Raw genomic sequence first — 107,486 nt, 5'->3', positions numbered from 1 at the left:
GTAGCCTACCCACAACAAAAAGAGAGAAGATAAATTCTGAAAGAGCAGAGCTTTGATTTGTTATTACCTCTCAAGGCCTTCACACGAAAAAAAAACAGACTTTTGCATGCTGTCACGCCACGTTGACGAGGAAAATTCAGTTAAAGCTTCACGCAAAAAGGCATTTAAAAAGAGCATTGTGCCAAAAAGATTACAGGATTTTTTTTTTTAAACGAGAGCATGTAATTTGATACTGTAGAGGTAGAATGCATATTTTTATTTGAAATATTTGCCATTTTTATTCAAGTTCTAGGGGTGCAAACTAGAAAACTCCCATTTAATTGATCAAGTTTGTCACAGTTTTACTAAAGAGCAACATTTGGAGATTCAATTGAGTTTATCGTGCAAACATAATCTGAAGGCTGTGATTCCATTTGATTTTTTTTGGGGTAATTCTGAAAATGTATTGTGCGATTTATGTTAAGGATAAAATAGCACAAAAAAGGATTTGATATCAGCCGCATAACATATTCTTTGTTAAATATCACAAGAAAACAAAGTTTTCAGAAAGAAAAAAAATGGTTCACCTTCCAGATTTAGTGATCACCATCTCCGTTCCTTTTTTGTGGAAAAGTTCCCAGAGCTCCTTGGCTTCCAGATGAACTTTGGGGTCGTCCTCCACTTCCTCCTCGGGCTCCAGAGTCTTCAACGGCCTCAGGTGAGCGGCTGCAGCCTGGTGCCCTAGCGAGGAAAAATGAAGGCCGGTGTCTGCGGCTCCCATCAGCTGGTCCATAATCGGCTTCCCCAGAGCGCCCGGTAGAGACAGGGAGCCGCTGGGAGGGAGCGCCAAGGCCGGGAAGAAAGGCGGCTGATGACCCAGCATTGCGCTCATGGCAAATTCCGGACCCCGGTGAGGTATAAACGGATGATATGCCATACTTGATCCCTGTATGACTGGATCTCTCATCAGGAAGTTCATCCAAGTGCAGGCAGCAGACGTAGGTGCGGGGAATTGCTAGATTTCTCAAAATATCGTACTCTGCTTGATGAAAGCAGCAAGCTGTGTCAACATCTAATGAAAAGGAAAAGAAGAAAAGAAAAGAAAAGAAGCAAACAATCGGAACTCCTTTAGCACGACACCGACAAAGATCCACAGTTTGTGAGGAGTTCCTGGCAAATCTCTGCTGTCCTTTTGTTAAGTTCAGATTAAAAGACCGAAAAGCAAAAAAGCAAAAATGATCTCCATTAATCTTCCGCAGCGCTGCAACGCCGATTTTCTCTGGAGTCGGACGCGCATCGGGACACCTCTGTGCTCCTTCTCGGACATTAAGTTCGAATCAAACCAACAGGGGTGAGTCTCTTAATTGACCGCGGCGCATTCTTTCTTCTTTCTTCCTCCGCTGCTGTTTACAATATCGGCATTCCTGTTAAAATGGGCTCCTTCTTATTGGCTTCAGTCCTACAGCGGGAGTGCGACGTGTTGAAATATTTCGATAGCGCCGAATAATCCCCCCCTCTTTGCCTTCAGTCGCTGCGGACATGCACCCTCACACACACACGCACACACACACGCTTTATTCCTGCGCTCTCCTTTGGCGCACACACTTCCAGGGGGGAAAGACTTGTGCAGAGAGACAGGAGTCCGACAGAGAGAGAGAGAGAGGGAGAGAGAGAAGGTAAGGTCCCAGCTCCGTGATTTTCCTAGCGCCTCTGTGGTCCATAGGTCTTCATACAGTGTGGATGTGTTGCGCCTTACAAGCACCAGCGCGCCGTTTGATTGGCTCTTTGACGCTTTTGGACCAATTGGGTGGCTGTGTGGGCGTGGTTTTGACAGGTCGGGTGGAGGGGAAAGACTTTCAGACTTATAAAAGGTGTTTGGAAACTCTGGAGAAAAAAAAAGAGGGGCTCTGTCGTGAAACGCCAGCCCCTTGGCTTGGTCGGGTGTTGTGTGAATATGTCAACATCGTTAGCTACAGAAGTTGCACGATCGGCCGCTCTGTGAGAGCCAAGCCCGGGAGAGCGGCTCTCTGAGGCGGGAAAATGTGAACGATCCTTCATGCGGTGCTGAGTCCCATTCGCTGTCCTTTTTCCCCTTGTGCTTGAAACAACAAGAAAACATCTCTGCTTATTTGTTTTTAAAGCTTTGCTTCTCAGCAATCCCTCCTCTTAAAATAAAAAATAAATGTAAAAATAGTTTTTAGTTTATTAATGAAACAGCTTCTTCTACCTTTTGTTGTTTTAAGTTGATTTCCAAATATGTTTTAATCAAGCTTATCAGCTTGATTTTTATTCTTTAAATAACATGCTTTATGAAAAAAAAAAAAAAACCTCGGATTAATTATTAATCTTATTAATACCCTAAGTTCTTTTTTTCTCATTCTAAATTAGCTACATTATTTTTTCGTTTTGCAGAATTTGCTGAAAATTAATGCGCAATTCCAAAACGGAGCATAGTTCAGCAAGGATGACGTGTTTACATGTGCTTCTAGATCATCAGTTATAGATGTCAATTTTTTTGAATCCTCAAAATCAGTTGAGTGGTTAAATATAGCCTCGCTTTCCGGTTAGGACTGTCTAAGTCAGACGTTTTCATTCTGTCTGTGTCACAATCGGATGGTTGATTTTTCTCAATTTTTCTTCAGAAGTTGACCATATCTGTCACAATCAGTTTCTCATCCACTATAACATTTAATCCCATCCCCATATGGGTTACAGTCGTATCGTGCAGATGTAATAAAAATGGACGCAGCTTATTATTATTATCATCATCAGTATTTCATCCATATTATTGCGCTTCGCTGCAAGGCGCCAATGCCAGTGCTTCACTAAAATGTTATTTTGTCACAAGTTTTCGAGCAAACAGACCAGCGGCCGGTGAAGCACAGCGGATAAACATTGACCATCAATTATCAGTCTGCTGTCTGCGTTCAGGATATTGGCGTGGGTCTCAAAGTCCTCAGAGGGTGTGGAAGGTGGGTGACTGGGGCTCTTCTGGCAAAAAATATAAGCAATCATTAGACACTTATTGTTTTTTTTTTTGTTTGTTTTGTGTATTTAGTTTGTTTGTATTTATTTATTTACTAAATCTCTTCTCACGTTCCTGGTATAAAACGTGCGAGGAACTTGTTGCGCATAAAAAAGGAAGCCTGTATTGTTTTGAAGTTTATGGTTTGAACATGTCAGTTTGAGCCCCAGGGCTTACTTTAGACGTCAATGAAAATATAACTACAACTGAATGCAACATCAGTCGCCCCGCAAAAAGCGTTGAAGAGTGCGTTGCACTCAAGTCCTGCAGGTTTCCATTAATTTAGGTTCAGTTTGTGGAAATGTAACCCTGCCTCATTTGTCGTAGAAGAGGTGCGCGTGTGCGCGCGTGTGCGTGAGAAACGGAGCGCCTTGCATGCATGCACAGTATTCCCTTAAGGCGGTCCAGGGTGGAGTGGCAAGGGGATCTGCCTTGTGCTGTGTGCTATTGATTTGCTACAAAAAAACATAAAAAAATGCAACACTGGTGAAAAGCTGCTGCAGCATCAGACTGAATTCAAAAAACTCCCTGCAGCCAGAGAGCCAGTAAACCTCTACATAGCCCCAACTCTAACCCTTCCCTTTAGGTGAGTGAGGTCAGGGTTGTGTTAAAGAGTGGATTTTACTCTTCTTTAAACATTCGGCCCCATTAAAGGCACATTTCAATTTAGTGGAAGGTGTCATCAAATAGGAAGCTGTGTTGACACTGTCCAAGCTGGCTTCATTAGCTAAGCAAGTAGAAAATGGTCAATACACTATATAAACTTTTACAGGGTTAGGGCTCCCAGGGACTTTGGAGAGGCTATAAAAAGGTCTGAGCTGACATGACTGATTGATGAAGTAAACTTTGTCAGCGCTTCCCTTTTATACATCCACTCAGATCATGCATATCATAATCAAAGAGGAGGGGAGTGAATTTGACTGGACAGGCTCTGAAATTTCTCACTCTGTGTGTGTGGGTGATTACTGAACGTATGGAATGGGCTTGTGCTTTAAATCTGTCCTGTCTACACAGCTTGTGGCAACTATATTTGCTTGTGTACTCATATGCATCCTGGTAAAGACATTTAGGTGAAAAAGGAAAATTGTCTTCCTCTGAATCTGTTAGCTGCTGTTTTGATATTGTTTGAAGAAATTAAGAAAAAGAACTTCATGCATAGAGGTCATTGGTTGTGCGACTTTCATGCCCTGGCTGCACACAACAGCAACACTGTGTTGGTTCATTAAGCAAAGCTTCAAAGACATTCCTGGAATTGATCATGGAGCTGCAAGTGATGTAATGTATGCTGTCCTGTTTATTTGCAGATTGTTAATGATAAGCAAGGACAGACTTGGTGGCACCACTCCTGAATAGAAGAGATTGTCTGGTGAGACTCGTCAGCCCTAACAGGACGTGATAGGGAAAGGAAACATCACCAGATTAGTATATTCAGCGACTGTAATGACTCCAAACTTCGTTATGCACAACCCAATGTGAAGCGCGGGAGGGGAGGATGTTCAATTGACAACATAATGACTTTCCAAATGCAAGCCTTAAAGATGTCTGTAGACCGGCAATTGATCTGTCAGGACAATATAGACCCCAAAAATGCATACGATGAATGGCACTTTGCAGAATCAGGCCTGTTTTAGTCAATTGATTTGAGTAACAATAAACTCTTTACCTGTCTGTGAAATGTCTCTGTCAGGCATTTGTAAGTCAATTCAACCATTGCTCCCATCAATTCCTTCACTGGTCAGTTATGGCTATTGATGGAATACTATTTTAGTTAATTAGGGGATGTGCTTATTGATGGCAGTAGATTGACATGAGATGCGGGAAAAAAGGTCCTGTACTGAAAAGACATTAGCTTCGTTGTCACAGTTGTTGAGGCAGATAACAAAAATAAAAAATAATAAACATGAAGGTGGTTTGCCCATTTGTTGATGATGCTTTTCATTTATGCATTGAATCGGGAGAATTTATATCAAACATGCATGTTGCCTTGAATAAATATTTAAGTCCACAGATTTCCTTTGATAAATTATAATCTAAAGCTCTAAATATTTTATTTAGAATATTTATAGAAGACCAACTTACTTAAAAAACCATAAAAGCTCTATACTGTAAAAAGAATTTTCATTACTTAAAAAAAACATGCAAACTGATTGACCATTAAAAAGTAAGTACACAAGATAAGATATTATAAGTTGCTCTTACTAGTGGTTTTTGTACACTTATACAATAAAGTAGTATTTACTTGATAACTTACTTTATATATATATATATATATATATATATATATATATATATATATATATATATATATATATATATATATATATATATATATATATATATATATATATATATATATATATATATATTTATATATATACTCTTGACTTAGTTATGACTACAAACAATTACTATGTTAATCTGCTAAATAGTTTCATGAGAAATGTATTCTTGGTACACAAACCCGTCTGGGCTGATTTTGTATTTCTAGGTAATATTTGAACAGCAATTTAATTTGCTAAAACCAAACAAACTGAGTGCACTTAAAAAACTGTTATAGATCTCAAACATTTATACATTCATGAAAAACATATTTCAATCTTCCAAAATGTTCTGAATTACAATTAAAAGTAATAAGAGAAGATAGGAATAAAAAAGAGTTTTATTGATTATAAAGATTTTCTTTAATGACATTCAGAAACAGCATACTGTAAATTCAACAATACAGTAAAACATTTTAAAGCTATTTCAACCAAGAACAGGATGAGTGCACTTTTGTTTTCCTAAATAATATTAAATTTACCGTAGCAATAAAAAACATACAGAATAGACAGTGTTTTTCAAGGATTTAGGGATGTACAAATGTAAAACATATCACAGTCTAAACAAGAAACAAAGTGCCTCAGGTAGGTTCCGGAGATCATTCAGCACTACAAATCTCTTCACAATGACGGCAGTAGACACAGGGTGAAGGTGGAGCAGATTTGGAATGAGTTGCAAATGTTTATGGGCGACTGTCCTGTAATTACAACTAAAACATTGCAACATGTAAATGTTTCAAATTCAGAATTTAAAATGGTTCCCTTTTATCTGTCCTGCTGACACTGCCTTCTAGCCTTGTGCTTTAAAGTAATAGTCAGTTTTGGAGCATTATGAATATCTATTCTGTGTGTATACATCCAGTAGCTGGCTTGGAGCTTAGCTCAGCAACAACCCTAAAATTAAGTAAAAATTAAGTAAATATTCACTGGAATAATTTGCACAAAGCTGATATTCTAAGATCTAGATGTCAGCCACTTGGCTTTATCCAACTATAAAACATTTACAATTCTTTATTAGGTGTTTTATCGAGCTGGCAGTAAGGAAGGCAGTAGGATTAAGAAGCAAAACAATCCTTTGCCCGATAGGAAATATAGGCCCATCTTATGAAGTTTAAAAGAAATACATAATTTTCTTTATGTGTACTCTGTGTGAAACATGAAAATATGCACACCTTCATATGTTTTGGGTTTTACAATGAAGAGCTTCAACTGTTCATTACATTAGAGTAACTTCTATTGTTTGTAGCTCTTCTCTGGAAGGCTGTTATCCTAATTTGACTAGCATCATCCATGGGTGTGTCCATCACGTAATGACATCTGTAAGGCTAAAAGCTGTCCTGATTCAGCACAGCAGTCAGGAGAACCTTTCAGGATAGTGTTCTTACTGCTGATCCGACTAAAGGTGAAATGATATCGGTTAGGAACAGCTGGTAGAGGCTACAATTTGCCAAATTTGAAAGGAGCCTGTGTGCTTACCATGGTAACCTTGAGTTTGAATAAGTCCTAGGCCATTTGTTTCCTGTCATCCCCTTTCTTTCTTGCTGCAGAAAGCACACAAATAAACATGTAGAAGGTCTTGCACTTAAATAACTCAGTTTTGGAGATTTATGTTGTGTTCTTCTTACTTCACCAAAAGTAGGCTGGTAACTTCATCCTGCTTGCATTAACCAAACTGTCAGATAGCAGGCAACCCATGCCAGTGCATGGACTTCCTGATTATATTTATGAATTACTTCTATTTTATTTCACCATCACTAAGACACTGGTAAATGCAAATCAACTGTTCTCATAACTTCAAGCTCCTGATAACTTTGGAAGCAGGTTAATACTGGGATCCTTAGACCAGGAAGTCCTTAGAGTACATAGTGCACATCCATGCCACGTCTGGTTCTTAGAAGTAAATGATGAAGAAATTAGACCCCCTATGTAATGCAAAATTTGGATTTTATTTTTTAATTATGATTTGTTTTTGCTTCTATTATGCAGTGGTTCTCTCTGTCCTCACTTTGGCAACATGAAATGTTAGAGATTGGAAAAATGGTAAATTGTGAAACATTACTTTTTTTAGAATTTAAAGGTGCTCATTCAGGATACCGGATGAAACATGTAAAAATAACAAAAGAATAAGAATAAATCAATAAATAATTTAAGTTATAACACATATATTTTGACTTAACATCTAAATTTAAGATTTTTATATAAATGTTTGATTTCTGAATTAATTAATATAAATATAAATATATATATATATATATATATATATATATATATATATATATATATATATATATATATATATATATATATATATATATATATATATATATATATATATATATATATATAAACTACATATAGATAGATTCAGATTCAGATATAGATGTTGTAAAATTCCTGTAAGTGTTAGATTTTCCAACACATGCACCATTTTTAAATGTGCACCAAAAACGTAAGGTTCTGTGTTACTGTATTAAATCATATTCATTCATGCCAACAGTGAAACCTGGAGTAAGATATTTTTTCCCCCAACAGACACTTTCCTTTTTTAACCTTTCCATAAAGCCAGATTTTTTTGGAATGCAAGAGTTTGGTGTCAACATGTTCTCCCATCCGAACTACAGTTTCTTTTTTGTGTTAAAGACAGAACTATTTAAAATTTGAAAGAAAATGAGCTTAATAGAAACATGCAAGACACTGTTAAGGTTTTCAATTGGTGATCTGTTTTTGAAACGATCCATTATTTTCTTTGCATTGTGTATTTGCTTTAACTTTTTTTTGCTTGTAAAATAAAACAATCCAATAAACTTCATTAATTGTTTGGTTGTTATATGACAGAACAGAATCAATGTCTTTGCAAGTTATTCTATATCTAGAGATTCATGGTTAGCCAAAAACTCAGGTTATCACCATGGAAATGTTGACTTAGAAGCTTATTAATTGCTAAGTGACAATGCTTTGGGTTTTTCATATCCACGAAAAAATAAAAATAAAAAACTATTTATTGCTAATTTCTGCAGACTAGTTCTAACAGCTGCACTATTTTTTATAAACAAAGCAGTCGAGTGGCATGCATCACCTGTAGAGCATAATGCGAAGGATTTGCCTGCTCAACCCAATAAACAGCCGTCAGGCTTTCTCCTCAGCCTTACAAGCCAAGCGACAAAGACACTCATGGCAAAAGCCTCAGATGTGGACCATGTGTAAGGAGCTTTCTGCTTGAGAGATAAGCAGCATAACCCTCCCACCCCCAAGCAGCAGATGAATCGCAATGGAACTAGTTTTGTATGCTAAAAAGCAAACAATAGCAAATGGGAACCAAAAAAAATCCTCTGGTTATTTGTCATCAAGTTAGCGCAGTACAAATACGTCACTGCAATGTTCATGAGAGGCATCTGTTGAGGGATTATTTTGAGTTTGAATCAAAAGTGTTTTGGTTTGCACTGTGGAGTGGGCAGAGAGGTGCCCTGATGTGGGTTTCTGCTGTCCCCTGCCATTGGCATTCAACTCTTTTGCTCTGCTCCAACTTTTCAACCGCATAAAGTTCTAAGGTTTTGCCACTAAGTCCAACCTCAGGATGCAGAGCTTTTAAGAGCAAAGCGGGATAAAAGCAGAGCATTCCTTCAATGAGAGAAATCTTGGACTAAAGGGGTTAGGGTGGCTTCTCTCTGGAGGTTAAGTGGGATAAGTGTGTGGCTCATGTCAACCTCACTACCCCCCAATAGTTTCTGGAAAATTTGCAATGGGGTCAGATTGGATTACTGTGTTTTGGTATTTACATGGAGACACAGGGCTTTGAAATGGAAAACCATAGTCGGAAAAGCAAGTGCCATGCAGTCTGGACAGTTTGGTAAAAGAAATCAGCATTCATTTCCACTGACAGGACTGTGGAATACGCATCTTTTATGTGTATCATGCGGCACAACCAGGCATTCCGTGACATGGGATGATGATTGAGGTAAATGGATCAAGTGCGATACATACCCTTAAATTAAATCCATGGTAAGAACTGCAATAGACATTTAATAGGAAATGAGGAGGTTTCAGGAAGCATGTGTATGCTCACAGATTGACCACATCATAGGTTCGTCTCTAGCTTTCAGCTCCTTAAGTGCACTTAAGGAATTTTGTAGCACAGTTATACTACACAGACTGCAGTACATCCCATTCTTAAATGGCCCCTGTAAAAACTATTTTAAGTGTTAGTTTCCCTCCAGGTAACCCACGGTCTATCTGGATCGGTGCCCCAGGTGCTCTGTCATTTTTCCTGTTGAACCTCATTGCAGACCTGCTGGGATAAGTTTTCAGGGTTATTTTGGGAAAGATTCTCCAGCAACCACTCCCTGCAGGTGCAGTGTGTAGGCTTGAGCCCATAATCCACCTTTTCAGTTTGGATTTGGCTTCACTGCAGTGAAGTTGATCTTTCTTTTGTTTTACCCTATCTAGATAGTCAGTCAAAAGAATAAACATCATCCATTTTTTTTTTTTGCTGGGGAAATACTTTTGTTTTTATTGTTGTGAAAGGCAGCATTTAAAATCCTTTGATTAGATTTTTAAAAAGCACATAAAACTGAAATTCTACCTCGAATAAAGTAGATGCTTAAAAAATAAAACAAATATATGGAAAATCTCCAATTTTATCTAATAGTTTTTCTCTGCATTCCACCAAAGTATGATCAATAATATTACACTAAAATGTTTATATATATATATATAAAAAAAACATTAATTTCACATTAACAAGGCTTACGCAGCTTTTTTCATTAAGAGCCCCACATTCAGTTAAGTCATTTAGCCACTATAGCACCCACAACATCTGTTTAAATAGTCCAGACTTCATTACGTGCATGTAAGTAGACTATTGTATCTGTTTGGCTTAGCCTTTACATTATTTACTCTAAATTGTTTATTGAATAACTGTAAAAAACATTCTGGAGAAAATCTTATTTCTCTGACTTACTGATTTGATCTGGAAATTGATTCCACCAAGTGTAACATTGCACACTTGGTGGAGTCAGGAAGGAGGGGCCAACTCAGTTATGTGTATAAGCACACATGAGAAAGGCATTTATCAGTTTACAGCATGTATATAAAGGAAACTTTGCATTAATTGAAAAAGCAGAAATTATAATTAGAGGAATGCATTATCTGAAGTCTAAATGGTAGAAATTTTCCTCTGAATTGCTTAAACCAGGGAATTCGTCAGTTTTAACAAAACTTAATAAATGTGCATTTATATTACAACACAGCTTTGTTTGCTGCTGCCATGGTCTGTCGCTGCTTCCGCATGTTCCCCAACTGTTGTTTTTTTATCGACCACTTTTTTCTTACTTTCTTCTGTTCTCTGGAACTTGACCTCTCAGTTTCTGGGTGAATTAACGGTTTTGTCAGGAGCGAAAACAACGATTTCAAGAGATATGCTTTGAGCCAGACTGGCGGCAAGGTTGAGTGCAGTCAATTGAACCCCCAGAACCCCCCCCCCCCCCAACACACACACATGCCCAAACACACACACCCAATCGCAATGCCCCTCAGCAAGTGTGAGCCCTAAACCCCATCAGTCACAACTTCCAACAGATTGATCATGCATTGAATATTTTCCCATTATAGATATATTATATATTTAATTTGCTTTTAGAGAATGCCTTTAGATAAAATTTTCTTCAAATAACTCTACTGATATCAAATGCCCATTTCTGATATTTCATGAAATTTGCTTTTATCTTGAATAATCGAAGATCCCCCAGTATCGTCGCTAACACTTGACACATTCAAAACATGCATTAAAACTTTATTTATTAACCAGTTGTTTGATTATTTCTAGAAACTGGTGTTATGGGTCATCAGGCTTTTTTACACTCTAGGATTCAGTCACCAGGTTCAAATGTCCTAATATCTGGTATATATACCAGTTATAGTAAGAATGGGTTACTCTTTTAACAAACAATAAATTAATTAGATCCACCAACAAAGATTAAATGGAGACCAACTCTTTTTCAACAATTTATTGTAAAAATGAACTCAGTAAGACAGCTTTAGAGCCACTTTTCCTCCTTTTGTTTCTGTCTTTTTTTTTTTTTTTGTTTTTTACAAGCAGTGTGTCCTTGTTGCTTTTTACCCTTGTTCAAATGCAAGGGTATACTTGTGACATTTGAAATATGAGAATGGCCCTATTTAAAGTCAAACAATACACCAAAAACCACATCAGAATCAAAATGAGTAGGATGCGGTTTGGAGCTGTACTTTTCATTTATTGAACTCCCTACAGATGTTTTGCATAAAGGCGTTTTTTTTTTTTTTTTCGGGTAAGGAGGGGGAGTATGAACGTAAGATGAACCTGGGCAGCTTTAACTTATAGGATAGCCTCGATTAGGCTCGGAGACTGGATTCATGCAACTCTCGAAAGGAAGGGAAATAAATATGTATTTGCAGAGAATAAAATATGGCTTTGCCTCTCTTTCTTAGATCTAACTGTTACATTGAGGCTCCTTTGTGGTTATGTCAGCTTTTAAATGTATTTTGCAGTACTGTACATTATAGCTTAAAAAAATAAAATGGTTACAGATGTAAGAATGTTCAGAGTTGCAGTTGAACGAAATATACCATCGAAAACAGTCAGAATTTAACTAATTAAATTGTTACTATTATTTTTATATGTCACTTGGCTAGATTTGATCTGATCATATCTTATCACACCTTACCATACCCTACCTTCCCTTCCCTTAAATAATAATAATTGAACATTATTGATCTCAAATTGGAGAAATTTATCTCTGCATTTAACCTATCACCTTGGGGAGCATTTACCTTACCTTGCCTTACCTTACTTGTGGCAGATACAGATGGGGGCGTGGGGTGCAGGTGCAGCCCCCTTTCGTAGACCACAATAAGTTTGTTACATACTTTGTTGTATTAAGATTAACAGCCACTAGCTGTCTCCTACAATAGACTGATGCCACATCCCACATCCTCCGTTACCGCTTAGCTCCAGACCGCATGTGCAAAGCAACGTCTATGATGTGTGTCAAAGCTGAAGGTCAGCGCAAAAATAAACAAAAGCTTACCTTTTGGTTAATAAAGCCTCTTAAATTTTTCAGTTGGGTCCTGAAAAAGCAGAACAGATCCCAGCCCTATTTTATTTTACTACCTCAGAAAATATTTTCATGTACCCCTTTCAATACCCTCGCGGACCACTAGGGGTACACGTAGCCCCTGTGAGGAAACACTGGCCGTTTCTCAATATGTGTAGTTGTGTGTTCTCATGTTCTCGTGTACTTGTGAAACATCATCAACCTCAGTCCTACTACTGTTCTAATTCACAACAACAGCAGACCGAGAACAGACAAAGTTACCGGATGTTGTTCTCGCCCCTCCCTATTTACCGAGTATGCATCAGAGCAGACTTGTCCATTCTTGAGATTGACAGCTGTCCCAGCAGCAGCAGCAGCAGCTTTCAATAGAGCGCTCCATTGAAAGTTAAAAGTTCTCTTATCTGTTGCTGTTGTTCAATAAAATGACATTTTAAGATAACTTGAGCTGAGAATATTATACTCTCAATCTTCACTATATGGTCCATTTACCGATTTAATGCAAAATAAAAATAAAAAATTTCCGAAGTTGAGAGGACCACGGCAACCAGCGGAGCTCCTAAGCTAACGGCAGCCAGGGCTAACTGCAGCATGTCTGCAGCAGCCCTCTCTCGGCATAGCCGTGTGTGTGATGTACCGCTGGCTGTGATGGCGATTTTTTTGTTTTAATTTGCAAAATGTTCATTTGATTTATGTTTATATCTGACTGTGTTCATTATTATTGTCCCACTAATTTAAAAAAGTAATAATTTATTATTATCTGGAGACTATTAATAACAGGAGGTGAAATGCAGATCTAGACGATCCGGGCATGTGGTGATGTCACAAGTGCGCTTCTGTTCCAAATGACCCATATTTATGCTGCGCGCTCCTGTTCTCACCAAGTCCATACTTTCCTGTGTTCTTCTTAAGAACATACTTGGCGAGGACAGGAGACTGTACTCGCGTTCTAGTGAATTTAGGACCGGCCACTGATTTAGCTTCATGTTGTCTTGACATTACCTTAGGTGTGCACCCTCCTTTTGAAAATCCTGGATCAGCCCCTGCTTACCTTACCTTATCTTTTATCTTGCAAGTAGGTTAGACTTCAGCATTACCCTTAGGATGTAAACCATTTTTCAGACAATCACAGGGAAGGATTCCTGGCAAGTATTAGCTTTAACATTAAATATTTTCCAATAAAAGTAAAGAGACATTACCGAGTTTTCTAATTATACTGACACCTGTGGTCAAAACACAGAACTGCAGCACTCTTCTGCTTGTCCTCATAGCTGACAGTCATACTTGACAAGTTTCTTTCATTTTCTTTTTTGTTTACTTTTTTCACCTTTAACTGGAGTTGCCATTGGAGTCTGAGTTTAGCTATTTGCCGGTCGCTTCTGAGTAACTACAAAATCCATCTTGAATATATTGCTTTGATTGTTTGCTAGGTCGGACCCAAACAACGAGCATGACATCACATCCGGCAAACAGCAAGGGAACTTCTGACCCAAAGTAAATTCAAGAAAATAGGCTACAGGCTTATAGATAAATTGGTGCTGGACTACTGAGATTTCAGTCTGCTCATCAAACAATATTTAAGTTGTAAAGGCAATTTGAAAAATATTTCTCAGTAGAAACTTACATAATATCTCTTTAAAGCTTGATACAGTTTTTCTAAACAAAGTGGGATTTTAAACTTTTTAAAGAGTTACTCACCTTAAAACTATAGATTGTGATCAAATTTGGCTTTACAAATAACGCTTTCACTTAACTCTTAAACTTTGGATATTACTGATTTCACACAGAAATACAGGTGCTGGTCATAAAATTAGAATATCATGAAAAAGTAGATTGATTTCAGTAATTCCATTTAAAAAGTGAAACTTGTATATTATATTCATACATTACATACAAACTCATATATTTCAGATGTTTATTTTGTTTAATTTTGATGATTACAAATGACAACAAATGAAAATCTCAAATTCATCATATCAGAAAATTAGAATATTGTGAAAAGGTTCAAAATTGATGGCCCCTGGTGCCACACTCTAATCAGCTAATTAACTCAAACCACCTGCAAAAGCCTTTAAATGGTCTTTCAGTCTAGTTCTATAGGCTACACAATCATGGGGAAGACTGCTGACTTGACAGTTGTCCAAAAGACGACCATCGACACCTTGCACAAGGAGGGCAAGACACAAAAGGTCATCGCTAAAGAGGCTGGCTGTTCACAGAGCTCAGTGTCCAAGCACATTAATAGAGAGGCGAAGGGAAGGAAAAGATGTGGTCGAAAAAAGTGTACAAGCAAGAGAGATAACCGCACCCTGGAGAGGATTGTGAAACAAAACCCATTCAAAAATGTGGGGGAGATTCACAAAGAGTGGACTGCAGCTGGAGTGAGTGCTTCAAGAACCACCACACACAGACGTATGAAAGACATGGGTTTCTGCTGTCGCATTCCTTGTGTCAAGCCACTCTTGAACCACAGACAGCGTCAAGCGTCTTGCCTGGCTAAAGAACAGCTGGACTGCGTAGTGGTCCAGACATTTACCGTGTTTGAGTACAATTTGCATTTTTGGATTTTTAAGTTCAATGCAAAAGTCTTAAAAGTTAAGTTTATATCCTGACTGTTCATTGATTATGTCCACAAGTTTAAAAGTATAATTTATTATATCTGAGGATATTATAAGGAGGTGAAATGCAGATCTAGACGTCGGGCATGTGTGATTCTACAAGTCACGTTCTGTCCAACATGACCCAATTTTAGTGCGCCCACTGTTCCACCAGTCCTATTTCCTGTCTTCTAAGACCATACTTTGGAGGACAGGAGACTGATATTGCTTTCCATGAATTTAGGACCGGCCACTGATTAGCTCATGTCTCTGACATACTTAGTGTGCACCCGTCCTGTTGAAACTGGATCAGCCTGTTACTTACCTTTCTTTAATCTTGCCAGAGGTAGACTTCAGCATTAACCCTTAGATGTAAAATTTTTCAGGAAAAGGAAGGATCTGCAAGTATCTTAACATTAAATATTTTCCATAAAAGTAAAAGACATTACGAGTTCTAATTATACTGACACCTGTAGGTGCAAAACACAGACTGTCAGACTCTTCATGCTTGTCCCATAGCTGACAGTCATACTGACAAGTTCTCATTCTATTTGTTAGTTTTTCCCTTAACTGAATTGCATTGGAGTCTGAGTTAGCTATTCCGCGTTTATAACTACAAATCTCTTAATATATGCTTATATTTTGCTAGTTCGGACCAAACAATCGAGCTGACATCACAATCCTTGTACTAGCAAGGGAACTCTGCCAAGTAAATTCAAATGGCTACAGGTTATAGATAAATTGGTGGACTATTGAGATTTTCTGCTCATCAAACATATTTAGTTGTAAGCAATTTGAAAAATATTTCTCAGTAAAACTTACATAATAATCATCTTTAAAGTTGATAGTTTGTTCTAAACAAATGGGATTTAAACTTTAAAAGTTTCCACTTAATATAGATGTGATCAATTTGCTTTAACAAATAACGTTTCATGAATTCTTAAACTTTGGATATTACTGATTTCACACAGAAATATTCTTATGGTATTTGTAACATTTCTTAAAGTTGATATTTACTTGTAAAATGTCCAATATACACATATCAGCCTTCTCTCCACTGCACATGATAGAATAACCATTGAGAAATTCCAACATTCTCTGTAAAACCATAATAAAAGGGTTTGAGGTATCGTTTTTTTTACCAACTTAAAGTAGGTAATATGTTTTGCTTTTAACTTTTGCTGAACACTATAATAGCCAACTCAAAACGTTTTATTTATTATTTAAACATTTTTTACGAGCTAAAATGTTATTCACCATTTTTTATTGCAGATTTGCAAAAAGACATAACACCATCATTCAAGTTGACCTTTTTCTGTAAAGTCATCTATTCTATTATCTGCAGACTTTTCATTTTTTCACATCCACACTGAAACACAAACCCCAAATTCATCCCCCTGGGTGCCCATGAGGACCCCAGCCAACCAGGCAACCAACCAATTAAAATCTGATTAGGAAACATCTTAGTTTTCCAAGGGAGAGCAGTGAAAAAGCCTGTAACCTTTCCTTGCTGAGGTCATTCACCTAATAAGATCCATTGCCTATAGTGAAGCTGCAGACCTTCACAAATGTTACTGGCGACCGAGTGTGGCCCCAGAGACCCCTGGCATACATAGGGGTTTAATTGGTCACTGTATTTACGAATAAGGTGGGATTCCAGTTAATTAGTGGTGAAGTGAATACAGCTGAACATTATATGATTCTCTCCTGCTCCCCCGGTTTGTTAGCGCAGATTTGGGGTGGATCAGCTTTTGTGTTCGACAAATGAGAAGCGAGTAGCGTGGTGCTGATGCACAGTGTCCGTTTGTGGACTGGCGACAGTCTCCTTTCATGGGAAAAACTTAAAGGAGGCCCGTGCTATCACAGGACCTCATTATCTCATGTCCGCAACCATCTTTTGGGAACAAGCCTTAATCAAGAATGGCACAGACCTACTTTGGAGAACTTTGGGATATAATAGCCCCCCTTTACTACCCCTATCTCACTCTCTCTTTCCCCCCACAAACAGACACACACACACCTCTGCTCACACTTCTCGTGAGTTAGGGTGCAAGACAATGTGGCAATGTGACCCTGACATTCAACAATTACCTTTGAGTATCAGCGCATAAAAAAATATTGCATCCGTTTGCATCTAGTTAAACATATTTAGCTACTTGAACGCAATTGTTTAATGTCATACCCTGATAAAATAAAACAATTGTGTTAAATTAACTAAATTTGTTTAGGTAGATGCAAGAAAAGTATGCTTTACTTTTTTAGTTATTAGTAGGCAAAAAAATCCTCTATATAAGGACAATAGAAAGTAGACATTATTAAGGCTAAAACAATCAAATTATTTAAATAATCGTCAACAAATTTAGTAATAGATTAGTCGTTAATGGGAGTGTGGATACTCTAAAACATGCTTTAGCTGACAGAGCGACCCACTTACCAAAATTGTAAAAAATAATATTTAAAAATGTTGCATTTAAGATAAAAAATATTTTTTGTCCGTCAGTATGCTTTGTCCAAAACTGCTCACGTGGAAAAGTTTTACTTTCACCTGGTTTAATTTTGCCCAAAAAGTTTTCTTTAAGGAATCTTTTGCTATCTGATTATTAATCAATTAATCAAAAAATAATCGTCAGATTAATCGATTTGCAAAATAATGGTGAGTTGCAGCTCTAGACAATATACATTCAGCTTTAATGGACAGTTTTAAACTATCAATACTTTAAGTCATTCTTTAGGTAGCCTGACATAAATTGTTAACATGTGCACTCATAATAAGGGTCTTAAATACTGAATACTAATCTTATTCATTACAGAAATGATATATCAACAATTTATAGTAGCCATACCATCCAAGATCTGTCATGCAGTTACTTGGAATAACCAAAAACATATTAAAAGTTATTAATATTTAAAGTATTACACTGTAATCGTCAAATATAATTAAAAAGCAAACAGATGAATAGATAAAGTTGTAACTCAGTTCACTGCTTGCTGAATTCTGATTTTTGAAAAGCTATTTGTATTGATTATTTGCATGTTCACTCATGCTATTTGGGTGTATAGGCTACACAATACAAGCGCAGTAAAATATGTCTAAGTAAGACAACCAGCAATTAAAGTCAACGTTTGACTCAATGTTGTTGTTGTTGTTGTGTGAGGCTTTGATGATGTTGCAGAAGGAGGGCTCTAATATTGCCATTGCTGGCCCCAAGGATCCTCAGCTGTAGGTTTATGTCCCGCTTTTGTGAACTTACATTATATTCATGTACAGGGATGAATGTTCACTATAATTTGCAAAAGCATATATTTTAAATGTTTTAGAAACACTGGAAAATATAATGATTTACCATCCTGTAAAAACGCGCTTTATGTACAATCTAAATATGTTTAAATGGCCTCCAAGTATCTCAGGCAGCATACTTTGGCCAACTGCTTTGCGCACCTCAGTGCATGACAATGCTGACATATCCTCCCTGGGGCTGTTCTCTCTCTATTTGCACAAGCCCGCAAAACGAGAGAGGAGGTGATTCATTTACTTGGTCATAAACCATTTATTTACCCCCAGGTGAGTGTCGCGCAGAGTGCAGAGTAAAGATCGCAGGAGAGATTTACACCTGCCTCTGTGCTCAAACAGAGAAGCCTATAGCCTACAGAGATGGCCGCTGGAGCCAGCTTGTCTGGGACTCTACTAGACAACCCCTCCACCCCCCTTTCTTTTTTTTCTTCCTCTCACTGTGGATTAAACAACATCATAAAAAATGACCATCAGCGCGCACACGGCAAACAGTTTACTCTCCTCGGCGCCCGGCGCGCAACCTGCGCGCTTTTAAAGGCGGAGAGCAGACGCGTCTAGCGGAGCAACCCGCGTGCTGCCCGGCAGCAGCGCATGAGCATCATCCAGCACTTTCCCCGCACTTCTGCGGACCCTTTCCGGTCATGTAAATACTGATGAGCGTTTGATGTCGTTCAGGCTGGAGAGACTCCTGGGTGGCTTCCAGTGGACATTTGTAACCAGATAAGGAGCCATTTCGTCAGGACACGAGAGCTTTTGAATACATGTCATTTTGTCTTAAGCGGATATTTGCAGATATTTATTACAGGACTCGCTAGTTGAAAGGGATGTGAAAGAGGGTTGGGGATTACATAACAAAGTAGGCTAATGCATTGTAACATAGACCACTTTACCTGTTTTTATTTGCTTATGTCAGTATATGTCCACCGTTTTACACGTTTTTGCGTTTTCAGCTGAACTGAGAAGTGATTTAACCTCACAAGTAACAACAATACTGCACTAAAAGTAGAAATGGCACTGGAAATTGTTGTAAGTAAAAAAAAAAAAAAAAAAAAAAAACTTTAATGTTTTAAGTTTCCATTATTTTCGTGGCCCATCTTTGATGACGCAAAAAAGTGGCAATCCACAAAAGCCACAGATGCACCATGGATTAATTTTACGCAGGCAAAAGAAAAAAAATGTTACAGCTAACTCCTTTAGTTTCTCAGTTAATTTTTTCCTCAGGAAAGCAAACAGAAAAGGACAAACATTTCCTCCATGTTTCTCTTGCGCTGGTATAAAAAAAAAAAAAAAACATACACCCACCCAGATGCATGCTGGTCCTACCATTGACTGCCTATTTATAAAAATTATTCACCCAAATTAATCATAACTAACCCAAAACACGGGAACATGACTAAATAACCCAAAAACATAATCTCATAACAGATATCAAACAATAAAGTAAAATAAACTTAGCTAGATCATGCACAATAACACAAATTATTGTAAATTTTTATCAAAAAATAATTGGCTCCTACAATTATTTTTTAACTTATGTTCTCTGCCATAGAAAGAATGATGAATCAATTAGATACACATTCTTTTGTTTATACGATACGATGTCACAAGTGAATTTCTCCATTGTGAGATCAATAAAGTTCTATCTAATCTAATCTAACATACGACCTTTTATTAGCTGGGATATCAGTGTTGTCACTTTTCAACTCAAGCAACCACAATCCTTCCCCATGTGTGATTGAAATTTTATGAGATCCAGGGATACACAAAGCAGAACATATCTGAAGTAAACAAAAAAGGATACATAGTTTTGAAAGTTTTATTCAGCTGTAAGGAGAGGGTTGGGGGGTGCCTTTCAAAGTTCAGCTTTGCCTGTCTAGAGGCTGACATTCTTAACCCTTTTCTTCCCAAAATGGCTAAAGCTGTATTAGATTAAAAGGGAGTGTCTGTGAACAACAGTTTTTAATTCAAGCAATGGATACATAATTAACCATATATCTTACTTTCATTTAAACATTCAGACAATTTTTTGTCTTTTGATCTTAACCACATTTTACTTTATCACTTTAGCTGCTTGCTCTGTGTAGTCCAGCTGGTGAAACACGGCCCCGGTCTCAAGTTCTTTGCATTCTCTGTCAGGTTCTCCAAAATTTTGCTCCATTCATCTCTCCATCCTGAGGAAAAGCACTCCTACAGCATGATGCTGCCACCATACCATGTTGAGAATACCATTTATAGATCAAGGATTAAATAGAGCTCCATTAAATGTCCAAAGCTTGGGAATATGCATTTATAACAAAACAGTTCTTTAGGCATATATTACCTGTCTGCTCAGTGTTTTAGTATCTACAGTTCTCTTAGTTCATTAATGTTCTTTAAAGAAAATTAGGCCTTCATAACACTTCTCTATTTATGATGCTGATTAATAAGGGTGCACAGGGGAAATCTTGATAAAGTAAATCTTAAATGTAGTTGGGTGCATAGATTTAATTTGGGGTATAATATTAAAAGTAGTTGAATGCTAACACAGGTAAAACATTTACATTTTTAAATGTGAGCTATAGTTGCATGCAACATTAAGATCTAACACATGAAATCTCAGTTCTCAATTTTTTTTTAAAGTCTAGAGGATCCATACACTTTCAAGAGACCATAGGTAGTCCCTGAACTTAAAAGTTATAAAATAGGTGTGATATCTTCCGGCAGCAACAGTTGGCCTTGAAGTAAATAAGATATTGTACGTATATATGTACTTAGCTGCATTCCACCAATGCATGGGCCAGGACTCTGCTTGTCCCTGTAGGTGTAAATTCATTTTCTGAATATGCGTCAGAAGGTCTCTTTGTGATCCTTTCAACTTACCGAAATACATTCATCACCTTAAAGCCAAATATGTGTCATTGTTAGTGTCATTAGTTCATTACTCTACTTCAATCAGATCTACATTTTTCTAATCCTGTTCCCTGGGTTTTTACACAGTGCTTTGAAATATCTTGAAAGGATAACAGGACTTGTATATCCCTGCAAATCTAAAACCCAAATATTATAAGTACAGCTTTCCAAGACATACCTGGTAAAATTATTAAATGTTAAGCAATATCTTAAAGTTGACTCAAAGGTGCGTGATAAGAAGCTACTATGTTTATAACAAAATTTTAATATTTTGTATTTGCCTCAAGATAATGCTTACATCCATCTGGCCCATGGCACAAGCCTACAAAATAGCTGCTTTGGGTCTGTACACCAGCAGGGTCCCCAGAGGGTTCATAAATGTTTATATATATCAAGTTGATTGTTAATCTGTATAACTCATACAAAAGAAACATATTTTTTGAACATATTAATCATTTTCTAAGCTGGTATTAAAGATGTGTTCTCTTTGTGCATCAAAAGTCAGTTGATCCCTGTTAGAAATATTTGAAACCTGTTCAATTCAGTTGATTTATTTAGCACTTATTCACAACAACGTTCGAATTAGGGTTCTTTGTAAAATTAAGACATTTAATGTATCTTTAGTAGTATATATGTGTGTGTACCTGTATATATATATACATATACATTCATATATATACATATATGTATATATATATATATATATATATATATATATATATATATATATATATATATATATATATATATATATATATATATATATATATATATATATATATATATATATATATATATATATATATATATATATATATATATATATATATATATATATATATATATATATATGTTGTAGAGTACCTATAATAGAAACTAGCATCACAACAAAGAGTAAACCTGACTGAATTTTTTTGTTCCACCGCAATTGGCTGTTATTCTACTGGGTGGAAATTATTTCCCAGAGCTGAGCTCCTGTTTCTCTCCCTAAAATTGAATGCACCAAATACCCTGTGTTATAGAGACTACAAAAAATGTATCTAAATAACAGCTGCAGCAAGTATTTTACCAGATTTTTTGAATTAATGTATTATTACAGGCAGTTTTGATGTAAAACAAAATAATGCACATCATTTGGTACTTTTATCTATTTACATGTTGTTATCTACTATACAGATTCATTTAAACATGGAAAAAATGAGATTTTGAGCTTTTGTTAAGCTTTTGTGAGTGGAAGTTGAAAGGGCTCCAAATTAAGTGTTAAAAGTTGGGGGTCTCCTGCAACGTATAAGTGATTCTACAGACATCAGTATTAACGGGAATGTCAACTTCTGTTTTTCAAACCTAGGCACACTAATCAGCCTTTTTCTCTTTCCCTTCAAACATACCCACTGACACAGTTGGTTTCCTTCACAGGTCACTTTGCTGACCACAGCGGTGTCTGGGCAGTCTTGCAAGTGAATTTTAAGCCTTAGAAGGGGAAATGATCTTCGTCAGTGTGACACACAGGCAGCATGGAGCTCATACCGCCCGCCTTATCCCCTCTCCGACCCTACCCCACCCTTTTGCTGGGAATTACAAGCCCTCAAAATGAGATCTGGAGTAGGTCAGAGGATCAGGACATCCTCGGCTATTTCACAGTTTTAATGCACATAATTAAAATTGTTAGTTAACATTCAAATTTGCCCTATTATTTATCTGCTAAAAAGATGCATCAGAGAAAATATCTATTTTTTCTTTCAATGGGACATGATATAAAATGGCTAATGGAGGTTTGGTTACTATCATATATTTCAGATCAACCTGTCATGAGTCAGGGAGTAATATATTCAAATTACAGCTGAAGTTTACAAAACCCCAAATGACATGTTAACTGGAGTTACATCTTGCTGAACAGCCATTTTTAAATGAGGTTAGCCTAGCAGAAGAGCTGCTCTCAAATTATACCCTCTATGGGTTGTCACATTTTTTTTCAAAGACAATGAATAAGGGTAACTTATTATCATATAAATATAAGAGGCAGAGATCACAAGATGTTTATCAGTCCTTTCACGTGATTCATAGAGATCTTTAGCTCCAACAATTCAAAAGAAACAGTGTCTGTTGTTGTTAAATTATAAATAAGGGTTAATAGATTTATGTCATGAATCCTGGCATATGGGTTAAATGTTGCTTCTTCCTCATTTAGCAAACCTCTCATTCAGTCGCTGACCCATTCGGTGGTTCTTATGCTGAGATGTCTTGGAATTGGCAGGGTATGTAAAAACCTGGAAATTATAAAAGGAAGTCTTCCATTCACCGAAGCCCATGAGGGAATACAGAAGGAGAGTGGGAAAGACAGCGAGAGCAAACAGAAAGCGGTGATTTGCAGAATGGCTTGCCATTGAAGGACAATAGCCAGGCCTCTCTGCCTGTCTCTATCACTGACGACCAAAAACATAAAAAAAAAAACCTAACGCAATAATGGAGACAAAGAAAATTACCAAATGTGATTTATGCGAGTTTGAGCAAATCACTTGTGATTTAAATTTGGCAGAGGAGATATGGACGATAACTGAATTTCCTGTCCAACTGGGTGAGACTTGTGTCTCCTTTTTGTTCATTTTTGACTTTATCTTGGACATAAATAGTGCCTTTGGCTCCAATAATGTTGTCAAAAGAAACAGTCCACCAGTTTTATTTCTACTGGTCCTGTAAGCAGAGGATGTTCTTCAAACACTGGACATCCATGGATATTTTTCATTGCTGTTTAAGGAAGAAAAATTATTGATTATATAAAGCCCATAAACATATATTAGAAATATGACTAATTAGCTCCAGGGTGGGCGGCACTGGTTACTAAATAGGCTGCTCCCCACTCCATTCTCTAACACAGACATATATATTCATAGGCATATATTGATAGACAAATTAAAAAGAAAAAAAATGAAAATCTTCATAAGTTTATCTGTTTTTTAATATTTTATTTTAGTAATTTTTTTCAGTTTTCAGTTTTTTCAGCAAATTTTAATTGCTTGCCCTACGGTCAAATAATCCTAGGCCGTCCTGTTTAGGTAAAGATTTTAAAACTGAACGTATCTGCACATTTCTAAGCAAGACAGTGTTGACTTATCTTAACTGACTATAGGGGTGAAAGATGCATGTGCTACAATATCAAATCAGTAGGTTTTTAGTATAAGGAATTTAAAAGTACAGTTTGCGAGAGATCAAGATTGTTTTTGCCTATTATTTTCCTGGCAATACATATGCTACAATTATAACAGTTAAAGCGCTATTAATATAATTAGAATTTACTTTGTAAATAACACTTGTCATTTCAGCTCGATTTTTTCTCATTTCCTATTTTGCTCCCCTGTTGTACCCAGGCACCCCTTAAGTGTCTTAATAATTGGCATGACCTGACTTTTATGTTTCCTGGTCCAAATGCAGCCTACTGTGCCATTAATCTAAAAATGACATCTGAAAACAGGGTGGAGTTGCATAATCCTCCTTTTGTGACTAAATCTCTGACACTGAAATAAAACCAGTCCCACCACATTGTGTGCCTAATCTGCTATTGCAAGAACTTTAGAATAAATAACAGCAATGGAAATTGTGCATTTAGAAATCTATCCATCAAACATTTTAATCAGATACTATTATGCTTTTTAATGCTTTATAATTTTGGTTTAAAAATAAGTTGAATAGGAACGTAAATATTACCACAGTCAATAGGAGGTCTAGGTTTTATTTTAAAAAGATATCCCACATGTAATGTATCACATGTATTGCCGACTGTCATTTTGTCTCTGATATCAGTATTCCACCAACATTTTTTATTTTTAGAAAAACAGATTTTCTTTTGCATTTCTTTTAATATTCGATATGCCAAGCTTCAGAATCAAACCTTCTACCCTACAAATATAGAAGAATCAGTTAGTAGTCCTACATACTCTCTCATCCGTCAAGGACTGGAAGATATTTTTCAATAAATAATTCACCACTGATAGCCAGACCTAATGCCTACATGAACAAATCTCTCAGTTACAGCCATCTTGGGAGTAAGCCAGTCCAGGAGCGTACTTAATAAACACATACAGCGGCCCGGAATGGCTTAGGTTTCTACAACGTATTTGTGAAAGGAGTGTATTCAAAGATAGTTGGTGAAATGGCATCCTTTCTGTGGGTGAAGTTGTAAGGGTTGGTTTGGGGTTTTGCTATAAGAGGGAGGGAGACATCTTTTTGCGTCGTAAGCGCTGTTGGTCAGGATTGATTTACTGTCTGCTTTAATGGGGTCATCCATGTTTAAATGTTTTTTTTTAGATATGTTTGTTTCAGGAAATTTTATGATATAGCATGACGGCAGCTGATGTAACTCAATACATCTAGTAATCTGAGCGAACAAGTCAGTTCATGTATTAACTCTGGTGTTTCCCTCATATCTGTACAGTGTACTGCTCGAGCATGTGTCGACATTAACTTACTGGATTGTGTTGTTATTGTAACCTTACATTAAACATTTGCATACTACAACCTGACACAGAAGGCAGATACAGCTACCCTCTAACCCGGTCCCATGTACGCAGGTTTTAACACAATTTTATTTTTTATTACCATATAAATGACATTGAGTTTTATTGAACATTTTAACTCTTCAGATTTTTGCTGTAAAATGTGTTATCTACCCCTAATTCATCTTACTTTTCTTCTTACATCCCTGTTTTTTTCTTCTTAAATCTATCTTAAAAGATTTTCCAGTACATGTGTAGCTGGATGGGGTTGTTGTTATTTATCATATCTGTGTGCCTGCTACAAGAAACCTCTACATGAAATATTCAGAGTCCTGTGAAAATGGATCTGCTGATCTGAAATCTGTTTCCCTACCTCTCTCGGACAAGATCCCTGTGGAGCAGATGTCAAAGAAGGCTCCCAGTATCACATATCGGTTAGATGACCGAGGCAAGGCCCATATGACATGACAGCTAAAGCTCAGATCGCAAGGATATTATCGAGAGATTCATTGGACCACACCTGTGCACAGATTTTTTTTCTCTCCCTTGACCGCTGACATTCATACAAATTGAGCAAATATGTCAACTGTCTCAAATAGAAAGTAATTTTTTTTTTAAGTGTTTTAGTTGTACAATCATCACTGTTTAATGTTTTCCAAATATAATATATATTTTAATTTGCAGCCAAAGATATACAATAAAAAAAATAATCCGGTTAGATTAAAGTTCAGCTGTTAGCGTCACTCTCCCAACAACAGGCCTGCAAGAGGTCCAGTCTGTGCTTTGGAACAGAAAACAATGTAGAGATGTCACATAAACCCATAATTAAACCTAGAAGACTGAAACAAACTGAAAACACACCATTCTATTCACCTACCCAGACTGTGGCAGTTACGTACTCCCCTAAATGTCTGCGCCAATCCACCTCATTCTCCTCCAAGCAGCAAAGCGCTGCACCCGGACTCAATGAAAAACAATTTAAGGAAGCAGGGAACAATCCTCGGCAGGCTCCAGCGGGCTGCCATAAAACGAGGGGCTGCCTCTCTAGCTTTTCCTCTTATGCCTTCAGCTTTAACTCTATGTGCTGATGAAAGATCAATGGACCGACAGGGCAGCCGCTGTCGTGGCTGCTGTCTGCCACTGCACCAGGAAGCGAGCCAATTACAAAATACAAGGGGAGGGGGAATGAAAAAAGCTCTAAGTCTTTGTGAATGCAAACTGAATGATTAGGTAAATTGTCGAGTTTTTGCGTGTAAGCATTCATTTCTTTCTTGCTATCCAATTTTTTTCAACTTCTGAATTAAATTTTTCACCTTTTTAGCACACCTTAACAGTGGCCTGCTCTACTGGCCTTTAGCAGCCTGGATCTAGACCTGCTCCTGCCAACCAGCGTTGGTGTAAAGGAGTAGGAAGTGAGGTTCAAGGTTGGGGGCTTGTGCAATTACAGCAAAAAAAAAATAAAAAATCATGTTAAATCTCTGCTGCCATGACTTGCAGCTCATCCAAAACTGAGCTGGTGCCCTGTAAGGGAGGGAGGTGGCTGCGCCCATTTTCCCAGGGAAGGGAGTGAGAGTCGAGGGTGAGCATGAGGAGAAGGTCTGGTCCTTATCCGGATCACAGACACCTCCGCCCCTCCTGGAAGGAATGCATAAAACTCCACTGGGAGAAGAGAGACAGAAGAAAGAAGGAGGCGGAAACATGCAGACATAAAGAGCGAAAAGTAGGAAGGTAAAGAAGGAGGAGAGGGACGGAGAAAAGTATGTAAATGAAGGACGGAGAAAGAAGTAGAGGGAAAAGGCCTGCTTGATGTTGGAGAGGGAGTGTTCCTACCCATGCAAAACACACTAATCATAACACTCTCGCTAGTGAGGCTGAGAGTACCTCTAAGAGAGCACATAGAAAAACAAACAAGGCATTAAATCTTCTTAGGCCCTTTAAATCCCATTCTTACTACACAACTGGTTATCATTACCTGCAGTCAGCACCAGACTAATGTGACATTTCACTGATGACAGATGACACAAATTCAGAAAAACAACAGTGAGAGCTCAACAAAGAGGTACTGAACTTACAGCTGACACTCAAAGAAAACCTCTTTCTTTTTTGCCTTTGTTTTCATTGTTGTTTTAATCAAAAACAAAAAAAATTATTTATCCTGTTACAGCATCGCAAATTTAAATACCAAAAAAGAGAAAAGATTTACTAAACAGAATCACTGGTTAGTATATATTGCCTTCCAAAAGTTTTTGTACCGCTTGAACTTTGGTATATAGTGTCACATTTTAACCACAAAATTAAAGGTCTTATTGAGAATTAACGTGACCAACAAAAAGTAATGCATAGCTGTAAAGTGGTAGGAAAACCATTGGTCGTTTCAATATTTTTGAATAAATGCAAGTGGGACTTGCATTCACAAAATGCAAGAAAAAAATCATTAAAAAAATCTTGAGTATTTCTGCATGAGGCTTCAAGTAGTCTTTTATTGCAGCCCCTCCTAAATAATGATTCAATACTTTGTTTAACTGAAGCTTTTTATTTTGGTTTCATCTGCCAAATTGAACAGTGCTCTCTTCCATTCCTTATCCCACAGATTGGGCCATTGTTTTATAATCTAACCACATGTTTTGACTTCTGGTGTATTCTTTGATCCTAATGAGGCTGTGCATTCACTAATGTTCGCTAAAACACCTCTAAGGCCTTCACAGAACAGCTGGATGCATTGCACTGGGGTTTGGGGTGTAAGAGTAAAGGGTTGAGTATAACTGCACACACACAAGTTTCAGAAGCATATATGTGAAAAACAAGCATGTATTATTTTCCTTCCACTTCTACCCGGGATGCTTGTTCACTGAACATCTCAGTGAAATGCCTTTAAGTTTGCAATTTCAATTGAAGTGTAAAAGCCTTTGCAAGGCACATTGTTTCTTCAGAACTACCTGTGGGAAATAAATATTCATTTTCGTAGCTAGTAAAGATCTTAATATGACATTCCTGCTCTCAGGGCTGCAAGTGTTTTGTGGTTGTGTCAGGGTAAAGGAACAGAGCATAGCAGCTGGGGGGATTTGGGGTTTTGGGGGTTCATTTACAGTTCACACGGGAGCATTCCATGCAGTCCTTACATTTTCATTCACCCCTGATCCTCTCTGTCCTCCTTAGCTCACTTTATGGCTCTTGTGGCTTTCTCTCTTTTTGTAATACAATCTTACTGTATAAGTAAACGCAATTTGGCTTTGGTTAAAAATGTGTTGATCTTTAACACACTATGTATTCTGCTTAATGCCCAGGAGATATTCTGCCATGACTTATCTTGGTCATATTTTATGTAAACTCTGTATCGTGACCTCCCTAAAGTGTTGATTTAATATATTACTATATAATGATAAGTAATTAAGTCTTACAGCAAAACACACAGCTATTTTTCAGCCACTGCAACAACATAGCAGTGATAATCCCCCTCTTGGTAATTCTATGATGTGACACAAAGAAGCAAGCAGTTCAGCATGACAGGTGGACTACTCCATGTACACTAGTGCTTTGTTATAAGAGGAGTGCACAGTGTTGCCCCATGTTGTAGTAGATATAAATAACGACAGAGAAAATTTGGCAAACTGCTGTGTATTTTATTCTAAGCCCTTGCTCTTTTGTATATGGTTATCCTGGATTATACAGCATCCCTCGCCTTTTGACTAGTTGCACTGATTTTAAACATCAGGTAAAGAATCACAATAAACTATATATATATATAAAAGAAAGATATCTTTAACTTTACTTTATCTATTTAGTTGGGAAAAGCATTAATCTGTTGAAAAAATAATTAACATCTCACCAGTACCACTCTATAAGTCTTATAGAAAAAATTTAACTAAAGCCCTTTTCTTTTGAAAAAAATAGCTTTTTGAATTTAAGAGTTAACTTATTACTTTAAGCACAAACATGACACATCACGGATTATTATTTCTTTTCACCAGTCATCACAATAGGAAAGACAAGACATTTAAGTCAGATGAATGTAATGATCTCCACCTGTCAGGAAATGGCTTCAAGAAAGGACCCACTGATTTACCATAAATCCAGTGAAGGAGGAATCACAAAAGAGCTAGAATGATTGATGAATTTATTTTAAGTATCATTTTTTAAAAACCTTTTGTTTGAATGGCAAAACGTTTTCTTTCATTATATAAACAAAAAGATAAAGGCATAGATAAAATAAATAATAAGCAACAGTTGTGGTTTCCTTTGCGAAATTGATTTTTTGTGAAGCAGCTTAAAATGTACATTAGCATAATGTTAAAAAAGAAAGAAAAACAATGTTAAAAGTGAGACAGAATACTTAGATTCTCTTTTACTGTAATATGTAAGTCATAATAATTCACAGGACACTATAATAACTTAATATTTTTCTCTATTATTTTTCTTGGTGTTTGAAGGTTCTTTTTTTTCTCTCAGAAAGCAACATTACAATGATCCTGTATTGTTTCCAGTCATAAACTGCACAAATTCTAAATTCTCTTAAAAATGCTTTTCTATCCCCAACCCCCCCAATTGTGTTTAAACCTTGATTTTATAAATATAACTTATTAAAATATAGCACTGTGCAGAGTTGAAGTGGAACACTGTCTTTCTTTTATTTCTTAGGTATTTCCCACAAGTTTAAAAGCATAGCTCTGTGTGTTTGGCTGACTGAAATGGCAGTGGGGAGAAGTTATTGCTAACATATGTAACCTGGTTAGAGTGTGTGTACTCTGCAGCCTATCAAACTGCATCCCACTTCCTATCAGCACCCCCAAATGGATCTCCACCTTCATTAATGCAGCCCCACGGCAAGAGCGTGCCTCCACATGTTAGCATTGTATGCAAACATCTGGTTGATCTGGAATACTGTGGGTCTCCTTTCTCCTTCCCCTGAACTTTCCGGGTGTTCTAAAGAAAAAGGGTAACCCAGCACACATTTTGCCCTCTCGTAGTAAAGGAAGTAAGGCTGATGTTGTTGTGGCGAGGAACATCAAAGAGTTTAGGACGTCAGTCATGAGCTTGCAGAGGGCAGTTTCTGGTCAATGGCAAGGATTTGTCATCTAATAGCCCCTCTGGGGGGAATTTAGGTCTAATTTCAGAGGTGCTGAAAATAGGATTTGCTGGAGTTTGCCTTGTCCACATGTCCTATTTATTGCATGTATTTTCTTTATGGTAAAGTGGCTGAAGGCTTTATTCATGCAAGAAAATAAAACTTTTCAAGTCTTTGTAAATTTCCACAGACTCTTGTATGGAAGTGCTTGTTGGACAGCTTTATGTATACATTTGAACTTACAGTTCTCAAACTGAGGTACTATACATATACTGCTAATTGTACTTGGGTTTCTTTAACCTCACAAGAGATGTATGCATTAATATTTACAAGGTAAATACACACAGACTGACTGTGATGTAGGTCTAGAGCTACTAGGTTCCCCATGGGATCCTGTATCCACAGATTTTTTAGGGGCCTATATAGCACACATAATCAACTTAAAAAAAAAAAAACTTTTAACAATGTTATATTGCTACTTCTTCATTAGAATATTATTCAAAGTGTTATTCAGATTAATTTAGGGAGCAGCCCTTCCTTTTCCTGGAAAACAAGTGGCCATGATGGATATATGAAAAACTTTGCTTATCCACTCCCTCAAGGAAGCACCAATCTTATCCATGACCACACCACCCTGCCCAGTACAAAATGCAAAGTTTTCGCAGTTAGCCAGCAGTGATCTCTCAAAGTTGAAACAAACTGGCTCTTTGCACTTAATATAGACATCAACAGAATCTGCTCTTTTTTCAGTTAGAATTTGTAAGTCATTAAAATGTTTGTTTGAAAACGAGATCTCAGGTCTTTGTTCGGGTATTTAAAAGAACAGCCTGAACAATGTGTGGTTCCTACACTAACTAAATAATCATTACTTTAACCTTTGCTCCAAAAGAAATTGTTTAGATCACTCTATCTCTGTAAGCTGCCATTCATTAATTTTTTTTTAGAAAAGATAAGGTATTGACAGCTAGAATCTTTCTAAGGCGTGACATTCTATAATTATTTCAATCTGCTTTCAAATCTGGTCTAGTACTAAAAAACTTTTTAGGAGCTGTTAATGGAATATTTGTCATCTGATTGGTTATCTCTATCCTGTGAAGTCCTACAAGTCCCAGTTTTGGGGACTCTGCCATTTTCATTTCACTCTTTTGCCTGTAGTTTCATTCTTATCTTCATTCTATGATTTTACATTCTCTACTGACTGCTTATAGATCTATCTGCCCTTAAACAGAAGGACGTCTTTACAATTAAAGCTCTTTTGGATTGCATGGAGAATATTAGAGTTTGTCTAAACCTACATTTCTTGAATTGTAATGAAAAGAAAACAGAATTGATAGCATTTAGACCAAGCAGCCCTTATTAATCCAAAATAGTGAATTTAAGACCTTTCACAGGATATTTTAAATCTACTGTCCGATTTGGACTTAAAAGGTAATGTGGTAGATTTTTTTAAAAGACTTGCCCTCTCAACTTTAAAAACAAAATGCACGTGCAAGAGCATGCACGAGCCCATTGCTTTGCGTGCGCACCCTGTTTAAAATATGCTGTTCTCATAGCTCATACAAGCTTACTGAGCTGGTACTATTTAGTGGACTTTATAGCAAACTCAGTAAACTGACCGTTCGGACAAATGATCACTGCTTTTTGTTGCCCGCTGGTCACGTAACTCCTCCTCTACTGCACAATGCCTGTACCATCTTTGGTATTAGTTGCTGCTTTCGGGTATCGACAGCCTTTAGTGACAGTGGCCTGCTTTGACAGCAAATCCCATAAGGCTTTGCAAAGAGAGCCCTCCGTGCAAAGCATTCCGGGATATATCTGGCTCTTCTTAGGCCTTACTTTTCTTCTCATACACTTTGTAGACCCTTTTTCCTTTATGAAGCTTGGCCAATTCCAAAGAATCACTGTGAGAAATGTGAGCTTCAATGACCCACCGGCTGAAAGTGCGAAAGCGGAAAAAAAGATAGCTAACAGGATGAGCATATAGAACGGCCTTACATAAACATATCCCCAGAATTATAGACAATTATAGACAATTAGGAGGACCATCTATTTAGATGATCCACTCGGAAATAAAAGATCGTCCTCTAAACCTTTAAATAAGGCAGCTATTTAAATGAGTCAGTTAGAATTAAAGCAGTTGTTAGGTCTTCATTTTATCCCATAAGCAGTTGGCAAAAGTTAAATCTTTTCCATCCAGGCAACTCTTTGAAACAGTAATGCATGCTTTTATTGTAACTAACTTTGATTATTGTATTGACCTCTATCATGGAGTCAGTCATTCATTGTTTTCTCATTGGCAGATGGTTTGAAACGCTGCTATGTGTCTCTTAAATGGTACCCTGTCACTCCTCTTCTAGCCTGGTTGAACTCATTGCCTACGCATTTTAAAATTGCCTTTAAATTTTTTTTTGAAAGATCTTCCTCTGCCTTACCTCTCTACACGTCTACATCCCTACTTGCCTTCTCTGTTCCTTTGATTGGCTAACAATAAAAGGAACAACTCCCCCATGTATTAAGGTCCAAAAGGAAGGTCAGAGGGGGCCCCTCCTCCTCAGTTGTGGAATAACTTACCTCTGCATTTAAAGAGGGAACTTCATTGCTTACTTTTCAAACTCCTCCTAAAAACTTTTTTTTTCTTTGGTTTTCATCAATAGCAATTCTTGGTCTGGCCTTGTTTGTTTTAATTGTTTTTTTTTTTTTTATCATGTTTAATCTCTCAATATTATTGTGCTTATTTATACATTCCTGTCTGTTTTATTTCATTTTAATAGTTTGCAGCTATGTAAAAGAATTTGTCTCAGCTAGAGTTGTTTTAAAGTGCTTTTTAAATGAATTTGTTATGGTGAGTGGGAAAGACCCAGACCTCAGATACAGCTTACTTCCAGGTTCAACTCTAAACCCAGTGGGATTTGTAAATTCATGTGGTTAGTGATAAGGCTAACTGCAATTATCAGTACAGTAATAGCTAACTTTCCTACTACAACCACAAACCTCAATATTTGAATAATGTCTGGATTTTATTTCAGATTTATTGGGATGTAACTTGAATGCTTGTGATACAGCATTTTTGAAAAGTATGCAAAATTTTTCCCCTTCAATTATCTGCCACTGTTTATTGGTCTGTCATAAAACATCAAGGGGAAATACACTAAAGTTTGTGGTTATAGTAAAAAAAAGTGCAAAGATTCATTAAAACATTCAAATAAAGAAATTATTCCTCTAGTCATCGACTTGTTTATATTTACTTAATTTCCTTTTGGGATTAATAAGTATTTTTGAATTTTATATTTTAAAGTCTAGTGGTCATAATTTTAATTTTGAGAACCCCTTATTTTACCACTAACCCAGAACTCTAGAGATCCTTTGATTATTCTCATCAACTTCAAACCTGGAAATTTAAACGTCCGAGTAAAAGTCAAGCACAGATTCAGCCAGGCATTACAAATGGATACAACTTCGTCCTTTCACTCTTTATGACACAAGACAGAAAAGGTTCAATTCCACCCATATTAAAATCTCTAGTACATGTCTATAGCTGCTATATAAAAAAAAAGGTTTTCACTAATGCAGGGCTGTGGTTGGCAGGGTAAAGAGTGTCACAAAGCCTCCTTAGTTTACCTTTAGAAAGTTTAGAGATATACTGTCTTATGTGCATTGCAGAACCAAATGAATGCCTTAAAGACCCTCATGGAGATAACAGATCTGGATTTGACCTCACATACACCGTAACTAACCCACTGCTGATGTCACTAACGGCTATCCAGTTAAGGCACACAGATGGCAGTAACTCAGGTTTGCTTTAATATTGATGTTTCTCTGTCGTTGTCTCGCCATCAGCAATACAGTTAATGGTCACAATCTGTGCTTATGCAGAACTTGTAAAAACGAGATGAATGACAACCATGTCAACTACAGACAAGGCTGTAGCGCTTTGCTTTTGAAGCAACTGGTTTTATATGGGACACAAGTTTAGTTTTGAGTTCTAAATTAGCTGAAAGACGCTGAACTTCTTGATTATGGGAGGTCAAAGTGGTTAATTGAACTTCGATATAGGCTCATGATGTGTATTTCCTGTCAGGCAGGAGGTTGTTTTGAAAAAAATACAGGTTTAATGGCTTGATCCATTGTGATTGGAGTGGCTAACTGATGATCTGGTTGTAAATTTCTGTCTCATGGCTGTCACTATCTCTCCTCCCCTCCTTTAAGCTTTCCTGTTTATCCTCCCTATACTCTCTTTATTTTGCTCAGCTTCTCCTGTTTCTAACTTGGCTACCTTATGCTTTGGCGATCTATCCCTTTTCTCCTTGCATCTTGCTGAAAACATTGAGAGCTGAAGTTTGTCTAATTGCCTGAATGAAAACAGTCTTATAGTTGAAACTGTATGTATTGGCTGTCAACCAACACTGAGCTCAAAGAACACTCGATTCAGAGAATTAAGGAGTGGAGGGGTGGGTACTGGTGCAGATGTGCTACCTAATTGTGGATTCCACCATGCGGAAACTATTCTTCTCAACCATTTCCAACCATCTGCAATAGGTGTCACTGGAAGGTTAAGCCAACTTCAAAATGCAAGTACTGTTTCCATTCCTCGCCGCTCAATTGACTATGCAGGGCTCTGTGCCCTTAGAAAAGGAAGACAGAAAAAAAAAGAACTGCAATCATGGACATGGCTTAAACAAGTTTTGAAAAGCCTTTGATATGGAAGGATAAAACTGCAATGAAAATATCTGACTGTAATAGAAATAAAAGCAAATTTGTATCTATGGTAATTTAATTGCTGTTTTATGTATGACATATTTATTTTTTCCATAAAGAGAGAAAAAATAGTATTAGCTCTTCTTATGTTTTTATAACAACCATAGAGAAATACATATTCTTTAAATAATTTCCATGCTTTTTGGAAATTACATTGGGGAACTCAATTTACTCAAGATTACAATTGAATTTAAAACAGCAAATTTTAGACTCAATGTAAATGTTTAGCACTTAATTGATATGATTGCTAAGGAAGAATATTTTTTTTAAATAAGTTCATTTTGTATGTTAATTATGGGGAAATTGTATTATGGTCATTCCACTTGTGTGATGTGAATAATGATGAGAGGTTGGGTAAGTTAGGGGTTAAGAAAAATTAAAAACTGTTCTCATACCAGTTTAGTAATTTCATTTTGTAGGAGTGAGAATTTAACTTTGTCAGCTTTAACTAGATATTCCTAAAGTGCTGATGCTGAAGTCAAACGTACAAGCTTTTGTAAAGTAGCTTCTTCATATGAGTTTAGAAAGTCAATGCTTCAAGGCAAACTTAACAGATGCTAAATCCTTAACCTTCTTAAATCTGTTGTAAGGAACCCTTTATAACAAATAATAATTTCAGATCCTAATTCACAGTATTGTTATCTTAGCTTTGTGGTACTTTTTCAAGATCCATGCTACACATAATTTTCAATTTGTAGAGGTCTGGGCTTAAAAGCTGAAAGAGGTTTCCGTTAAAAATTACAATAGAACAATTCCTGTGTATTTTGGGAATTTTTCTTCTTTGTTGCTAAATTGGTAACGCTTTCTTTTGCAGTACATCAATAACCTTACAATAAGATGGTAATAACATAGCATGTCACACTACATTACCTGGTAACAAGAAAGACTTATTTGGTAATTACCCCAAAATTTGTTTATACAATTTACCTAGTAATACAATAGAACTTGCTATGTTACCATGTTATTACATGGTTATTGATGTACTGTAAAAAAATGATGATAAATGATGAAAATGTTGATTTGTTAAATTATAGATATGATCTTGTGTCAAAGAAAAACAGTGTTTCAGTGCTGGGCTGTAAAGCACTGTGTACCATGTGTTGATCTGTTGTTTTATAAAAATAAACTCATGTTTGGTTTTCATTCCATTCATGCTGCTATTGTATGTCTCATCACAAAATTTATTCTATACAAAAAAATATCTGTAACTTTTGTGATTTAAGCAGTGCAAAAAGTGTAAATATTCAGAAATCTCAATTAATATTTCAATATAAGAGTTTATGCTTTGCTCTGCTTCTTTTTATTTTGTGCATATACATACAAGTTTGCATTTTATATTGTTGCACAAATAAAATCCAGTGCAACCTAATCCCTTTAAGACACTTCTAATTAGGTAATGAAGTCCAGTCATGTGTAATGTAATGTCAGTGAAAGTCTCAAAGATTTTTTAGGGAACATTAATCAACAAACAGCCTCATGAAAGGACCAAAGAGGACAGGTTAGCAAGATTTTGTGAAAAAGTGAAAAGTGAGTCAAAAGTTAAAAGAAGACAGCCAGTATCAAACCAATGTACAACAAGTTTGTGTTAAAGATTTCTATGAGTAATTTAAGTAGCACAGCAAAAAAATAATGGAAAAGTTGTTCAGGCCAGTGAGGTCAAACTTAAACTGTTTGACTTACATATGTAATATACGTTATATTTAGTGGACCATTTTGGTGACAGCATCATGCTTATTTACACCAGGGACGCTGGTCAGAGTTGATGAGAAGATGGTCCTTTTAGAGGCTGGGGAAGATTAGAGTTACATACTGCTGTTCAGTTTATCCAACCTGACTGGGCTTGAGCTGTTTGTATTTTATTTTTAGTTAGTTTGAAAGTAAAGAAATTAAAGAGTGGTAAATCACAAATACAGTGGCACTGTTTAGAAGACTGTATATAAACGAAATTCTAATTATCATTATCTATTTAGTTTGAGAGTACAGGAAAAGGCTCAACAGGTAAAAGACATATTTTTCTAGACGCACTTGAGTGAATGTCACTGTGCAGTCCCATGCCTGGCTAGCCACGGCCACATCTGTTTGTCATGTTAGCACTTAAGCGCCTGCAGGAGCCACAGTTCCAAGTGGGGACAGAGTCCTCTCTCCCACTCTCTCCATCCACCATTTCTCCTAATTACATTTGTTCATTAATCCATTTTCTGTCCACTTCTCTTTCTTGTTTATGTTCTTGCTCCAGTGGGCTTTTGCCTCATCTGACGAGCAGACAGTGACCTTTAAAGAGATGCCAGAAGACTCTGTGAGACAATGTTACCCCTTCACCCTTTCACCAAATACATGCATGCGCCTACGTACACAAACATGCAGGCCGAGCCAGGCCTGTCTTGCCCCTCTGTTTCCCCTCAGGCCATCTCCTTCAGAGGCTAATGGAGTTAGCCTAATGTCTGCACAGCGCCAGTCATAAAACTGATTTGAGGCTAAAGGCTTGGTGCCGAGACCACCACTCTGCCTAGAAAAAAGAGATGTGAGTGAGATGTTAAGAGAGAGCAAGTGTATCTTTAAAGGAAAGGGGTTGGGGTGGGGGTGGCTGCAGCCTGGCGTAACTACAGCAACTGCAGACAATCTAATTGGTATTGACATCCTTGTCTTGGAGGAAATTTGACATCTAAGGGCAAATCTTTCTATTTAGTCGCCCGAATAGTCTCCAAGGCGGGGCCTGAGGAGCACAATCATGCTGGAGCGTTGTTCTGGTCCTCATGTCTGGGCCAGCTCTGCCACGCAGCAATCGATCCTAATCTGATCGGGAGAGGGGAGGAGGGTAAGAGCCATGGGAAGGGAAAAAATGAAAATAAAATCAAAAGCTCTGTTGGGATAATATTTAACAAGAGGGAGTACAATTGGGCTCTGTTGGGGCGGCAACCTGTAATGCACTTGTGCTGCTGTGGCATTGCTAATGTATAGAAAAGCCTGAGAGTAATGGGTCCTCGGCGAAGGTGGCCAGGCTTCAAAGAAATCTGCTTGCTTTAGCTAAAAGACTCAGACCGCCAAAGACCTTCATTTTGTTAGAGCGTCAAATATTGTCTCCTCTTAAGACACACAGACACCCTGATTTTATTATCCTCACTCCCCTGAGAAACTCATCTCATCCCTCTTTTTGTTTGTGTGACTGACCATCAACGTAAAAAAGGGAAGAGGGGCTGTCCATCAAAACACAGACTGGAATTTCTTGGGTCAAGGAGGAGTGAAGACCATCTGCAGTGCCAGGGCTCTGACATAAGCGACAGCTTGGTTTCTCAAAGTTTTGAGAACTGGATCCATACTTTTATTGAAACACGTTGTAATGTAGCTTGTTTTGTTTGTGTTGAGGCACAGAAAATCTTTCCTAATATTTCATTTTGTGGTATTTTTCAGTGGCTTTTGAAATGAATGATTTAAAGATTAAAGAGAATATTTTAGCTGTTTAACCAGATTCATTCTTTTTAGATGGTTTATCAATAAATATATATGATTCAACAAAATTTCTTTTTATTTCTAGAAATAGAAGCCTGTAATTCTTATTAAAATAATAATGTTTAAGGCTGATCTTTCCTTACCAATAATCAATTTTCGCATCAGTCCTTGAGGAGGATAAAGTCAGCATGTAGGATAAGAAATCATACTTGCAGATTGCTATCAAGCATTTAGGAAATGCAGAAAAGATGTTGGAGAAAAAGTTCTGGTGAAATGAGATGAAGATATAATTATTAGACCTACATGCAAAATGCTGTGTGCTGGTAAAACTAACCCCAAACATTGACCTCAAAACATCACAATGAATCATGGTGGTGGTACTACAGCATTTACACATGGTTTTCAACAGTTTGTTAAATCAAGAAGTTGTTGAAAGGCATGTCTAAGTTTCCTTTCTTATCAGAGCAGAAGAGAGAGACATTGCTCTACAGCATTAAATACATTAAAGTTTGGGATTGTTATACAGTGTGATAGATGGTTCAAAGGATAACAGCATCTTTCCCAGGCACTGTATTGTTGGATTTGGTATGTTGATCAATTCAAGCTGTAACTTTTTATGTGCAGGCTGAACTTGATGATCTATAGCAACTTATAAGAAGGGGTTTAACTTTCTCAAACATGTGTTTTACCTTTCTGAAAAAGCAGGGCACCCAAATTAAAATAAGTTATTTGCACAACAATGGCTTGACTTTGGGCTCTAAGCTTTGTGTTTAACATCAAATTTTTGGCTACATTAGTTTTGTTGTGGTCTTTTAATCACTTTAAAATGTAATCTGGAGTTTTTTTATTTCATTTCAGAGTAAGCAGAGGTCTTTGATCCTTGAATGTTTCCTTTGTCTAATTTGGTAAACCCAGAAGGTTTAGATATAGGCTTAATAAAGTTGGGGTCAAAATTCATCTTTAGCATTTAAATTTCCCCTCACTATGATATTACATCCTGTATTACCCCCTTCCAAAACCACTTATGGATCCCTATACCAAGTTACTTGCCTGAAAAATGCTTCCCCTCATTTAAAACTTACACTTTATGTTTTGTAAAGAAGTGAATAAATGGAAACATTGAGGCTTATTATAGTGTTCCATTTAGCATAAAAGGGCTTGTTAAAAGAAACCTTGGCAACATCAGTGACCTGCCATCCCAGGTCCTTTGTCTCTCATTTGGGTAAAACTTGCTTAAAAATCATTTTTATTTTAAAAACATAAACATAGAACTTAGGGTCATGTTACGAATGGAAAAAAAAGAACAGAATAGAAGTATTTTTTATTGTCAATGGCAAAGACAATGACAATGAACACATGCAGGTAAACACATACCTAAAAAAATATTAAAAAGGACAAAAGTTGTAAAGGTTCAAAGGAAGAAAAATTATATCTCAAAAAGAAAACTACTGTACCATAAAAAAATATATATACATTGGATATGTCTGTAAAAATTCATTTTATATATTTTTTTCTTTAACTAAATAGATGTTTTCATATATATGTGGCAATAAAATACATATATAATTCAAATATAATAACATATAATAAATAATTAATCAAATTTATTCCAGATCCTCAAAATGGATAATAAAAACATCATAGGTAGAAGAACATTTTAATTTTACATACATTTCATGTTAGAAGTTTTAAAAGCCTGAACTATTGCCAATTGGAAATACTAAGCTGTCATGTTATCTTCTTTTTGGGTGCAAATACATTAGAAAAATCGATTAACGAAGGACATAGAGATATCAAATAGAAGGACAAATAAGGTGGGGCATTGTCCATTTTACTACCAAGGTTGTGTGTGAGAGTGCATCTGTAACATAAAGTAGTGTGTCAGCATCAATGTAAGCATGTGATGACTGTGTATTGAGCTGATGGCTGAAGATATCACTCCCAGATACTTTAGTCATAAAAGTGTATCTGGGAGCCCTCCAGCTGTGCTAGCCCTGACGGTGCCTGATGTTATCACAGTTAAACAGTCGCTGCTCTATAACAGGAGGAAAGAGTACAGAGACATTCCTGTTTTCCTGCTGGTGTCAGATCTGGGGCGTTACGGCAGACCTCTGTCATTAGGTCACAGTTTCAGAGTGCTCAGCATGATTGAGAAAACTTAGGGGCAGATTGCTGGTGGAATTGTTGTACATTCCCTCATCAGGTTTTCACTCGCCCTCAAAATGTGATAAAGGCACCATGAAACCTGAAATTTTCATGGGTCCCGAATCTCGTCTCAATTTGTATGGAAGTTGTAAAGCAAGACCTGAAAAAGTTCAAATTTATTTATTATTTGTAAAAATAATCAGTATTTTTAAAGAAACATTATGTAAGTTTATACAGAAAAATATCTTTAAAATAGCCTTTTTATTTGACTCTTTATGACTAAAACATAATTTGCTAAGTTGTTTGACACATCAGTAATTCAGCGTAGATGCATCAAAAAGTTCGTTGGCTATTCTTCCTTAATTAACCGTGGATGGGAATGTGATGTCCAGCATGTCCATGTTAAATGGGTCCAACCTAGCAAACAATCGAATCATTTAATTCAAGATCAATTTTCTGGATACTAAGAAGCATCCAACTCAATTGAGACACCAGTATCAACTCCGGGTAAGGGGAAAAAAAGCACAAAAAAAACCTTCTCAAATAGGGGCGCAAGCTACAAGTATGAACAGAAGAGTGCTCCAGTTTTGTCATGATCTTGGCACCGATGACTGGCTTAATTACTCATTCCGTTCACTTGTCTAACTCTGCCCAATTGTTCATTACCTCTCATCTGATCCACCTGCTCCTTTCCTTGTTTAAGGTACTTGAATCCAGTCATCGGGGCAAATTATTTCTTGTTCTCTCCAGCAAGTGTTGAGAGTCCCTTGGTGTTTCTGATTTCCTGATCCTGACCTGTTCTGTCTCTCAACCACTGAACCTGCCTGTTCCCGTCTGAACGGTTTGCTTGAACTGTCTTTGGACTCCTGGACCTCTGAGTCTGCCTGTTCTTGTTCTGATCTGTTTGCCTGACCTTGCTTCGGACTGCTGCTTGTTCTCCGGGGCTGCAGAATCTGGGACACTCTGGGCGGCGCCGATTGCATCTTGTTAGCAGCCTATCGGATGGATTCTACCTCGTCCTCTGGCTATGGATGAACTAGTAAACCAGGTTAGGGACTCACGTACATAATCTTCCACCATTAGATTTACATGGTTACTAACCTGTGTTTCTCTCCTACAGAGTTTCCAGCCTCAGACACCCTAGCCAATGCTACTCAGATCCATAATTTTTAAATAAATGCTTTTGAGTAATTCCACTGTCTGTCTTGCCTTGAATACTGGTTCCTCTGTTCTGGGTCCTGGCAAGTTTTGTGTTTTTGGCACAGGTGTTAGTAACATTACAAAATTCTGTAATGCCTCTTGATTGTCATATGAAATATATATGCTATACTTTTTGACATGGTTTTACGATGTTTGGCCCACATGAAGACACAGATGGGGAAACAAGGAGCAGTTTAAGATGTTTAATAGACAACACACAAATAAGAGCGGTTCAGAATGGGAGCTGCAGGCGAGGTTTGGAACGTCAGTGTTCGGGGTTCTGCTTGAGGAAAGAGAAGACTGATTCAGACTAGAAAAAGCTAAAGAAACCTGCGTTGTTGCTGCTCCGCTTGCCGCCAGGTACAGGTAACCTATCCGTGGAGGGTGAGTGGAGGAATGGGTTCTGTAACTCGAGCAGCACCGCAGCGGAGGCAGGTTCGAGGAGCAGCTGAAGGAACCAGTGTGAAATCCAGGAAAGGGGTCTTATGTCTGACTGGATAGAACCTAGGGCCTTGAGGGGAACGCCAGAGCAGAATCTGAGCAGCAGCGATTCAGAGACCAGTCTTCAGAGCACGGAGACAGGAGGGTGAGCAATCCAGAGCTCAACGAGCGAAGAAGACAGAAGACAGGTTAGAATCAGGGATCCAGAGGATCAGGTTACAGAGATCTGTCGACAGGACAGAAGCCTAGGCGTACCACAACGGTTTAACACTCTGCCGTCCTTCAGCTAATTAAAAACTTCTCTTAAGCTCAGCAGAGCAGCCTCAACGAGCCGCAGGTGTGGGGCCACGCTCACCTGTCAACAACAACCACCTGTGGAAAAGAATAAGCAGAGTACAGAACACCGAACCCTGACACTTTTATTTTTTGTCTGTACACTTTTCAGTTTTAAATGTGTCTTTAACATTCATCAAATTATGGCAAATGTATTTGTAAGTTTACTTTTCACCAATAGAAACTGCTCTTAAATTAGATTAAATACCTCGTTTAAGATCATGACATTTCTTCCTATGCTTAATAATGTAAGAAAAACAGATAAGTAATACAGAGCAGCTGTCTCGCTTTTAAAAATGTCTGACAAGGCACATGAAGGCTTAATGAGTGTTTATGAATAGGCAGCTTACTAACTTTTAGTATCCTACAGAATCCCTAAGAAAATTAAATCATTCTGATAACATTAAATTATTTTTATAGTGAATTTGCTGTTACGTGGTCCTCCTACACTTGCTGATTTACTAGGTCAAACCCTGTCTCAAATACCCTTATTCTTCCCAAATTAAGAGCATAATGACTGACCTTTGCTACAAGTAAACTACTGACTACACTAGAGTATTTCACACAACTCCTCTACAAAAATAGAAAACCCTTTTGCAGATGCAGTGTCATGTTGGTGTTCTGTAGGACCTATGTGAAGTCAACAGCTACGGACAACTCAGGATTGTTTAAATGACTTAATGACCAAAATGGGTAAGTGAATGCTTCTTAAGGGATCTATAAAGGGACCCGAGAAGGCACTGATAAGGAGGGTTAAGATTTTTTAAGTGTTTAAGTATTATTTTTTTTTAAACAGTGTCCTGTTTGGTGATGTGGCAATAAGAATAATTGTTTTGATGCCAAAAAGAGAGCCCGACAGATTTTACTTTTACAAGTAGAGCAGTACGGCTGTCACCATAGTGTTCCGCTTTATTATAATTCATGCACGGAGTATTACAGATTTTATGGACACTGCTATGTAAGTAGAAGAGGAAAGGAAAAACTTTCAAAGACTTTCAGCAGAATATGATAATTCAGGTGCATAATGCAAAAATCCCAGTTAAGGATTACATTCTCCCCATAAAAATTACCACATTCCATGAATGTGCTTATTTTTCAAATTTTTTTATCAATTTTTTCCCCCAGCTATTGTTGATTATTGTTATTACACTGTCATAAGTACAGAGCAACAAAATTAACTCTCTGCATTTAAACCATCCCCTCAGGGAGCAGTGGGCTGCCATTGTGTGGCACATTGGGAAAAGTGTGGAGGTTAAGGGTCTTGCTCAGGCACCCAGAGTGGCAGTCTGTGGCAGTAGGGCTTGAACTTGAAATCTGAGGATTCCGGGCGCAATGCCCTAACCACTTAGCCTGACGCAGGTTAACCGACGCATAGTTGTTGTCAACAAAAATCAAAGCGTGCAGTTGCACGCCTAGAATAAGAAGATGAGCCTTGATCGCGTTTCTCTGTTCCTCTTTTAAAATTAATTTGCTGTCGATATCTTCTAGAACAGACCTAATAGCAGAATCTACTCACCTCAACTCTCCGGCGGCAGCCATTGTTGTTGTCACCCAAGCGCGCTTTGGTCACGTGGTTGATCACGTTACTGTTGATCATCTGTCCATCATCGTATAAAGCCCGCCCTGACAATTTGATTGGATCGCCAGAGAGTGGGCGATAATACTCAGGCTACTATGGAGCAATGACAGACCGAACTTCCCGACCTCAAACCTTGTGGACGGGACTAAGTTCGGAATGGCACCCGGGCTACTAACCACTGGGCACCACTCCCCAATTTGATCACGTTTTGAAGCACGTATGAAGCACTGTCCTTCAAGCCGTCTTCTGTACATGAGTTGGGGCACCTTCATACTTTTATTCTTTTCCTTTTGTTTCAATTTGGTTTTTTTGGATCGCTATAATGTCCTTCTAAACTAGCATATTAAAACATCTCTAAAGGGCAGATTACCTGATCATAGGAATCTTCCCTAAATGCAACTGGAACTGGATTTGAAATCTGCAACATACTATAGATGCACTTTAGAATATTATAGATGCGCCGCGAAATATAGTCTTTATATAGACCTGCTTTATTCTGAGACTATTTTTGAGACCACGAATGGTTAGCAGAACTTTAAAGCTAACTGATTTTCTTATATTTATATTTACTATTTTGGTTGCAATTTTACACATTCAGTATGGTGTTGGTTAAAAAAGAGCACACATAATCTGTAATATAGTAATTATAAATAAGTGTAATTCTAAGCTTCATGGTGTCTCCATTAAACCCAACAGAGTGTGGTGGAAAAATATTCAGAAACACAGTTGACAACTCCAGAAGTGAAGCTGATCTGACAGGTTTTGTCTTCATCATTCCCTTTTCTTTAGTTTGTCTCCCAGCGCTTTTGTCTGTGACCAGTAGCATGTAGCAGAACATAGTCCCGAAGTCAAAGGTCTCACAATAGAGGCAACAAATTGTCCGAGGGGGTACTGGCACCTTAAGGGCCTCCGTATGCAAGCAATTGTCTCTGGCCTGGATTAGTTTTTGGTATCTAGTTACAAACTTTTATTCCCGTGGAGTCAAGTTCAGCATGGCAATGAGCCCCTGCAGTGTTGCCGAGAGCCCAGTGATTTATGTGTTGCTGAGTGAGAGCAGCAGGTTCAAGTCAGAGGTCCCTGGGCAGGGTAACGTTCAATATAAGTTTGTCTGCGTGTTTGGATGGGCATATGAGAAAGCATGTAGTAGTCACTTCTCTTTGAACACATAAATGTGTGTTTGTTAGTCCGAAAATCTGCAGCAAGGACCAGACTCAGGCTCTCGGCAGGAAGCCTTGGTCTGTTTGGCTTGGAAAAGGTCCATTTGTTTGACTGTGAACATGCCTTTAGAGTTTTTAGTAATGTAAAACAATGACTCACTCTGCAAGGAGGTAGGGACATTTGAGTATGATCTGAGCTGATTAGTCAAGTGGAGATGGTGAAGGATTGATGAATGAGTTCTGATGACAAAATAACTTTGGGAAACATGTAAAAAAAATATTTCATATTAGTACATTTGTTTTGGCAGTTTAAAAGCAACCAACTGGACAACTTCCAAATATCATTAATCAAACTGGTTTGGCTATCATTTGACATATCCACGCAAAGGTGGAAAAATATCATAGATGCCCTTAAGGGCTGGTTATACTCCTGCAGCCAGTACTGGAGTTGAGGGGGAATGGCACCCCATTCTTAAAAAAAATCTTCTTAAATGACCATCCCCCCATACCATCCCCTGTGACATTTTATCACTGAATGTGTAAAATTTCTACAATATATTAACAGTAATGGCAATTATATTGCCCTTTCATCATTTGGCTGGCTGTGGGCTTAATAGTAGCCTGAGCAAAATAAAGAGAATCAAAGAAGTGGCCTACCATGACTATGAAGCTGATCCCAGTGGGAAATGTGTCCTCTGCATTTGTAGGGGCAGTGATAGCCATGCCAGTCCAGGGACTGACTGCATTTCTACTGTAATGTGCCTTGGTCAAGGTCATTGACCGGTGTACCTGACATATAAAAACCTTACCATGCATATTGCTTTAGGTTAATAGACTGTATTAAATAGGCTATGTATGCCTCCAAAAAAAAAAATTCAACCATCCCTCTTCTTCTTTTTTTTTTACAACTAGACTACTGCCCATAGCAGTATGTCGCAGTGAGCTTGTCGCAGATATGACGCAGATATTTTGGATTTATGCCCAATTTTGAAGTGTGGTCTGCGCTATGTTATTTCACGCCACAGCGCAAGTGGGACAATCACAAACTAGCTGTGGGTCTAGATACAGCCAAGGCAGCGAGCCATGAGGGCGAAAAAGAGAGGGGATCCAGGTGGAAAAAGGGTCCCAGCATTCTCACGCACCTCTTTCTTCTAGCTGGTCCAACTTCATGGGTCGTTTTCCACAGTGGAGATCATACAAACAAAACAAGCCGGTAAGGTACAAAACAGGAAATATGCATAGTGTAGAGCAGATTTAGATTTGACTAATCAGAGGCCTCCTGTCTGCAGCACTGTCTGAGGTCACCAACAATTTTGGAGAGGTGCCCCAGAGTGTCTGCGGAAGGGGCATATCTGCGTTAACTATGACACACACGCAGACAACCTAGTTTGTGAGTATAAACCAGCCGTTAAAGAGATATAATTACTCAGGCACATTAATGACACCAAATTTGTCCTGTTCAGAACCCCTGCATGTTTTTTCCTTAAAGCTTTATTTTGTCTTCTTGACCAAGTGCCTTCATCAATATGCACTACATTGTTTTTTAGAGCTATACTATTATTTTAAAAATGTCAGATGTTTTGGAGATTACAATGACACATTTATGTGTTTTATGGGGATTTTCTCTGACAGTGCACCACAGTAATTCATAAATGATATGAAGTGGTAGGAAAGGGATACATGGTCTTCAATTTTTATTTTCAGAAATAAATGCATATATTCAGCTCTGCTTCACTCTGAAACCCCTACATAAAGTCCTTCTCAACCAGTCAGGCTCTTCAGAGTTTAAGTTGTAGGGAAGTTTAAAGCAGAATTACATCAGAAAACAGGTTGTGGGTTAAATTACAACTTTGCTCCCATATCTAGTCCTTCAGTTGTGAGTGTTTTTGAGAACTAGAAACTTTTCATCTTGGTCCCAAGAATAAAGCTCTTAGTGTGATTAGAAATCCTACTTTATTTATGCTTATCTTTAGTCGAAATTTCATGCAGAATTTGATGTTGCCCATTTCAAACATTTGACTCTGGCCGCTGATGTCTCAAATTCCACCTTTCTATGGAGCTAACAATTACACTTACCACGCTGGGAAAAAAAATACAAATGTATGAACATGAAGGGTTCCCAAATGTAATATGCAGCAGCAGAAAAATATTTAACTGGCCTTTGTGTTAGAATCAGTTAGAAATTTCAGAGTAAATAAAGAGAATTCAGAGAATCTAAAACCATACAGCTATTGGGGATATTGCATAATATGCATCTCCTATCAGCATGTTTTTATTAGATTTGAAGAAGAAATTTTTCTTCTACCAGATTCTGTAACCGCTAAAAATGAAGCTAAAATGAAAATGGCATGGTTTAAATCAAAGCATATTCCAGTTAAAGACCAAAACTACAATCATTTTACCACCTATGGCAAGACTTGAAAATGACTCGCTCTCCATCTAATCTGAGCTTTAACAATTTTATAGAGGACTGGAAAAGAAAATCTGTCTCTAGATGTAGAAAGCTGTTAGACACAAATTTGAACCAACTGGAAGCTTTACTTACAATTAAATCTGAAATATGTGTAAAAATAATTGACTCAATGAGACTGAACATAACTGTTGTTATTCTGACATGAATTAACACATAGGTTAAAGTAACAATTAGCTAACATCTCAAACTATTTGGTTACAAACAATTAGGGATATCAGGGCAAAGGAGGCAGTAAAGAAATGCATGCCACACTTTTTGTTAGTTTTTCACATAAGGTCCCAATAAACTGCATTGAAATTAGTGGTTGTAATATTGTAAAATTTAAAAAACTTTAATAATTGCACATTGGACATTCAAATAATATTAATAATTTTTCCTTATTTTCCCCTAAACTTACAAAAATAAGAGTTTAATAGTTTAACTAAAATGAGACAGAAAAACAAGCTGTTCTAAACATACCAAGAATCAATGAAGGTATGGTTAACACAGTCTGTGTTCATGCACCCTAGATCAACCCCTAGTGGTATCTATGTTCCTTTGAAATATGAATACCTAAAAATTGAGCCATATTTATTCTCGATGGTCCATTTTTGGATCCCACAGATATTTTGAAAATGGCGCATCTGTCCCATGGCCTGGTCAGCCATCTGGATAAGATGGGCCAAGGAAAAGATGTTAATGCACTTCATGATGAGAAAGGAGGATGACACCTTTGACCTTCTCTAGCCTTTGACCTCAACCGCCAATAAGGAGCCACTGATGCTATGGGTTTCCTATAGTGAGCATATGCTGGCCATGCCAATTCCCTAAAAGAAATTCTTCGTTTCAACACACTTTTTATTTTAGCCAAACAATCTGCAATAAACAGCCAAGCAGTAATAACATAGAAATTGTATTTGCTCACTTATATGATTAAAGAAAGAGAAAGTTAGATTCTTAGTGAACAGTTTGCTGTACCTTCCCACCATTGCAATCAAACGCTTGATGATAACTCTTTGTAGATTGTAGCTCTTCTTGCCTTTTTATTATTTTTTAAACTCAGAGCAGATCTTTAGCATGTATTTATTATCCTTGCAGAATTTTCCTTTCCATTTCAATTGGTGAATTTTGAGAGCTGTGAAACAGGATCATGTCCTTAATCATTGGCAGCATTTCCAGGAATCACCGCTAGAGTGATAGAAAGAAAATCCCCTCTGTACACTGTGTGCTTTCCCTTTGACAGCTGTGACAGTTTCAGTAGTCAGTGCATTGACATTTATATAGTGTTTCCCTTGGGGTAGAGCTCATGAGCTCAAGGTGGTGTTTGGGAGAAATATGAACATGGAGAGTTTATCCGTTTACATGTGTAGCTATGCTCTCATCAAACGTGGTATTTTGGCAATGATAGATCTTTGTTCCAAATTAAACATTAGCACAGATCACCTGTGTTGTCATGGGCAGAAATATTAACTATTTTGATGTGTACTGAACTGCGAAAGAGTGTATGCTCCCTTAAATATTTTGCCTGCTTTGAAATTCTTGAATGTTTTAGATCATTTAACAAATGTAAACATTTGGCAAGCATTACCAGAGTAAAGATGCACACATTTACAGCTTTAAAATTATTATTTGTTTGGAAAAAAGAGTTAAAATAAAATAAACAACAACTGAAGCATTGGTTAAAAAGGTAACTGCTGTTTTTGCAAAATATTGATTCAATTGTGATGAGCTGATTTCAGTTTTACAAGACACACCCAGTACTGAAACCAGTTGAATACCAAAACTATTTAACAACATGTAAAAGGCTTATGTGAGAATAACACAACTTTCAGGAACTTGTGCTTCCTGACCCCAGGCTCACACAGACTCCGATCTTACCGTTGCGGTGCGGTGTGTGCGGCGCCGCAAGGATTCCAAGTCATTAAAAAGACGTAAACCTCTCTCACCGGCTGCTGAGCTGTCCTGCTGCGGTTACCGAGACACTCCGGCGCTGCAGAAAATTCCGCAAGAAAGCTATCCTTGCGGCGTGCCGGAGCCCTCCGCAACAAGCTCTCGCAAAAATCCTTTATTTGGGCCGTGTTATCGCGTGAAGTTACGTGAACTCAAGTGAACTTCTGTTAAATCTCCGGACCTGTTGCCGGAGCCGCAGAGCCGCACCGCACCGTAGTCAAAAGGGCGGTGTGAGAGGGGGTGTGCGGGAGTTGCGGTCTCCGTCGGCTCGGTAACTGCACCGGAGCCAGTGTGAGCAAGGGGTGATATTCCATCACATAAGAGCCTGCAGAAAAAAACAAAATAGAAATTAGTTCTTTGAACTAACAGAGCTATAAATTCTCCTCTTAAACAGAAAATCCAGAAGGAGAATGTACATAAGCGGACAAGCAATTCTTGGACCAGCACATCTTTTAAAGTTTTGAAGTGGACCAGTTAAAGCCTGGATGTTAATCCAATTGAGATTCTGTAACATGACCTTAAATATGCTGGCCATGCCCAAAAGCCCACCAATGAGGCCAAATAAAAGATCACAAAAATGAAGAGTACACGAAAATTCCTCTGGGGTTATTTCCATGTAAAATGTATTTGATGACCTGAACAATAGGTGGGCTTAATAAACAAATTAAGAAGATTATGGGTTCGAATCCTGCTCTTGGCAGGGACCCTGTGTGGTTTGCATGTTTTCCCCATGTGTGCGTAAGTTTCCTCTAGATGCTCCGGATTCCCCTAACATTTAAAGACCTGCTGGTCTGGCCAGGTCTGCCATAAATGGCAGCGCACCCAGTCACAGTGGCCCAGGCTAACCCCCCGGCATTTGATTTATGAAATTCTTATGTATGTAACCTGTATTTATAATGACAAATAGAGCACCTTTACCTTTCATTTTCCAAGCAAGGATTTAACAACACTGGTTTTATAGATTTTATTTTGACAAATCTTTTCAAAATTTTGTAAATGTTCAAATGCATAATTGCCACTAATATCTAATGGCAACTTATTAGATGGCTCTAGACAGCCGGGGCCCATAGCCAACTGAGCTTGGCTCCTGCACTGAAGACATTATAAAAAAAATCAGTTTCTTATGATGATAATGGTGGACACACAAACAAATTTCATATTTTTCCTTCAGCAGTTTTACTTTAACAGTTATTTTAGGTTGAAAGTTTTGAAAAGTAAAAAAAAAACAAAAAAAAAACCTGCAGCTCAAGTACTGCAAGTGGCCCTTTAGCTCTCATAAAAAATGAAACCATGAACTACTACCCTATTGTTGTTTAATTATTTTTCTGTGAACTGATTTGAAAAAAAAAAGAAAAACCCAAAACAGAACCAAAAGAAATAAATAAACCACAGCTGCAACCTGCCTGCTTGTAAATTTGGTCTAGAACCAACAATGATGACAGATAAACCTCAGTAACAGGGTTTTTGTTTCTTTAAAAGGTTTTTGGCATCATTCTAGATAGAAAATTGGCTGCTTATCTTGGCAGCACTAGTAGACTTAATTTAAATTTGGTGTTTTACTGGCATGTGAGCTACTTTTTTAGAAGAGATCATGATAGGTTTAAGGTCGGTGTGCTTGGAAAGTCTAGTCCATAGGGCAGATTTTACTAACTGTAGTCTCTATTTGAACTAGTTGGGCTCCTTGTGTGTACTGAGCTGAATCTTAGCCTCAAATTTTGACCTGGATTGAAGAAATTGCCACATTAGACATAAGTTGGTCTCTTTAATATTCTTCTGATCACAGTTTTATAAGAAACAACAAATTGCATGTTGTTTTTCCTGAATGATAATTAGGTTTTAAACAGAATTTGAAATTGCAAATCATAAAAAGGAGCAAGGAAAAAAAATATTGGTGCTCGCAAATTGCGAAAAGAAAAACTAAATAGCACTGTTGTTAAACTAGGTCCGGTATCATATTTTAAAAGTTTATCGATCATATAATCTTCAGACAAAAATAGACTGCTTGAGTTTCATGTGAGTTATATTATGTTGCTTGACATATTTTGACAGATGCGTAAGGAGGAAGTCTGAGTCAACGAAGAACAGAAGTGTCTTCATTTCATTCACACATCCAGTCCCAGAACTGATACCTGGCTGTCCAGTTTCTACTTTCAGTCATCCGGTCAGTCCTCTGTGCTAAACATTGACCTTGTGACCTCTGCTCATGACCCCTGACCTGTGATGTTGACCCCTCGTACACAAGGATAGGTTTCATGTATATCTCAACCAGCCGTCTCCATTGACTACCTGCCAGGCACCTGCTCTGAGAAATGAAGCCAAGGCGAATGCCTCTCTGGGGAGCTTGTGACTCAGTAGACAACAAGGCCTGGCCTCAGCCCTGCATTTGAATAGGCTTTGAGTGGTCCTAGTAAACCAATCTCCCTAATTATCTATTGAAAGGACATTTTTTTTCCTTGCCTAGTCATTACCTGATTTCAATTGCTGAAAAGTAACATGGAGAAACTAAAAAAGTGGGGAGGGAGAGGATGTGGGAATAAATACATGAGTCAATACATGGGCACACACTTTTGCACACGCAGAAAGGCTCTGCATCATCCTGATTTCATTAAGGTTAATTGTGGGTTTTACATGTAAATCCACGATGTAGGAGCAGATCAAGGCTATTAGGAAGAATAAAGCATGAATAAATGGCCTTTAGCTGTATTTTGTTGCATTGGAATTGCGGTTAAGGCAGGTTGCTGTCTAAAATGTTTGGTTTGCCCAAATCATAATTATTGTCAAGAAACTAAAGTAGCCTAAGTGTGAATATGAAGAAGTATTTTCACTGAGACACATTTTAAATAGTAAGTGGTTGCATATGATCAAATCTTGTTGCTTTTCTTTTTAATGGACTGCAACTGGAATTAATATTGATTTTAAAACAATAAAAAAGAATGTGAAGTAAATATGCAAAGAGTAGCTGTTTTCTCCTCTGCTTACTTCATTTTTTTGTACAATAATGAGGCTATTGTATGATGCATTTAATATCCTTGAAAGATGCATTAATGTTTATCTTGGGCTTCATGGTGTCATATAAAATATTCTGCAAAAGTATTCATATTACCGGTAATAAAATCGTTTTTACAATTTGTCACATAAAATGTTCTAAAGTTTATAGGTGACAGAACACAAAGTATAACATTATTCAGGGTAACAGGAATTGGATGCATTTTTTCTTTATTTCATATAATAATATCTGAAGAATGGGACAGCATTTGTATTTTGCATTCTTACGTATGATAACTCGAGAGGAAATCCAGTGGGATCAACTAATTGTTTATTTCTCCAAAATAACAGAGTCCATTTAATCTCAGTTGCAGTCTAGGTGTTCTGCGAATGATCCATATATTTTTTGTAAAAATTTGTAAGAAAGCACTATATACACATAGGTCCCTAGTAACTCTGAAAGCACTCTTAAACTCCACAATTTAGGTGTGGAAAAGTGTGCTTCTCTTATTTGTGGCAAAGGGATTTTTCCCCTCAATGGTCCTTCCATGACCTACTTTTCTTTTTGCAATACATTGGGACAGTGGAAGGAGTTAGTGGAGGTAAATCCAGCTGTTTAGAGTGTATACCACTGTAAATTATAAAGTGGCTCCTTCTCTGTCAGGGAGGGGTGGGGTGGTGGTTTAAAAAGACAAAGTCAACTTTCCCAAGATTTATGATATTTGATCTTTCATATGAAACTTCAACTTTTGTTAATGTTACTTCACTATATTAGCACTTTTGGGGCTACCAACTGGTGGAACAAAACTAAAAATATATTTTTTGTACTTGCAAGTTTGCACTCTTTATTTGAAATCTTTGAAGATTGGGCGCTGTGTATGACTAACTATATATGCAACAAACTCTGAAAACATTCCCATAAAAAAATATGGTGCTGGTACTGTAGCATCACACTCTGGGATATCACTGAGAGAAAATTTAACAGGGAAGAAGAAACACACCAGAGCTAATCTAAAGATGAAGCTAATTGTCAGGATAATTATCATTGATTATATGTAAGTTTATTTCACCTTAACATTACCTGCTTGTTGCGTGTCAGAACTGATGTTTTCCCTAGTAGTTTATCTATTTAAGACAGTTCCTCATTCCGGATATACAGTTATCATCTTCATTTCTTTAAGTGGCAAAAATTTGGGAAAGGAATGAAAGCAGTGTCATTCAGCTTAGAACAAAGTGTAATAATTTGATATGGCTGGAGCAATGGATGTCTCATCATCTGCAAATGTGTATGATGAAGATGTGATAATTTAACATACTGGAGACGTCTAAAATGCTTCTCTGTTTGTTTGGGCCACTTCCCGAGAAGTGAGCCTGGTTGGTAAGCAGCTGCCTTCTGTAACCCAAAGCAACTTCCTTGATCTGAATAAGATTACAATCTCTATCAAAATCTGTTGTCATGTCTCATGGTTATTTAATACATATACGTTAAGAAGTGTTATTTAAAGAGTTTGTCGAGAGTGATCTCTTTTCAGGAAAACAAACTGGAGAGAGAAAGCTTCAAGGTGTAGAAACAGAGCTTTCCTTTAACATAATACATGACAATCGTGGGTGAGATCCTGTTGGAAACAGGAAGAGATTTAAGACAAGAACAAGGGGCAAGAACTTCCTCTGCTCCTCTACACAATATATATATTAACATTTCTGTTTGTAAATTGGCAAAAAGAAAACAACACAACAAAACAACAAAGAAAGTTTAAGCTGTATGAAGAGATTTTAACCTAGACAAAACACTCATCTTGAAAATCACAAAGATGAACTGTTGATGCTTTATACAGTTTTGTACTGTGTGTGTGCATGAGTAGTTTGCAGATTTACCACATGAGCTTGAATGAAAGATTTATCTTGAACCTAAGGTATACTTTTTTGGTTAACAGCACTTTCATTAGCTTTTCTGATCAGCAAAACATGTCACTTGAATAACAAAACTTTTTTCAGTGAAATAAGGTTTACCTAAAGTTCTTAAAAAAAAAAAAAAACGAATATTGTTCCTGAGTTTCCGCCGCCCTAATTAAAGCTATCTGCATGCTGTACTGCTGGGTCAAGAGCGTAGAGGGACTCGCTCAAGAGTGTGCTCTCTGGGGCTCTAGGGCCGTTCTCAGAAAGCTCTTAGGGCTTGCATGCAATTGCCGTGTGGTAAATGAGATAAGAGAGGACAGAGCTATCCTTTGAAACTAAATATAAATTGTAACAAGCACAGTTTGGATAGCTTAGTTTTTGTCTCTAATTTAGTCCTTTGAATTCTTAAAACATCAATAGTTAAACTTACTGCTTTTTTTCTTTTAAAACAAATTAAAAAAGAAACACCGTTGTGTATATTTTCTTATAGTTACAATTATAGGAGCACATAAAATATCAAATATATTGCAGAGTTAGTTTTTCTTTCCCTGATCCATACATTTTCTACTGTGACAGAAAAGAAAAAGTTTCAAACAATAAAGGTATAAGCTTGATAATTGATAAAAAGTTATGTGTGCTCTAAGTGCAGCAGTGGAAGGGGCTTTATTATTCCAGTCTTTGAACTTCTCTGAATGACCGTCTATCTTAAGTTCTTTAATCTCCTCCAGGCCGTCTGCTTCCACAGCAGCGCCTCTAAATCTTCTCCCACCTTTGGACTCTGACTGGAACTTTAACTGTCTCAACTCTCTGATCTCAGAGTGTGCGCACATGTATACACATACACACAAACAAGTCTGCTTAGATTTTACCTTCCCACAATATTCTACTTCATGAAACAGCTATAGTCTAGACCTTCTAGAGAAAGAATTGTATTAAAAATTATAATAAAAGCAGTTCTTATTCAGCCGCTGTCAAAAATTTAGAAACTTCTGTTGAAATGCTACATTTAATGCCATAAAAGATTTACTTTTATTAATTCTTTAATCATTTCTATCTCTTCAAATTTTGAAAAAAGTCAAAATTTTAAGGGGAACATTTTTAATATTCAATCAAAATATCTAGAATAACACAGTAAATAAATAACAATAAATAAACACACAAACTGAAACTCTAACCAGTTTTTTAATTAATTATTCTTAATTATTATGCAACTGATAAGCTAAATACAGTCTAAGATTCAACAGTTGTAAGATTTTCTTTACATCTGCTGATTCGTATGATTTAACCAAAGCCTAATTTAAAATGTAACATAATGTATTTGTACAAGTATGCAAAACTATTAAAACCTTATGTAAGCCAAGTGAAAAGTGCAATCAATAATTTGAGGAAATAATGGACATCAGTTTATATAAAATTAAAAAAGATAAGAAACCTTACAGAGTAGCATGTAGTGACAATAAGGGAAATGCAGGAATGTGTTTCAAGTACTGGTTGGGTCATATAAATATCACCGTCATCTGTTAGGTATGAAGTTAACTTTTGTTCCTGTGTGCTGTGGTGTGATGACACCAAACATGTGATTTTTGGATAGGAGAACATCATATCATGAAAAATGGTGATGGTAGTATCCTGTTGTGGAGGCATTTTACGACATACATAGATAGCTAGATTATTGTCAAGGTAAGGGAAATTATGAACAGTTAAAAATACTAATCAGATTTAACCTATATTAAACAAAAGCAGACAATGGATACCATAAAGTCAAAATATAAATCCTAAGAGTCTGAAAGATGGAGATTTTCAGTTGGCATACTGATCGATTATCAAGAACAGAATGCCTCAGCTATACCGTTGGTGAAGGAAGTGCACTTATCTTTGTTTTTGTTTTTTTTCTCTATGGAATTGTGTAGAGAAAAGTCACAGTGAAGGTGTAAATTGTTTTTAAATGCTTTATAATTTTCTTGGTTTTTACCATCTAAAAATAAATTTTAAAGAGGATGTGTACATTTTTAAAATGGGCTCAGTTTATCTAGATGTATAATGAGACTAAAGACACATAGATATTGACATTTCTTGAATGTCCTGTAATCATATGCCTCTGTTTCTATAGCTTTGAAAATCCAGTCAGGTGAGGAAAGTAGGATTAATTTACACTGATTTTCACTGTTGTACCTACCCATCTTCTACATAAAAAAGGTCTTACTAGAAGTTTTAACCTAATATTCATATTATTGAGAAAATGAAATCTGTTAACTTCTGGAATACACCGAAAAACACTTTCTTGAAGTAAAGCTGTTTCTATATTCATGCCACAAATCCCTCAAAAGTGCCTAAAACCATAGTTGATCTCAAGTTGCCTATGACCGGCAGGGTCAAGATACATGACTCCTAATAGAATAAGGCTGCCAGGCTCCACTAGCTGGTTACAATGGTCAGAATAATAAAGCCGTGTCAGGTTGTGATGTTTGTTATCAGAAGCTGTTGCTGCATTTACAGCCTCAGTGTGGCTTCTGTCAGGAATAATAAGCACTGTGTAGCTCAGCTTCTACTACTCGCACAGAAAGTTTGGACCCTCTGGGCCCCTGTCTTCTGCACATGCACCACACAGCTCTGCCAATGACATCAAACATCTTAGCCTAAGTGGGCTGTATTCAGCCATACCCCACTTATAGGCTTGGTTAGCAAACATGTATTTTATCCCTCTTATTTGTTCATACATGAAATGTTCACATACTTAGACATTTGAACACTGAGAGGATAGAGTCTTCTTGGGATTAGTTGCTTTACATCAGCGTTTAGAAGCACTCCAATAAGCTCTCTGTAGACAGCAGCTCCTAAGACACTTCATTTATCTTCCAGACCAGGGACCACTTCAAGGGCCCTCAGAGGTGCCTGGCGCTGAGGTCATTGCTGGGGGTGGGTCTTTTCAAAGATTTAGGGCCTTTAGAGAGGGATTAGGCAACCGTGTACATATTATCATATTGGAAAGTAACAAAAGTCAAGTTTGTAGTACTTTTGTTTTGTTCATATGTTTGTCAGCCATTTAAGCACTACTGATACTGTAATTGGGTTAATTAGTTTCTTAGGTAATTAAACAAAATGCCTTCAAAGTTCCAGAGCCCTTAATTTCTATCTGAGACCAAAATTAGAATTTCCTAGGAATATGTTTTATATGTCTTAAAATAAAATAAACTGAAAAGAAGAACTTTATGCTTAGGGTAGTGTGTGCTATTTTGTAAAGCACCATTAACCCAAAAGATAAACCTGAAAAAAAATGTATAAAAAAAAAATCCAAAGGCACCATCTAATGCTTTAAGACAGAATAAGAATATGAGTTTAGAGCCCCAAAATGCACAATAAATAACAATAAATCAATGTGTAGAACACGATAAAGATATGATAAAGTGTACCTGATTAAATGGTTTCTGACCCTTATGGTGCGCTTCAGTCATGATATAACAGAGCCAACAATTTTTGTCAATCTAAAAATTTTCAGGAAGTGGTTGCAGTACTTGGGAGCATTTAAACTAAATATTGATTTTCTTTGTCTAGTTCTGGCCCTGTTAACACAGAGTGATCAAGTCTTGGTTAACACAAGGGCTCTCTCTTTATATATATATATATATATATATATATATATATATATATATATATATATATATATATATATATATATATATTGCCCAAAGACAACTTATTGGCTTATAGATCATGGGGAAGCATTTTTACTGGTTTTGGTCAGGACTCTGGCAGCAGGATTCTGGTTGAAGTACATCTGCTTGGTTCATTATTCTGGAGGCTATCAAAAAAATAATTACAGTAATGTAACTTATTGAAAGGAAAAGCATTCAGGTTTATTTGCATAGCAACTTTATAGGGAACCCCAAATTCTGATTTTATTTTTAACATGATAGCAAGTATGTCCATCAATTTATTTTATATGGATGTCTATCCATCTATCCATGTCTCTATTTCTGTACTTTCAACAGTAGATGGAGGAAATACGGACTCATCCATCATGGACATTTAGAAGTTCTTAAAATTATAGAAAATGTTTTTGTCCACAGAGAGAAGGTCTTCAAAGAAGGTACAAAGTGGTTTGCAGTTTAGCAGACAGCATGTGCAAACCATTTTAAGGTGTTGTTCTTCATCAGTATACAGATCATATTCTACATCATATTCACTTTGTTTTGCAGTCTTTCTTGTCAAGCTACTGTTTGAGGAGCTGGTTGAGATAAATCCAAATATTTAAGCATAATCTGCTCTTATGTCAAGTAACAGACAAAAACAACTTACTCATGGTTTATGGTATTTTATATTACCATTTTTAAGTGATGTTTTTTTATATCATTTTATTATTTTACTTTTGTTCATTGCTCTTTGAGATAGGCTAACTGTTTCAGGTGGATTTTAGATATTATTTACCTTTTCTTCATTATTAATTTTCAATAGTTGTTATAACCTATATCTTCACGCCTTCTAACCTCTACTTTCTTTTATGGCCACTCTCAAACTACCTGTAGAACAAGCAATCTGCCCTATTTGTTAGATGGAACCAACTCGGTTTGCATATCTTAACATTTGTTTAGCATTATTTGTAGATCACCCATAATACATCCACTTACTGCACATGCAAAAATATATATATATAAAAATTGGGCATGCAATTTGGGGCTCTTATTTGAAATCTTTGAAGATAAGACCCTTAGTTACTGTAGTGGACTTCTGTCAAATGGCGACATGGAGTTAAGCAGTTGAATGCAGCCATCTAGTAAAAAAGTCAGATTCAGTCAAAGTAAGACAGAAGTCTTTTCTGCATCGTTGAGGAATGTAAGTAAAACTATCAAGAACGAAAATGTTATCCTAGACTGCTACAGTATTCGGGCATTGAAGGACGGTTGTCATCAGTATTAATTAGCCAGTACAATATTTATGAAAGGATAGACATTGTCCTAATCTTATTGGAGGGGAGGAAGTGTAGAAACATCATGCTTTTTCTTTTAAGAGACGTTTACTAACTCTAAAGTCTTCCTTGAAAGCTTTTTTAGAGCTTCTACTCAAATACAAAGGGGTAATATTGAGCAGATTACCACAGAGACAGCTTTGATCCTCAAACCAAGCCACCTTCTCCCATTGTTTTCTTACAGTTTTGCTGCTCAATGTTTGGTTTTTGGTGATGGAGAGGTGATTTACAATATTTGTTCTTCTGGATAAGACCACATAGGCTGACTCTTCGCTCCCCAGGTCTATAAACATGCTGTGGATGTTCACTGTTCTTTCCTCTGACTTCTAAAAAAATCAGCAAGTCTTGTGGCATTTAGTCAATCTACTCCTATACATATTCCCCACAAACAAGATAATCAAGCAGTGGTTCTATATAAGTTATTTATTGTCCTTAGTGGGAAGCTGCTTGGACAGTTTAAAATGACATTAAAGTTTTCATACCTTTGTCTTCGCTGTGTCAATTGGCTTTTATCCTGTGCAGGGGTGGAGTTGTGGGGTAAGTGATGAAACTGGTGGTGCAATCCAACCGACATCTGCTTCTAATCTGCAACATGAAAAAGACACTCTAATGACCCCATACCTGCCCCCGACTATCGTCTGCCCCTGTCCTGCTCCTTCTGCCTGATGCTGCTCACTCTCATTTCAGCCCAAATCAAACGGTATATCAGGTTACCCAAGATTTCTACTGCAACTTTGCAATCAGACAGACATGAGAGGGAGTTTGTCTTTGATTTATGGGCTCTCATCCTCTTACACATCCCAGACGATCTTGTGACCCAGGACTTGTGTTTGTTCTAGCTGTTTCTTTTTTGCTTATGAAGCATCAGTATTTTGGCCTAAATATTTCATTTTGATAGACTTCCTACATTTCCATTTAAGGCTCCTGCAGGTCCAAGTCGAAAAAGACAGAAGTTTAAAAAAACAAGCAGAGGGAGTAGCCTATATGGGCTGTGAAGGTTTTTTGTTTTGGAGGTCGGGACTTTCCAGATGAAAATTACCTCGCAAGAGGACTGTATGTGTTTAGGCGAAATTAAAAAACAGCTCTGTAGCCGAAAGCTCAACTCAAACAGATTAGTGGGATGAGGATATAGGTGATTGGAACTTGGTTGCAGTTTGCTATAACTGGCTGTAGAACCAAGCGTAGCAGAGCTCTCAGGACTTGGTAGCTGTAAATCTTGTTGCTTGCAATAGAACTGTTGGTTCATAGCCTTTCTGTCTGGCCCTTCCCTCCTGCCTCCCTTGGGTACCTTTAGCTAGGCAAAAAGAGCTGTCCCTCCTTTATTTCACTTCCATTTTACTTCTACAATGTTGGCAATCTATCTCTTTTTCTGCTGAGGTCTGACACACACCAACAAAACACTCACACACAAACGGCAACAGTCGCATTTGATTTGAACCTAATTTTGCAGGACCCCCTAACCGGGTCTGTACAGGCCAGCTGTGTGTGGACCAGGACACAAGACAGAGATACATTAGAGAAAATCACTTCCTCCTTTCAGCAACAATGGCTGTGGGAAGTTGGGCAATTCTTCCCATGTCTGTGCTTCTTCTGTTCGACCATAAATGCATTCATAATTGCAGTACTGGCCGGTCAGCATGTATACCGTGTTGGAGTGTTGGGGTGTGTGTTTCCATTTCTGTTTGTGTCAATAACTTCAAAGCACACTGCAAATGATGCAAATGATAATGTTTCACATATCAAAGTAAAAAAAAAAACAACTTGCAGATAAAATGTAGCAGAAAGAATGTGGCAGTTATGTTTGAACTTTATGAAAATGTTGAACTATAAAACTGCTCATTTCTGGATCATTATAATACAATTATACCCCTTTCCCACTGACATTTAAACCCATGAACATTCAGCTTTTAGAGGCAGTGGCAACAGCTCACTGACGTGTGTCCACCCAGGTCAAACGACTTGGCAAGAAACCTGTGTTAAAATTGCCTCGGCTCTAATTGGCATGCTGTGGGAACACCAGACCCAGGTTGACACACATTTACGTGATACCATTAAGTGCAACGTATGGACGGTAAAAGAGCTAAACAATAAAGCACACATACTACGCTCTGGCTCCCTTCCATGTTGCTCTCCATTGTTTACTTTCCTGATTTCTGTCACACTGTCGACTTCATCAGTGCTAACACAGCATAATGACGTCACCAGACACATAGCAGGACAGAGGCCACACATGCCAGCTATGGTTAGACCCCGCTTTTTTTGCCAATGGAACGGGAGCCAAATTCTAAATGTTAGCAGGTCAACACTTGTTTGAAAAACAAATGTTTACCCACTATTTTGAGTGGGAAATAAGCTTTACTAATCAGGACAGCTCTAACAATCACAGTGAGAGCAAATTCAATATATATTTTCAAAGGGTCAACATAATAATGTAAATGTTTGTAGAAATTATGACCTCTTCATTGTAAATGAATTATTTCATGATTTTGAAGATGTATGTTTAAGAAATATTTTATTATTAACACAATCAGAATAAAAAGTAAAATGAGACAACTTAAAAGGCCAAAACAAAGTTGAAAATCAGATTATTGCCAGACCATAATGTGTAAGCAGATGTTGTTCACAGATTTAGGAAAAGGCGTCCTGACCTTTTTATGTACTAATTTTTCAGAACACACACACATAAAAACATTTATCGGTTTTATGTACTGTTTTTGTTATTGACTGTTTTTTTAAATTACTTACTTCACCTTTATTTTTTTTCTTTTACAGATTCCTTCCTAAGTGGAGCATCAGCTGTGGAGTGTTAGCGCATGCAGCAGCTGTTATATTCGCACTCAGCCCTACAAATTGCACACTGCTGTGTCACTAAGAGCTGAGTGCCCTCTCACTTGCTTGTGTAGGTCAGTACTCGGAGTTTACACAGGGTGGGTGTTAATGCTATATGCTTTAAAGAACTACAAGATGTCCTTACTTTAGCCCTTACAAGCACCCTGGGTAAAAGCTGGAACTAATCTGAGCTGGGTGAGAGAGCTTAGAGTAAGAGAGAGCATCACAATGTGTGTAAAAAGAGTGGGGCAACAAATCACTGAAAGCACAGTACTGAATTTCTAAGGAAGTAAAGTTCAGAGGTCATTTTGTCACTGTAAGTCAGAAAAAGAGAGAACCAATGACTTGTTATTCACTGTTTAAATTCAAATGCCTTTCCTTATTATCATTTCTTCCACCAGCTATTATGATACTCATGGGTTCAATAAGTGGTTATAGTCTGACTAATTGTTTAATCCCTGTTGAATCATAATTTTTAATTGTGACTAGATGTATTTGATCTGATGCTGTGAGTAAAGAAATAAACAAAATTCAAAGTCAACGTAATATATAAGGCAGGGCTGTATTGCTGATATGTTTTTTTAATTTTCCAAATTTGTCTCAATGTAGCACAATGGTGATCTGAATTTTCAGCATTTCCCGAAATATTTTGAAAGTTTTTTTATGTATAGCTTTCACATTTAACCTTGACATGTTCTTACCCCAATGCAGATGACAGTCTGAATCTTCAGACTGTGAACAGTTTTATGTCGCTTTAAATGATATGGCCAAGATTACGTTCACACAGCAGGTCTTGATGCTCAGTTTTGAGTTAAATTATTTTTTTTAAGATGATCTTTTTAGTTTGGTTATCAATACTATGAATTAAATGTGATCACTATCAAACCTCTGTATGAACAGTTCAGCGAGACCAATGTGACCTGTGCAGAAGAAAATGTAGACATAACAAAACAGCACACTGTTTATGGAAGTATTAGTGGATGTAAATTTTACAAGATGTTTTCAATAAAGCTTTGTTAAAGATACATTCAAAAGTAATAGAGGATGTTGGTGTGTGAACCCTTGAATGACGAGAACAAATGATATCAAAACAGCACACAACTATTAATAGCATCCTATGATGGAGCAGTCATTGCTGCTGCTGTAAAGGTTTGTGTCGATGTATGGATGTGTAGTAGGAGACAAGGTAATGATGTATAAATCTGATTAAATGCAGCGTGACTGTTCAGAGTGTAGCCACTTTGAAATGTATTGGATGTGTATCCAATTTTAAACCACATACTGAAGTAGCTCACATCAGATTTTTGTTTGTGGGGGCTAGGGGATGTGACAAAAATCAGAATTGGGCTTTTCAGACTGCCATGAGAAGATCAGATTCAGGTCGTGTTTGCCCGCAGTGTGAACATAGCCTAGAGTCTTGTCTAGATGTCTTTCAGCATGTGTCTCAAAATGTGTTTACTGTATATCAACAATCTCTCTTTTCTGAAATAGTAATTCAGCAACGCTTTTAAAATAATCCTTGACCAGTTAAACTTTATTGTTGGTTAAAACTCTAAATGTTTGCTGTCTTTTTTCAAGAGAGTCTTTACATAGTTGAAATACTAAAAGCGAAACAGCTGAAGTCAGAATACAACCTTAATCTCCCAGGATAAATTGTTTACAGTATTATATCTCTATCCTCCAGAGAATAAAATCCACTATTCTTTTAGATTGTGTAAGCTTACAGATTTCACAAGTAAAGCTTTGATTGGTTGATCAGCTCTTGAAGGAATCTATTTTTTTGTCTATTCTCTGGCTGCCTACATCAGAGTAGAGCCTATTTACAAGACCCAGGTAGACATTCATAAGAAAGAAAGCAACACATTTTGTCCAGCTGATTGATGAAGAAGCCAAATTAGGTGGTAGTCAGAACTTAATGCTTTTATATGATTTTTGCATAAATCTGTTTCTACATTAAATTTCTCATCTCTATAACATTCTCTGCGTTTTCTTTAAGTGTAGAATCATTAAACTACACTTGTTTAATCTCTCTTATTTCTAGTTTCTTTAATTCTTGATCAGCAGATATTTAGGAGAAGTTATTGTGATTAATAATAATTCTAGATCTTGATGACTGTCAGCACCTTTATGGTGTTCTATATTCCTTAATTTAGGTGTGAAAATCTTTGTATTGATAACAAAACAAATCTTAGCATTTAAAAAAAAAAGATAAAAGATCATACAAAAGAAAGAAAATAACAAATAAACATAAATTTGACTATCATACCAATTACTTAAGGTATTTTAATTTCTTTTACATAAAATTGTTGTTGATTCCTTATACCATGTTTGTGTTTTAGCATAAAAGAAGCTGTTCAAAGTAAGACACATCTACTTTAGAAAAACTTGGCTTAGGTCACTGCGTCAGTAATGAATGAAAACACATTTGTGAGCAGATCAATTTTTATAACCTTTGTGTGTTTATTAGATATTCTGAGGCAAATGCAATAAAGTGGCCAAAGCCAATATAGTATGCCATGAGGGGTGATGGAACAGTTCCAAACAGTAATGTCACCTCCATGAACCGAGCACTAATATGAAACACAGGCTGAGGTTTGGAATCAAAGTGGTGCCTTTATGAGTGAATATGTTTGATTAAACCCACACAAGACTGGAAGTCACAAAATGTGCAATTTTGAGGGTCTGTATATGGTTTCCCTCTTTCTTTGTAGGGTTACGAAGAGGGAAATACATACACTACAACCCGTTAGCCTCAACCAAAATATACACACAAACCTAGTCACACACGTTGTCCTCCCTCATGCAGCCAAGGGAAGTAATGAAAACAAATGGCAGAGTTCTTTTCCCACTGGGACCCGAGGAGGAACTTAGTCATCAAGCTAATTTTATTCTTGTCTGGCCCAGAGACTCCATTTCCTCTGGGTGTTTTTACAAACGTTGTGCTGCACCATGCCATTGGCCAGTGATGGATATGAGGGCCTGATGGCCGGATGGCAGATGCTGGCCCTGTAACTCAAGCTCCAAACACTTGCCTCTGCACCCAATGTTTTTCACTCAATGCAATATTAAAGCTTGGGTTTGCATGAAAACAACCAGGGGTTTCTCAAGAAAAGTAACTTCTATGGCCAAATTGCAGGCCAGCATCTATATAATAGAATCACCACAAGCTTTTTACAGTAAATGATAAGGATGCAGTCAATGGCAATGATTTATGATAAATGTAATCAAAAGGAGATTTAGATTTATTTTAAAAGAATTATATGTCTAAATAAAAACGTGGCTCTTAATCAAATACAATATCGCTATGACATTGCTACTGAATGTACTCCTGCTACACATTTCAAGAGTTGTATGCTGAGGGAGAACCTCTCAGCAAATGGATTAAACTAAGCTCTAAATATTCCAAACAACCAGCAGATATTATTAGATGAGTGTCATCAATGCTTACTGAAAATAATAATACTGTCATCAAATTCAGGAATAACATTGCAGTGTCATGTTCATGAAGGAGCAGCTTCAACATTGAGAGCTCCTGTCTCTGATGCAATCTGAAGGCAGGAATCTAAGAGTGTGTTATGGGCCAGCCAAAAGCTGATCATCATGTTTGATTGTTGCAGGAAATTTGATGTCATTGTATCAGAAATAATACCTCTGAGACAAAATTATGCATAAACAGAGATAAGGCATTAATTTAGTTTTCTAAATCATAGAAGGTGTGCAGCACATTGGTATTTCACCACATTCTTTTTTCTGTTTTTATAAAAGGTCGAAGAAGTTGACAGAAGGTAAAGAAGTAACAATTTGTGTGATCACAAAGTAGTGTTGTCACGATACTAAACTTTTCAACTCGATACCGATACTAAGTAAAATATTCGATACTCGATACCCTTTTCGATACCACAAGAATAAAAACAAAGACTCTAAAATTCAACAGAAATATTTTCATTACTAAAAAAATACAATAAATAAATAAAAAACAATAAGAATAATATTTTGAGGTTGTATGCTGTGCAAAATATTTAGCAAGCTTGATAAAAAACTTACAAAATAAAGATTAAGTGTTCCTTCCTTGGCTATGATTTGCAGATGTTTTTCAGTCTGAAACTGAAAAATGCACAGAATTATTCAATCACACAGTGTTCAGAAAGTGCATTTTCCACTATTCTGCACTTTAGATGGCTGTATCGATACTTTTGAAAATGAGTATTGTATCCGGATACAACATTTCAGTATCAATACTTTTTTGAGTATTGATACTTTTGACAACCCTATCACAAAGTCTCCCTGGAATGACACAGGGAGTGCGCCATCATTACAATTATCAGATTGAAACTGAACCCAAAGCAGCGTGATCAAACTCAGAGAGGAGTTGTTGGTAGAAGTCTGAATGCTTCACTGCATGAAAAGTGGGATTTTCGTCAATATGCGGCACTGTAGATTGTCGTGGAACTTCAGGTTAGCGGCAGTTTACGACAATTTGCAGGCTTCGCCGAAAACTCCCGTAAATTGTCAGAAATTGACGTGGACTCTCTTAGGCAGTGTTCCCCCCATGCCTCCCCCCCATGGAATTCTAGGGGAGGCTTTAACATGTAAATGAACATGCTGTGAGCTATACAAATGCAAATCAGGGTTGCAGGGGGGGTTTTACTAGGTAAGAATACAAAGAGATCAGGCTCAGTATACTGTAGCCTCTTACATTTGAGCTTGAATTGATTTATTTAATTAAAGTATAGAGACCAAAACAGATCTTTAGCTGACAGAGCAATACATTTAGAGCAGTAATTATAAAAAAAAAAATTGCATTTAAGATAAAAAATAAAATGTTGTCTGTCAATATGCTCAATTCACAATTACTTAAGTGGAAAAGTTTCAAGAAATGAGTCTGAGATGATTCACTTTATAACATGGCGCATTATCCTGTTGGAAGTAGCCATCAGAAGATTGGTACACTGTGGTCATAAGGTCCGGCCAGGTCAAGATCCACAATTGCAATCGCACCAAACAGGAAAAAGAACATCGACAAATTCCGGTTCGTCAAATTAAAATATAGCAGCAACAGATCGGTGACTAGAAATTATAGCACAATTCTTATATATATATATAAAAAAAAAAAAACTAACACCGTTTATTTAAATGATTGGATCCAAACTATTGGTTATTCACCAACGAGGAAGCAGATTTCTCATCTCCATCAAAATATTTATTTTATACCGAGGGACTTAAACTTTAATCAAATCCATTCAAAAGAAACTTCTTATTACAGGAATGAAAAGAGATGCTGAGTTTGGAAGTAGTGAACAAGTTCATTAAAAAAAAAGCAGTTTTGAATTATCCTTATCCCCGTTACAGAAATCTACAAAAATATATATATATATATTTGGGCAGAAACTGAACATATGCTGGATGATGGTGGGATTTTTTTAATATGTCATATTAAATTAAGCGCTCACAGGGTTCATACAGGAATGAGTGACTCTAATTTAATGCTATTTGAAATGATTTTAATGCCATCATCAAGAACCATGTACACAAGTTATTAGTGTACATGAAATATGAAGGAGCTGTAAGCAGAGTTCCATGACTCCTGTATGTATGTAAACACACACACACACACACACACACACATATATACGTATATATATATATATATCCTCTAGCTTTTTCTCCGCCTGGAGCGATATAATATATCTGACGAAATTGTTTTTATAAGCATTTTTTATTAAAGAATTATAAATACTTCGATAAACATATTTAAATAATTTTAGTGCCAATTAAGGCCTTGATAAAAAAAAAAAAAAAGAATGATTTTTTAATTATTTTTATTGATCCGCGGACAACCTGGTTCATCTCGCGCATGCTCTTTACGATCTCCAAGAAACTCAGAGCGGAGCTCTGCAGCCACAGTGGAGGATGTATGCTTTGCTTTGTGCAGGCGGTCTGGAGCGTCTGGATTTCGGGGTTAAAACTCCTCTTGGACGCGATGGCGACTCTGCATCGAACAAGACGAACTCAAAGAAGAGATGCTAGCGGTAAATATATGTTCGATTACTGCCTGCTAAGCTAAAAGCAGCCTAGCCTAAGCTACCGGCTAATAGCAGCCTAGCTATTAGCCTATCTAGCCTAGCCTTGCAAGAACAAGCTTTATTAAAGTGTATTTTTTGTGATTACAGGAAGCAGTACGCGGTCTTAACAACTCAGAGACTAATTGCAGGCGCTATGAACCGGAGCAAGGGTAAGATTTAAAGAATATGCTTTCATTCTGCGGTAAAAGGCAATGGATACGGATGGATACCGATCATAGCTTTACATTTTGTTTTCACAGACTACTGTCGCCTCACAATGAGGCGGTGACCTCCTATTTGCTCGGAGCCATAATAAGCAAGTCCAGATTTGCACGATGTTGATAAAGACGACATTGTGTGTAAGTGACTTGTTTTAATGTTTTCTCCTTCCTTGTTACTGTGACTTGCGTTTGATTTTTTATTCATACCACTCTCATTTAATTGTTTTCCAGCTGCCTGTAAGACGTATTTTCAGACGGTACGCAGGAGCTTCAGATATACGCTGCCAGCCAACACGCTGCGTGCGGAGGCTATCTGCTCGGAGTCGGGCCAGAAGAAAGAGGGTAAGACTTTATTTGGTGACTATTTTTCAGGTGCATTAATAGATGTGTTGTGTCCATACGCAGTGCGCTGATTCATTGTTTTTTTTTTTTTTCAGCTGCTGAAAGCGAGGCAGAGTGTGCTAGCAGATGAGGAAGTGGAACTCTGGAAGTCCGCCTTCCTCGGCGGTGTCTCTGGATGGATTGTACGGTCGCCGCCATTTCGTAGGCCGGATCTCACTGAACTCTGTGTTAAGCTGCAGTCCCGGTTAGAAGCGATGCCGAAGTACAGGGCCACGCACAGTAGGCGTCTGCACATCGGACCTGCCTCGAAGGGAATGCTGCCAGTTACCTCCAACCCCGAGGAAGCAAACGGACCGTTCACGGACTTTTAATTTTTAGAAACGCATGTGTTTGGATACGCGTTGTATATAGTTGTGTGTGTTTCAATAAAGCTCTTTCTTTGCATAAACAGCTTCCTGGCAAATGTTCATTTCCTGTATAAATTCATTCATGTCCTTGATGGTAGCCTAATAATTGTGTAGTAGTGTAGGATAACATAAATACACACCATATGAATGAATAAATATATGAATGAATAAATATATATATATATATATATATATATATATATATATATATATATATATATATATATATATATATATATGTAAATATATATATATGCCAACCAATCACGAGCGACTTTACTTGTTTAAAAAGAAGTGGTTCCGTCCAATACTCAGTAAGAAAATTAAAGCCTGGCGTGGCCACGTGTGGTTTTGCTGCCAATCACGAGCGATTTCATTTGTTTGAGAATAGTGGTTTCAGCCAATACTGAGAAGGTTATTCAAGCCAGACCTGGCCAGCCGCGCGGGTTTGCTGCATTCATATGCTAATTAGGGCCATTAGTACAGCTGATCGCTCTCCACATACGTCATGGTACGTTTCCGACAATTTGTGGCACGACAAACGCGGACAAGCACGGGTTGCAAATTGTCGGAAACTGACGAAAATCAGGCAGATCTGCGGGAGTTTACGGGGGTTTACGGGGACGAAAATCTCACTTTTCATGCAGTGCTTTAAGTGGGCTGATATGCAATGGTAGGCAGTACATCACTTATAAAGTTTAGCCCTCATGTACTGACTTTTTTTACAGCATGCAGCGGGTACAGGGACTTCTTCCCACCCACCAACCTCTTCACAGTTTACAGCTTGTAGCCTCTGTTGACAAACAAATATGTTTAAAGAAACCCAAAGCTTTTATTAAAAAATGCTATCTGTCCATGATGGTGTAGGCTTTTCTGATAAATGAAGAACAGCAGAGGAAGTAAATAAAAACAGACATCAAAGCTGTAAAGTTTACCTGGCTCTTATGCCTTAAATGATTTAAACAGGTTTAAATGATAACAGCAGCACTCTGAACAGTCCTTCACAACCAAATAAACTAAGTTAGGACTCCTCGAACCAGGAGTAACACATCCAAAGAGAACTTGATGCCACCACAATGCCTTTGACATATTTTCAGATAAAAGGTAAGACCAGGGGCAGTGCTAGCCATTTGGGGTCCCTGGGTAGAAATATTGCCTAGGGTCCCCAACCAAGGAAGGAATATTAATTCTGTATATTTATTTCCACATTTTTTTGCTGTATTAAAACATGCACCTCATTTTGGGAAATTCTCACCTATTTTGCATACCCAAATAGAAAAGCAAATAACTTAGGAACTGTAAGCCCAGATTACATGTGCAATACATTTTTGAAAGCTAACACCCTCTAGTTTCTGAATATATAAATGTAAATTGGGTGAGTAGAACACAGACCAAGCTGCATTAGTTCAAACATGATTTAAAGTTGTTGTTTTGTTATTCTCGAAAATTATAGGTCTTTTTAGAACAGCAGTAATAAAGACATGCTTGAGAAAAGGCATGTTTCATTGTATTACATTTGCTCTACATCATATCAACCACAAATGCAGAAAATTTCAGACCTCTAGCTAAAACATTTCCAGAGCTGTGGGGCGTTGAAATTTTGATGTCACCAGCGTCTCCAAAAATCTTCAAATGTGCCAAATCGTGCCAAATGCTTTTGCTATGCTGTGCTTTAATATTTGACCCATAGAATAACACTGAAGTATTTTTATGGCCACAAAATCAGAATCAGTGTATAAAACCAAAATGTAGTATTTTTACAACTATAAAAACATAAAAATCTATAAAAGATTGTGAAACTGCTGCTTTTCAAGCTAAAATAAGCCTTGGTGCCTTTTCTGAGCTGTATTTATTTGTTTTTTCAGCCTTAGACATCTAAAAGTTTACAGTAAGGACCTGGTCGACGATTAAAAGATACAAAAAGAAGAGGTTTTCTGGGATTGCAATTTGGATGAGGGAAACTAAGGGTTAAATGTTCAAAAAAGTTGTAATTATTAACTGCCTTTGGAGTAATCAGTAAGTCAGACTGAAAAATTGTTGCTGCTCCTCCTCCTCGCCCAGAATTTCTGAGTATTTGAAAATTTAAATAACTAGAAGGATTTGCCTCATTTATGTTCACATAATTCTCTTGCTGCAGCCAAGTTTTTGTAAGGTACCGGTAATCACAAATCAAGTCATTAACTTGCAGACTTTTTGAAGAAAGAGATCTTAACCACAATTAATAGTTTTAACTTTTTCCCCAAATTGAGTTACTTTTGTTTTAATTAGATTATAATGATTTACTTCTTTGGGAATTTTTTCTAATATTCTGATTTTGGTCATGGGCAAGACACTGTCTGGATGGAGTAATGAGTGGATAACATTAGAGAAGTTGCAGAGAGGTGTGTTCAAGTACGATTCTGCTTACTGGTCTTCACCCTGGGTTGTCAGTGTTTTGGAGGATTAATAAATTTGGCCAGATTCCTTGAAAGAAGAGCTGCACCATCCGAAGTGGGATGTACGCCGTCTCTCTGAATCAGACCAGGCTTTCCCCAAAAGGAGTCCCAATTATTAATGTTAGATGACATGTTATGTGAATTGGCGCTATACAAATAAATTTAATTGAATTGACATTGTTTTGGCAAACTTGAATACCGAAGCAACACTAATTTTAGTGACCTCCGATCAGTGTAACCGGGTGTCATTACCGCCAGCGTGAATAACAATCTTACTGTATATAACTTTACCAGCAGATTCAGGTAAGATTTGATGTTGCTCGTTCTGGCCCCTGGCAAACATTTGGTTATGGTTTCTGGTGTCTCTAATGCCACGTTTCTGACTATGGAGCTGCCAATTACCAGAGTGGGCTTTTCAGTCGGTGCATCACTGAGCGGGGAAAGTCGGTTGGTGACCATTGGGCAGATATCCACGACTTCTTCTTTCTGCGTACCATTACCCAATCACCTGACTACTCAGGCACTTTTGGAGGACAACTATGGGGAGGTGTCCCTGGTCTTGTTGGCTTAACAATTGGGTCTACTTTAACTCCGAGATGTTCAACCGCCTGAAGCCTGGATTCTAAAGAGCTGGTGATACTCCCACAGCAGTGTGTTGCAGTGAGCTTGTCTCAGATGTTTTTGATTTATGCCCAATATTAAAGCGTGGTCTGCGCTATGTTATTCTATGCCACAACGCAAGAGAGACAATCACAAACTAATCTAGATACTAGATAGTTTGTATGACTACGGAGGGACATGAGGGCAAAAAATAGCGGAGATCCAGGTGGAAACAGAAAATAATTAGAAGTTTTCTTCAGAAATGGATCTTTTCTTTTTTTTTTTTTATTCCAAGGAAGCATATTATTTCAATGACAGTCCTGCCTCTGTTGGATTACTGTGATATTTGTATATATTTGATTCATCCTCTTATATCTTGGTCGCATCTGTTATGGTGGATAAAGTTTCATAACAGGGTATAGATCTCTTACTAACAACTGTGATTTATATTCTCATGCATTCATCAATTCATAGATCCATGCATTGGAACAATTTTCTATAAAGCTTTTCAAGGACTGGTACCAACTTTAGTCACACTTTTTGACAAAAGACAACACCTAATTATGGTTTCCTACAATTGCATTTACAATGGGTTTAGAGACTTATTTCCCACTAAATTCCTCTTTGCAAAATAGTCTCAGGTCTTGGCAGTAGCAGGATCTCTTCCTGAATTTTACTGTAATAGCTCCACTTTCCCTAGGCGTGCTAAAGAGAATCGTCACTGTAATGCCACTCCTAACTCCATCTTTTCATGTAAGAAAGTTGTTTGAAGAATCTTTTATATGTGACTTGCGACCATGTTTTTAATAGGTCATTTTTTTGTTTCATCTTATTAAAATGTTTTTTTTTTCCATGTTTGAAGAATGTCAATTGTAGTCACGACATCTTTATTTTCTTTTAACAATGACATCTCTGCATCTCTTTCCTTCACCTACCAGCTGTATTCCTTTTTCCACCTAATGCCATTTGCTGATAGATTACATGCAGCAAGACTATTTGGTACCTGTACTCTCTAAAGGTAATCATTTGCATGGGTGTATATTTAGGGGTATCTATGAACAACAAACACAAGCAATACCTTTCAGATTTTTATTATTAAAAGATTACATAAAAAACTATGTTTCTTTTTTTACTTCACTTCACAGTTATACACCATTTTAGTTGGTCAAATAACCAATACCCCCCCCCCCCCCTCCCACGCCCCCCCAATACTGCACCCCAATACTCCTGAAAAAAAACAACAACAACCTATGATTACAATTTCACAAAATGTGAATTGGGCCATATATTTATAGGTGCTGAACTTTTTGTTTTGACAAAACATGTACATAGTATGCATGCAGCAAAATAAGAACCAGTAAAATAAATAAGATAAATTAAAATAGAAAAAAAACTATATATATATTCCAACAGACATTTTTATGTATCTGTAAGAAAATGTAAAAACAGTATTATAAGAAATTAGTAAAGATTTGTATTTTCCTTCTTGAAAATGTGATGTTTACATGCATATGGTATATTTTGTTTTCCTGAGTTTCAGGCATAATAGATTATACCCCTTTCTCTAAAAAGCTATTAACCATTTTCAAGATTAATAATAAATGCTAAAGGCTCTAATTTTTTCTGAAGTTGCGGCTCAAGAGGGATGTGGAATGTCACAATGCCTCATTGGGTTTGCTGGATTAGTCAGATTACTATTATAGCTTTTCATCTTTGCTTGCACCATAAACCCATTCTGTGACAAGCCCACAGCTGGGAGCTGAAGACGCTTGGGACAAAGCAAAAAGAAAGCCAAATGGCCCCCTGTTCCAACTCCTCTTTTACCAGCTTGAAGCCTTCATTCCAATGCACCCTACATGGATTATTCAGTGACTGGATACCCTTTTAGTCCTAACTGGGGCCAGCGGCAGCAAAAAGAACTTTATTGTTGTTGATTCGTTCATATGCAGCAACTTTCAGGAGAGAAGGGAAACATTAAAAAGCAATTAATATACTGGAATACAATGGAAAAGGGGAAGTCGCCTTAGCCTCTAGTGGGGGAGTGTTATCTGCCGCACAACCTCAAAATGCAGAATACATGAAAAAGAGAGCTTTTAGTGTGACTTCTGCTCGTCTCCATGGACAGATGACTGATGGGAGAAAGCAAGGGACAAACAAAAGCAGCTTAAAATCAGCATAATCAATGTGACATCAGCACAGCAGCATAATGTACATGGTTGGAGTGGAGCAGGGTGGGAACACAGCGCTGTCCTTTTCTAAATAAAATGACAAGTCCTAGCACTATGATTACATTTTTGCCTGGAAGAAGTTTTTCTCAGGCTTTTATCACCCATCAAAGAAGTCTTAGTAGTATAGCAGGATATCAGCAGCAACCAATTTAAAATATATCAAGTATGCATTTAAATTTTAACTTGACATGCTCTGTGCATTTTGCTTAAGAAAAAGAAAAAATAACAATAAAAAAATAATTATTTTCATTTGCCTCACTGTACCTAATAAGACTAGATTAAAACATTAGCATGGCAGCAAGAAGGTTCTGTGTTTGATTCCTGGCCCGGGGTCTTTCTGCAAGGAGATTGAATGTTTTCCCTGTGCATGCATGAGTTTTCTCCGAGTACTCTGGCTTCCTCCCACAGTCCAAAAACATGACTGTAAGGTTAATTGGCTTCTCTAGATTGCCCTTAGGTGTGATTGTTTGTCATTGTGTGTCTCTGTGTTGTCCTGCAACAGACTGGCGACCCTTCCAGGGTGTACCCCGCGTCTCGCCCATAGACTGCTGGAGACAGGCACCTGCCCCAGCACGACCCTGACAGGAATAAGTGGGAGAAAATGGATTAATGGTTGGACGGAAAATTAGATAACCTGTTCCCTACAATCATAACTGTTTTTAACAGATAAAAAAAACTTTCAAGCATTCCAACACACATTTCTCTAGGAAAGGTGCAAATATACATTCATTCTCTATACTTTTATGCCACATGTTTCTGTTGAATGGAAGATTTGAAAATGTAATCTATTAACAAATGGACTAATGAATGGATGCATAGGTGATTGGCAAACTGAAGAATTGACAACAGTATAATATAAAATAATTTTATAAATAAATCCGTTTTGAAAACAGATGAAGAAAGTTAAATTAAAATAATGTATACCTTATTTACATTTTCCTCTACCGTTCCTACTATCCATAGACAGTACTGTCCTTTAGAATGTAATATCCTTTGGTAAAACTATACAACTCTCCAGGCTTTGCTGGGATTTGGAAACTCAGAATCTATAGCCCCAAGTAGTAAATTAGAGGTAGAGGTTTCCCCTGTCTTTCCTTACCACCTCTTTAAATCATAATACAATTTTATTTCTACTGACCCAAGTCCAATGACAATATTCCAAATGTGGTGCTTACATGACACATTTTTTTCCCCTTATCCTTTTATTCCAAATACTGTGCATGCAAACGTCTCTAATGTTGTGAATAAATGATCACCATATGATGATCAATAGACACATCCTTTCTTAAACACATCAGTGTTCTTCTACAAAAGGTCTGTGATTGCAATCAGTCCTTCTGATGGAAGTCTTTATCCATTCCTTTCACTTTTTCACCATTCACAGTCCAAGGATGAAAAGAAGAGAAGGGCATCACTTGTAGTGGAACCCACTCAAAACAGTGCATACTTCTTCCATGAATTAAAAAAAGGAACATAAAATCAATTTTGGCAATGATTGGCAGGGCTCATTTTGAGAAAAACCAAGGTAAGTGTGAGGCAACAGTTCTTCTATGAAAACACACACACATACACACACCCCCACACAAAGTAGGTAAAATACAATGACTACCCTCGGCAATAATGCCATGGTAACAGGACATATTGAGTTAAATTGATAGTTTTACCAAAAATGAAAAAACTAATCTGTAAACCCATAAATACAAATTTTACCAAATATACAAAAAACAATAATTCATGAATAGCTAGCATTTCTCTTTACTGAAAAAAGAATATTTACAGATATTGAACTAAGATTAAAAACAAAGTATCACCTTACGATATCTAGATACTTTAAGAAAGCCACCCCCCTCCATTTCGCTCTTGGTTATATGATGCAACATGTGTTAGGTCTGTGATCAAAGGCCTGGGTATCATGGTAGCTTCAACATGGATTTTTGCTGCTAAAAACCACAGTCCATCATGTATGAGGCATGTTTTTGTCTTTGCCTGACTCACTTTGAAGCATTTGATCCACCATCATGTCTACCATTTGGAGGCTCACTATATCATGAAGGAGGTCACAAGAGGGCAACATTGCCGGCTGCTCTTCCTCCTCTTCTATGTTCACTGTAGTCTGCTTCCTCTGTATGCTCCTTGATGTGAAATAGTATTAGAATGTAGTTTAATGTAAGGATATATTGTAAAAAAAAAAAAAAAAAAAAAAAAAAAAAAAAAAACTATAGTGAGTGAGAAAGGGCAGACAGGCAGACAGGGACAAGCAGCCCCGAATCAATTAAGGCACATCAAATCAAGAATTCATGCACGCTGAATGTGACAAATATTGGCTGAGGCATTTAAAGCTGCCAGGGCCCTGACATAGCTTACTCCTCCATCATCCTCTTCAGGACCATCATTGTCATCATGATGTTTTCATCTCTCCTGCCAGTCCTGTTTTATCACTAAAGAGGACATGTAATTTTTACTGAATATAGAAATACAATCAAATGTAACAACTGCATGCATGCAGTGGCTTGTGTGACTAAAGAACTCTGTGTGAACAAGTAGTCTTTCCTTAATTAATAAATCAATGTTTGCACACCAATAGTACAGGACTGAACCTACACATGCATCTTTGAAAGATTTCAGATTGCCAATTAATATTAGACTTAGAGACTTATACTTAGACAGACTTTGTCAGAGTTTATAGAAAAAGAAATTTCGTTCAGTACAATTCTCAAGACATTTTCATTTTTTAAAGTGCAGCTGTGATAAAGGTAAGCAGTAGTGATGATGTAAACATACGACTGTATATTAGTTACATTTCCAACATTCAGGTTGTTTTTTTTTTATAACCTCATTTTATACAACATTCAGAATTATAATGGCAGTGGGGAAGAAACTTTTCTGGAATCTGCTGGACCTACATCGGATGCTTCGAAGTCTCTTTCCAGAGGGCAGCAGGGAGAACAGTCCATGTTGGTGGTGTGAGGGGTCATTGATGATGTTAAAGGCTTGGGACACGCAGCGCTGGGATGAAATGTCTTTAATGAATGGAAGAGGAGCCCCGATGATCCTCTCTGCTGTTCTCACCACTCTTCTCAGTCTGAGACGCTGCAGCCTCCAAACCACATATTGAGACAGCTGATCAGAAGGTGAGGTCTGTCTTTGAGGAAGTCTAGCAGCCAATTGCACAGGGGTGTATTGAATCCTAGCTGTTTCAGTTTGCCCATCAGATGCTGTGGGATGATGATGTTGAAAGCTAAACTGAAGTCCAGGAACAGCCGGACATGGGTGTTCTTCGCCTCCAGGTGTAACTGGCTCAGGTGGAGAGCAGCAGAGATGGTGTCCTAAGTGGAGCAGTTCCGCCGGTAGGCGAACTTGAACAGGTCGAATGTTGGCAGCAGACTGGAGACAATGTGCTCTTTAACCAGCCTTTCGAAGCACTTCATCATGATTGGAGTCAGTGCAACAGGCCGGTAATCATTTAGTGAGGTGACCTGAGGCTTCTTTGTGACCGGAATGATGGTGGCAGACTTGAAGCATGCTGGCACTACAGATCGGACAAGCAAGGTGTTAAAAATGTCTGATCTGCACACTCATTATACACAGGTATGTTATTAGGCCCTGGGGCCTTCCTTGGGTTGACTCTTCTCAGAATTTTCCTCATTTCAGCTACGTGCAGGTTTAGTGCCTCCCCCTGGTGTGGAACTGCTCTCAATACTGGAGAGCTGTTAGTGCCTCAAACCTTCCAAAGAAGCTGTTCAGTTCATTTAGGAAGTCAGTTTTTGTTGAAGATGAGGGTGTGTTGTAGTCTGTGAACACCTGAATGCCTTACCATATCCGCCTGGTGTTGCTGGCATAGTGGAAAGGATCCTGGATCTTCTGGCTGTGATTCTGCTTCGCTGATCGAATGGCACAGTTTAGGTTGGCACACGCTGTTCTCAGTGCCTCTTTATCACCAGACATGAAAGCTGAATTCTGTGCTTTTAGCGATTTACGAACCTCTCCATTCATCCAGGGTCATTGGTTGGCCCAGGTGGTGATTTTCTTTTTGATGCTGACGGCCTCAATGCATTTGGTAATGTAGGCTGACACAGTCATGGCATACTCATCTTTATTTAATAAGTTGTCATATGTTGCTGCAGCCTTAAAGATTTACCAGTTAGAGTATTCAAAACAGTCTTAGAGTTTCTCCATGGTGCCCTCAGACCACACTCGGACTTCTTTGACTGTTGGTTTAGCCCTGATCGGCTGGGGCTTATATTTAGGGATAAGCATGACCGAGAGATGATCTCAAGAACCGAAGTTGGGGTGGGGGTCTGCTCTGAATGCATCTATGATGTTAGAATAAAACAGGTCTAAAATGTTTTCACCCTGAGTTGCAAAGTCCACATTTTGGTGAAAATGAGATAGAACGGTCTCCAGTCAACAGTCAGAAACTTGATGTCTGGAGAGCAGAAGCTGGTGACTGATCTAACGTTCTTCCACCAGCTGTTGTTGATAGAAACACAAAGCGCGCCACCTCGAGTCTTACCACTTAGTGCTTTTTTCCAATCGGGGCGGTATAGCGTTAGCCCCTCCAGGCTAATAGCATTGTCTGTTATTGCTGGATGCAGCCAAGACTCCATTAGAATGATGGTGAAGCAGTGACATATCTCCTTTTTTGAAAAGAGTTAGAGTCGGAGATGATCTATTTCATTATCCAACGAGTGGATGTTGGAGAGCAGGACTGATGGAAGCGGTGGTTTGTGGGGATTTCTCCTTAACTTCGCCGTTAGCCACTCCTCTGCAGCCTCGCTTCCTCTGTCTCGTGCATCTCTTCCTCCGGCCTGGCCTGTTAAGTGATCCCGCTGTTGTTTTGTTTACATCCGTCCATAGCACTCTGCAGCTTTTTAAATGGTCAAAAATGTCTGTATTTAAAACATTGTGTGACTGTAGCTCCAGCAGGCGTTGGCGATCATAGATTCGGGTTTGATGACTGGTTTGTAGCGTTTTAAGTGGCCTATTCCGTGAAATTGTGAGAGTTGTTCTTGGCCGCTGCCTTGTAGCGCCGCCATGGTAAGGCATATTATTAAATTATAATATGTGGCCTAAAATTACTTTCAGTACAACTTGATGTAGTGATGGTATTGGTTATATCAGTTAGGTCTAACCCAGCTTTTATTCCTTACTGCATAGTGTGCTTTTCTAAGCCCATTGCATAATCCAATAAGAGACCAGTTTTGCATGCATGCAGGTCCTCATCATCCGAGAGTGGCGTAGGCTCAGGAAACTCTCAAGTTGTCTTAATGTGAGTCGACTCAGCTTAATTAAGTTGACTTACTGACAAGTTGACTTTCTGGTGGATGCCTATTTTTATACTAGAGATGTTCAAATGTTCTACAGACAAATTAAAACCAACTATGAAAACCCAAGCTTCTAGACCAACAACAAATATTAGCATTGTTAGCACTAACAATTAGACAATAGATGGATTATCAATGTTTTGCTCTTATTTCCTTTTTTTTTACTTTTTACTTTTTTTTAACCATTATTTTATTTTCCACAGGGAATCTAATAATAAGAATTCTTTTTTATTTGTATGCTCTTTTATTGGTGTGGTAAACAATTGCTACTCGCTGCAATGCAGCATCTTTTCACTCTGCTGGGCCTACCTCAGGGCCTACGGTCCTTAATGTTTTATCCCTGTCTCTGCTCCAGTATACCTGATTACAATCATTGCATTTCCTCCTTTGCACGCCACCAAGTGCTGCTAAAGGCTGGTAATCCTCCATTCATTCGAGTCAGGTATGCAGCAGGGAAACACTCAAGACACTTGGTACTGAGGACACAGAGTTCAGAACAAGTGTTGGAGAGGTTTTGAAATTACATCAGGAGACAAACAGGGACAGACTTATCTGTAGTATGTGAAAGTGAAGAAAATTAATATTTAGTAATGCTGCATTGTATTGAATTATTATAGTATTTTAAACTTGAGTAGTTTCGAATTTTTGAAATCCGTTCATAATGAAAACACTGCCCCACTACTTGTTAGATCCCTGCTGTGGGATTTTTTTTAAATGTTTCTGGAAACTCTGTTTTAATACAACATCTTCCTAAGAAAAGTGAAATAATAGGTAGTATTTGTAATAATAACCGTAAAAAAAACTTTAACTTTTCATTTAGCTCTTACGTTTTAAGAACTGTAATTTTCTTATACTTAGCAACAAGTAATGACTCCTGTGGCTGATTAGAAGAACCTGAATTATAAGTTAATTTTTCTGATAAAAGCAGCCTGGATAGCACTTTCCAGCAAATTTTATCTGGCTGGAATGCACAATACTGAATTATAAAAGCAGGTAAAAGGAAATGTAGGCCCAGATGATTAGAACTTAATTAACAGTTTAACTCAAAGCATCGGTCATTCCAATATTTCTCTTTCTTGCTTTTCTTCTCTAAAACCACCAGCACTTCTGTAACTTAGTTACGCTTGTGGAAGCGGCTGCTCACGTAAACATGTATAGACCACTTGATATGTTTGTCTGGGGGATTTGAGGGGGTGATCGTTACCATGTTTTGAGAGAGGAACATCTGGTGGGGGGAGAAGGTTACAGTATAAGGATACCACCAGAGCCAGAGCTCTTCACAAAATTCCTTCCATTAGATAAATCAAGCCAGCCAGTCATGGTAAAAAAGGAGGGGCAGCAAAGGGATGAGAGGATCGGAGGGAGGAGAGGGACATTAACTCAATCCTGTCTGAAAGTACCAGAGTGCTCTGTAAAAAATGGGCTCCTTTGTGATGGCCACCTTTCTTTTACCAAGCTGGTCTCACTCAACTTGTCTTTCAAGGATCCCCAATTTAAAAAAAATGTAATTTGGCCTTTTGCCACACAACCTCCATAAACACATTCATTATGTGATATTCTGGTATGCTTAAATAGGAGGCACTATTTGAGTAATTGATCCTGTTTTACTTTTTACCATAATGGTTAAAGCAGATTTACTTTTCTATCATTTTGACAGTCATGTGAAAAACTAAAAGTATGCTGTGCAAAGGCTGAAAATGAAAACATCATTGTCTTCCAAAAGATACATAAAAGAATATTGAAAAGATGATGACTCTATTGTTTTTCCTTCTGTTAATCTACACACAGCAATTGTTGCAAAGCACATTCAGCCCTTGAAACTTGGAATGTCAAGCGCTTAGAGCAGTTCCTGCTAAGTGATATCATTCATAGATTTTTATACTCAAAAATCCAGAAATTTGTTAAAGCTGTAGATGTATGATCTTTTAATAGATTTTTTTAAGCTGCTTTAAATGTTCAGTCAAATAGTTTGGCAGGAATGGTGTGACATTCATGACTTCTCAAATAGAATATTATTGATAACATGTCCACTTCCCCAGTCCAAACAAGGTAAGTTTCACCAAAGCATTTCTGACCAGCTATGGAATATTTGAGAAGAGATTTGAAAACTATTGACAGGCCATGAAACTGTAGCCTACATACCTGCACAGCACAAAATACTTTACTTGGAATACTTAAAGTGACTGAGAAGTTGATCATCCAAATTAAACCAGAACTGAGGCTCATATAAATTTGGAATACCTATTGACGAAACTTTCAACTTTTCTCAAATACATAAAAGGCAATATAATGAACTCTCATTGCATTTATCTTGTTTAGAAGAAGTTGCTTTATTAAGATCTTTGTTTAGATGTACAGGCTCAAACAATACTTGGGATGAGAACATCATATCTGATACCCAAACAGCTGGGGTGATAACCAAAAAGATTAGCTGAGCTGCTAGACAACAATATCTCTTCATAATTATTTGTAAAAGTTTGCATGATAGTCACCTGCTTCACTGTTTAATGGTACTATTTCACACCACTTCCTTTAGCAGTTTGGATCGTAGCACAAAGAAGTGCAACAAATGCAGAACCAGCAGCTTAGGCAGCAAGGTCTCGCCTTTTCTATTTTCTTCTTTACCTGATTGATTCATGCTTTTCTATACAGTAATCTTTACTGTACCTCATCTGTACCTATATGTAGACACTTTGTGTAGTTGGAGCAGCAAATGAAAAAGCAAAATGAAAATCAAAAGGTGAAAGTATTTACGTTGACGGCAGTCAAAGCATACAGACTCAGCTGGCAGCCACCATAGTCCAATTTTGTGCTCCGGACTTCATCAGGTTATCATGACACATTTTTTTAAAGTTTAAAAATGCATAAATGGCCAAACCATTTTACTGATTAGAGAGCAGACTGCACATAAGGATGCCATCATTTCTGTATACATGACATAGCTGGGAGATTACAATGTACATATTTTTGTATTGTAAGTGTTCCAGCTGGTTGAAGTAACATTAAATGAAAAAAAAAGAAAAAAAAAATGTGTACACTGTACAAATTGCAATGGTGAGTATAAATTTTACTCTGGATTGTTGCAGTTTTTTCAGATTGGATACATTAACAACTTTAAGGAAAACCTTTTGTCAAAATATTTTTTAGTACTCAGTGGTAGACGTAATCATCTTGCAGTCTGTGCTTTAAACATATTCACATTTAAAAACACAGTAGGCCTACAATACAGTAGACACAAGGTTTAATTACAATGGATGTATAGAATATTTAAGGCACGTTTTATCTATGAAATGTGCTTTACTAGATATCTTGCACCAAGTTGTGGTTGACACTGAAAAAAATGCCACAGCCACCAAAATGTTGTTTAAATTTTGTTCTAACATGTTATAGTGTTATTTGGAATAATTCCTTTACCAGAGATAAATAAAATTCAACCCTAACCCTAATCTGGTTAATCTTGTCTTTAAGTCCTCAATTAGCAATAGTAAGCTAATATTTTGAGCCTACAATTTCCTTTTTTCTTTTTTTTCTTCTATTAAAAGCCTTAACTGTTGATTATAATATCTTTGCCTTCTTTCCTTTCAATGTCTCTTTCTCGTCATGTTGAGGAAACATAGAATCATGGCAGGGATGAGTAAAGCACATGTCAGGAGACGTAAGGGTTTCTGTGGTGGCCTACGAGATGAAGCTGTCAAAGGAAATGCTGTCAACGCGACACTCTAGTATCAAGGGCATCTTTGTGTCTTCTGCCCCATGCATCTGTCCTCTGTTGACGTGGTTAATTACAGTGCCTGTATGCTACTACTGCTATTGTCAGGGGCTTGACATGGCTACACTGTTGGCAACCATTGAGCCAAGTTTTGACAAAGCACCCTGGAGACTCTGCTGTGCTGTTATGAAGTTCTGTTGAAGGCTTGTGTGCACAGGCACACAAGAAAGGGGCCAAATGAAGGACTTGAAAATAGTTTTGAAAATATTCTGAATTCTGTGCAGATAAAGTATGAGGATAATTCTAACAATGAAAGTATACAGTTCTGCCCGTGGATGCATGGTAACTCACACTCCTAGATTGACTAGGAAGTAGTTGACAGCTCTCAGTGCCCAGGCCTGCTGCTAATTTCTCCACTTCCTTCCTGCTAGCCCAACTTAGAATCAATCACCTCTCTCTACTCAAAGAGCTAGTGCAAACCAATTTCCTTAATGCTGATTGCACTGTAAACCAACTCTCCTCGCCTGCTCTGGCTCATGTTCCATTTCTCTCGATTATTCTTCCTTATTTTCCTTCTAAAGCTTCCCCTTCACTTCATGCAGCAATGATTCAACCCCTAAAGCTAGAAAAAGGCTCCACGTGTCAAAGCTTTGCCACAGCTCAGTCTGTGGTGATCTCTCCTGCTTTTCTCCCCTATTTTCTGTCCAACTAATTTCAGAATTGGTTCTTGGTGTCCAAGGCCAGCTGTTTCTATTCAGAAATCTTCACACTCTTCATAAATGTCTGGTTGAAGACCCCAGTTACTGCCAGATTGTAAAATTTCTCATATTCAGATGCTCTTTTCAGTGAAGTAGGTCTGTTTTATTATTAAGCCTCATATCAAGTTCTGTGTACTTTTTTTCGTATGCCATATTCCCCAATGACATGACGTTACTTTTAATCAGTTTCAAATTTGAAGACAGTTTCAGCTTCACTCAAGATCTCCTTCAATGTTTTTTATCAAACAGCCTTCTCTATTTACCATGCTATACCTTAAAAAAAAAACACAAAATCCATCATTCAATTTAAGGTTTCCATTTACTCCTTTAATGCCTTACAGTGGATTAATTCAGTGGCTTCCAATCTTAGTTAATTACAAACAGAAACCTCAAAATTATTTATTGGGGCTTAGAAATTAGAAAAACAAAAGAAGTTGATAAATATGAAAAGGTGGGTGGAACTTTAACCGACGAAAACAATAAACTTAAGAAAACTAAAGAACATAAACTTAATTGCCTTTAAAAATATTATAATAAATACCTTTGGTGACGTTGGATCACAGGTTTATGGGTGATCAACCCGTAGAAGAAGCCATTCTGCTGTAATGACCATTAGAAACTAAGACTTTACATTACCACACAAAAACATTTCTATAATGTCCCATAAGTGAAACTACCATGCTGTAAAGATAATTTTATTCAGTAAGTATTGAAAACCAAATCAAAGATAATGGGGTGATAAATACATAGAGATCCTGGAAGTCACTAATTAGAACATTTAATAGATTTGAGATTTGGAAAGAAGTTAACCCTATCCAGGAAAACCAAAAACTGAAAGCCAATATATGCTTCTGATGCATAGCCTCAGCAACCGTCAAATCTGTAGCCCCCTGGCAGAGGTTCTGCAACCATCGTCACACACCTAAAAAAAATCCTCACTTTGCATTGTTTAAGATTAACAAGGTTTTGATGTTTGCGTTTGTCAGCTGAATTTCTTTTTACAAAAAGGAGAAGGGATCCCAGCTTCCTGTTGAGGCATGAGAAATTCCCTATATGCCTCTCAAGTTTGAGAGTCACCATCAACGCAAGGGAAGCCTAGCTATTTTTTTCCTTCACTTAATCTGTGTCCTGCATATGAGCCCAGGAACTGAGTCAGACTATGTGTTTTGCCTATGTGCTTATGATCCATTTAACTCTGTCTCCAAGGCAAATATTCTGTGAAGTTCTACCTATCACAGGTTACTATTTAAGCAAAAATCCAGTACATGTCAAAATGTTTTACAAATCTCTTTAATTTGCTCTTTAAATAAGACTGCTTGTTCCACAAACAGGCTAATAACCTATTTTGCTTGGATTTAATAAATAATTTAAATTTCAAAAATTATGAGATTAACGAAAATACCCAAAAGACACTGGGAGTTCTTACACAACAAAGTAATCGTTATCTTTAATAATATAAACATGCACTTTTTCAATCCGTGTAACTGACCTATGTCAATATTTTCTAAAAAAAACAAACAAACAAAAAATTTTTTTTTTTGACTCATTTTGTATCTTTACCAGTATTTCCTCATTTTGCTTCTGTGTAAGCTCAGTGAAATTTTGAGATCTAATAGCAGGCCTTTCCCACTGAAGAAACTGATAAAGTGCAGTGGCCTATGGGCCAAGAAAAAAACAGTCCCCAGCGGGACTTCCCTCTGGTCCTCTGAACACACCAAAGCCACACAGGATACATCACTCAATCTGCTGCTAGCAGACATGTACAGGCTCTGCACTGGGTAACATAAGGGCCGTGCAGCTAAAAAGAAACCGTAGCTCCTTGGACTCTCCTCCTAATGGCTGGTACAGAGTGGGTCATGTTTCATACTTGCTCCAGGGCCACCGCTGACATGCTGCTACATTATGTTAGCCTGTGTTTTATTTGGCTCTGTTTGGTATAGCATAGTGGGATAGGAAGTGAGTGAGTGGATAGGGGGTGGGGGGTTCAACTAAAGCCCAGCAGGAGTGCTGGTCCAACACAAACAGTGAGAGTTTGATGGTTAGTGTATGTTGCTGCACACAAACAGTTTCAGCCTAACCTGAAGCAGGGCCTATTTTGCTGTGTTTGTGGGTTTTAAGTGTAAGTTGGGATACATGGACTAAATCTCAACAGGTTTAGCTTTGAAAATCATCCGTGCTGCATGTAAGATATATGTGTTCAGTGGGGGGACTAAATGCTACACAGTGTTGGATGGCATGCATTTAACATAAGGCTGATAAATGGCTCGGTTTGCTGTGACCAGGATGCCCAGGCTTTCAGTTCACGGCTGCTAGTATGGTCACTGCTTACACAGCCGCTGACACTGAGCAGTCTGGGATTGCCTGGACTGGCGACAGAGGCTGAGAAATTCCCAGAGAAAGCCCCCAGTGCACGCATATGCTTGGCTGCTGACACATACACATACACATTTAAGCATGAACAGTGGGGATTGGGTTCCCCTGACAAATTACCTACATCCCAGGCTCTCTGGTGTCTCAGGAGAGGAGAAACTCTATGGCCATGTAGGAGGTGGGTGGTTAAGTGGAAGGTCAGAAAATTGAGTGAAAGGGCGCCTAAAGCCCACACTTTCTCTGCTCTAGGCAAATAGCTGAGTAACGATGTGGACGCAGAAGGTGTAAGTTTGTTTTAGACACGGCATATTCAGGAGGTGTGTGTGTTTTTGTGCATATGGGGATGGATGTGTTGAATGGTGAAGGCCAGCGTTCCAGACAGCAGGGAAAGGATTAGGGGTTTGGAATGCAAGACACTCCTTGACCCCGAAGTGACCTTTCAGCCTAAATCCCCTGCCCATATCTGTCCCTCATGGGTCATGATCCAATTGGTCGCCCCTCTAGAATGCTGACCTCTTATGCACCTTGTCACTCAGTATGTTTTAAACATCTCCATTCACCAACTGTGGGGCCTTGCCAGCCTAGTTAGATAACAACTGGTGAAGTTCAGTTGTAGACTAGGATATTAAATGACAAAACTTTTAAAGCATAGTTTCAAAGACATCTATGAATGCAAACCTACTAATATGCAAAGAAATACCACCCTTGTTCTGTCTTTTAAGCATCCATGTACACCTAAAACATAAATGAAGAGTTTTCCTGTTTGCCCAGTTTGAGGCACTGTATAGGTTTCCATTTGCACGTATGTTGGAATACAGTGACATTAATGGAGGTGGAGGGGATAGAACACATCAGGCGGACGAGTGAGTGGCAGTGACACTGAGCAGCAGCAAAGAGCTGCGTTGGAAGGAGTCTCTTTCTCTTTTACTTCAGTCACACATGCCACAGTTGACTAAACAATCTGAGACAGATGGTTGCCCTGTACAGCACAAAGGCTGCCTGAATAAAATATTAAACTTCTGATTAATTCATAGTTCATCTACATGGAGAAAATCATTGTTGGTTTCATTGTTGGTATATTCCACTTTTCTTTATTTATTGAAAAATATAAAATTAATATAAATTAACAGGGAGGTCTGGGTAGTAAATATATTCTATGATTTAGAATTTAAAATAATGATGAATAAAAAATATTTTGAATACTAATAAAATAGAATAAGTTACACATTAACATCTTTGGTTAAGGCTCTCATAACCTCGCATTTTACATATACAGTCCTTCTGATCCATCTTTAATTCATGCTAAATTAGTTTCAGGACAATTCTTTTTTTTAAAATAGAGCCCATTCGGACCCCAAGCATACACTTTTTTTTGTCTTGATAGGGTACTCATGAGAATTTCACTTATTTGTATGCAGGTTCATATGAATGTAGTGTTAACAACATGCACAGTTTGGCATGGTTCATTAATCATCCTTTGATCTCCTACACAATTGGTAAGGAGCTAGGCAACCACAATTTGCTGATTGCACCATAGGTATTCCCTAACAGGAATCGCGGTGAGAGTAAGTCCGCCTTATATAAGCTCCCTTCCAATAGTGACGTTAGACTATTTAAAAATAGGGCTGTCATTTCAAATGACAGTGCAGTCAGTTTCTTTGAAGCTTTTCTTCAAAAACATTGTTGGAGGAGGTGTGGCAGCAAGCTATACAAAGTTATTAAAACTAATAGCTTATGATCGGAGCCCCGCCCGATACTGGTATCGATGCAACATTAGTTACAAATATTTAAAACTGGACCAGCTGAGCCGAGCTAATACATTAAAGTAATATTGAACAGAGTATTTTGGTCACCACAAGGGTAATGGCTCTAGGGCCTGTATACAAATGCACATGACACTGTTTCTTTTTTTTGTCTAACATATTTTGATATCCTTGCATTGTTTTGTTTTACCTTAGTTTTCAATCACCTTGTGTTGGTCAATAATAAGATTTCTAAGAAAATAAACTATGCCATAACATGAAAGTGTAAAGAAGAATAGCAGAATTTACGGAGTCGTCTTGCAATAAGTTGAGAGTACATGTGTTGTGGGTGTGAATGGTAGAAGACTTAAGTATATACTGCTGTGACTATAAGGGTCTTGTGTTTAGAGGTATGATGTCTTGACATTTAAAATGTTAACAATATTAAAGTTAGCTTCCTAATGCATCACTGGTGGTGAAGACTGAGCCAAGTAGCGAGCTGAACGAGAGTGCCTTGTATGTCACACCCTTCTTATAAGATACAAGATTGTACTTTGTCAGTAAATATAAATAGATCAATGTTAGATAAAACTATCTTTTACACACATCGATACCAAAACTAACACAAATCAACAATACAAAACTCAAGAAATACGAAGGCCAACAAAAATGTCTTAGTGGGATTTAAGCAAGACCTGCACCTCCTGCTTTTAAGGTTGCCTTGAGATTGACACAACATACCTGCACTGCTCTGTCACTTGCTTTACACCCGATACTTACTGTAACTACTTTCTCAGAAGGAAGCACTTGCAAAAATGCAGACATGAGTGGAAAGAGAAAAATCCCACTCTGAACAGTATTAATCGGGATGAAGATCAGAAAACTTGTAGGCTGTCAGCAATGTAGCGCACATTGTTTACAATGAAGCTGTCCATGGCTTAGGAGAGAAACATTAAAATGACAAAATAATGTAGAATCCCTAGCATTAGCCCTTCATAATTAAATCATTTTCTGAGACTGACGTGGTGTGAAATATTATGATTATTGTGGTTCTATTGATAGTTTATGGGAGTTAGTGATTAATTACTCAATATAGAGTAGTATAAGCCAATATATGGCCAGTTCAATAGGATTTCATGCTAACAGATTAAGAGCAAAAAATAAAATAAGCAGCAAAAATTGCAAAAATAGGACCATTATGAATATTTGTTAGTTGAATGTTGTAACATCTTCAGTGTAATGGTGAATATTCAGGAATCATTTAATGAGGAATGACTTGCTACAAACAACTTTCTATCAAGAAGAAGGCAGATTAATGTGGTGCTTAATTTGTTGCTCTCTTAGAGCAGTTGTTTGGAAAGTTTTATTCTAGACGATATTTATTATTCAGTGTTACAGGCATACTTTAGATCAAGTGTACCACTCTTGTGTAATTACAGAGTAATAAAAATAGTACTTATATATCCTGTGAACAAGAAATGTTTGGCTAAGTTCGTCTACTGGAGCAAAAGATGCATTTAAGTATGTTTTAAAGGTAAAAAGCAACAGACCATGGAATAAGTTTAAAATGCCGGATTAGTATTGAAAAGCTCACACAAGACAATGGACAACAACTAACTCAATTTCAAATGACCTTAACCCTTTTTTAAAAGTGATTAAGTTCTAACCTTTTGATTTAACCTTTAGCTAAGCTCTAATGTCAGATTTAAGTATCAGTTTTTATTATCAGGTTGCAAACCTTTTAGTTTGGTTTGGTTCACATTAGTTCTTAGTTCTGTTCAGTTAAGATTTTGATCTATTTAGTCAAGTCAGGCTGATTCACTGATCTCTACTTATCCACTGGATTGCTGATAGAACACTGTGCTGTGATGTCACCAGCCGGCATATTGGTACTCCCTAGTTAGACTGGTCAGAATATAAACGATACATGCGCTACAGCATTGAAAAATGATGATGTTCTCATTTTCTGGTGGGCTTAAAACTTTTAAAATAAACATAAAGTCATCACATTGACACACGCATCCTGTTTATAGATTCAGTGAATTGCTGTCATTTAATGTAAAACACAGGCCAATCACATTGCATATTCAGTATGAAGTCCCTGAAGTCTATAAATCATGTAATATGACAAATACAAATCCATCACAACAAAATAAGTGTGTTAATAGAGCATAATAATACTGTAGTCAGATATTAAGAATATTACACACACACACACACCCTCACACACACACACACACACACACACACACACACACACACACACACACACACACACACACACACACACACACACACACACACATGTTGTGTCACAATATCCTTGTGGGGACCTTCCATTGACTTCCATTCATTTTCCACTAATTTATATGGCCTAACGACCCTTGCCCTAACCCTAACCATTACCGACACATACCTATCCCTAAACCTAACCTAAACTCAATTCACACCTTAGTCCTAAACCTAACCCCCACCCCAAGAAGAAAAACTTTCCTTATGGGGACCAGTTGTTGGTCCCCACAAGTACCTATGAGTCCCCAAAATGTAGCATATTCCTAGGAAATTGTCCCCACCAGGTATTAAAGACATGGCCACACATTACACACACTATCTGATGATGTGTCAAAAGTGCTAAATTGATGATGTACATGTAATATATATGTATTGATTACATTTTTATGGTAATTACTTTACATTACAGGCCTTTTTATGGCTTGACTCTGTGAGAGTGGGGAGTACCAAGATGGCGGCAGGTGAGTTCAGTTTTTTATATGTCTGTCAGCAATCCAATTAATAAAAATCAGTGGGCTTATCTAAATCACATCAGAGTAATCCAACTTTGAGTTTGAGTCTTCACATGTAGTAAATGTACCCTTTTATATTTCCACAAAAGTAAAAAGCATTAAAAACACAATTCATTGTAATCGTACAAAGTGAAATAATAATAAAAAGGAAATAAAACTAAAAATGTTTTAGAAAAGACTGAATAAATTGGCACTACTAGACCAAAAGAAGAGTATTTTTCTCTCCTATCTGCTCTTCTTTTTATGATAAGTAACTTAGAGTTCACCAATATCGCTTTTACACTGGTCAAAAAACCAGTTCAAACCAGGGAATAATTGGCTTTTAGTGGCAGTGGAAACAGCTCACTGATGTGTATCTACCTGGGTTAAATAACTCAGCAAGCGACCCACGTTAAAATCGCCCCGGGCTCTGATCGACATGCTGTAGGAACACCAGACCCAGGTTAACGCTAACGTAACGTACGGATGTCAACACACTGCAACAGACGCTTCTGATCTAACAAACCAAAACAACTCTGTTTACATTCGATAAACATGAAGCAGCACTGGTAATGGTGTGTTTACACTGGGGACTATAGCAAATGCGGGCGATTCACATATACAAACCGTGATGGTTACTTCACCGTGAAGGGTGATGAAGTGGCCAGTGGTGAACTGCATGCGTTGAGAGTGTTCACTGCTCTACCTTCACCTCGCTGGGTTTTTATCAAACAATATCTCTTAATGGAGAGAGGAACTTAACTTTTCTATGAAATGGTGACACGGCAGCCAATCAGGGACTGGTTGTAGGCAAAGCTTTTTTTCACTTAAAATGGATTACAGAGAAAATAATGTTAAAAAAGACAGGAATAAGGAATGCTCTCAAGAGGAATTTAGGTGGCCTTAAAAAAGGCCGTTTTACTTTAGTCCTAGAAACACTGCTTGTCCTCATTCATCTCCAGCACAGAGTCCGGTCTGTTACTGGTGCGACTCCCCTTAACAGAGGCATGGGCCAGTTTTTCGTTTCAATTTGCTTCTTTCTAAGGCATTTCAAGGCTTTTGTTGGGCTACTATATAACGCCTGGTACTCAAAGCTACCCCAGACATGTTGAACTGAGAAAGCTCGTCTTCAACGTCTTCTAACTTGGAAAACAAGGTCCAGTGGTTCGTTTTTTACTTTTTTGGAATTATTCCATGATGTTAAGTTTCACCTGGAACACCTTGGCGAAAAGTGACATGGGGTTGCCAGGGGTAACGGTAGGTCAAAAGCAAAGGGTCTAGAAGGCTGATTATTTACTAAATATTCATTCCAGCCAATTAATAAGGTAAACATGCCCACTGTTATATTCAATGCCAGCACAGGAATGACATGTGATGTTTTGCAATAACTGTATATCAGGAAATGAGCGCAGCACTAACGTCTGCTAGGATGATGACGCCATTGGCCGTGATTAATTAAAATATCTTGTGCTGGTTTGGTTTTCTATCTTGAAAACCAAACTAGCACAAATGACGGTAGCTATTACTACAGAAAGGGGGCTTAAATTCACTGCTTAATGTAGGAGTTTTCAACAGTAAAACCAGTGTATTATTCACTGAAAATGGGTGTAATATGAGTAAAGAAAATTAAATTGGGAGGAGACAAAAATACAGTCAATACCTGCACTTGGTGCCTTTTATGATTTTGTGGGACAAGGATAGCAAAAGGAGTAAGATAAACTAAAGGTAATAAATTTCTTTACTATGAGAGTCAGTCGCCAGTTTTCCACAGTGCTACTTGCCAGTTATGGATCTTTGACTTAAAATCATTACATCGCCACACAGTAAGTTGAAGTTGATGTCTTACTGTCTATGCACTTTATGATATAGATGTGAAATTGCCTTCTTGCTTAAAGAAAGTAAACAAACAACAAATCAAAAAACTAAATAAAACAAAAAAGAGATTAATATTCTCTGGCTCCTTTTATGTGAAAGTGTGTGACAGGGGCAAAGCAGCAACTGTGAAGAGCCTGCAAGGCCCTCCCTTCGCTTCGCCCCTCACCTGTGTCACAGCTCCCCTCAAGCACCATCAAAGGTGCATCAGACTTCTACTTTGGCACCTTCTTACCTGTGGCGTTTGGCTGCTCCTTGCTGGCTTATGTTCTTCCACATCTACCCTCCCATCAACCCTCCAGTTCCTCAAGGCATCTGTCACTCACTTGTCATTTATTTTCAAACAGCTCCTGTTTCCTCCCACTACTTCTCAGCAAAGGTGGAAAACTAACCACCGGTGCGAAAATGGTCACCATTATGTCCCTGTACTTCAGGTTTGGCAGTTGCCACAGGTGACACTTCACAGTCACCTCATCATAAAACAGGTTACTCCTTTAAAATATTCAAACATTTCGAAAAAAAATATAATTTTCATTAATTTTTCTGCCTCTGCCCCCAAAAATAATTAAGTTAAAATCAAATAGTGTTTCACCATCCCTTAAATTATAAAGACCATTGCATTAGAAGGGTGTTTACCTGAAAAAGTCTATTCATCTCAGTAAATCAGAAATACCTCATAATTCATTGGAGCTTTCTGAATAGTTTTTATCCACTTCTAAATATTGGCACTCTCTGTAGTTGCTTAAAGTTTGTTTAATTTTGTTTCCTTTATAAATTTTTTATTATATGATTTCTCTCACAGTTTGCAGTTACACAGTTTCCTTACATATAGTATAACTTAAATGCCCTTTATTGTCATAAATATTGTCAAAATAAATAAATAAAGAGGAAGGTTACAGCAATGTAACTTTTCATCAGTCATTTCAGCAAATAAACTTTCCCTTTAAAAAAAAAAAAAAAAAAAACACTGTCTCCATGCAGCCATTTTGCCACCACCAAATCATTACAAAGATGAACATCCCCTGCAAACACCAACCTTTTATAAGAATATTTGTTTTTGATGAAGGTGCTACTCAACTCTCCAGAATATGGAATGACTGAGCCAGACAAAAAAAGGGCTGATTTAACGCATTATTAATACATTGATTCTGAAAGCGGCCATACATGTATGTGAATACAATAACCAATGTCTTACTCAGATCTTGTAGGCCAGCTTACTAAAGCTACATAAAACACTTATGCTGGAGTAGTACAAGTATATCATATAAAAGTAAGAGTGCTTAAAAAAAAAGTTTGATAAAACAAGAAACAAAGATCATCATCCTTACATCTTTGGTTCGCAAATAGTTTTAGGCAAGTACACTTAAGTTTTCTCAGATTTTTAGAGGGCTCTTTCAAGTTTGTAAAAAAAGATCATCAATTATTTGATCTAAGCCGTCATTTTGACATTCTTCCTTCTGTTTCTATTCTTTCGTTATGCAAAAATGTACTTTCCAGTTTTTGGGAACAAATAATTTAAAAGCGTTCTCCCTAAGGTGTACTGTTCACTCCCATCAGAAGTGTAAGCAAACATCTAATTTTCTGACATTTGTAGGTAGCCTCAGGGTCCTTCACCAGTCTTTCTTTTGCTGTGTAGAAAGGGATCAAAGCTGTGCTATCTTAGGGGTTAAAAACATCATCAGCAACAAATTTGCTTTCACTAAGACTAAAATACACAAGTCAATTTTAAACTATCGACAACATTGCTCAGATTCCACTCCTGGCTCTGTGCAAGAAAAGACCCCACAGGTAAATTCATGACTGAGAGCATGTGCTGAAAAGTAATATTTTCTCAGCCCAAGAGGAGGAGGGGATTTAACTAGGCCTTTTGTCCTTTCCTGTGGAAAATTTGTAATTATCTCTGTGTACACCTTACTTGTATGAATGGAGCAATTTAAGCCAAGATTCAAACATAAGTATTGCAGTGTTTGTTAAATATCAACCGACACAGGTCTTCCACCCTGCTGACAGCACACAGTGATTATATTTAACATTTCCCCTCAAGATGCACGCACATGCAAGGAGGAAGAAAATAAAAAGGATAGAATAAAAGGAGCCTTTGGCTGTGACCCAAACTCTGGCCATATCAGTTAGACATTGCTGCCACGTGGCATATGGTACAAGACAAACTGTCAGCTTTTTTCCCTCCTGCCTGTGCTTGCTAAGAGATGACAGGAGCAAGAGCACGTTTGTGTCCCGGCAGCAGGCATCAGGCAGGCTTAGCGGTGATTTGGGGGGAAAAGGGGAGAAAGGCAGCGCATCTTGCTGTGGCGACTATGCGATGTGTCTGCATGGATGGGCGTTCGGGAGGGGAAACGAGTGGGTTCAAAGTAGCTGCGGGGGACAGCACGGTGCCTGCAATTGTGAGGAAACTGCAAATTGATCAAATTGTGGAGGCAAGACTTTGGGCCTATTATCTGGGTCATGTCAATGTCTCTCTGGTCTCCAGTTGGTCACAGGGGCTAGTAAAATGTGCATGTTTTTTGTAAGACGCTGAGCTTAAAAAGTTGTTAGATTTTTTTTCCTGCGTGGTCATCTAATCAAACCTTCATGGACATGTTATGTACACTATGCCTCTGCAACAAATAGCTCCGACAAACACCAAACAAAGTCTCCATTAGCACCTGAGTGATACTTTCCAACAATTTGTTTTCAAGTTGAATTTAAGGTCAAATCCTGTTCAGATCATTGTTATTTATTCATCATTAAACACCTTTTTTATATTTTACATTTACTCCTAGTTTTCATTACAGCCTGGAAACTATTTTGGTGATAAGTTGCTATTTTCCAATATATAATATAAGGCATTCACATATCAAGCTGTTCGCCTATCAGCAGCAATCATGGAGCAAAGCCTCTATCCAAACTGACTTCACCAAAGCATATTGTGGCTATTAGCCTAGGATGGTGTACGATCTCCATCTTGCCTTGTTGCTAAGGGTGCTGTCCTATGAGGTTTAGGAACACAAGCATGAGGGTGGACGTTGTCATCATGCTTCTGTCATAATCTCCAGAGTTTCAGTAGGTCCCTGCAGTCCCTGTCACTCCGTCTGGCAGCAAACAGCTTGAAATTATACCAATTGCTATTTTTGCTTGTTAGAAATCAAACATTGGGATTAGATTGTATATATTCCTTATAGTTATAACAGTGTAGTATACATTATAAATGTATGCATGTCTATATGTGTTTCTTAGTGTGGAACTTCAATCTAATTTCAAACAGGTTTGCCTTAAGCAGCTCCTGAGTACAGGAACAGGACAACCCAATTCCTTGTAAATCAGCAGTGCTGATATTAGCTGTTGAAGGCTAAATGGCCATTATGAATCCTCGACACTCTAACATGTTGTGACCTGCCTCGTCTGGTGAGGTATGTGGCGCTGTGTGTGGGAAACACATACACACGTATAGATTTGTCGATGCTCGGAGCTCTGTGTGTGGGCCATGTTTGCCACCACTCAGTGACAGGTCAGACTCCCATAGTGTGATCAAACAGCAGCCACACAAGTCTCCAGAGTTCCCACAACACTCCGCCTGGTGAAGAGTGGACAATAAAAACAAGAGTGGTGAGCTTTCATCACAAGCTTTACCAGAGCATGGCCAAATCTGACTGACTCGCTTGGCCCAAATTTGTTAAGGTTGACTAAAAAATGTAAACTAAATCTATGTCTTGAGAATGTTTTTGAATAGGAAATAAACTGGATCCATGCATTGGACTCTTACTTCATAAGTATGAATATTTTCAAACCAATATTGGTTTATTGGTTTTATTGGTTTGAGATTCCGGTCAAAATATTGAAATACCTACATTTGTCTAGAATGAGGCACTAGTGTAAAAACTGCTCTCTCTAGACACACAAGATCACCTGAAATCTGAATTATCGAAGCTTGAAACAGCTGATGGCAAATTGACCTGGATTCTGATTACAGGGCTACTCATAAAGCTTTGAATATTTATCAAGAGTGGCTTTTTGGATATCAGAAAAAGATTGTAGTTGGTAAAACCACAGGAAAATTAGCATAGGTCATTATAATTTTTTAGCACTTAAACTTGTTCAACCTTCATTCCACTATATATACACTATACTAAACAAGAGCCAGTTAATAAACACCAGTTATACTGCATGGATGTGACATAAACTGTGAAACATGTTTTTTTACAAATCAACATATGTACAAATGTTAATTTGGGAAACAACATGTTAAAGGTCCAGTGTCATAAAAATACAATACTCAATGTGCAGCTCTGTAATAAATGGCTAAAAAAATATCGTTAGGACCATAAAGAGTTTGTTGGAAGTGTTATACTTTATTTTTTTTTTTTGTAGCTCCAGTGGTGTATAGCTCTCTGAAAACTTTGGGATGAAGGAGCTATAATGCCAGTCATCTGAAGGGAACCAAGAAAGGGAGGTGGAGTCCTATCTGCAGTACTATCGGCCCCAGTCACTGTCCTCCACTAATGGAATTGTCCTCCACCCCAGGCTGTGTATTACCATAGATCTGTGGGATAGTCTCAATCCAACAGGAGAGCATGCTGATTAAATTAAGGGTCCCCTTTCTGACCCACAATCCAACGACATTAAGACAGGCAAGTTCAGACAAATAAATAAACAGGGGTGAAAGATGGCAGTTAGATGTATGCCTCAATGAGTGTGCATTTCTGTCTATGACCAGACTGATTATTCGAATAAATTAAATATCTTTCGGTGATCTCAAATCAAACCAGAAAGACAAGTCATTGATAACGTACAAGCTGTGTCAGAGTTTACTTTGCAATAAATGATCTCTTATGTTTTCAACTAAGCTTCTTAGTCTTTAATTTGTTTGTTAGGGGCCTGTTGTAACATTGCACACAATATTGTGACAAATTTTAATCTGTATTTTAATTTGAGATTCCAGTTTTGCTAGTTGTAAAAGAGAATTTGATGATTCTCAAAGGTAGATAGAAAAAATACGTTGGATTTGATTTCAAACTTTTTAGTGGAGGTATAAAACATATCAAAGAACTAGATGGTGAGAATATTTCATGTTTAAAGTCTTTCTAACGGTTTCGGTTAGCTTTAATTTTGAATGCTCTTTTAAAGAAACAAACAAAAACAAAAAACACAGGTCATAAAGTAATTTTATGACCTGTGTCTCACAGGGTCCTGGGATTTCTGGACCCTGTGAGAAGAATGTGGCTAAACATTTGCCAATTAAAAGGCTTAAATTGACATCTGCCAAAAAATTCATAACTGTACTCTTGTGAGGTGTATGTTCCTTCTACCCCTACTACTTACTGTAGCATATCCAACCCTGTAACTATATAGATTCCAGCTCTAAAAAACCCCTCTCTGTTTTCAACTGGCTGACTGCCAAGCATGAGTGAATACCTTCAAAACAACTGATCTCATGGACAATGAGATAAGGCAATTTAATCTTTACAATTTGGAATCGATTGTTACACCTCATAGTGCAATGTTTTAGATTATGTTGCTTTGAACCCTCAATTTAATATATTATTTTTGAGGAAGCAGCAATTTTTTTCATTTTTTCAACAAAAGAGAAGCTCCAGTCAGCATGTCAGCAGATATTAGGCGTGTTTGGACCATGTTTATTACATCAGTGGTGTGAATTGTATGGATTGTCAAGAGTTTCGAATCAATTATTTTTATCTGTATATATTTGGTCCAAGTCTTTATTCAGACACATACAAGTCTTGCCCTGTAAAGCTATATGTGTCTAGTAAGAATTATTCCACTTATTTATTTGTGTTGTTGCTCAAAATTTCATTATGCTTTCAATTTCCACAACAATGTCACGAATCCTCTCCATGCAACTAACATTTTGGCACTCGCATTCCAGAGCAATATTCATGGTGGGGGGGCTGATGGGCATCTGATGGGCCTCTGGTTTTACATTATGAGCTCCTGGACTTCAGTACCATTACCTACACCTAATGAAGTTGTAGCAGGACTTTAAGGCCACAGGGCAACAACTCCCTGTAGATTGCTGAGTCTGGGTCTTCCCACACCCACATGCGAAGAAACACATGCACAGAGGTGTAATCCCAGGTAAGCCGTTTGACACTTTCTAACATGAATTTTTACTTTTTGTCATCACAACCTGTGGAGGATTCCAGAGCTTGCATGCATTTCTGGTTTCTTTTTGATTTTACGTTTCTTACTTGCATAAATATTTGATGTCTTATCTGCTCTCATCTCAGCGGTTACATACATTCTCAAAGTGATTGTAAGTACACATTTAAGTCTCCTAGCCCACCCTGGAGGACTCGTTGGCTAAACCTTAAAAAGCCCAGGCAATGCAATTATCTTTTATGACCTGCCAGAAAACGCTGGCTGTCGGACAGCTATGGAGGTCCACATTTGGTCCATACAACGTAATAAAAAAGTTGTCACCTGAATACTTTTCAGTTTCTAATGCTACCCAGGAAGCCTAGTCCCCAGAATGAAAAGGGCATTATCTGTTGCTTGTAATTGTGTACATTTTAACTGTCTCTCAAAGTAAAGCAATATGTTTATTTATCTTTTTGGTTCAAAATGCTTTGATACTCTTTGAGTTTAGGAGAAAGCTTGAAAAAATATATATATCCTAAAACCTAAAGTGCCAAATTTCTTTCTTACTTAGGTAAGTTTTAGTTATAACAACACAATTTTGACAAATACATTTATTTATTTAATGAAGGAAAATACCTTATACTCAAAGAGAAAATGCTTTCATAAAACTAGAATTTCTAAATGTATTTACTCTGCACCAAAATTCAAACAATCAAACCAAAATTATTTTTAAATGCATTCTAAATCTTCTCTAGCTGATATCTCTGTTGATGATCACTTTGTCAGTTTTAACTGCATTATATGGAAGGTAATTTCTATTAGCTCCCCTCTTAAATAGTATCAATCAGAAGGAACCAAAGCATCAGAAGCATTGATAAATTTTGGAAGATGTTACATGCACTAAATATATAATTATAATTCCCCTCTAAAAAAATAAAAATGAATAAATCCTAGGCAATCTGAACCATTGTTTCTAGACATGTACTGACAAATATTAACTTTTCTCCTTAATGAGGGTACACTGAGGGTCAGTATTGTAAATCCATAAATTAAACTCTCATGCCATTATATATTACCTTTTCCTCCCCTAACTCATGTACAGAGGCTGGAGCAGGAGGAAACCTACAAGAATGACAGCCATCAATTCCAGAATACCTCCTTCCTGCTCATCTCATTAGAGGGCAGATGGACGGCCATCCTGGCTCCAACACGTTCATCAGTGACTGAAGCCTAATGAAGCTGCAACGATAAAAATGAGTCATAAAGTATGCTGAGGCAGATGCATTGAATCCAAGCAATGTACTGTAAACAGAGAGAGATACAGACCCGAGCATAGTCATTAGCCCATTTCTACTCTTTTTTTTTTTTCATTTTTATTATTTCTTGTCCAGAAATGTAATCCACCTTTGCTCTTTCCTGTTGTTAAAACCTTTCAATTTCCATCTGCTTACTCCCATGTGATTCATCTGCCTCCTATTTATTTGACTTTTGGGTTGATGATTGTGCTGAATAATAGTTTTCTTTAATTAACAGAGCATGTATGTGACCCATAATTTCAACATGGAAACATTATTCTTAAAATATTGATTGGATATTTAAATATGACTGTTCTTTGAATAAACAATACTAGTTTATTTGATATTACAACATGGCATATATCCCTCCCTTTATTGTCTGCACTGGAACATCTGGAAAAATTAACTATAATGTTTTTTCTAATCAGCCAGAAGAAATGATAAAGCATAGTAAAAAATATTTGTTTCAAAATTCAAACAGCTTTCTTAGAAGCTGCAAAGTGGTCCTAATAAATACATTGTTTTAACAGTAAATAAAAATTTTAACTATATATTTTCCTGTTCCTACTTTCCTGTTGTGTTGTCCAAGGACACAATTGTACATACTGAGCACATTATATGAAATATGTTTTATATGTCACATTCAAATAGTTCTTGTTGAAGATCTGTTCAAATATTTACGCACCAAATAAGGTAAAATACACTTTACTATGTGTGTTTTATCACAGTTCAGCTCTCAGCGGACAATATGTACTTGCAGCTTGCATTGTATTTATCATGGTCATGATCAGTGAATGCTTCTCTGACCTTTTACTACTATCCACAGGCAACAATCTTTTCAGATAATATCTCTAAAATCGGGAAAGCTGGGGCCTTCACCAAAGGACACTCATTGTAGTGATGTGTGCATATGGAGGCCGTACGACTGCAGGGGAAGAGCTGGGTGCCTGTGTTGGTACATCTCACAGGACAGGCGGTGTCAAACTGGGGCCGAAAGAGGGATAGTGATCATCCCTGTGGAGGAGAACGATAAGAGGAATGGCTGACTCCAACCTGGCCTCGGGCCCCTTGTACAACCAGAGTGCCTGCCTGCAGAAGCTGGTGTGCCTGTTTAACATCCCACCAGGGGTCCCCACTGTTGACTGCAGCGCTTCGTCTGCACGGACTAAAAATGTCTTGGGAGTATGGGCAAACAAGCAGTGAAGACAAGAATATGGAAGCTGACAGAAATAAACGCGGGTTGGGGGAAAGGCGAGAGGGAGAGAAGGAAAAGGAGATGTGCGAGCAATGGGGGTCCCAGCGTCTTGAAGAGATTGTGCTGGCATGGTGGCCAGAGGCCTTTCAGCTGAGCAGGCACCACTACCTCTCCCTTTTCCCTCTGTAAAGCTGCATGCTGGTGCTCAGATGTTAAGCAGTGTGTTGAACACACACACCCACACACAGTTTTATGCACATGAATACCAATACATACAATTTTGGCATCAGGAATTAGTCTTTTCCATACTTATCTTTGTCTAGCTATGCAAGTATATGGATATCTGCACTAGCCAAGGCAATGGGCTCTATATTACCTTGTTTAAAAACTAGGTTTTATTCTAACAAAAAAAAAAAAAAAATCCCACAAATAAACTTATTTCTTATCAACTAAGCTGCTGATATGCAGAGAAGCAGAGAGGATTCTTGCAACAGATGTTTGTTACTTCTTTATGTCTTCATTCCAAGGACAAAGATTCAGAACTTAACTATTGTTGCTTTATGTTGATTTTGAAATGCTTAATTTTCTGTATATTCTATGATAAATTGTGGATTCAATAAAAAATAAATATTAATGGAGTTTTCAGTGTGACTAAATGGCAGCAGTGACTCTCCCATCCTTTATAAAATGCTGCTTAGGCTAACTGCAGTTCTTCCTTCAGTACCGGGGAAACCAGAGATCCCCTCTGTCCAATTAGACAATTTTTTTTTAAATACACAATGATAACATGTACAATGCTTAGGTGAAGTCTCTCCAGTTCTCAGGCATTTGGTAAACAGGGTTTGCTGTGGCAGCCAGAGCAAGGAATGATAACTAATAGACACTCAGCTACAAGCTGGGACAAAGTTGTTCTGACTTAAAAAATATATTAAATGTTGACACTGGATAACTGAACCACTGATATATGTCTTATATTTATTGATCAACCAGCAGTCAGTGGCTAGCCATTATATATTTAAAGAAGCTTATGCGAAAAGCTTGTCTCATTTCCTTTTCTGCACTGCAGTAATTTTAATTGCACCATCTACAGATCGTCAGATCCTACATGTAGCAATGGAAACACAAATGTACAGAAACAAACTGGGAAGGATATAAAACTGGATTTCAGTCTGCTGTGACCCGTACAACACCATTCACAAATGTTGCTTTTTGTTAAACGTTGTATTTCAAAGTATTATTCTTTGGGTTCACACTGCAAACATTACAGTAAAATAACAGTATTATAAGTATTGAAATAGAAAAACTTAAAAAACACTCAAACCTACTAAAAAATAAAAAGCAAAAAACAGAAATTGATGACTACAATTATTCAACAATGTTAAAAACATATGAAAATACATTTATTCAACTTAATATATATTTGATTTTTTTATTATGGATATTTTTATGAAAGAAAGAGGTTATACTAACTTAGGGGAGAGAGAAAGAGATAGAGACAGGAAAGAGAGCAAAAGGGAGAAAATAAAAATAAAAACAGCAAAACTAAAAAACTAAAAAACAGAGAAGATATACAGGTAAATCTTAGAAGTCTGCTTCAAAACTTGTATGAGACGAGAGGAAAAGAAAACAGAGAACATAACAAGAGCAAAAAAGGAAACAGTAGACAGCCAGAGTGAAAATTAAGAAAAAGCTACAAGAGCAGTGGGTATCCCTTAGATATTAATATGTATGGAAGGCAAAACCTATGGTTATTACAGAATATTATTCAGGGAGGTGTATATCTGTAGCCCAGTCTTAGCGTGTATCCATGAACAACTGGAACCAGACTAGGCTTACAACCAGATTTGGCCTAAAGGGCCCAGGACCGATGACCCTAGATATCCAGAGGCACTCCTGATCACTGCGACACAAGGAGGGCAGACATAGGGATGGCCACACCCACCAGAGAAGGGCGGAGTAGAGAACCTGTCCACTGAGGGTCCAATTCGCAAAAGGGCCCAGTCCCTGAGGGGCCTAAAACCATAGGCCATAGTGCCTAAGTCCCACTGGTCCTCTGCAGCTAGCTCATGAGCTCTGCCAGTCACACCTTGGATGGACCTGGATAAGGGTACAGGGGTCCGTGGTCAGGGAGCGCACATCCCCCTAGTGGGGACCACAAATGGTAAGGAGTTCTACGCTCGGCCCAGGAGCCACCAGGAATAAGACAGCACCCGACAAAGCATTCAACCCCGTACCTAGAGAATCATTAGCCGGCCACATGAAAGAGGTACCAAGGGGAGGAGATAGGGTCTGCTCATAGTTGGGGTTTACAATGTTCTAGTAGGTGGGGGAACGCAAACAAAGTAGACAAAGAAAAATCCAGCTACATTCACACATTCTCATTCCAACACAAAATATTTTCTTAGACTCCTCATACATATACTATTCTCCGGGGTCTAGGGGGAAATCTCCCTTGGGTGAACAAGCCCAGAAACCTAGGTTAATTCCAGACCCCCTGGTGTGGGAAGGGATTTTGGCAGCTTGAGCTGAGGCTGGGATCAGGGGGCTGGGATCGAGCACCACCAAAAATGGGAGACCATCAGTATAGCCCAGGTGCAGCCCCAAACACCACCCCAGACGGACCCCGAGGAGGGATACCTCCACGGCATCCCCCCATAAACCACCCCCACTGACGCAAGAGCAGGTAGCCAACCTACTGAAAAGCCCACCCTGCCCCCAGCCAACCATTTCGGCCCCCACAATGATATGGTCAGCTCATACCCATTACTGCCAGGCAATCTCCACCCAGGTATTCCACCACCCTTAGGCCAAGTATGGATTGCCAGTCACCCGAGCCAGACACTCCCCAGTATCCTCCCAGCTGACTGCAGGTTTGATCCACGCCACATGCGCAGGAGAATCTGGGCACCATGATTGTATCCAACTTGCTGTACAGCCCTGCTGTATACCCACCCAAGCCAGCTGGCTCCCCCGCAAGGATGGGGCAAAACCCTCAAATGTCCCAGATCCCCACCCAATGCCGGGAACTGCCATCCCCCATCTCAGCAGATTGACAAAACACAGAAGCCATAGGATGGGATCGAAAGGCCAGAGAGCCAGACCCAAGTGCCCAGCCTCAATCACAGGCTGAGAGGAGAGAACAGGGGTGTGAAATACCCCATTCCAGTCCCTGTCCAGCTCGCTCTAAACCTGAAGTGTCTAAATGCATTCCAACAACCACAGGTGTTATGTACAGATTTTATGTATCTGTAATCTGTCACATACCATTATCCCATCCTGTATTGCCGTTTGAAAGTTTGGTCAAAATGACCACCAAGTACTACTGTAATCTTGCACCTTTATTTTCCATCTTCAGATTATCCAGATCCTCTCTTTATGCACTTAATCTTCAGTCATTTCTTACATTTGTATAAGAATTATTTTTTGAAGTTATTTTCCAGTGCCCTGTAGTTCTTATTTGAGAAGCATCATTCATGTTCAATGTATAATGACGCCCATAAAGCTAAAGGCTGTCCAGATTAGTCACAATAGTCGATAGTGTCTTTCTTACTCTTGGATAGTGTTCATACTGTATATAACCATGGATGGTGAATGAATAGGAAAAAGTAATACGAGTTAGGTCTACAATTTGAAATCAGCCAATGTCATTGCTGTCATTATAGTCAATACAAATAAAAAAAATAAATAAATTTTGTATACATGTAAGTTGTATCTATTCCAAAACTCAATTCACTGCCTCATACTGGCACCTATAATTCAAAGAGCGGATTAATAATTTCAACATAAGAAAGGTATTTTTATCATTATATGTGACCCTGCCTATGAAAACCCAGCTAAAGTCATTTTTTGGTGAATCTCAACTTAATGTATAAAACCATTCTACACAATGTTAAGAATGGTTTTATACATTAAGTTGAGATTCACCAAAAAATCACTTTAGCTGGGTTTTCATAGGCAGGGTCACATATTTACTTAGATAATGTTATGTTTTAAAATAAATAAACATTTCGTCTATTCTGCCAGTCAAACAGAAAATGAAAAGCAAAGAACATGAAAAATTGCAAGGAAAAGAGAAAATCAAACCAATTTTTCACTTTGTCTTTGTATCTGTCCTTAAATAATAATATTAGACATGTTTTCACTTTGTTTGTTCTATCAAGCTACCAGTTTTAGTAACTCCTTCTCACTATCGTGTTCATATGATGGCAGCACCAGGCACAGATTTGGCGCCAGGGTTAAGGAAAGCGTTGCTGCATCCGGGCGCAGCCGATGCGGTAAAGCAATTCTGATTTGTGCCCACAGCCATCAGTGTCACTCTGCATGGCTTGTCAGTGTCTGGAAACATCAAAGCTCGCTTTCTGGGACTGCTGTCACTAGCAGTAATAGATATCATCTCAAAATCCGTCATCTTGCCCATTGTGTCTGGCTTGCGCCTAGTGGCTCGGGTCCACCTTCTCCATGGATGAATGGGCCAACTCTGTCCGGCACATGGATGGCCCGGCGCCGGGCTTAACTGTTGGGTCACGGTCTGATATGTAGACATTCATGGATGATTAGTTCATTAAATGTGTTTTAAGGCCAAAGAGGTTGAATGAGGGGATGCTTGAAAGTATGCACATGCGTGATCCCTGTCATCCAAGTTATGTTTCTGAAAATCTTGAAAAGAATGCGCTGATATGGTCAGTGTCTGGTCTTTGCAAATTACACATAAAGGTGCCACAAATGCACACATACACGTTTATACAGTTTGTCACTTTGTCCTCTCACACCAATCAGAACCTCTGCATAGCTTCTAATCGCCATTAACTACCCAGCCAGTAGCCCAAAGAAAGTGACATCACAAGTGTCACTCTGGATTACCCCCACATTACGTCAGGAATTGCTCCAAGATATTGAGGCTTTCTGGGAATTTGTGTGTATATGTGTTACAGTTTGCCTATGTTTTTAAGATTGCTGAAGTCTTGGCTATAATGTACATACCACTGCTAAGGTGTGTTTGAACACCACCATTAGAAATCTGCGTGGAATACTAATTCTCTTTTTTTTTTACCACTTTCTCCTAGTATGCTATCCAAAATAAGAAATTGCTGTAGTTCTCTTCTATAAAAGAGATTTCATACTGTTGAACAAGCCTGTTTCGGCAAGCTTTGAGTAGGCACTAGTGCACCCAAACAAAAATTG

General features: G+C 37.7%; 1 protein-coding gene and 1 long non-coding RNA gene across 5 annotated transcripts in view; one reads left to right on the top strand and one right to left on the bottom strand.

The window, feature by feature from the left end:
- Positions 1-1,714, bottom strand: part of tbx3a (T-box transcription factor 3a) — an 8,718-nt gene extending 7,004 nt beyond the window's left edge. For both annotated transcript variants that reach the window (XM_038282016.1, XM_038282017.1), the window contains exon 1: positions 567-1,714. In XM_038282016.1, coding sequence (XP_038137944.1) covers positions 567-958 — 392 coding nt within the window. In that variant the 5' untranslated portion in view covers positions 959-1,714. The remainder of the gene's footprint in view (positions 1-566) is intronic.
- A 41,953-nt stretch (positions 1,715-43,667) lies between these two features.
- LOC119781525 lies at positions 43,668-102,726 on the top strand. Of its 3 annotated transcripts, XR_005280582.1 has the most exons (4): positions 43,668-43,751; positions 52,246-52,357; positions 62,813-62,943; positions 101,937-102,726. It is a non-coding gene; the product is annotated as an uncharacterized LOC119781525 (long non-coding RNA). The 3 variants fall into 3 exon arrangements; XR_005280583.1 differs by lacking the exon at positions 52,246-52,357 and having other exon boundaries at positions 43,671-43,751; XR_005280584.1 differs by lacking the exons at positions 43,668-43,751; positions 52,246-52,357; positions 62,813-62,943 and adding exons at positions 91,767-91,820; positions 99,604-99,812.
- The last annotated feature ends 4,760 nt before the right edge of the window (positions 102,727-107,486 follow it).

This window comes from Cyprinodon tularosa, unplaced genomic scaffold (assembly GCF_016077235.1).
Source record: "Cyprinodon tularosa strain WSP-4 unplaced genomic scaffold, ASM1607723v1 ctg179, whole genome shotgun sequence".
Taxonomy (NCBI): Eukaryota; Metazoa; Chordata; class Actinopteri; order Cyprinodontiformes; family Cyprinodontidae; genus Cyprinodon; species Cyprinodon tularosa.
The sequence above is the reverse complement of the archived record's forward strand: the minus strand, read 5'-3'. Positions and strand labels throughout refer to the sequence as shown.